At 39.1% G+C, this 134,491-nt stretch overlaps 7 protein-coding genes across 7 annotated transcripts; 4 read left to right on the top strand and 3 right to left on the bottom strand.

Moving 5' to 3' along the window:
* Positions 1–7,461: 7,461 nt before the first annotated feature.
* On the top strand, positions 7,462–11,644 carry LOC140231508 (small ribosomal subunit protein uS4). The gene is made up of 4 exons (XM_072311642.1): positions 7,462–7,556; positions 8,807–9,030; positions 9,697–9,883; positions 11,244–11,644. The coding sequence occupies exons 2-4, from the start codon at positions 8,820–8,822 to the stop codon at positions 11,410–11,412; spliced, it is 567 nt and encodes a 188-aa protein (XP_072167743.1). The 5' UTR covers positions 7,462–7,556; positions 8,807–8,819; the 3' UTR covers positions 11,413–11,644.
* Positions 11,645–17,799: 6,155 nt separating this feature from the next.
* LOC140231951 (regulatory-associated protein of mTOR-like) lies at positions 17,800–77,619 on the top strand. Its single transcript, XM_072312098.1, has 33 exons — positions 17,800–18,107; positions 32,721–32,823; positions 35,594–35,676; positions 39,334–39,492; positions 40,326–40,472; positions 41,629–41,798; positions 42,349–42,408; positions 42,928–43,028; positions 43,604–43,748; positions 44,383–44,557; positions 45,057–45,140; positions 45,724–45,834; positions 46,963–47,037; positions 47,541–47,606; positions 48,241–48,432; positions 48,814–48,954; positions 50,246–50,417; positions 53,888–53,986; positions 58,009–58,127; positions 58,980–59,132; positions 61,088–61,194; positions 64,030–64,210; positions 64,851–64,952; positions 65,787–65,895; positions 66,404–66,518; positions 67,198–67,322; positions 68,285–68,392; positions 69,781–69,887; positions 70,632–70,762; positions 71,310–71,399; positions 72,665–72,781; positions 74,921–75,050; positions 77,362–77,619. The coding sequence occupies exons 1-33, from the start codon at positions 17,970–17,972 to the stop codon at positions 77,425–77,427; spliced, it is 3,981 nt and encodes a 1,326-aa protein (XP_072168199.1). The 5' UTR covers positions 17,800–17,969; the 3' UTR covers positions 77,428–77,619.
* Positions 77,620–81,797: 4,178 nt separating this feature from the next.
* LOC140231950 (rRNA methyltransferase 2, mitochondrial-like) lies at positions 81,798–86,519 on the bottom strand. Its single transcript, XM_072312097.1, has 3 exons — positions 86,057–86,519; positions 85,116–85,269; positions 81,798–82,841 (listed from the first exon to the last, which is right to left on the bottom strand). Exons 1-3 carry the CDS (start codon positions 86,249–86,251, stop codon positions 82,411–82,413), a joined length of 780 nt encoding a protein of 259 aa, XP_072168198.1. The 5' UTR covers positions 86,252–86,519; the 3' UTR covers positions 81,798–82,410.
* A 2,034-nt stretch (positions 86,520–88,553) lies between these two features.
* On the bottom strand, positions 88,554–88,925 carry LOC140231974 (late histone H2B.L3). The gene has a single exon (XM_072312126.1). The coding sequence runs from the start codon at positions 88,923–88,925 to the stop codon at positions 88,554–88,556; it is 372 nt and encodes a 123-aa protein (XP_072168227.1).
* Positions 88,926–93,851: 4,926 nt separating this feature from the next.
* On the bottom strand, positions 93,852–94,163 carry LOC140231976 (histone H4). The gene has a single exon (XM_072312127.1). The coding sequence runs from the start codon at positions 94,161–94,163 to the stop codon at positions 93,852–93,854; it is 312 nt and encodes a 103-aa protein (XP_072168228.1).
* Positions 94,164–94,917: 754 nt separating this feature from the next.
* On the top strand, positions 94,918–95,449 carry LOC140231973 (histone H3, embryonic). Its single transcript, XM_072312125.1, has one exon. The coding sequence runs from the start codon at positions 94,918–94,920 to the stop codon at positions 95,326–95,328; it is 411 nt and encodes a 136-aa protein (XP_072168226.1). The 3' UTR covers positions 95,329–95,449.
* A 5,244-nt stretch (positions 95,450–100,693) lies between these two features.
* On the top strand, positions 100,694–129,333 carry LOC140231695 (uncharacterized). Its single transcript, XM_072311848.1, has 21 exons — positions 100,694–100,793; positions 102,693–102,794; positions 104,608–106,533; positions 106,732–106,824; positions 107,599–107,781; positions 108,595–108,747; positions 109,599–109,706; positions 111,984–112,167; positions 112,680–112,814; positions 114,255–114,299; positions 114,810–114,889; positions 115,513–115,560; positions 116,517–116,636; positions 118,247–118,460; positions 118,801–118,946; positions 119,819–120,058; positions 121,640–121,725; positions 122,474–122,549; positions 123,029–123,147; positions 124,007–124,166; positions 129,125–129,333. The coding sequence occupies exons 1-20, from the start codon at positions 100,773–100,775 to the stop codon at positions 124,155–124,157; spliced, it is 4,230 nt and encodes a 1,409-aa protein (XP_072167949.1). The 5' UTR covers positions 100,694–100,772; the 3' UTR covers positions 124,158–124,166; positions 129,125–129,333.
* Positions 129,334–134,491: the final 5,158 nt, after the last annotated feature.

Below are 134,491 nucleotides of genomic sequence, written 5' to 3'. Positions count from 1 at the left end.
ACGCACAGCACACACACACACACACACACACTCACACATACACATGCAGACGCCAGCATACACATACGTACACATAAATTTCACATTATTTATCAAAATATCATCACACCAGTTTATATATTTCCATTTAATATACTATGGAGAAATACGCTTCCCTCAAAAGTTTCTGTTAACCAGAATGCTTGCCCGACATACCAACAGCTTATATTACAAAATGGATACCCAGAATGCCAACTCGGGCCGATCCCTATATTTCACGAATAAATCAGTCCAATAGTAACTGTTGATTATTATAGGTTATCGGAAGCACTACAAAGAATTTAATGTAACGTCACACTCAGCTCTTTGTTTAGAAAAAAAAAGAAATGCGTCTGAATGAAGTACCGCTCGGTTATCAGAAAACATAAACAGTAATATTTATCTCTTTTACAGATACAAGCTTTATTATCGTTTCAGCTGTGAATCATTCTGTCGTAATGCTCTACATCTTCTCTGGTCAGCTAAGAGAGAGAGAGAAAGAAAGAGCGAGAGAAGGGAGGGGGGGGGGGTCTGTCCATTAGTATTTGGTTACATACTATATACCAGCTGTGTCACGCACGTATTATACGCATCATTGTCTGCCCATGCTTTTAATAAAGTTGGCCAGCCAGGGGCAAGTTCCATTAATATTGTGTTAAGTCGTCCAAAGCGTCTGTCTATCGATAAAAAGGGTGATGACCTCGTACTCCTTTAAGCAGATCAACGTCTTAGCTTTCTACAAAATGATGTCTGTACGTCTGCGGTGATGGATGTAGTCCTTAAATCAAATCATTCCTGCACTATTGATGGTTTTCATTTCTTGGTGAAAGCATAGCCATCAGACCGCGATCTTCACATCTTGTTTTTTTTTTTATGTATGATTTAAATGTACTTTAATGTTCGCATCTCTCACAAAATTAATGTCTTCAATCTCTTCTGCTCAACTGTGCTCAGCATAATCGTCACTGGAAGAAAACGAAAAACAGACACTATTTTGCACATACTGTATCTTTTTCTCGCGACTGTTGCCTTTTATGCAACATAGGATCGATTTTGACATTGATATCAAGAATAATGTGGGATTGCTTATAATCTGCACAGAGCTTCGACAAAGTTTTGAAGTGCTGCACTTATGTAGAAGGACAATAATTTAGCAGTTTTCGACATTGTGGAAAACGAGAGGTCCTTTCCTGCGCAAAACTTCCGCCGTGACCATCCGCTTTAAAATATCAGATAACATTCAGATATTATGTTTGGAAACGATTGCAAAATGATTGTATAAGAGATAGGTGCATGAATGTTATCGTTAGCGTAACTTAGACATCCTTCTTTTAAGTATATTACGCGTGAATACACGTGTTTATTTTCAGAGTGAACTTATAGGCCTTATGCCATGCATGTATGTCACTATATGCCATGCATCAATGTCCCCAAGCAACATGCATTTCCTGGTATATGCGCTATACTGACGTTACTGTATCACACGCCAAGTACATTTTGCTCATACCTTTAATACATTTATTCGTCTTATACAACAGCGCATGCATGGCATGAGATGAAACGGCTGTTTCACTACATTATCATCTTAAATTGAGTTGTGAACACCGAGCTGGTGTTAAATTTTCGGTGCTCATTTATGGTGTTAAATTAACACCTACGGGTGTCATTTCCAAATTTTAAACTGTTTTTTGAAGAGTTTCTTAGTAACTGCACTTCTTGTTGATTTTTAATTTAAACAAGACGATCAAGAATTTTACATTAAAATACTAGATTTTTGAAAAAATGTGAAAATAAATTTACACCAAAGTAACACCAGCTGGTGTGGTCCCTTATTGAAGCTGGACGGGTGTTAAACCATTGATATTAACACCAGCAAATATCAAATCAACACCATGTGGTGTCATCTTTGAATTAACACCGGTACAGTGTCAAAATAACACCAGGTACAGTGTCAAATTAACACCACGAAGTGTCAGGTGAACACTTTTCAACACCATCACAGTGCATTTTTAACACCTGTGGGTGTGGTCCTTTATTGAAGTTTGATCGGTGTTAAATTTAACACCCGTGGTGTTAAATCTAACACCGATGTTTTTACAGTGTATACAGAGAATTTTACCCAGAGAGACTATTCAGTCTAATTTACTGTTCTGCAGGATGATCTGATGACCTCCTCATATTATTTTTATTACTGATATTAAAAAATAACCTGTTTCTTCTTTTCTATCGAGTGGACAGAAAAGACGTAATGATAGGACCTATATTATTATCATACTCTTGTGATGAGAGGTTACCTCTTAGTCATATTTCTTGTGCGCGAAACAGATGGTCTATTTTCGATACTGATCTTAATAGTGTCATAAGATGCATTCTACAATGAAACAAATGCTTTCAACACCCATAAAAATGACAACTCTAAAGGCCCTCTCATGTGTATCCAAAGAGACCATGCATGTTTAAACATGCAGCATAAAGATTTGAGCGCAGAAGGGCTGCGGCGGGCAAAAACTTGAAGATTTCATGAAACTCATTGCGTGACATTGCGAGTAATAATGTATAAACGCAAGTTTGTACTTTCAATCAGTGAAGTTGCAATATGATTCCAGAATATTTTGTTTGATGTAAACATTAGGTTTACGTGTGATTCTTCAAGATTAAAAAGGCATTACTGTCAACCTAAAAAAAAAAAAAAAAAAAAAAAAACTGTCGTATAGCGACTGCATCATGATCGAGCACTATATACTTTGGATTTCCTTAGGCAGGTGCAATTTGTTGTGTTAGCACTGGGGAAGCCTCGGCCTTCTTTCCGGAGTAACTTCCGCCAAGTTTCGTATGGCCGCTCTCTTACTTCACCGGGCCGTATATTAAAGAATGATGACGTCCCATCATAATGTATGCCCTTCTGTCAACCAGGGAGTCGTCCGCTTATTTCTATAACCGTTCCTTTTCACACCACCCGTCATCAATGCATCCCAATCATGCTCATACCACTATCGGCTCTCTTTGTTAGTTTGTTTGTTCGCTTGTTTTTCTCGTATATACCTGTCGCATTTAGATCCTATAGGATCTAAATGCGACAGTGGTTATTAGTAAGACATGATGTTTTATTTCGCATTATCCATCTGAGTATACGTTCACACCTGTCAAGGACTAAATGTAAAACCTACCGTTAGTGGCAAATATGAGTGCAATATTTAGATTGCTATTACAACGTAAATTATTTGACATACTGCACCTCAACTACCAGAACAAGGTTTGTTATTGGTCTCTGATATTCTTTGGAGCCGCAATATATTCCGCTTTCGGACAAAACAGTATAGGCTTATAATGCCTAAAGCTTGCCAACCGACGCACACCAGACTCGTTGTTTTAGTTAACTTCACATGGCATTCTCACCCATTTCATCTTGAAAAGAGACATACATGAGCGAGGAATGATTTTGGTTCCATCGAGGGTGAAATATTCTTTCAATCTCAAATATTTCGGCTTGAATAAATTTAGCAACGAGTGCGCACTGAATAATGCAAGCATGCCTATAACTTAAAAGCATACGAAAGTATCTGCTGATCGAACTAATTTCATCACATGCAGGGGAAGTATAACCACTCACATCTAGTGTACATGCGTTTCCAAAATTATAATTGCATGAGATGAGTTTAAAAATAAGGGGAGGGAGTGGTTTGAAAACGTTGATGACGCTCAGATGTAACGGTCTACGTTAAGGTATATTTCATCTTCTCGTAAGAATATACACGGAGTACTATTCGGTGGCGCCTAAAATGAAGAGACGGCTAGCTGGCGAGATGCACGTACAGTATCTTGACTGAAGCATGCAGAACAAATCGACCGCATCCAGGTTAATGTTTGGATGAAAGTAAGTTACTCACCAAAGTATCAGTAGATAAAACAGTCAGCATGATACATTACTCGTGTGATGAATCAGGGTAATCTTGAGGCTGGAAGCACAATTCATTCCGGGAAGACACCAAGAATACGAACGGACGATGGGGAGGATGCGTATACATGCACACACTGACGCTGAATGCAGTATGTGCCGATTCGATTGATGGTGTCGCAGCTCAACTCCCTAAATTGTGGAGAATGTGTTGTGAGCGTGAGCAAGCGCTCACAACGTGGACAGAACTGCGTGTGCATAATGGTGCATGGCCATTGTGTCTAAATCAATGTGGGTTTGTTCGCATTCTGAGTGAAGTGTTATTGTAATTGGTGTCCGTCGGCTGCCGTAGCCACTTATTTCAGTATACCTGCACAAATTGCGAGGGTGAATATAAATTCAAGCGACACATTAAATATTAAAAAGACAATTCACTGACAGCTGAAGATGAGTTGGGGGCACTAAAATATAGTGATATGTGCCTATTGTAGTTTTAATACCTTACAGATTATCATTTTCGTCTTTATTATACTATAGGCCGGCGTACACATCAGGAGGGGCCGCGCAACGGGTGCGGCGGGTTCAACATTTCGAGGGACAACTGACTCCCATTTTTTTTTTAGCTCTTAAAAAAAGGAAATAAAGATAATGGAAAATGAAAGTTTGGAAAAAAGAATGGCTATCAGCCTTCCGCCCGAAGATTCCTCCTATCAATAAAGGGGTATAGGCCTACATAATGTGTATTGACCCTTCAAGTTGACCCCACCCCATTCCACCCGGTGTACTTGCACCCCGCAGCCCAATATGGGGGTCTATCCTACACCATCATCCTCATGAACATGAATTCCATTGGATCAGCAACCATAAGAAATGTCGCATTCTTAAAGAGAAGAGAGCTCTAGTACAATTTATGTTGTTGGCAATGTGCATATAACCGCTGTTTATCTTTAAGACGTCAAAGTTAAAAATGAAGTGGCGCCCACTATCGTAGAGTACTTCTATCTTGATGACACTGTCCTGAAAAGAGTACCCCCCCCCCCAAAAAAAAAAAAAAAAAAAAAAATGTCAATGTTTAAATATCGTCATTGATGTCCAGCAGAACGGCTCCATTCTAATTTCCGTTATGTTCTTTAAAATGTCAGCATTAATCTCTGTCAACTTTTGGCAGACTTTTGACCAAATAATTGAGTCACTGGAGTAATAGAAACGTCATGATTTTTTTTTCTATCATTCCCTCCGTAGGTGTTTCGCAGCCGGAGAAAACATGGTTCATTGTTGTTGTTGCCTCCTTCTGTGGTTAATGTGCATTTAGGAAGGAATGCACGAGCCATTACCGTCAGCTGCTGTCTGGATTACGACAACCTTGCATGCAGAAACTCCACCTAAATTATCACATCAACCTTGGATGTTAATGGCGTTCGAAAGAAAACAATAGGCTACCCGATTATCATGAAAAAATAGGCAATAATGCTATCGCCTTCATTTCATTTCATTTCATTTCATTTTCGTTCATATTTTATTTAAGCACGGCACATACTTCAGTCCGGAGATTGTTCTTCCGCATGCAGGTCCGTGCGGATAAAATACAATATAAATACATCAGAAATAAAAAAAATAAAAAAACACACACAAAATTAGTACAAAAAAAAAGAACATAGAAAACAGAAAACATGGTGATGGTGATGATCTCTGATGACTGCACACATCTAGACAGAAACAAACATGATCGGGATATATCCATATACAACTATATAGGCCTATAAGTATACATCGCCGTAGTTTAAAGGGACGTATAGTATTGGTGGAGATGAGAATTGAACTTTTAACTTTTTGCGAGATACCAAGAAAGCACTTATGATATAGTACAGAGCATATCATTTTAAGAGGAATTCAAAGTTTATTTGATGAAAATCGGGTTTGGAATGACTGAAACATTAAAAAACAACGTAAAACAAAGCGATCATAATAAAGTGTGGGTCCCACACTTTATTAGAATCGCCCTTTTTGGGGTTTCAGCCATTTCAAAACAATTTTCATCAAATCAACGTTGAATTCCTCATAGAATTACATGCTCTTTCATATTTCATAAGAGGTTTCTCATCATCTCACACACACACAAAAAAAAAAAAATGTTAGAAACCTGAAATTAGGTCTCAACCAGTACTTTACAGTCCCTTTAAAAGAGACGAAAACACTGAGGAGAGTTCAAGAGAGAGAGGGAGCGAGGACGAGACATGCATATGGGAAGAGCGAGAGAGAGAGGGAGACACAGAGAGAGAGAGAGAGGAGACAAGGATATTCGAGAGAGAAGTGCATGAAAAGAATAACTGAGGAAAGTTATCTATTAACAGTTCATTTTAAAGCTTGTAAACGTTGTTTTTTGTTTCAGATCAAAGTGGTAACTTATATATACGATCCAGAATATGTCAATCTTTTAGTTTATAAAACAAGTCTTAATCCGAGATGACGATGAATTCCTTACATTATATCTAACAATTTTGAATTGAAACATATCTAACAAATATTTCGGACAAACGTTGTGTCCAACATTTTGTAAAGTATACGTCTCTTATCCACTTTATCAATCCTGGGTATAGTGCTATTGTATAAAACAAGAGAGAGAGAGAGGAGATAAAGAGAGAATGTTGACTGAGAAATGATTAGGCATATAAAATAGACCCTATAGGTACATAGGACTATATACACCTGCTATGAATCACGAGTACTATTGTACTACATGTACGTACATCGTATACGCAGATAAGAGCAGGGTATGGATCTTCCACCTCCCTATTAATATTACTGGTGCGAAATGTGTTTCGGTGATCTAACAAAACGACTAATAAGAGACTATCATACGATGCGAATTACCTCGACGACTTTGCGCGAGAGAGATATATTCCTTACAAGTCAAACATTTTCAGTCATTTTTAGCCTCTAATTTTTGTATCTTGAGTATAATACAACGATCAACTTTTATCTTGTGCTTTTTTATTTTGATGGCTGTCAAAAAAAACAAAAAACTGCTAATCAACACAAAGCAGCTGTTAATATATTATTAATACTACGAGTGATTCGCCCGTACTTTACAATCGATTACAAAGCACTGATGTGTAACCAGTCGTAGTGACTACAAAATTTAATTGAACAGTTATAATCAGCGATGCAGTGGTTTTAGCTGTAGCATCTAAAAGTTCTAGAGTTACAATACATACAACTGTTCAAAATAAAATATGATATTTTGTTTATATATTGATTCAATAACTTTGCGACACTGACTATTGTTTAATTTGTATTATATAGGACATAATTTACCACCAACTTAGTCTAGCTCGGGGGCATTTCATGAAGCATTTTGGTCGGATATTATTCTGACAAACTACTGTTACAAGATACTGAAATCCTTGCATCTGATTAGCTGACAGCAAATTTGTCCGACAACTTTGTCTGACAAAATGTTTCATCAGAAATGCTCCCCCCTCCCCCCTCCCCTTTCCGCCGAACACCAAAGAGTGTACTGTCAGTAAAGAGTGTTGACTCCCATGGTTATCATGCATCGATATCACTGTTGCGCATTTCGGGCCGTAATCGATCGTAAAATTCTCATGCATGTTCTCTTTCTACACGTGTATCCTCGCTCGAGGTTTGTGTGAAGAGTTGCTGTTCTTTAAAATGAATTTTTCCATATCTAAAAGCAAACTTGAGAGATATGATCGACGCCTCTTACTTATTCATGCTACGTAGATAGTATATGAGTATTCTTTATACAAATTATGCACCATTTTTGGCAAAATACTCCATCAAAATCAGACGTTGAACATGCATTGACACCGAGATGAGGGTGACGGGCGGTCCATGTACAATTCAATGGCTATAAAAACTACGCGCGTAATAACCCCTGTGCAATATGTACGAACCTACACTGAGCACCTCGCTCTTGTACGCGGGTGCGTTGATTCTACCACATGGACATGGTCGTATGGACCTAAATCCACCTCGTACCATACCTGTAGACTAGATGGTCGTACGTCTATCTAGATTCTCAATTCTAGTCAAATTTGTCATGAGATGGGTCATGATGGGGCAGGTATGGTTCTTACTCGAGGTTCAAGGCTTGAAGGGAAGGGAGACACAACGGTCTTCTGCAATATTACCTCCGCCGAAGGGAGGAAGTTGTGTTTTCATTTTGGCAAAAAAAAAAAAATAGAAAAAAGGTCAAAACACTGTAAAATACATAAATTAACAAAACAATGAAAAACGAAATTAATGTGGATTGGGCCATGTTTCTTTGCAAGAATATTTGATATGTTCTGAGGAATCCTGACGTGACACACACGCACACAAAAAACAATCTTTCAGCCTTTTTCAGGAGAAAATATTTCATGCATTAATTGAGGTAATGAATTGATTTTTAAAAAATCAATATTTTTCTCCTGTATAACCATATAATCTTGTAGTTGGCATCAGGCTCTATGTTCAGGCAAAATTTTGCAGCGATTGCGTGATCAGGGGCTGAGAGCTGAGATCCTCCGTAAAAACTTGGTCTCAAATATTCCAGTTAAAATAGGGTTAAAATGACATTTTATGGCATAAGAAAAGCACAAGAAGTAAGCAGCAGAGAAGGATTTGTCAAAAGAAAGTCTTATGAAAAAAAAAAGTGTTAAAACTGTTAAAGTGTTATTACACACTCTGTAGGTAAGTAGCTATAGGCCTACATGTACTGTACTACTTTTTATGCCTCTGCCCTAAGGGTGCCGGAGGCATTGTTACGAGGTAAATTCAGTGGTCTTGACTTTTCATTGCTGCCATTATTGCTCCACAACTAAACCACAAACAGAGAATTTTCCATCCTAAACATATGGTGACTTTTATATTTCTGAATACATGCATTAGGTAAGCCGTCACTATGCCGCGTATGGTGTGTAGTAAAACCTATGTGACGCCTCGTCGTCCCTTTGAGAAGGAACGCCTGGACCAGGAGTTGAAGCTGATCGGTGAATATGGCCTGTCCAACAAGCGTGAAGTGTGGCGAGTGAAGTACACCCTTGCCAAGATCCGTAAGGCTGCCAGAGAGTTGCTGACCAGGGAGGAGAAGGACCAGAAAAGACTGTTTGAGGGTAAGAGGAAATAATTAAGTAGAATGTGTTGGGTGTAGTGATGGCTGAACTATCTGAAGGAGTTTCACGTTTCATACTTCTTTTAGCTGTCTGCTGTCTGTAGCTATCACCCCTCTACACACAGTGCACCAGTCCCCGCTGATATTCACATACACACGTATAAATGTCAATCGTGCTCCCATGCACCCTACCTATCACATACACTCTCCTCATGTTTCTTCATCTCCATTCCCACATGACATCACATGACACAGCATTGCACTTTTCACTCTATTTCTTTTCCCTGATTGGTATGTGTTATACTGGAAATCTACTAAATTCATTTGGGCTTTTACAACCATTTGCATAATACAAATATTCAGTAATCAATCATTATTTTCCTGTAAGTGTACACCAAAATATTTTGTGACAAATATTTATTCATTTTGATTTGAATGACATACAAGTCTGTCAAAAGAAAGGTCACCACTAAAAACTGGCTACAGGGAGGTAGTCTGAAGATTTTGGCAGATCAATTTGTGTGTTGTCCTTGTGTGATACAGGAAACTTCAAACTCGAGCACTGGTTAGTGGCATTACTCTTTTAACATGACGTAGATGTAATCTCCCTCACCTATTTCAATCTCTAATGTTAAACTTGTTCAAATCTATTTGATTTGAATTTTAGGTAATGCCCTGCTGCGTCGTCTGGTTCGCATCGGTGTGCTGGACGAGAGCAAGATGAAGCTCGACTACGTGCTTGGTCTGCGCATTGAGGATTTCTTGGAGCGTCGTCTCCAGACTCAAGTCTTTAAGCTTGGACTGGCCAAGAGTATTCACCATGCCCGTGTGCTGATCCGCCAGCGTCACATTCGGTGAGTTTGCACTCATCTCAAACAGATTCCATCAATCAAAAGACCTGATCTAACTGGCTGCATGCTGTAATAGTCATTGCATTTATCATAGTTTGTTGGTTGATCTTCTTGGAAGGTTTACATAAAAGAGTTGTTGAATTGTTCAGTAACTAGATGTAAAGATTGTCATCATCCGGGTAAAAGCTGACAAGGTTATTATCAGAACCCAGATTGAAAGGAAGAATTAAAGTCACTTAGAAACTCCATAGTTCAGGATCTCTGAAATTCCCACTGAAAGAAGTGTCCAACCAGTCAGTCCCTCTTTGTGAGATGGGTTCCCGTAAAGTTGGTACATTTCCTCCCCTAACCCTCCTCCCCCAGAGAAAGAGATGCACTTTCCCTGTCATTATTATTTCAGCCTCAAATGAATTTGATTCTGGCTCAAGTTGTCATTTTCCAGACTTGCATCAGCCATTTTGACTTAGTGCAATGCTGTCTTAACTATTGCTATAGATATTACAGACATCACTAGAGGCAGTCAAGGGTAGAGCATGATATGCCATGTCAGGAAGAAATTTAAAGGAAAAATCCAGAAATCCAGAATTCATGTTTTGGGTGATTCCTTGTTGCTTACATCTGTAGTATACAATAAATATCTGCAGATGAACTGGAAACCATCAGTCTTCCACAAGACCACTATGGCCACTTTATGTGGACTTACGTCTTGTAAGAGGCAACCTGTCAGATGTCAAGCAAGAGCTATAAAACTGGCCAGATGCTGGAGAGTTGCTTGGCGATCTCCTCTAAGCCCATGACCAATGGAGTATGCTTGCATTCTCTATGTCACATAGGAAGCACAGATGGGAGACGGAGAACAGAATGTTTCTATATTCACAAGGCCACTTGGATGTGCTTGCACGATTCCAACGCCTTGCATTGTTCCTGTGATAGATGTCCGATGTTAATGAAAGAAGGTGCAGATATGTAATTTGCTGCATTCAAAAGGCAATATGAAGACAAAAAAAAAAATGAGAGGGAAAAAATTAGTATGCCAGATTTCCTGTGTTAATATCTACACCTAAAGGATGTTAAATGTAGTATTGTGCTTCGGTATCAGCTGTAGACCTCACAAGGATCCATCAATGTTCAGTAGTGGCTTTATTACTTTCTTCACAATCTTGTTATTTTGGTGGTAATACGTGACCACTCATCTCTACAAATGTATTGGTTCATTGTATTGCTGAATTTGAGTATTAGGTTTCTAAAATGTGCCTTATGGATGACCCCCCCCCCCCCCACCCACCCACACACACACACACACACACACACACACAATTTTTTTTATCATTCTTTGGAAATTATCACATTTCGTTTTGTGCAGTGTGCGCAAGCAAGTCGTGAACATCCCCTCGTACATCGTTCGCCTGGATTCCCAGAAGCACATCGACTTCTCCCTGCGATCACCGTACGGCGGTGGCAGGGCAGGCCGCGTCAAGCGCAAGAACATGAAGAAGGGCTCTGGCGGCGGAGACGACGAAGATGAAGATTAAGATGGAACTCGACCTTAGCAGGGTCTCTGCCATCATCACAAACTACACCCAACCAGATAGACTCAACATAGGACTATCCAGGCAACTGCAGTGCATCCATTTTGGGGTTGTCTGAACATTTAATTTCAAGCAATGCAAGTTGTTAATGCAGCACCTTCAGGCAGAAAATCCTGCTAAGCTCTTGGTCTGATGAATGATTAGTGGAAATAAATTTCACTTTATCATCATGCAATCTCTGTTTTCCAGTCTGTGTTTTGCAGAAGAGTTGTCGTGTGCGCATGGTGTGTAGGTATATAGCAGGGCTCAGCATTAGCAGTGGACCAGCAGCCCACGGCCGGGCCACCAAATTTCCCAAAAAGTTATCTTTTTGTGGCCCTATCACGCAACTAAAATTCAAAATAAAAGTTTATATTTCCTGTTATTTCAGGCCACCATCTACATTTTTTTTTTTGAAGGGGGGGGGGGGGGCACAAAAGTGTCAAATTCAACAAATTTAATGGCCCAAAAGGGCCACCAGAGTAAAATGGAAGTGCTGATTCCTGCATATAGTGCAGGTATGTAGTCAAACTTGTATATAAAAGTCACTTTCTTTGTCTCCCATGGATGGCCGCTATAGCCAGGTTTGACTGTAGTTGAAGAGATGTGAGATTGGAAGTGAAAGATATGTGATTGAGGCAATGAGCATAATTACGGTGTTTCTTGCTTGATATCGGCCCTAAGCAACAACTACAGGAATTCACAATATGAATATTATACACTCGACTGTACTGTCTCACGAATATGTGCAAATATTTTCAACAATCAGATAATTCTGCAATTTTACCAGTACTGGTATATCTTGTAATCGAACAACTGTTCAATCTTAAAAGAGTTTAAGAAAAGGATGACATTTCTGTAATCACCATGTTGTAGAGGCCACAAACTGCTTCATCATAAGTGCATGACACATTACAGACGTACCAAAGCTCATACAGTGCACTTCCGTGATAATGAGCATGGTTAAAATTTGAAATTCTGATTTCAACGAGGTATACGTTCAGGCTGCAAAACTATCCACTCTATATGTTTTATTGTTTATCTGTTCGGTTACAACGAAATTTCGATATAACGAAAGAAAACTGCAGCTGTGATGACTTCGTTATAACGCAAAAAAATGGGAGTCCACTGTACTTGTAGTGCACTAGTAATTAATTATTGAGTGGCTGGAAAAGACATGTCACGCGTGTGTGTCAGTGATGTAAAGAGAAGTCTGGATGGTGTTGAGGTTTGGTGTGGTGTGGGGTGTGATGGGATACCACAAAAAATATATTGTATCCTTGGATGTTGGTGCTTGTGCGTACTTTGAGTAGCATATTTGTGGCAATGAGGATAAAAGTGATAATACACTGGAGATGACCAGTAGTGCATAACATTTACAATGGTCACAGGAAACACTATGCAACACTAGAACATGTCATTGAAATTGGTGCACCTTCTGACACTAGATGTACATGTATTCTAATTTGCAGTTTCAACATACAACACAGCACATGAAAAGTGTACTTGGCACTCATAATAGAGAACCAGATAGCTCTCATGTCACAACTAAGGACAAGTCCACCTTCATACATATGTATGTGGATTGAATGAATGCAGCAATACTGATAATAGAACACATCAGCAAGAGATGTTCAGTAGTCTTCTCATCAAGCAGTGACTGCAGATACTTTAAAAATTCATAACTTTCGAATGGATTCTCCGATTTCCCCCATACTTTCACTGATGTGTTCTGTTATATTGCTGCATTCACTCAATCCACATGTGTATGAAGATGGACTTGTCCTTTAAAACTACAGTATACAGAAATCAATTTATGGCAGTCGCTTGTCAGACACTGAATCTGAAGGCATTTAATCATGTGTGTACAGTGTAGCCTGACTGTTCAAAGGGATTGACAAAAAATGAATGTACACAGCTACTTCATTAGCAGCATTTTCTCAATGGGGGACAGTGGCATTGAGGAATCTTTTATCTTGGCCCGTTAAATACTGAGGTTGCAGTCATGACGGATTGTAATACTAGTACAGTGTAATTGTAGTGACCGTGACTGCAGCCATGCAATGTGCTAGTATGGTACATTGTATGTGCAATTATTGCAACTAGCAGCAGGTACAAATGGCTCAATGCCGTTTGGATGATAATCAAAGCAGGAGACCCAAAACCTTCCAAGTCTCACGCCTATGGCGTAAGTCTCACTCGCCACAGCAACCCATGTCATGCTCACCTGCCCAGCAATAACTTTCTAATGCCTCCCAGAAAGAAAGAAAGAAAAAAAAAAATGTGGCAGGTAGATAATACATGTAATGAGCATTGGATAGACGATACCTAAACCCTGCAAGCGCTGTATCTTACAGCTACAATGTATTGTCCTTTCTGAAGAGGTATTCCAAAGAAGTCTCTAAAAATTCTGTCGTCGATCTACTAAGCCACGTCAGTCATATATTCCAGACTCGTTCATACTTGATCAAAAGTTGAGCAAAAAATTTATCAAAATGCTGTCTTGTATGACCATCTTCCATAATGAATAGATGAGAATTATATGCAAGTTATTGTATTAAAAGTGTGCACCAAAAGAACAATTTTGAACTCCAAAATGAAAAACCTTGAAACGGAGGATGGAGACATCGGATATCTCTGCCATTTCAAAACCAATTTTCATCAATTAAACATTAAATCCCTCTTACTTTTTCACATTCCATATAGGAGGTTTCTCATTATCTCACAAAAAAAAAAAAAAATGTTAGAAACTTGAATTCGGTCTCAATCAAAACTATACGATCCCTTCAAAATGAAATGAAAAATAAAAGCATGTGCAGTGTAATGTACCTGAACAGAGACTCCAAACCCAAGCACCTTCTCATCTGGAGATTGTCCCGCCTGAGCGGGAGAGTTGGGGTCTCTGCCTGAATCTGGGCTCCGCACACACATTTTCTTTATGCTGGCCAAGTGCTGGACGTCGCCTACGTAAAAAATCCAGAATAGCGCCATCATGTGGTGAAGTCAAAAAAATAAGGAGGAAGTGATGATATCCCATACTGGATTATTATAATACAGCTCTATGTGATATCCTCATCTCAAGTTATCCACTGACATGTTAACACACGAGACTTAAAATCACTAAAAACGAGGAGGATTCTATTTCACATCAATTCATGACAGTACATTTGAAGTTCTAAAATATAGCAACATCAACTTTCAGGGGGAGATGGATTGTATGCTAGATGAATGACCAAAATGTGATCGGCATACAAACTATTGGGAGTCTTATCGTCTCTGCCAATTTGCGTGTGTGGTCGGGTGTGTGATTATTTACGGTGAAATTCCAGAACTTGATTTAGGTCCAATTTTGATGAAACATTAATCTTTCACTGCCAAGACATGTTGACTGTGGAATTGGACTTAGTACCATTCAATCGGCATCGATTTCCCAAGGAATTTTGGTCTTTAACACGGATGACGAACATAACGACGATGAAAGCTTTTGTAGGCCCTATTCTGATGAATAATATGGGACATCCCATACATATCAGATGGTATAGCAACTATAACTTTCATAAATGTCTCTTTCTACTTCTTCCTTTCATTTGCTCTTCTCGTATGGAATCACTGCACATCTTTCCGAAATGCATGGGCGCAAATGCAAAGTGACATGAAAAATAGATAAATACATGCACAATCATGCCTGTTTATGACCCTGTATTATGTTGACTTTCATAAAAAAAAAAAAAAAAAAAAAAAAAAAAGCGGTGTGCATGCTGGCGTAATGACATAACTATATTACACTCCATCCAGCTCAGCCAGGGCCAGAGTTTACCGCGAAGGTCATTGACCTCATAATTGATCACCTTAACCACTGTATCATATCTTATTTTTCTTCTTCTTCTATTTCGCAACTGTCCGCGATATTGGAACAAGAAAATAAGACAGGAAGAGGATGTGTCGCTTCATCTTACTCAGGATTTGTACCTTTCAATTCATGCACAAAATATTAAACACTAATGGTGACTTCATCACAGATTATGTTCTTCCGAAGATTATTAATTCCAAAATGAAATAAGGATCGTATTCCAAACATAATAGGGTTCGCTAAATCGAAACATTTGTTTATAGGCCCTAATCTGAAATGAAATCGCGAGGTTCGTTATACACAAATATGAATAAGGTTGTTAATCACCCCCCCCCCCCCCCCAAAAAAAAAGAAGAACAAATAAATAGAAATGAAAAGTGATGTGCGTACAACGAACCTTCACATTATCTGGAAATCTTAGTTCAGGGGGGTGTTTCATCAACGTTTGTCGGCGCTGACAACGTCGGCGCTGACCAATTTCAACAAAATCCTTGGTTTTAATTGGCTGAGATGCTCTGGTCACTGACTGTTACTATGGTGATTCAAGTTGTCAGCCCCGACAAACGTTGATGAAACACCCCCCAGGTTCGGATTAACGAACCGTCGGAATAGCGAACCTCTATGTATTGTGTTTTGATTTAAGAACCTTCGGAATAACGAATTCTATTGACGTACTTCGATTTACGAATCTTCGGAACAACGAACCTACTTCATTTTCGAAGTAGCAAACCCAAATTCTGAATCACGAATTGTAACTCCTCAATAAAGCCCCAGGCCCCTAAAAATGATAAAGTAGATGTCCAGATTGTGTGAGACCAATAACAAAATCAAACAGTCATTGCTTCGTATACAGTAAAACCGGCATGAAAGCGTTTACACAGCAGTGATGACAAGAAAGATTCTAAAAAAGGGGAAAAGGATAGCAGGATGACACGTAAAAAAAAAGTTTGCTGATATTCTTCCGTGGTTACTAATATTATGTGCGATATTAGTTATTCCACATACGTATACCGGTATAATATCCTTTTCCACCACAAATTCATTTAATTAGAGAGTGGTTTTGCCAGTGTTCGCATACGACATTCTAAAAACAGGTGACGGGATATTCATTATTGAGAGACAATAGGCTTGAAGAGGATCTGATCATTCATGAGTGTTACATCATTTCAAAATGTACATAAACCATGGTCAGATTAACAACTGATTCGGAAAATATGAAACGTCTTTTGTCTCAAATTTTAAGGAACATAATATGTTAATGGGTGATATTCCAGATCTGATTTTAGTCCATGTGTGACGTGCTATTCATATTCAAAATGTCATCTTCGCAAGGTATTTCGTTGAAACTGAGCGTGCCGATACAACAGAGAGTCTATACAGCCCATATGATTACTAAATTATCGGGAGTTATATCGGGGCCAAAAAGATTCACAAAATGTTTAGACATGAAAATATACAATATTTGACATTTGGTGTTTAAATGAAAGAGCGATTTTTTTTTTTGGTTCACTTCTTGTGGTAAAGTCGGACAATAATCATTTTGGTATCATCCTATCGCCGTAAAACGAAGAAGAGGAGGAAGAAGGAAGATCAGAGAAGAAGGAGGACGAGAAGAAGAAGAAGAAGAAGAAGAAGAAGAAGAAGAAGAAGCCAAGAAGGAACATCGAAGAAGAAGTAGAAGAAAAGAGGAGTGTGTTCAAAGACAGACAGAATCAAGTTGAATCCTATGAAAGTATTTCACCTTTCGAATCTTGGTCTAATTTTCCTTTAGTGATGTATCTGCATATTTCTCGTACCTCTATTCGAACTCAACTCTTGATAGGTGTTTGTTTTTTGTTTTCAATTGGCAGGAACCTCGGAATTTGTAAGGTGATCTTTAAAAAAAATCACAGGTTTCATGCGTGCCATGTCTAATAGGCGCGTTTGCCTTATCTCGATTATGAACATTCTTTTATGCATTCAAATATAAGATTGAAACAGAAAATATGAAATAACATTAAATTGACATGCTCAATTAACTGATAGATAATAATCATTATATCAATCATCATAAACGATTTAATTTTGCTCAAAGGACCAAGGGTTATAGGCCCTATTAGAGAATTGTGATAGGGTTTTAGGGTTAGTTTGATGTGAGTGTTAGGATTAGGGTTAGGGCTGGGGTTGTGTTTATAGGTAGAATGTCTGGCTTTCACCAACGTACAGATATTTCGTGGGAGCAAAATGAAACCCATCATAACATGACCTTTTATACTACTAGTATGCGATGGGTACCGGTAACTTTTTTTTGGTCACCGAAAAACCGTAGTGTTCACCGGCCCAGCGCGTGTGTCGGGGCGTGTGCAAGCGTGTGACGTCATTTGTAAATAGCTTGAGAGATCAGTGAGAGGAGGAGGCCACGCAGCTGCGCCCGCACACGTAATCCGCCACCACACTACCGAACTCGCCGCGGCTTCAGCGCTTCGCAATGAATGAAAAACATGGCGACCTGCATACACACATGTAAAATACTGTCAGCGGTTACAACTAAATTAACGACTGTCGATGCTTTTGTCTAACGTTACGGCGTGAATGCGATTGAAGTGAATTTACAGACCTCGTACTGCCTGTTTCCCCTTGGACTTGATTAAAAGTGACTACATTGGCTCGTAAATCTACGATCGCTAGAAACATGTTTGAAGATATTACGGAGTCAGAGGAAAGTGACCTGTGCGACTGGCAGCTGCCTCTTGCCTTTATGAAGAAGCGACACACAGACCTCATCGAAGGCAGCAAAACAGAAACACAAACATGGCGAATGAAAGAGAGGGTAAGCTTTGGTTCATTACTGTCTTAGTATTCCATTTGGGCCTTAAAACATTTATTAGAATAGTTTGATGAATACAGTGCAACTCCAATGAAGAGCAGGGAAACCGGTAAACCTACATTGATTATAAAAGCCTAAACAGATGGAAGTAAATTTTACCATGTTTACTGTTCATTCTATTTGTAGCTAGTAGGCCCAAGTTTCTAGGTTGCCTACAATTAATGTACATGCATGATGTGTGTTTTGCAGGTTGAAACTACACTGAGTGATGTACCTTGCTTGCTGTAAGCTTTACATGTACCTTGTGTACTATTAAACGTTAGATGGTTTAGTATACCAACCAACTAACTACACGCAGCCGCTGTCGCGAAGCGACGCGGCTGCACCTGTATTCCTTCGCAGACGTTGTCATTTTTCAGTGTGGTTGTGCGACTCCTTCATGAATATCTTTATTAATCGTGGAAAACTAAAATACAAGGAATTATCGTAATCTATGATAATCATTCAATAATCGATATGCGATTTTTTGTTTAATTACGTCAAAAACTCACCAAAATCTTTGGCTGAAATCAGGTCTGTAAACGTCCTTATTGCTTCACTCCTCATCTGCGTGTTATTTGAATGGCATTCACTCTCGTATACTACAACGTACACAACGTAGGTAGTCGGAGAGCTAGAGGGCGCCTCTCCGACTACCTACGTTGTACGTTGTAGTATACGAGAGTGAATGCCATTCAAATAACACGCAGATGAGGAGTGAAGCAATAAGGACGTTTACAGACCTGATTTCAGCCACAGATTTCAGTGAGTTTTTGACGTAATTAAACAAAAAATCGCATACCGATTATTGAATGATTATCAGAGATTACGATAATTCCTTGTATTTTAGTTTTCCACGATTAATAAAGATATTCATGAAGGAGTCGCACAACCACACTGAAAAATGACAACGTCTGCGAAGGAATAGAGGTGCAGCCGCTATCGCTACAGCGGCTGCGTGTAGCTAACCAACCAACCTGCCGCATACAAGTATAACATTTGCAGGCTACAAATTGTCAGGGGCAGTTCCAGGAATTGAATTCCGTAAAGGGGAGGTACATTTTTGTCTTTTTATTTCTTTTGTTTTAACAAAAAATAAAGAGGGGGCGCTCGGCTGGTGCGCCCCCCCCCCTCCCCCGATCCGCTACTATTAAAGTACATAGATTAACCCATGATTCCCATGTTCAGGAGCTGGATGTAAATGAATGCTCTGTAATCTAGAAAAGCTCCAGTTGAGCTATAAACTGAGCTGCGACCAGCCCGAATGCAAAGCATTCTCTGACATGCAACAGTACGTACGTAACGTACATTATATACTGTAAAACGAGAAATTTTTGCGTGCATTTTAATTTCGCGAATTTCGCGAGCGCCAAAATTCGCGAAATTAAAATGCACACGAAAGTTTTTGTCTACACTACATGCATTGAACACCAGTGGCAATTCGCGAAAATTTCATGCCACGAAAAGGGCTGTCGGCTCCAATTCGCGAAAATTTCATGCCGCGAATATATCATGTTTTACAGTATGAAAGGAGCACCCCGGGGTTATGACCAGCTGGAACTGTGTACGTACAGCAGTGGAGCACCCTGGGCTGGGGTTACAGTTGGGCATTGACCGAAAGATCAGTCTGTTTTTTGTTGGGGATATGCTCGCTCCCTGTGGAGACTACATGTACGTCTGGCTTCACAGAATTCCCTCCTACACTTAATACTCGAAGCAGAGCAGGAAATGTCAACAACAACAAACAAAAAACAAAAAACAAAACTGAAAAAAGACTCCTCAGGACAGACAGATTTTTCTGTCTAAGTTGAGCGTTATCACTCAGAGTGCCAACTAGTCTGTTGGGCTTGCTCTTTCTTATTCAAATAATGGCAAAATAATATTAATTTTTTTATTAGCTAGTCTATCTATGCTGCAGTCCACAATTGTGACTATTTGGTCCCATATCAACATTCAGCCATGGGAAAAAATTGATATTATTACAAGTGTGTAGTCAAGCATGTCGAATGTTTGATGCCGTTTACTGGTCAAATTTTGGATGGTTTACAGTGCTGTTACATTAACTTGCAAGGAGACAATCTACTTTGAGAATTCATTTGATTTATTTATTAAGGATTGTGAGGTTGATTGGAGAATAACAAGTTGATTGCTGAATGATGATGTACAGGCACAGCTTTTGGTTGGCATTCACTGTTTTGAATGATGATGGCTCAGGGACTACAAATGTACTGTACGTTTTGCTCATGTCACACACATTGGGAATTCCCAGATGTGTACATGTCAGCATAATAATTAATTATTTTTTGAAGCATGGCCAGACTGTTGTACTGTCTTCTAGACATTGGAGGGTTACAACAGTCAAGAGCTTTAAATGTGTATGCTGTATGGTTCTCGTGGATGTGTTAGAACCTAAAGGACAAGTTCACCTTCATTAACATAAAGATTGAGAGAATGTAGCAATATTAGTAGAACACATCATTGAAAGTTTGAGGAAAATCGGACAATCTGCTCAAAAGTTGTGAATTTTTGAAGTTTTAGTGCAGTCACCGCTGGATGAGAAGACTACTGCAGTGTATGATGTCACATGCATACAACAATATAAGGAAAATATAAAGAGAATTTCACAAAATTTCATCTTTTTAAAAAAGTACACATTCCCTTGACTCGTTACTGACATATTATGGGTAATACTATTATTGCCTTTAGAAAGAGGCAAGTCAAGTGCTCTTTTATTATGCGAAAAAAGTGAAAATATGTTGAATTTTCTTTACATTTTCTTTATACTGTTGTACTCATATGACATCACGAGCCTTAATACAGCAGTAGTCTCCTCATCCAGCGGTTTCTACACAAAAGTTTTAAAAATTAAAAACTTTTGCATCGATTGTCCAAATTTCCTCAAACTTTCACTGATGTGTTCTACTAATATTGCTGCATTCTCTTAATCCTTATGTTAATGAAGGTGAACTTGTCCTTTAAACTTTTGTCCGGTAGATTGCACACAAAGCTCCTGCCCAGCCTAGTGTGGAAAAGCAACACTTGCAGTTGTTTCATGCTCACACAGTGCATACTGTAGCTCAGTTTCTAAAATCAACCACCACAACGTTAAACAGTGTTTCTGAATGTTCTCCTGTTTTTACAGGAAATGACAGGTGACCTTTGAACTGATTAGTTTGGGAAATACTGTTTATTACTTTTTTATCATTAAATATGTAACACAGTGATTGCTTTCCTTGTTCAAGTGGTTGGATTATTGTTCAATGCCCTGTATTTTAGGAAATGATGTGGCCACCCAGAATAACTGGAGAGTCTCACGTTTGAGTCCTTTGTACTTTTGTACACTTTTCCCCCCTAAACTGCCACTTTTCCTACTGATTCATTTTTCTTTCCTGTTTCACCTTCAGTAGGACCTTTCTTAGAATTTCATCTACTTTTTTCATGTTAATTCATCTTTAATGCTAAGATACAGGCTACAGCATTTAGTATAACATACGTATTTCATCATTGCAAACTTTCACACTAGTTATTATCAAATTTGTAATCATGTATGATTTGTAGAAGAATCACTGATTGATTTAATCCATTAGGATAAAGACAAACACATGCACACACACACACACACACAAAAAAAAAATGCTTGTGCCAAGGCAACTATAATGTATCATGTGACTGAAAAATTAATTATGATTGTGCCCCAAAGTGTGCAAGGTAAATGTCTTCTGTAAACTGAGTATTTCCTGCAAACTGATTCTGTGTGTATCAGAATGAAAACACTGCCTGCCTATAAATGAGGCTAGAAATGCTGCCTGATGTTTCCTGCCTTTCCTGAGGATCCGACTGCCAGGAAGTTCCCATGGCGCAGAGAGAATTGGAGCTTAGAGTAACTGGGAACGCAAAGCCTGGATCTTTGTTGTGTTGTGGTAGGCAGGATGCGACTACAGGTTAACCTGTTGAGGACGAGTCCCGAGTATACTCGGGCAAGCGTCTATGGGAAATGCGTGTTGTAGGGCAAGTCCAAGATAATGTCCCCTCAGATGCTCAAAATTCATCTTGATTTTATCAAAAAGTTCTTGATATCATGTTGTAGCCAAAGAGTTAAATCATATATTTCCAGCAAAGAAAATATTGAATTATGCAAATTTATGCAAGAAATATGGCCTTGATTTGCATAAATCAAAAACAAACCTTACGTATGGGACAAATTATAAATATTCATCTAAAATCAGTTGAATTTGTCCTTGACCTAGTTCCTTTATGGACATGACCCCTGTATGAGTTAGTATAATCTGCAATTGGTAAGACAAGGTCAGCACATTAATTATGCAAATTATGCACTTTCCCAGAACATAGTGTCCCATACGTAAGGATTTGAGTATGTTTTTTTAAGTTTTTTCTGAAGATTTGTAACATTGACCAATCATACTTTAGGAAGTTCTAATTTATTCATTTCAACTCCAGATTAGCAAAACTAAATGAGGAAATTTAATTAGTCCTTCATCTTATAACTAATTAAAGTCTGCTTACGTATGGGACAAATGCCTTACGTATGGGACATTACATGCAAAGTGAATGGGAAAACCGCCTTTTGACATGGATGCTATATGTCCTTACATTTGTTTGGTTAATGGTTATCTTTGCACCTACTCTGAAGGATATGTCTATATATCTGCCTCTCCTACTCAGTTGACCTCAGGGAGAGTGTAAGAACAGCATTATTGAGTCATTCTATGATTAAGAAAGGAAAATAAAGAATATTCATTTATACTTGTATTTTCTTATTTTCATTACAGGCTGTGCAGCTGGTCTTAAATTAACATTCCCCGTTAACATTTTGATATTGGACATTTTCTTAATTCAGTTATCATTTTCAACTTTACCTCTCTACAAAATGACTTTGTCCAAGAATGGGATTCTCTGAGTGTCATTTTAGGTGCAGTACACTGTTCAGCATGTACCACAGGTTGTACAGCCTCAAAAGCGAAATCAAAACAATTGTGCTTATGGCGCGCATCAATGACAACATTATAGGTCTTACTGAAAAGAAAAATCACTTAAGGTGTGAGCAGGTAACTTTGTCAGTACTAGAGTTGATAGCAAAGGAAAAACCTTATGAGAATACTTTTTATTTTGATATGATTGTTAATATTTAAACTGCTCACCCTCAGAATATGTCATGACTTATCAAGGTCATGAACATGATTTCTGAAAATCCTGTAAAATGAAGACTATAGTTTACATTTGCTATAAACCACAATATCAATACTGATTCTGTGGTTGGAGTGCTAAAAACACAAATTACACAAACAAATAGGGAATTCAATTTTCTTTTCTATTTTGTGTTTGAAGAGACAGATGTGCTCTGAGACACCTTCATCAACTCATACTTACTTTGTACCCCACATCTACACAATTATCAACATACATTGCAATCTGGTAGTGTATGATCAAATGAGGTTATTAGAATTTATTCAAAATTGTAATTTGCAGATCAGTGAGTTACTTAAGTGTTTCAAATCTAGATTTGAATGTGCAAATGATAATCTTTCCTGTATCACTACACAAGCATGTATGTATGCACAAAGTAACACAAATTTTGTCGTCTTTGGTTTCATAGACACGAAGCCAAGCAATTTGAAAAAAAAAAACAAAACAAAAAAAACAAACAGCATTGGTACATACATTCTTCTATCTCCTTAAAATCTAAAACTTTCATTAAAATTTGATTGATTTTGCAGTTCAGCTAAAATTCACATGGCAAAACATGATGATTACAGAGCAAAATGAAGTACTCTTGTTGTTGTTGTGTTTTGTGCTGCATTTCAAACAATTATAAAGCTTTATAAAAACTTAGACAACTTGCAAGGTAAGCCTAGAGCTACTGAAAGTACCCACTTCAAACTGTATTTGCAAATTACATTGTACATGACATTTGATTCTAAAGTTGAAATTATCAAGACTACAAATTAGTTATTGTACATGTACATGTATGCTATATCAAGGTCACAAGCTAGAATTCGCTTATTTTTTTTTCATTTGATGAAAAAATATTGACTAGAGTAATTACAAATGGGCTAGAAATAGAGTGTCAGTATACTGTATCTGTATGTGTAGACATCATGAGGACAGTGTTGATGCATGAGGGAATCCAAACTAAGACATTTAATTATAAATTGATAATTACTTTTATTTGTTTTATTTTAGCTTTTGCTAGGTACCTGAACCGGGAAAGTACCCACCTAGAAGTCTATTTCATTTGTTACATGTTGTAGCATGATTTGTGGAACTGAATATGACACTATGGGGAAATTTAAAGTCAATCCCATGAATGCATTTGTGCACTAAAGACAAATGTCCCATACGTAAGTTGAGCCATGTCCCATACGTAAGGTGTACTTTCGTTGATTAAACCAACTTCATGAAAATATGCTTTATTCTTTTGCAGTGAAACTTTGCTGAAAGATACTTCAGTATTGTACCTTTCTTCACTTCCAAACAGAACTTGATCAGTAAGGTACTTTCAGAGAATTTTCAGTTCAAACTTTATTTTGAAAAATCCAGTTTTTCTCTGGTCCCATACGTAAGTTGGCATATTTTTCTTAATAAAACCATCAACCCAAGGTCAAATGACATCAAACTTAAACACAATATTCTTCTCAGGGATACCAGTCCTCCTGATGATAAACAATAAAATCCAAGTGCTCCTTCATTACTTTTCAGAGGTTTGAAATCTCTGAATGTCCCATACGTAAGGTGCGCGATATCTTGGACTTGCCCTGTAGCAAAATCAAACCGTCCTCAATGGGTTAACATGAAAGAAAAATGAAAGTTTCTTTTATTGCAGTGAACTGTAAATCCAAGGTGGTGCAGTAGAAATCCATCAGAAAATTTCACTTTTCTTTCACAGATCTTCTGAAAGGAGACATCTTCAACTTGTATGGAAATTGGGATGGAGAAGCAATATTCTGGAGATAGAGTTAGAGACTGATTGTTATTGACTCAGTAATTCATCAACACTAAACATTCTAGTTGTTGTTGTTATTTTAAAGATCGAAAGAAGAGAGAGAGAGAGAAATGGGCCCTATACAAATAATTTGCCCCAGACAGCACTTATAACATAAAACAAACATTATAGATCTAAAGAGATCCCATATAAACATTCTAGTTCTAGGTATCCAGCACAGAATTGGCACTATTTAGCATGGATACCTACATAATAGAGTACCACATGAAGTTCAAGTTGGTGATAATGAACTGAATGAACTGAATGAACTCGCACAAACAGAATGGGACATATTTCCAATTTATGACAAAGTAAGGGACTTCGTACATGTCCAATGTTTGCACAAAACAGTGCAACAGTGCAACAAAACAGTGATCACATATTAGAAGCAACCTCTGTGACAATTAAATTAGCAGATATTGAAGTCATAGCATTGCAAGTCTCCCATTGGTCTGTGAGTGTGTGAGTGTGTGTGTGTGTTTGTTACATTGAAAAAAATAAATGACAAGTTTGTATCCTTGATGTACTCTATACAATACTGTAAATCATGTTATGATGCATGATCTTGCAGTAACATTTGACTCAAGTTTCACACATCTAGAACAGTGTCCTAAACATACCCAAACCTTTCATATAATGTGATTGTGGAATCAATCATTTTAGATAAAGATACCGGGTACAATTGTGTGTTCACTGTACATTTTGTGTATACCTCTGTGAGTTTCTGTTAGTTTTATTGCAATGGCTTAATTTTCCCAGGGTACATGTAGCCTATTTTGATAGTGTGAGCACTGTTCTTCATGGGGCCTTGCCTCTATTGGTAGCCCAGCATTGTCAGGTACCCATTTTTCACACCTGGGTCATGAGAAACATCAAAGTGCTGTCATACAAGCACCAGGCAGGACACAAAATTATGTAGGTACTCTCTGTTTGAAAGTCAGAGTCCTACAATGTATCCACATAATACAGTGCGCCTGTAAAATTCTGTCAGAATTAGTGCTTTACCATGCAAACCATGGTGGCTCTTTCGTGTACATTGTAGAGCCCTTTTACTGTCTCAGTTCTTCCTTGTTGCCATTTCAATCTCTATGCCACTTTCATGACTTCCTTCAGTGATAATATCACTGATGTGCTCGCTAATTGACCCTCCGTGACATACTCAGTGCTTAAAGGCAGGCATTGTTTGAAGTCTGTTTGGTGATCAGATGCCCTTTCTACATTTTGCCAGAATTTTATCAACCTGATGGGGTGAGGCAGCCCTGTTTCCATCACAGAAAGTCATGTTATACACACACACACACACACACACACATGAGGTCTGTTCTCTCTGGGGGGGGGGGGGGGGGGGGGCGGGGAGGAATATAACAGTTAGCAAACTTTATTATGTTTGACCATGGTCTTGTCACACACAAATGATGGGTAGAAAACACAACTGGAAACAGCTAGGAGTTGACCTTGAGATAAATGCGTTTCAAAATGGCATTGCGTCTATCTACTGGCAGAAAGGCGATCCTAGTCTCAGCCACGTTTCAAAATGCCCTTTGAATGGCATTTCAAATTAGCGCCTCTATAGTTAATGCGTTTGAAAACATGGTTGCGTTTATCTAACTCCCAAAAATGCCTCAAACGTGTTTGGATCGTGATTTTACCTCAGAATTTTTTTTGGATAAATGCACCAAACATGGCAAATGTCACGTAAAGATACATTGATATCATAATCACACTTGTGATGTTTGATAGTGATGGTGATGTTGCAGGTGGCTCTTGAACAAAGCTGCAGAGGAGCTTTCACAGTAAATGTGGGAGTGTTGAAAATCTAAGATGATAATTTTTCACTGCTAGTGAGAATGACCCTATGTCCTTTCCTCAGCCATGCAGACATGAGGGGCATCGAGCAAGTGTGTTGGATGCATTGCTAATGAGTTAATTCTGATAATGCAGACACAGTGCGATAAGATTGGCAAGGTGCCCAAATGTCACTGTTTATTTTGCATTTTTGATGCAGTGTTACAACAGAGGTCCAGCAATACAGATAAGGCCAAGTAAAAAAAGAAACCAGTTTCTCGTCCTCGCGCGCATCGATTTTGGCCGCCGCATCGATTTTTTTACTATTTACTATTTTCAAAATGGCGCCGAAAATACCAAGAAATTCATAATTCTCGTCCCAGCCCGCTCCCCGCCCGCGTCGATTTACAGTTGCCGCATCGACTTTTTTGATATTTACTATTTTTTTCGGCCGCCGAAAAAAAATCGACAATTCACCTATCAATCATGATGTCTCATTTCTAATTACGCATTGCGTCCTCTACTAGACTTAGCCGTAGTAGCTGTAGCTTCTGTAGTGCGTATGTAATAACGCATGCATTTTACACTGCGAGCTCGGCAAGAAGGAATGACCCACAAAGCAGTCGAACCGTAGTTGGATGGCAGGGCGCACAGCGCGGGCGGGCGGGCCTGGGCGGGCTAGCTGTGATGTACAGCGCATCGCTCGGTACGTCGTAAACGCGATGGCGGCAATATTTTTGCGATCAATCGCTGATTTTCCACGCATATTTCGCGCATTGTTCGTATTTTTCCCCGTTTCTCATATTTCAAGCGGATAAATTGTACTGTACAAATGCTTGTGAGGATTGTATCGAGTTTGTAGGCCCTATACATTTTCATGTCATTGTGACTATGTGAGGGACTTATGTGCATGTGTGTGCAGTGTCGGAAGGTACGGTGCCGGTGCAGTGGCCGTGTGCCGCACCGTATTGGCAAAGTGTGCGTGTCTGTCGGGTAGCTGTCCAGGGTCGGTCACCGGTACAGTACCATCCCCTGAGCCCGGTTTCATAAAGCTGTTTGTAAAGTTACGAACAACTTACGAGCGACTGGTGATCAGTTCTGATGTGCTATACTTATCAGAATTTCCATAATTCAGTACAAGAACTGATCACCAGTCGCTCATAAGTCATTCGTAACTTTACGAACAGCTTTATGAAACACCCCCCTCTGTCAGCTGTCTGCACGCACGCATGAACACATTCGAATGTGTAGTAGCCCGTACACTCTGCTCTGTATACGTTGCATCTGACGGCGATGTATTGTTCTATTTTGAAGAGAAAATGAATGCACTTTTTCAGCAAATGTAGAATTATCAAATGGGTGTATGTACAAAATAAATAATTTTTCACGGATTCTGGTTTATCTTGTATTTCTGCGGGATACTTTTCTTTACGATGTAAATTCAAGGACACGGCCGTGAGTCGTATCATCTGTAGTGTGGTATACAATCATTCATCATCCAAATGATGAGTGATTATCAAATGTCTTTTTAGAACATGAAGAAACATCTTTAAATGTTTAATGTTATAATGCCATATCAGTATTATTTTGACATCCATCTGCAGTTTCCAGTTGAATGCGCTACAATTGTACTGTGAAGAAATGCAGATACGTACCAGCTGTGTGGACACAAAAAGTCACAAACACCAATGATGAATAAATCAGTGTTTTGAATATCATGGAATTTATTTCAGTTGTACATTCTTTGTTGAAAAACATGTTTTATACCTGTTTCATTTAATAGCACAATACATCAGAATTGCAAGTACACTGGTATCAGAAATGCCATTACAACACTAAATACCAGTATTAAGATGGTCATTTTCCCTTGACATCTGTAGTGGAAAGAAAAAGCAAATCTATTTCTGCACGCATGAATCATACATAATCTATTTGTTTGAAAATGCACAGAGTGCAGCAAGACATACACTTGGGACCTGGTCTCTCATAACACAGCTACCAGAGTGATATATTTCATTTCATAAAATAGTACCCAAGCCCTCTCTCGTTACCTTTCTCAGAATTACCGGACGAGAACACATATTACACTATGTAGGCCTACTTTCATTTTGACAATCCTCGAAAAAATAGTAAGATATCAAATAGTAAGGACCTCCCTCATCGCCTTGCTAAAAAAACCCGGACGAGAAACTATTATCTTTTTTTACTTGGCCTAACAGACGTTGCCAGTGTTGACTTTTTGTGTTGATAATATTATAAGATGAATATTACTGTCAGTACGTTGTGAACAGTGAAGTAGAGTATTGACCTGTGAGTGTTTAGTGACCCATCTTTACTCTGGAGTGCATAGCCCTGTTTTAACAGACCTTACCACCCCCCCCCCCCCCCCCACAACAAAGGTTGATATGATAGCAACTCTTGCTGGAATGGCAAGTGCCATGACAATGACAAGAATCCAGACCTTCCTGATTGGCTGTTGCTATTGGATGTTGCCATTCCAGCAAGAGTTGCCATCCTAACATCTTTTATGAAATGGGGCTCTGGACAACATCCGAAGAACAAAATTCCTTGCCTAGGGTAATATTAAAAGCCACAAGAGAGGGCGAGGTGGGCCGTTTTAACTAACACACACCAAAAACCTTCTCTGGGAAGATTTCTGTGAAGGGGGTGTGTCCACTGATGCGACTACCCCGCTCACTGTCCAGCACCACCTATTGTTCTAGATTGCACACATCTTGTAGGTAGGCAATTGTGTTTGTAAACAAATTGGTGGTAATAATCACTGCTCTCATCTACCTGTACATTGTAGAGAGTAGTGGTTACAATCCATGCTCATGATCGGCATGCGGCATGTCAATCATTCTCTGTCTGCAATGTTGAGCATGCGTGTTGAGTGTATCAAAGGAATGTTTATCATATTTGCCTTCTAATAGAAGGGTTGTCTTGGTTAAATATATGGCTAATGTTGAAATAATTACCCTTTGCTAGCTGGGATAGAATTTGGCAAAAGTTACTGCGACAACATTTGAGCAACATTTTCCGGGGACTGTTTTAACAGGCAGGGTAAAAAAGATTTTCTTGATACCTAGATGCTACCCAGACATTGTCGTGGTAACTCTAGTTTGAGTGGCTCTGTTAAGACAAGGCTTAAATGTTTTGTCCTACATGTTTCAACAACCCCTGAAGCCAGTGTTGATGACATTGTAACCAATTAGAATTTGAATTCAAATGCTGTGAAAATTCACAATCATAGTGGCACATTTGGTGAAAATTATGTAGTTCTAATGCACATTTTACAGACCACCAACATAGATATTCCACACGTGTATCTTATACTGTATAGAATGGCATTATTGTTTTATCATTGTGGCTCCTGTTATATTTTCGGCTTATCAATAGACCTGCAAATATTCAATGAGCATAATTGCTTTTTGTAAATCATTGATACTGTTGTACACTATGTTATACTTGCTTATAATGTTACTTGCCAAAACATTACAATGTGCATACAGTACAGTGGTGTACATGATGCTTTATGTACAAGTTATTATATTTCATTCAAAGCGGAGCTCTTTTCTTTGTATGTTTGTCATTTCTCAAAACTTTATGTCACACAGTTATGTACTGCTTATATGCTTACTTGTATTGAAAAGTAAATTCATTGCAGTTGCCTGTGACCTTTGGTCAAGATCAAAATTTCTTATCATGCAAAGGTTTTGTAGCCCTTGATACAGTCTTTGTGGCAAGATTGTGAAATGATAAGTAATTTTTAAGACCAAGAACGAGAATTGAAACCCCATTTACATTTTCTGTATATTCCTCTGTGAAAAGGTATGATAAAAACTTGTAGTGTTTTTAGCTTTGCCCTTTAAGACCAACCATTTACAGTTGTACCCAGACTAAAGTACAGTGTACTTGTAATTGAGGATTGAGGAAATTCTTTAAACTGTGAATACACTGACTATTAGATGCAAATTGAGGATCCAGTAACACATCCCCGACCAGGAAGTTTTCAGTCTCCTAGCGTGGGCATATTTTGATGATGCAGTATTCAAAAGCAACATTTGATTTACAGACATCTGACAAATATTCCACTTTGGAAAAAAAAAAATGAGCTGTACCTTCTTTCGGTCTCTCTAATATATATACCGTATGTCCCGTCCCCGTTGCTACTTTTTTTCTTCAGTTAGAATTAAGCTGAAAAAGACTTTAAAACTTCTAAATTTTACTGATTTGAGTCATGGTTCACTACTGCAAGGCTTCAATGTGCTAATCACATTATAGAAAGCGAAAAAAATGTTCAACAAAATATACCCCTGGATACTAGACAGAACATGACCCAAGTGCATAGGCAGCCAAAACTGGGTACAAGTACAGTATGTCCCTTGAGATATCCCACAATGCATGCTAAATTGCTCTTCCGACCTTCTCTAATTTTGATGTGTAGACGTTGGCAGCCTTTGCTGATACTGAATGAAATTTAAGCTGTGGAAAGCTACAAGCATTTTGTTTAAAAATTATCGCTAATAATCATGTGATGCGTACTACAAAAATTAAGAACTGTGACAGACTGGATTTACCTCACTCAGATTTTTCATAGGCAGTTGTGTTAGAATGAATCTGGATGTGAGACTTGGGCAATGAAACAGGCTGATTGCAAGAAGTTGGATTCACGCATTTGAAACGTGATGCTACCTCAGAATGCTGAGAATCTCATGGTTAATGCAAAGACAAATTTAATTGGGTACTGGTACTACTCTAGAGAAGATTGGATTAGGGCTAGTCATACTGTATGTCAGGGAATAGTTTTGAACACATCATGAGAAGAAATGTATGTGGAAAAAACTCTTTATTCATGGGAATGCAGAAGGCAAAAGGAGGCGAGGGAGACTAGTAAGAATTTGCAAGTAGTAAACATTAACCCGTTGAGGATGGACTGATTTTGCTATAACACACATTTCCCATCTGGACACCTGCCCGAGTATTCTCAGGACACATCTTTTGACAGGTTAAGAAATACACAAGACTTGCCATTGGTAGTCAGTTTTGTTTGGCTGTGTCCCATTGGGCAGCAGATGGGAAAGGTTAGTGTGAACTCATCCACGTCAGAGGAGGTCACATGCCAACTGAAATGATGATGATGTATCTGTCAGTGATTCAGATTCATATCTCGGAAGTGGCTCAAGGTATCATCAAGAAACTTTGTACATATTTATGCATGTACTGTCTGTCAGCAAGTCCATGGGTAATTTTAGGGCCATGGGGTCAAATGTCAAGGGTCAAAGGCCAGGTTAAAATGCTACAATTTTACTATTTAATGCCGAAATCACACTTTTTCTCCACACTTTGGAAACTAGTGAATGTTACATATATATAAAAGGGTTAAAGGTCAAGTAACAATAGTCAAATCCCCTACTACCAGCCATTGATCCAATTTAACTTACTTCAAGGAAAGTGAACAGTGACCACATTCATGACAAACATGTCATTTTAATATTTTGCCTATTATGTGAAAATGTCATCACACATTGTCAAGATGTATGTACTATAGACTAACATGTATTGGGAAAACCATGCATTATAGTGGAGATATACCAGTCGCCATAGCGACATTTCTATTTAAATGGACATATATTGAGAAGAGTCACGTTGATGGCACAGCCATCTGTAGAACCAAATTTGTCAACACTTTTTTTCTGTTTTTTTTTTCTTTTTGCTTGTTTTACACATGTGTATTTGCACTAATTAATTAATGTTTTTTCTTGTTCTCTTCTTCCCATCATTGCTACCAGATGAAAACAGTGAGCGTTGCCTTGGTGATATGTCTCAATGTTGGAGTGGATCCACCAGACACAGTGAAGACATCACCTTGTGCGAGACTGGAATGCTGGATAGGTAAAGAAATACTAATAACACAGTGCTTATATAGCGCATATCACTACCGTGGTGTCTCTTTGCGCTTTAAGGGAGAGGGATGAAAGTAGAAAGAGGAAATGTAGTGTACAATGTATGTACCATAAATGCAAAACCAAACTCATTCATAATACTTTTTGAACAGAAATGTCTTGAGAGCAGTTTTAAACTTTAACACTGTGGGAGCTTCTTTTATATAACACGGAACAGCGTTCCACAGTATGGGAGCAGCATGAGCAAAAGATCGCTCACCATAAAACTTTGTTGTGATAGCAGGACATTGGAGAAGATTTTTCTGAGTTGATCTTAAATTATGAGAGGGAGCGTACCTTACCAAAAACTTACTAAGATATTCTGGTGCCATTGAATGCCTGCACTGATAAGTCAGTAACAGTATCTTAACTATACGTGACTGAACGGGAAGCCAGTGTAGCTGCTTCAAAATGGGGGTTATGTGAGAATTCTTCTTCGTGCGGGTGATCAATCTTGCAGCTGCATTATGAATTGCCTGGAGTTTATGTAACTGTGAGTCAGAGATATTATACAACTAACTGTTACAATAGTCTAAAAGCCTGAACAAGCTTCTTCTTGGTCTTTGCATCCTAGACATTCTTCAGACTCAAATGTTTGTCTCATCTGAAATGTTGTTTTCAGATCTAGACAGGAAATAATTTTTCAACTCAAATGTGATTAGCAATTTCTTTTGATAAACAATATTTCAAATGGTATCCCGTACAGTTCTGTGGAAGAAAACTGCTACAGTAAACACAATAATTGGTTTGTGTAGCAGTGGTGTAGAAATGCGTAGCAAATTGCAATGCGATACCAGGAAAATTATTCCCTGCTAGATATTGCTCAGGTGAAACTGTGCCTCATCTAAATGGTACTTAGTATATTTTTCAAGCTATGATGTCACAAAGTCTGTAGAAACATAAACACAGAATCATGACACACATTTAAAGAAATAATTTTCTCTCCCCTCGAAATGCAAGAGAAATTTGTTTGTGATATTTATATCGCTTTGATGAAAAATATCATGGAAGAAAGCCTGGTTGGTTATTTCTGTTAGCATTGAAAGTGGAATCCCATTTGCTGTGACCTTTAAAGCCTGATGTATTCTCATCAACCTGTCTTTCAATAGAGGTTTTTATTCTGCTCTTATAAAAGAAATTGCAAGGAAATTCAGATATGATTGCCTCTTGTAGTGCTAGTACTAAATTGAGTTTCAAAAATATAGCCATTTATTTCCACTTACAGGGAAGAGATATTGCCCCATCTGTTCTGATTCATGTAGAATATTGAATATGGGGTAAAATTACCCTAGCTTCAGCTTTTGTTGGATAAAATACTGCAAACAGGAATAAGGCAAAAATGAGAATAGCAGTGTATTGTATGAAAATTGATGGTTTTGGTTGACAAAGATATAAATGTCAGCACAACTGTTCCAAAATTCAAAAGTTCAAAGTTGCCTTATCTACAGTACCTCTTACTCTCTCTTATGTCACTTGATACCTCTGTATGGGTAATACTGAAATGAAAACAAAGCTAGACATTTCTGTGGGGTTTTCCAGTTCTATTCTTGGTGTCTGAAAAACTAAGATAAACAATGAAGCACTATATTTGGACCATTGGACCATTTGGACCACTATATTTGCCATGTCCTGGCTTGTAATCTCTTTCAATGAATATCTGAATTGTCATGATATTGAAACTTGGCTGGTATTCATATGAATGCAGATATCTGGTTTTGTTAGCACAGATCAAGGGGATAAATGATTTAAAGGATGATAAGCCGAGGAAACAGATTTTACATTTTAATTTCAGAATATGTAGATTCAGGAACTAATTGTACATTATAGTTTAAGCCTTCAAAAGTGACCATGAGCTAGATGTGTGAGTAAAGTTTTAATGATTGACCATGATTATACATGATGCTAATTCACCTGGAATAATGAATGGGTTCTATATGATTTGCTCTGAACATGTAAATGGATGAAAACATGTGTGAGTGGAAATGAAATTCATGCTACACAAGGCCTTGCAAAATTTGTAATGAGAATGAAGTTAAACACACACACACACACATACTTTAGACTCGTCAAATGCCTTACATATTTGGGAGTATGAAAGTGAAAAAAGTGATTTGCCTAAATTGAATGTAAGTTGAAGGAAAGTGCAAGTTGCAGACTTAAACAGTTACTAAGTAGTTCTAAATGGTAATGCAATGACACATGGTACAGATCTTAAGACAGATATGTGATAGATAATGACAGGGCAATTACCCCCCCCCCCCCCCCCCCTTAGTGATAAGGTTAAAGTAAAGATTAGGGTTAGGCAGGGCTGAACACTAACCCATTTTTCCTACTGGTTCGAGAGACAGGTCGCACCAGTAGATCCCCAGTTTTTCCATATTTTACTGGTTCATTCCTGAAAAAGTTACTGGTCCAGCAGTGATTTTCACTGGTCAGGGACTGTCGGACCAGTGCCAGTGTGCCGCACTGGGTTAGGGATAGATTTAAGATTAGAGTTTGGGTTAGTGTCGGGATAAGGTTCAGGATTGGGATTAGGATGAGGGTGATCAGGAGAAGGGTCTTGGATAATTGCCTAGGGGATTTATTGCCCTGGACCTGCTGTCTTCATTTTATGGCCTTGCTTTAAATAAGAACTAACCCCAGAGACGATAAACATGATGACATTATTTGTTTGTATATTAATTGTGGTCTGTTTTACGTTTGTTTATTTTCTTTCACAGATCCCCTGGCCCTCAGTCCCTCCAAAGCTTTGGAGAACATCGGCACAAATCTTCAGAAGCAATATGAAAGATGGCAGCCTCGAGTATGCAAACTTTTTTCCCATTTATTACCTCATCCACTGCATTTAACCTACATCCACACACACACATTACATTTAGTCTACTGCCTCAACATGCTAGGGTCCTGAAGACATTTTATTATCATTATCGTAAATGAAATGGTAATGATGTTACAGTAAAATGATTATGAGGGGAGGAGGGTGAGGATGGGGAGGAGGAGGAGGAGAAGGAGGAGGAGAAGGAGGAGGAGAAGGAGGAGGAGAAGGAGGAGAAGGAGGAGGAGGAGGAGGAGGAGGAGGAGGAGGAGGAGGAGGAGAAGGAGGAGGAGGAGGAGGAGGAAGAGGAGTGGGAGAGAAAGAGTACAATGTAAGATGAGGAAGAGGTTGGCCCACATGTGAGATTTATAGTTTGAATCAAATGGGGTTGAGGTTGATCAAAACGCACTGGACTTTGCATGAAGATATTGAACATACCGTCAGTGGAGAAAGATAAGGGAGTTAGGGCGCCAATACACCATACGTAGGTAATGGGAACCTTAATTCTCTTGTCCTGCTCAACTGACAAACTTCTCCTATGTGTGTGTGTGTGTGTGTGGGTTTGTGTTTTTGTGGGGGAAGGGGATCTAATAGGGACACTATGTAGATCTGGGAATCTGCATATTTCAATCTTTTTGTTTTCTGTTTGATGTGTTTTCATTCATTTTGCATGATCTTCCAAAGATTGCTAAAGCTGATATGGTACCCATTTCATCTGATTATTCTTTTCATCACATTTAAAAGCCATATTTATCAACAACAACAAAAATCCATATGAAAATGTATTCAATTAGGGCATCTACCAGTGAAAATGTCCAACCTATATTGTATAGTATTAAGAGTAACAATTTTTACAGAACATCAATACAGGCCAAGTGTTGATAGAGAATTAAGATGAATTTCGAAGTCTGCTAGGTCTTCCTTAGTCCGAATCAAATAATATTTTTTCCAGAGTTTGACTTGAGAATCACTCGTCTGTCCCGACCCAGGATGTGTAAGCACACTGCAGGATGCAGTGCGCTATTTACGATGTCATGAAAAGTAGGTTTAATAGCGTTTAGTGTTACAATGGCTGCATCATCGGTGCTTTGTTATAAGCTTGTTAGAAGTCCCATTATCAAAATTGTGAAAGTGACCTGGTTTCAATGACACATTTCAGTGCTCTGTGGTGTGGCTAGACAGTAATTGCGATCCAGTATTTGATGCTGGTGTTGTTTGTGGCATATGATACTCTATAGCTAAGTTTCTCTTAATTGACACCAATATTCTTCAAATGGTCACAAGTGTGTGCTATCTTAGCTTAAAAAACACTGCAGAATGATTTTGTTCTCATATATTGTAAAGTTGTTAATTGATGGAGAATTTCTGTTTGATCCTTTCATTTTTATTGTCAAGAAAACCTATGAATCTTGAATGTTAATTGCAAATTATAGTTTGTGTGATGAAAATGATTAATTGCAAATTATAGTTTGTGTGATGAAAATGATTAATTGCAAATTAAAGCTTATGTAATGAAAATATCTGTATGATATCAGGCTATTGTCGTAGTTAGCAGAAATGTCAATGTTTGATAGCAGTTATCTTTAAAATCGATCCATGATGTCAAGATATAATCCTGCTTTATTGACCTTATATTACCGGGGTAGCAAAACCCACATCCTGTTTTAGTTGATTTCAGTGAAATCCCAGGATGTCTATCAAGGGAGGACCCTGACCCAATTTAATTTTTTCAGTGTTACCTCAGATCCTGTACGTGACAGTCATTTAGAAGTAAAAAAAAAAAGTGTTATATACATTCTCAGGGGATCAATGGATTTTATTTGTAGTGTGACCTTAAGCTACCTGTCTGTGCGATTACTTAGATCAGTATGGATGGGATCGGTCCTGATCTTAAAGGGATGGTAGAGTTTTGGTTGACATGGGGATGGAGGTTTTTGTCTCGCCCACCGGAGGTGAAGGCGAGACTAAGGGATCCAAATGGCGTCCGTCCGTCGGCCGTCCGTCGTCCGTCCGTTGTCCGTCACAAATGTTTAAGTTTACCTGCAAGACTCTTTTGTGATGCATAACTTGGCAATTGTTACAGCTATGGCAGCCACACTTGGGTGATAGAAGCACTAGGGGTATCTTCATGTTATGGTGTTGTCGGAGGTCATGTAATGATGTCAAAGGTCATTTTAGGTCATATATTAAAGAGTATGTGCAAGACTCTCTTTTCTATGTTAAAGTTTACCTGCAAGACTCTCTTTTGACAAATAACTTCACATAAGTTGCTTGGATTACAACCTAACGTGGGTCATAGATGCACTGGGGGTACCTTCATGTTATGGTGCCGTTGGAGGTCATAGGATAAGGTCAAAGGTCATTTGAGGTCATACGTTAAAGTTTACTTGCAAGACTCTCTTATCACACGTAACTCGACATGTTGCTACAATGGCAATCAAACTTGGGTGATGGATGCACTGGGGGTGCCTTCATGTAATGGTGCCGTAAGAGGTCACATGATAAGGTCAAAGGTCATTTGATGTCATACATTTAAGTTTACTTGCAAGACTCTCTTATCACATGTAACTCAGCACATTTTGCTACAATGGCAATCAAACTTGGGTGATGGTAGATGTCTCTTGGGAAGTTGAAGGTTACCACAAGGTCAGAGGTCACAGACAGGGGTCAACGAACTTTTAGGGCCCAATGTTAAGTTTTTAGGGCGCATTTCGTTTATGGCTCATAACTTTTGATCCCTTTGTCCGTTTGTGACCAAACTTGGATGGAAGATGTCCCTTGGGGAGGTGAAGGTCGTCGCAAGGTCAAAGGTCACAGACAGGGGTCAACAAACTTTTAGGGCCCAATGTTATGTTTTTAGGGCGCGTTTTGATTGTGGCTCATAACTTTTGATCCCTATGTCCGTTTGTGACCAAACTTGGACGGTAGATGTCCCTTGGGGAGTTAAAGGTCATCACAAGGTCAAAGGTCATAAGCAGTTCAATTAACTTCTGGGAGTTATAAAAAATATTAATTCCTTGTACGCGAATGGGCGAGACACAATTTGGCACTTGCCTTGTTTATTATGATTGTTTGAGAAATGAGAACTCCCTTATGAAATACGAAAGAGCATAATTCTTAGTGGAATTCAAAGTTGTCTATTTGATAAAAACTGGTTTTGAGATGGCTGAGATATCCATAACAAAGCAATCTTAATAAAAGGTGGGACCCACCTTTTATTAGGATTGCTTTGTTTTAATTTGTTTGGTTTTCTTTTTTTGGACATCTCGGCTACTTCAAAACCAAGTTTCATCAGATAAAGTTCAAATTCCTTGTAGAATTGTACGCTTTTCAACATTTTATGAAGTGATTTCTAAGTATCTCACAAATAGTTAAAAGCTGAATTCTCACCTTCACCAATACTATACTATCCCTTTAAAGACCACCTGTCCATAAAGGCAATTTTCATTCATCATGCAAGTGCACATTTTTTTTTTTGTGGACAGTTTAAACTCTGCCTGAATATTCTAATGGTTGACTCAAAAGATGAAGCTGATAAAGTTAGCAGAATCAAAGTGTTCTCAATGAATGTTTTACTGATGTTGCTCTGAAGGCAAGGGTTTGACCACTGGTGTTTTGTTTTCTTTGTGTTTCCTGTTTGACCAGGCCCGCTACAAGCAGAGTCTTGACCCCACAGTGGACGAGGTCAAGAAGCTGTGCACGTCTCTGAGACGCAATGCCAAGGAGGAGCGGGTCCTCTTCCACTACAACGGCCACGGTGTCCCCAGACCTACCACAAATGGTGAGATCTGGGTCTTCAACAAGGTAAGAAACCCCCCACCCAAAACTTCCCTTGCTTTCCGAGAAATGAGGACAATGATGAGGAAACTTAAAGGGACTGTACAGCACTGGTTGAGGTGAGGATTCAGGTTTGTAATATTTTTGGTGAGATAATGAGAAACCTCTTATGATATATGAAAGAGCATGTAATTTTAAGAAGGATTCAACATTTATTTGATGAAAATTGGCCTTGAAATAGCAGAGATAGCCAAAAATGCGATCCTGATAAAATTGACAGGCCACGACTTTTGTTAGGATCTCTTTGATCCTTGTTTTTAGATATCTCAGTCATTTCAAACTGATTTTCATCAAATAAACTTTTGATTCCCATTAGAATTGTATGCTCTTTAACATTTCATAGAGTGGTTTCTAAATATCTCGCAAGACGTTTCAAGCTGAATCCTCACCTCAACCAGTAATGTACAGTCCCTTTAAAGGTCGTTGGTGAAAGGTCGTTGATGTCCTTTTGCAACTGTTTGATTACAGACTGATATGAGTAATGTTTCAAATTGAACTCCTTGTTTCGTTCTCCAGTGACTGTAGGAAGTACAGTCAACATGAATTTCATTAAGATAAATGATATGCAGGTGATATGTAAGTGCTGCATGGTTGTCATGTATTAGAATCCAGACTGCTCTGTGTGTGTGTGTATGTGTGTGGATTATATTCCCCACAACGCTCAACCAGGGGTTCTCACCGTTGATCAGCACACATACACAACAGGACACAACCATCTGCATCCATCTTCTGTAAACATGGCACCGTTGGCAAACATGGCTGTAATTAATGTGAGCTCAACTTATATTCCATCTGCCCAGAACTACACCCAGTACATCCCCCTGTCGGTGTATGACCTACAGACGTGGATGGGAAGCCCCTCAATATTTGTCTATGACTGCTCAAATGCGGGCCTCATCCTGGAGTCCTTTGAGCAGTTCTCACTCCAGAAGGAACAAGACAGGGAGGTGAGACTCGTGATCATGTGACACTATGCATGTCATGTGACGCTATGTATGTCACATGACCGGTAGGGATATTCCCCTGTGATTGCCTGATTACTAGAGATGCTGTTTTCTTCTTCTGCAGTGTCATGAATAGGGTTTGTTTTTCTTTAGTTTCATTTTAATATTTCTCCAGCTCCCCCCCCCCCCCCTTTTTTTTTGGTAGGTGCCAAACATGTTTTGCATAGACATCAATATCTATCATCTGAAATAAAGTGGAATTCCTTTCAAGTTCATTTTTTTAAAGCAATTCTCCCTCCATGCATGTTGTCATGAGAAATATCTTTAAGCTAAGATTCTTCAGTTTGGTTAGTAGGAGGCTGTCAACCTTACACTGATTACAGCTACAATAATGGCAATCTGTCATGAGGAGTTGATGTGGCACAGTATTGCCGAAAAAGTAGAAACAACCAAATTGAACAAAACTGAACACACACAGCAATGTTTGTGATAAAACTGGAAAGATTTCATCCTGTGATATACAATGCATTGCAGATATATTTCAAAACTGAAATGTCTCATTTGAAGTGTTGTGTTAGTTTTTTGAGTCGGAGCCAAGCAGGTGGTGATTCATGCCTGAAAATGAAACCAAGGTGCCTGATACAAAGAATCTTGACAGCTCTAATTATGCACAAATAGAAGCAATGATTGTATGCAGATTGCATTCCTGTAAATACCAGACAGGTTTTGAGTGCATAGAAGTGTCCTGATCATGACACATGTTGAATTATTGTTGCAATGCTTTTAACACTAACATGAGCACCCTTGTATTGGCATGCATGGGTACATCTTGTATTGCACTCATTATGTTAACGGTGGTAAGTGAATGCTATAAGCAAAGCCTTCTGCCATTTTCACAACACCAAAATGTGTGATGTCATAGCTATTCATTGCCATGGAAACTGGTGTTGTTCTAAACAACCTCATTCGATCCAAATATCTGTGAACACTATAGTTGCTAACCATGCTTGCACCTTGTTCCAATCCAAGCTATAACAAAAGACTTTGACATTATCACTTTGATACTTTATTGCTTGAAGTTGAAATGTTTTGATGGCACTATAGATGTTTTTTTTTAAGTGATTTTGTGTTCCTCTGTCATTTTTCCCCTCAATACCAGATGAACTCTCACCCCCTGAACAGAAATGTAGGAACCCTGCCTCCACCGGCCAGGAATTGCATCCAGCTGGCTGCTTGTGGGTCCAGTGAACTCTTGCCAATGAACCCAGAGTTACCAGCTGACCTCTTCACCTCTTGCCTCACCACACCCATCAAGATAGCACTACGATGGTGAGAGCAAGATATCATACTTGACCCCATTATGACCTCTAATAGCTTTGACCCTGTCATTAGATACCTTATTTCTTCTTTCTGTGAAGTGGAAGTATAAATGAGTGAATAGTTGTCAAAATACATCCTTTTCAAATGTATACAGAAAATAACTCTGATTAGATAATAATTTTTCTTACATCATCTTTTTGTTGGGTTCATGGATAGAAATTATTGAAGTGGTTGCCCAGTAATCCTTGTGCAAGTTTTCTTAACATTTTGTATGTCCTGCATAATTTTTTTTTTTCTTCCAGGATGTGTATACGAGCACCAATAATGGTTTCTGTAAACTTTATGATAACTTCCAAAAACAAAATGCATAACTGAAGTCCTCTCTCCAGTCTCCAAACTTATTCTTTGACAGATGCAGGAAAAATCCAAGTGTTACTTCTGATCATAATACCATTGTATTTGTTTTGTATGTTTGTTTCATTTCCATCCATTGTTTATCGCATTCGTATTTCAATCAGTACATCTTCTGTCTGTCTTTTCTGTAATCCATTTGTTGCAGGTTTTGCTTCCAGAAAAGCAGTCAGCTTGTGCCTGGAGTGACCCAAGAGCTCGTTGACAAGTAGGTTTCCTGGAACACTGCTTTCTCTTCTCTGAATGCAGTTTGTGTTTTAGTCTTGCATGTATTTCCCATTCCCACTTTTGTCCAGTACAATTAACATTTGTAACTTCTCTTGTTGAGGATTAGAAGCAAGGCTAATTTACATATTTGGCATATGTAAGGGATCAGTTTTGAAATGATTTTAAATAATGTTTCTTCCATCTTGAATACTGTTTGAATATCTTTAATATCTTGTTTCAGTCGGAAAAAAAGTGCATTTTTTACTATGACTTCATCATCAAATACATAGTAGTTATATTCACAAAAAAGTTATAGCATCTACAAACTTTTAGCTATAGACCAGGTCTTTACCAGTTGTACAGTCATGTCATGTACTACATTATGACAATTACAGAAATATGGAAAAGATTTGAACTTGTGAAAGGTGTGGTATTTTTAAATTGAAGGAATCAATGGGAAATGATAGTTAGGCGAGTTGACTATGTCTAGTTTTTGAACTTTTGACCCCTGTGTTGCTAGGATACCTGGAAGGTTAAATGACAGGAGAACACCACTTGGTGAGCTCAACTGGATCTTCACAGCCATCACAGATACCATAGCTTGGAATGTCCTCCCCAGAGGTATGCCCTGAATTCCCTGTGCACAGTTACATGCAAATATAGCAGTAGGCTCCCTTTTCTTTTCCCACCATATGTAGATCACATTCAAATGTCATTACTTATGAATGTGTGATATCAAACTCTTGAACATATCACTTGTTTTCTCACTATCTTGTACCTGTGGTAAGGAAAAAAAAAAGATATCAAATGTAGATGGTATAGAGACTGCACAAAACGATTTATCATGCCACTCATTGTAAACCAAGTTGGCTGAGCTTTGTCAAAATGGCCGTAAGTGAGTGTTGCAAATGGCACCCTCAGACAGACAGAAATCAACCTGCTTTTTCAGTTACAGCAAATACATGTTTGAGGCTTGCTATGCAAAACAAAGAATGCTACTTTCGACATTAGATTATAGTACTCCATAAAAGTCAGGTAAAATGTGATCAATATTGTAATGCAAGTCTAAAAGTTGCTCATTTTGCCCAAAGCAAGATTTAACAATGATATTGCCTGATTAGGCATGGACTTAAGTGAAAATTTGTCCTCTGATGAAGCATATATGTGTATTGTTCTGTTTTGTTTTTTCCTTGTAGATCTGTTTCAGAAGCTGTTCAGACAAGACCTGCTGGTGGCGAGTTTGTTCAGGAATTTCCTCCTTGCAGAGAGAATCATGAGAACGTATAACTGCACCCCAGTCTCAAGTCCACGACTACCTCCAACATACCAGCATACCATGTGGTAAGAAGCAGGCAGTGGATTCTTGTAGCTGCGCCCAAAATGCCAATCTTGATCCTTCTTTCAATTGTTATGCAAATTCTAAGGGTGAAATTTTTATGAAGATTCCTAAAATTCAAACACAAGGAAGAGGTGTAGATGCAGCACTATTCTTATCTTGGATTAATTCATATAAAGATGACTTATTTTTCTAGAGGTTTCATTGATGAAAAGAAAAAAAGGGGTGTCAGTCCTTTTTAGGCAGCACAGATCTAAGCATTGGATCTTTGGCTGTATGGTTTTATCATTGTCAGCTGTGTATTGGTTGTTTCACTTGGCACTGTAAGGTTGATATGAGATATGAAACAGTAGTGCATAGATTTAGTGCGTACAAAATCCACTAGGACCCCATCTATACTGAGTCAATGCCAGTCTGATGAAGCCTGCAGAAAACAGTTGGCGAAAGCTCTCCAAGGTAATATCAAACTCTGATGGTGAACTGAAGAAATTTGCATCTAATAATGATCGTAATGATTTTAGTTCTTCCATCAGACACTATTGTGAAAAAATTTTTATCTTGGAATTCATCAGCATGTGCTTCTAAATCAGAATGTCTGAGTCTGTAGTCTTTATGCTGGCTGAATTATTTCCCCACCAGGCAAGCATGGGACCTGGCAGTGGATGCCTGTCTGTCTCAGCTTCCTGCCCTGAGTGAAGGCAAGGAATACAAACATAGCCCTTTCTTTGCTGAGCAGCTGACAGCTTTCCAGGTTTGGCTGGGGATGGGGTCGGAGAGGAGAGAGCCACCGGAACAGCTTCCCATTGTGCTCCAGGTATGGAGACTACCTGTCAAGGGTTACACCCAGTACCCCCTATTCCTTTCCCACATCCAATATCCAAACCCTTTTAACCCCACCCTCTCACTTAGCCTCTAATTCACAGACTCCTTATCCCTACTCACACAGTCTTGCATTTGCAGACCTCTTATTACCTTCTATTTACATGCCTTTTAACCCCTCCCCCCCCCCCCCATTTACAAATCAACTATGATTTACCATGTAGTCGACAATATTGTCATGAGCTGAGAAATCTTGCATTCAGTGTAATCCAAAACTGTTGATGTGTTACTTGCAGAAAAAGTAAGACATTCCTGATGTCATCTCTCCAAAATTGCCAATACCAAGTATTTATCAAGTATTTCAGTCAATCAAAGTTTTTGATGGCTGTGTATAATCTATTCTTCATAATTTTATGTCGTTGTGCCATGAACATTTGAATGGAATCTGCCTGTAGATATCCATCCAATTTTCTTTTTGTCTTGCCTTGTGACAGGTGCTTCTGAGTCAAGTGCATAGGTCCCGAGCTTTGGACCTCCTGGGAAGGTTTCTGGACCTCGGGCCATGGGCAGTCAGTCTGGTGAGTATGGAACTTGACCGGCCTGCACATTGTTGTAACATGCAAATGACGAGGTGTTGAGCTATGATCTGCAGACAGTCCATATGTCTAGAAAGTTGTTGGGTTAGGCTTACCAGTATCCATTGGGGTTTCTAAATCACATGACCAGGTGATGTAGTGATCCGCAGGTTCTGTTTAGTGACTCACCTAGAAGGCTACCTGCCACCAATAAGGATCTTAACACCCTGCATGTAATGTGGTTTAGAACCAAAAGTATCATCAAAGAAGAGTTTCGAGCCATTTCGAGCGAGAGAATTACTCTTGTATCAAATTTGTGGAGTTAATACCCTTCTGGTACTCAACTCACAACATGGAATCAAACTTCCTGATGACTGTTGTTGGATTTTGCATTTTCACAAATAAAGAAATTAATTTGATCTTTTGAAATGGAGAAGACATTGTAAGGATTGGAATGCACCTGTGATGAAATGTTTATCTGTGACGACAAGGATCATAATTGGAGAGATTCAGGAAAGTTAACACACTCAAGATGAGTATGTTGATATTGAGTTTGAAATACTTGATTATTTTCTCTGCTTTGCAGGCGCTCTCTGTAGGTATCTTCCCGTATGTCCTGAAGCTCCTTCAGAGCTCCGCCAGAGAGCTGAGGCCTCTTCTAGTCTTCATCTGGGCCAAGATTCTTGCTGTAGACAGGGTGAGTGCACAGCTTGCAACAATTGAAATATATGGAGCTACACTGTAGTAGAAGGGCTCTGCCTGTCATATCAGTGGTTTGCCTACAACATCTTAGCAAAAAACAAACACACAAACAAACAAGACAAAGCAAAAAAATAACCAGGACAAGATTCTTGCGTCTAATTGTTGTATTTGAAACCTTCAGAAGATGCATTTTTCTTTCTCTAATGTGAGTGTATGTGTAAATATTTTAATCTCTTGGAGACCATCAGGATGCCTGATGCATACATTATTTTATGCTTTCCTTTTAATTACTTCCATGACTAGTTTACACCAATTGTTACTATTCAGCAGGTTCACAATTTTCATAGATTTCTTTTTGAGAGTGCCCATTATTTTAGTGTCATTCAAAGCTTAAAAACCTCATGGAATTTAGCTTCAAGAGACATTATCACTGTAATGCCCTATAAAGCCCTTTTTACACTTGTGTTTCTTAACCCCGTACTTTCTCTGACCCAGGACTATCGTTAGTCCCGTACCAATTTTTTCAGCTTTTTACACTCGCCAATGAATCCCGTACTAAGCTCTTGTCCAGGGCTAAGGAGAAAATTGACCTTTTTACACTCGTATTTCTTAGTCCCGTATTTCCAAACCACATGAATATTTCAGATTACGCTGTGCACTACACACGTACACGCACGCACCGGCAGCACTTGATTTCCTCGTTTCTGATTGGTCAGTGGGGGTCGGACTTCGTCTCAAAGTCGTTAGCCCCGGATTATTTGTTTGTTCTGTTTACACTCGCTTGCTTGGCACCACAATTGTGGTGCTAGCACCGCAATTGCGGTGCTAACCCTTCTATTTTGCAGGGCCAGATAGTACGGGACTATCGGTGGGGCTAGTCCACTTTGGTAAAAACAAGTGTAAACAGAAAGTGGGCTAAGGAAAGTCCGGTACCAATGGTGGGGCTAAGGCCCCCCCTTAGCTCCACCGTTGGTACGGTACTAAGCAAAAATTTGCAAATGTAAAAAGCCCTTTAGTGTATTGTATTGCTTGGATCATGTATCAACATTGTACAGCAGCTTAGTGTTTGGGTAATGATTGATTGTTATAGCCTTGTTTGATGTTTCTTGTTTCTCTCTCACAGTCATGTAATGCTGACCTGGTGAAGGATACTGGCCACAAGTACTTCCTGTCTGTCCTGGCGGATCCTTACATGGTGGTAGGTATCATACGTAGAAACTCCAACTTTGCCGCTTTAAGAGGAAAATCTTCCTCTTTTAGGCTATTTTTGCAAATCTCCCTCCCTCCTGCTTGAGTTTGAATTTCTCACACTCTAGCTGTGTATCTCCCGCTTCAGATTTGTTTTTTTTTTCTGCTTTTTAATAAGCTTTATTCAAATGGAATGATTGATATGATTGGAATTTGATATATAGCAGTTCGTGACTGAGTCAAAAGAAGAAGACCTATGTGTGAATGAAAAGAGAGAGAACTACAAAGTCTTGCGTGTGATTTGTAAAGCAAGAATACAATGTCATGTAAGTAATCCATATAATCATGGATGAAATATAGTGTGTAATGTGACTGATAGTTCTATTCAATTTCAAGGTTTTTTCATATATTTTTCAAAAGTTTATTCAGATTTAGTTATACGAAGCCATCCTGGTGTAATTTGGGTTACTAAAGACATATTTGTTCGTGTATTTCTTTTCTCCATCTCATCAGGCTGAGCATCGGACTATGGCTGCCTTTGTGCTGGCGATGATTGTAGAAGACTATCCGAATGGCCAGGTAAATGAAGGCATGTTTTTTAGACCTCCCCACCCCTACCATGAGCCCCAAATGGTTTGACAGAAAACTGCTGGTAATTCCTGTCCCGAAACGATTGAATGTGGTGCAGTGGACTGGAGAAGTTTGGAAATGGTAAATGTAATTTGTGGTTTTGTACGTTTTGGGGTGTTTTTTTTTTTATGTGAGACGTGAGTGTACTTGTTGAGTCAAACATACAGCTGGGTTGCAGAATTAGAATTCCCCCTTGTATTTTTTGAAATGTGGCATATTTTGCCTTGATGCTGGCTAACATTGTGTTTATGTGAAACTTCACTGTTTTCTTGTGTAACTGTTTGTGTAGGGTTGTATGGATAGATACTCAACCTTTTGAATTTACCAATGCTGTATTGACAATATCCAACTTGTAAGGTATGGCTATTGTCTTTGCATATTGGAAAAAGACATATTAAAACTAATGTAGCAGACACAAAGAAAATGAACTTAAGCTTCATGGTATATGGCCATATGAGTATTAACATACACTCATTCACACATAATCTGTTTACTCTTTCTGTCTCTATTGATATTTTATATTCTCTTTCTATTCCTTGTTCTGTCTGTCTGTCTATCTGTCTGTCTGTCTGTCCCCCCTTAGGAAGCCGCCTTCCAAGGCAATGTGATCGCCATCTGCTTGGAGCAGCTGAATGACCCCCACCCCCTGCTACGCCAGTGGCTGGCCCTCTGCATAGCCAGGGTGTGGACTAACTACAATGCAGCCCGTTGGTGTGGTGTCCGAGACAGTGCCCATGAAAAGCTCTACAAGCTACTCAATGACCCCATCCCAGAGGTAGATTTTGATTGGAGGACAGATATTCTTATGTATTGAGCAAGTGTTAAAGTTTAAATTTTTGTCTGGTGAAACCTCTCCTTTAATTTTGTGTGGAACAATAATGTTTGTAAACTTCTGTGGGTCCTGCAGCTCAGTTTGCCCCACTGTCCTTTCCTCGAGCTTGGGATTTGCCTGAGAAGTGTTACATTGTGACAGATTAAACCCTAACCTTATCGTTCTGAAAAGTTGTATGGATTCACTTATCCATGAGAGCTTGTTGATATATCATTATCCCGCATGCTGTGGTGGGAAGTTTGTCATGTAAGATGTCTGAGCAGTTTGTTCACCTTTGTTGTAATGCAGCTCTTTGAATAAAATTTTCCAATGGTCAAACTGCAGGTAAGAGCAGCAGCCACCATAGCCCTGGGGACATTCATTGGCAATGGGTCAGACAAGACTGACCATGCGATGACCATCAATCATAACGTTGGAGCCACCCTACTGTCAGCTGCAAGTGATGGGAGTGTCATCGTCAGAAAGGTTTGTGTGCTGACTAGTATCTCCAAAAAAGAATGAAACCCAAATGTATGTCATATTATGCAATATTATTAGTTCACATCAGTAAAATTTTGAGGAAAATGGAGCAATCCTTTCAAAAGTTAGGGATTTCTAAAGTTATGGTTCTTCCATCGTTGGATGAGAAGACTACAAGGGCTTGTGATGTCACTGCAACATAATGATATAAACAAAATATAAAGAGAATTCAAGATATTTACACTTTTGTAACACAATGAAAGAGTATTTGACTTATCTTTTTCAGAAAGCAAGGGGAATAATATTACCCCTAAAATATGTCAGTAGCAAGTCGAGGGAATATGTACTTTATATAAAACTGAAATTTTCTGGAATTCTCTTTGTATTTACTTTATATCATCTGTCCATGTGTTATGTCACAAACTGTTGTAGTCTTCTCATCCAGTGATGGCGGAACCAAAACTTTGAAAATTCCCTACTTCCTAATTCCTGAATTCTAAATAGCTTAATCTAATTTTCCTCAAAACTTCACTGATGTGTTCTACCATTAATGGTGCATTCTTTCAATCCGCGTATATGTTTGGGTTTCATTCTCCTTTCATGAAATAAATAATGAAATAAAATTGTATCCTAGCTATAACACGTGTGGCTTTCCCTTGTCAGGCTCTTGTACCTTTAAAGGCTGCCGCACATTGCACTACCTTCCGACTGTCGGTTTGACATCACCAAACGCCCAAGTGTCGGGTCGTAGAACTAGGTCACACAACCTGATGGTTTTGGCATGTTGAATTTTTTCAAGTAGTTGTGCATTTATAACTAGCTAACTGCGCGTGCTGTGTGCTAAAGCGCCCGGGAGGCAGTTTCAGGTCCTAAGGTCAGGTTGAATAGTGTGCCAGGTCGCATGACCTTGTCTCATGGTTGGAAGGTTGTGTGACCTCAGGTCGTAGTGTGCAGGGGGCTCAAAGTAAGAATCAGAAAGCATGGCTGTTTAGATGGATATATAGGTAACTAGCTGGCAAGTAGGGATATTTCTTGAGAATCATAATGCCATGATGCTGACTTATGTTGGCGATATGCCCTTGTTTGTGATCAATCAACATGGATTGACAGTTGCTCCATCTTATGTCATGTAAACAATAATGTCCTTGTGTATACTTTTCTTCAATGCTCCTTTATTACTTTCTGTCCTTTTCTTTGCTCACCATGTACTCTTGAGTAGCATTATGACTGATGAAAAATCTCCAACCACTTCCAAGAGAGGTATAAATGCATTACTCATCTTCACTGTCCCATCCAGGAACTGGTGGTGGCGCTATACCAGCTGATCAAGCAATCTGAGGCACAGTTTGCCGCCATTGCTCGGCAGATGATCGAGGAGGAGCAGAGCTCGGACGAGAACCGGGCACCGCTGGGTGCTGCTGTCACGTCTGGTGGGTGGCTTGTGGTCCATGACTCACTCAGACCAAATGGTACAGAGATCTCGTTCATGATTTAGCACCGAATAGAAACACTGACACCACCACCACCACCATCACCAAAAAAGAAAAAAAATATAGTTTTCAGCTCAGCGCCAACTTCACACAGCCCCTCCAATCAATAGTGCATAGCCGAGTATTCATATATGTTTTGTTTTGCCAACTTTTGTTCCTTTTGTTTTGAGCCAACTTATTTGATCTGTGATTAGAAATACCACAGATTAGTTGTATTTTTTTGTTTTGTTTTGATTTTGTTAAGTGCCATATTTGTGTCGTAGATTTGATTATTTGTAGATTTTATGTTAGTCAAATATTTGCTAAAATCATTGTACCAACTTATTAGTTTTATAGAATTCTTGACACATGCATTATTTTAGAACTTGCAAATAGCACTTTATGTTGATTTTGCGGTAAAAAGGAAACAAAAAGGAATGGCATTTTGCATAGTTTAAGGCATTGTTTACCATTTGCATAAGAAATTAAAACCCAGATTCAATGCTTCAAAATAGTTCTAAAATGTGAGTTAGGGATAGAAACAACCAATGTAAAAATTTGAGTCAGTATAATTGATGTTAAGTATTGTTAAATATACAAAATGTGAACAATAGTAACTGTTATAATAAGAATGTTTCTACACTAAATCATCTACAATTATGGTTAGTGAGAAAATAGTGATATCTCCGTGTAATTTAGACTTTATTGCGAATTTTTTACGTGGTAGGATGTTTTATGATGAAACTGACCTACACATATGCATCAAATGTGATATCTTGAACATTTTTATAATCACTGCTCCCAATGGTATAGAGTACCTACAAAGCCTGCCAGGGTAGAACTAGATATTTCTTCAGTTTTATATCTCACAGATTCAAGTCTTCTTTCTTTTTTGATAAATTTCATAGAAGTCTTCTCTGGATAAACAGCAAATATGATATTGCTGTTTTCTGGTAAAATGCACAGTTCTTTCAATACATCACTCTATTCAACAACTACTGATGAATAACTATGGGCTAAATTTTAAAAAATGGGAGGTGGTAACCGTGTGGCTTTCTAAAATATCAAGTAGTAAGGGGGATTGTGTGATGAGAGTGATATTTTCTCAAATAGTTAGATTATATATTAAATATTTCATATATATGAAAGAGAGACAGGGGAGAGAGATAGAGGGAATATGGAAATATGTGCATTACATTTGAAATCTTTTCTTTGAAGTCAGCTATTCTCTATTACAGGGAATATGTGACTACTATGTTGGTTGTGTGGGTTTTTTGTCTTTTTTTTTTTTGCCTGTTTAGCATGCAATGACTGACATTAAATCTGTGTGAAAAAATATATGCATCAGGATATGGGTAAGCATGCCAACTAAAGCATGAACAAGGAGCTCTTTTACTTGAAAGGGAGTCGTGAATGATTAGTCATAATTGTAGTTTGTGTTTGCATGACATATTTATCTATCTATTCTTGAAGGGCTGTAGCTGGTGTTACAAAACAGTCACAGCGTATTGTCATACAACTATATGTGAACTTGATGCTGTGGAAGTGTATTTGCAGTATTTATAAAATCGTGTTAGAAAAATTGCAAAGAGAGCATACATTAATTGCAAAAAGAGGGGGGAAAATGCCTTTTAGGCAGTCACTGAAGTAAACCCAAGGAACCCAGAGTATCATGGGTGGACCAATCATTCTGCAGTAGGTATGGTACTGTATACACTGTTACTTTCGCTTACAGATATTTTCACGAATGAGGAGGTCACAGACATTTTCGCGAGATGTTGTTTTTGCGAATTTATGCAGGGGCCTTCATAAACGCAATACTACAGTGTACCTTTAGCGTATGGTGACATTTTCGCGTGTTGGTTGATAAATTCGCGGTCCAACTGTGATTCGCAAAATTCATGAAAATTAAACTCGCACGAAAATAACAGCTCATACAGTAGATTGTGTGAGAAGCAGGTAAGTCAGTTATATTGTAAGCCTAGAGTGCAGTAGATAGTGATGTGTATTCCATGGCTGTCTGTGTATGTACAAGTTTGAATACTAAATGCCAACCTGCAGTATATTGACCTATATTCTCTTAATGTGCAACACATTACCAAGGAAATGTATACCAGTACTGCATTTTAGTGTGGTGTGTCAATAACACCTTCATTCCTAACAAGCAGATTTATTTGTGATGCCATTGTAGGGCTTTAATGATAGTAGGGTAGCATAGAACATTGTGTGTAATGGTGTGCCTTTGAAATATCATGCTAGTGCCAAGGACTGAACTGAGCTTTCACTCAAGTTACAAACTTTGCTTCCATTTGCATAAGGTTTTTTCTACTAAAGGAGTATGAACCCAGAAAGTTCTTGGGTTTTCATAAGGACATATTGCTCTTTTTCCGTATTCACTTTTGCCTTTCAGTAATGAAGTGTGCATTGTGCAATTTGTCTGAATTGTCACTGTACATGATGTCGTGGGATGATTTTTCAAAAGACCTTTGCAAATGTGAAATGATCTGATCTGATAACGGCAGCATTTTTCAGTTTTCTTGGTCTTTTTAGTTTCATCTTTCTCCCTCTCCTCATGGAAAGATTGCCATCTTTCTCTGCTTCAATTTCCCGTATCATTACCACTTTTGTAGTTTCTCTTTTTATTTTTATTCATTTTCCCAAAATTTTGTTTCAGAATGAATGAAATCATGTCCCAAGTTGATGATAGTGATCGTGCCCTCACTGTTTTCAGTTTCTCGGAACATGGGTTTACTGTTAAGGTGTATGTGCCAGTAATACTGGCAATATGGCGAGGACTGTAGGGTTAGCTGTAAAGTGGGAGTAAGGAAAGTTTTGTAGGCCGTAGATGGGTGATGACTCTAGAGTTATTCTGTCTGATATCTTCAAAGACTGACTAGTAGAAGAATCTTAGGTCAGAGTATGATTATTGGAAGGTTCTTTGGGTGAGCTTCGAGCAAACATCTGGGATAAATTAACTTCAGTCTGAATCTTGCTTGATTGACTCGTACTTAGTGCCTAACGCCATTTCAGTGTCAAATTTTCCTTCAAAAAATAAGAAAAATCGGTCTTGATTAGGATGAATGTGAAAAGACAGTAATATTCTCCAGGTTATGATGTTATATCAAAGGGGACTATTTGTGACTTGGATCCATTCTGAAAAGATATAAAGCAATTAAAAAAAAAAGCAAAAAAAAAAACTTAATCCTGAAAAAGATGATCTCTTTTTATCGTGGGTGTTTTCATAGGAACTTTCTGGAGAAACACACATAGCAGTTTGCAGGCCCAGCACAAAAATCATATTCACGAATGAAGTCTACTTGCTTAGTTGGGACTGGTTGATTTTGACCCCAGTATGTGTGCTTTAAGTTAATAAAGAGTACATGAAATGGAAGGTCACTTGACATGGATCCTTGTGAAAGTTAGTTGGCCAAAATTTATGTTAAAAGGGCTCTCCCTCCCCCCACTTCCAGACCATCTACGTCGGGCCTCTGTAGCCGTAATGAGCGTGAGGAAGGCCACGTCGGTCCTCCCCCGTACCTCCAGCGGGAACAACCTTCAGCACCTGAATGGTATCGCTGCCCATTTCTCACATTCTGATTTCAGATGCTTATAATTTTTTCCTTCCTCCCATCTCACCATACCTCTCTCTGTTTGTCCGTCCGTCTGTCTGTCTGTTTGTATCTCTCTGTTTCTCTCTCTCACACATGCACATAGACAGACAAACAGACATACATACACCCATCTCGTACCATTCATGGATGCTTCTCTATTTTCAGGCCATTGTCATGGACCGGTGCCAAAGGCCGTCTGCTAATAATTTATCCAACCATCCCATGCACGAGCATTTCTCTTTCTAGCTCCACCCAGATCATGGCATGAGATCTCTGATTGATCCATGTTGACGTAACCATACCAAGCTGAAATGATGTGATTTTAGTTCACAGGTCTAAGGACAACTGAATCAAGTGTATTATTTTCGAATGACAACTTACAAAACAGGCAGTGGAATTCACACAAATTTGGTATAGGCAAACCATACCACAAAATGATAATACACCTTGCGTTGTGAGATTGACCAGCAAATCCAACTTAAACCTGGGAGAAACTTGAACATCGCTTTTTGAGAGTTTACTGTCTAAACAACAAATATATCTTTTACATCTCCTCCCTTATTTTCCTATGTATATTCACAATATTTAAATCTGTTGTTTCCCTACTTTGTGTTCATTAATGTTTTAATGTATTATCCCTATTTGTCATTCAGTTTTAGCTGGTTTATTTCTATCAGTGACTTTTGTTTATATGTTGTTGGGTTGTTTGTTTTTTGTTTTGTTTTTTGTAATAGAAGACAATGATTATTTAATGTAATACCAGAACCTGGGTGAAACTTCTTTCATGTTAGAGGCTGTCACCCGAGTATCATAGAACTCTGATGGAGTGAGCTAGAAGTTTGTTGAAACACTTTCAGATCACTCTCAGAAGCTCTTGACTATATTGAACACAAAAGATCTCCAGAAAACCTCCAAGAACTCGCTTCAATCTCAAGGCACATGTGAAAATGAAGTCATTTGTATTATGATTCTGGGTGCAATTCAAAATTTGGATGCTGTGGATAAATTATTTTATGCAGTCCTCCGCACTGTCAAGCTTGCTGTAGCTTAGAAAGGGGGGGGGGGGAAATGATCTGATTATAAGGTCTATGAATTCTGGTTTTTGACATCACAAGTGCCAGAAATTTATGTGCCAGTATGCAGTGTGAAGTTTCTATTGGGCATTAATTTGGGGTATGTGTATGATAATGCCCTTGAAAGAAATGTTGATATCTGAAAAGACTTGCTGGTGTCTTCCAATAGTTGAGGAATTGTTCTTTGCTGTACACATTGACCTGAAGATCATATAGAAATACCTCTTGCTAATCATGGATGGGATGGTTTAAGACACAGATAAGCATGTTCCATAGACAGCTACAAGATTTGCCACCAAGGGGACTACGTATGTATCCTTGTCACAAATCATCAGAATGATTGCATGGGTCAAGCACCCCAGGAATGACATCTTTTCACATCCTTCATCTTATTGCCTGATATCTGTATTAAGCTTGACTCGACTGTGGTCTCACGCTATGCGCCTTGCCCCACAACGTTCAGATGCTCGGTCACGCCAGTATGCATGAATGTTTAATGTTGCTTGAAAATTTTTCCACCTCATAAAATCCTGTTGGATGTTTAGCCTCTTCAATTGCGAGCAAGTGTTTGTAAGTGTTACTCACTACCCAGCAAACATTTGCCTCTTATTCAAAGTTATATTAGTGTAATGTTATTTGAATGTAATTTTTGGATAAACCTCATCTATATAAGGAAAATGAGACACCCAGCAATGGGATTATTTGAGGAGTATCAGAACTCAGCCGTTCTTTTCAAGCTTGATTTTTCTCGACTACTTGTGACGCTTCTCATTTGTCTGTGTGTTACTTGTCTGTTTTCATGTAAATCTAACTAAAAGAGAATCAACCAGGGTAGAAGATAGTACATAACACTATATTTTAAAGGGATGGTACAGTATTGGTGGAGATGAAAATTGGGCTTTAAAATTTTTGCGAGATACCAAGAAAACACTTATGATATAGTACAGAGCATACCATTTTAAGAGGAATTCAAAGTTTATTTGATGAAAATCTGGTTTGGAACGACTGAAACATCCTCAAACAAAGTAAAACAAAGCAATCGTAATAAAGTGTGGGTCCCACACTTTATTGGAATTGATCTTTTTTGGATATCTCCGCCATTTCAAAACCAATTTTAATCAAATAAACGTTGAATTCCTCATAGAATTACATGCTCTTACATATTTCATAAGAGCTTTCTCATTATCTCACCAAAAAATGTTAGAAACCTGAAATTAGGTCTCAACCAAAACTATACGATCCCTTTAAGATGCTTTCTTGTCAGGGTACAATGTTAACTAATTTACCACATTCTGTTTATACTTGTTTCCATTGAAAAACAAAACTGCTACTAAGACTACTGCTACTACTACTACTACTGCTTCAACACTATTTACTCCCTATATCTCTTAGGATTGATCCAGCAGATGTTATTGTGATTCTGGCTATTATTTCACCTTAATTCCGCAGTGAATGTTACATCTAATGATCAACTGTGCCAACAGATTATAGATATTGATATTTGTGTGTTGTTATTTCAAACTATATAGCATTAATTTTGTTTTCTTTTTTCTTTTTTTTTTAAGAAGAAGCTACTTCCAGTGCATTAAAGTTTTAAACTAATTGTGCATTTTCCTTAGGATACAGATTTTCTCAGGAATGTGGAAAAAAAAAGAAAGGCTTGCATCATTTCACATGAAAACACTTGTCGCATAGCATGTTTTTCAAAATGCAGGCAAAGCAAACCAAAGCTTGTGTGAAATTATGTTCTTTTCTGCATTGTTTGCATGTGCATTCTTTCTGCAAATGTATTACTGTAAATGTTGAAATTTTCGCGGTGTTGAAATTTTCGCGCATTTCGCGCAACCAGAAACTAGCGCGAAAATAAAAACACGCGAATATTTTTGCTTGCCATACGTCTCTGTGCGTGATGTCTTGATTCCGCGGAATTAAAAACACGCGAAACTCTTCTGACCCGGCCTAGCGCGAAAAGTTAGTCGCGCGAAAATATCCACTTTTACAGTACTTGTTGATCGATTGAGCTACCTTTCTTGAAAACAGAGCATGATACTCTTAGCATGTTAGTGATGTTGCTTTTGTCTGTCTGCATGCCTGTCTCAAGCTCAACAATGTATCTTTCTTTCTTGGCATCACTGGTTTCAGACACCAAGAACCCAGGATGCCTAAATTTGTATTACTACTATAGTTTTCATTGGACCATGTCAGACATGGCCACACCCACCAAGGGAAGCTCTCACTGTGATTGGTTGGTGATGAGAAACTGCAGGTGTGAGCTACTGGCCAGTGAAGAAAAAGGAGTGGCTAAACATGAACCATTGGCACGACAGTTGTAGATAGCTGTGTGACCATGTGATCAGCTTTAAAAAAAAATGAGAAGGAGCAGCCTTTTCACAGTCTCACCAATTCTGGGAAATTTCTCTGGGAGATGGGCTTTTCTCTCTCTAGATAGCCGAAATTTCACCTTTGGATGGCAGCTGGTCTCAGCATAGCATTGCATAGATCAAACCTGATCCTGATCCTGATCCTAATCCTATTATAGAAAGAATCAGAATGTTTTGTAAATTCCTTTTCCCTTGCCTGGCATGTGCTTAACAGTATATACCTGTATAGCGTTGCTATAGAGAGATGAAGAGCTGCCTTACTTAATTGTAGAAATGCCATATTCAGACCCAGAAGTAATTGTTTGATATGTTCTACTGGTGGACTGTCTGCTTTCCCCAAATGATCCAATGATGGTTTGCATTCCCATCATGCCTCTGTGCAAACAAGGACTGCTAAATCAAAATGCATGTAAATGCCACAGCTGCTAATATACCACCAATATAATAGTCCCACCCTCAGCCTCTGTGGTAAGCACTGGTGTGTTAAGAAAACTTACCAGCAAACTTTGACCTTCTCACCTTGCAGTTCCTCCAGGGTCAAGGTCACCCTCCAGCAGTGGCACGAGTGGTTCCTCCGGCAGCATCAACTCCATGGGAACACAGAGCCAGGGGGACTTCCTGACCCCACCCAACCCTGTGGGAAAGGTGAGAGAGGATTGGGTGATGGATGTAATAGAGAAGCCATTCATTCATAATGAAAGAATGTTCAGTATTGGAGTGATGTACAGAGGAAGAGGATAAGGGTCACTTTTTACCTGGTTTATTCATGGTGAAAGGATTGTATGGCATAGATATATCTATAGGAAGAGCAGGAAGGGAGGTGTAGTTTATCATTTGTGATAAAAGATATACAAATAATGCACAGGTGAGAGGGCTTTAGTAGAGATGCAGCGCACTCGAGGGTATTTACTATGGTGTTTCAAACACACTGATACTGAACACAAATTTCTTTGCATTAACCTGTTGAGGATGGTGTGATTTTGCTACAACACGCATTTCCCATAGATTCCTGCCCAAGTATACTCGGGACTTGTCTTCAAAGGGTTAAGTAGGTGATTGAGTGCTTGCTTGTAATTGACCGAGTGCGCATTGCTAAAGTATGCAATTGTGATGTCATTTAGCATGGTTATGGCAAGCAACAGTCACATACATATGTCTGAGCAGTCTTTAGTATGCAGTCAATGGTAAAGACTGGTCATGTGATTGCTCTCAGCCAATCTTTTGATTAGGATCTATATAACCATTTTATAATGAATAGTGCCAAACAGTGAACTGGTTCCTGTTGCTTGAGGGTGGTAGATGAAGTTGTGAAGAGGCAGGAAGAGGAGATAAGATACCTTATATGCACATGTGAACTGCTGATATATGTAAGGATGTAATCTTGAAGAGATTACAGATGTAAATGAAATGGTTGTGACTTTGCTGGAATTTCATGTCTTACAAATGGAAAAGTTATTTCATTTGTTTAAAAAGGAATAACTCTGTCTTTTCTTATAGTTTGCCAGAGTACCGTCCACCGGCTCACTGACCACTGTCTTCAGTTCCAACATCTTCGTCCAGATCTGGAGGGTCATTCTCCTCCTCACACAAGACCCACATCCAGAGGTCAAAAATTTGGCCCAGACCCTGGTCAATGCGGTCAACCTGAAGGTAAGACAAGGACCAGCAGTCCCAGAAGCAAACTCCAAACAATGTCAGTGCTGTTTTCAGGACCTATCAGTGTGCCCTCAATGTATTTTACTCTCTAATGTGTCTCCATAGTCATATCTCGGAATATTGTCATGTAGTTCTCAGTAGATAGTATATTAGGTGAGTTCTCAGATGAATAAATTCCTATGTACAATGCACTCCTGCTCACAGTTATAACAAAGATCTTGTTACAAGAAAGTAAAACTTTTGTTCCAAAAGTTGTTATTACCTCCGCCAAGGGAGGAGGTTATGTTTTCGTAAACGTTGGTTTGTGTGTTCGTTGGTTAGTTAGTTAGTTTGTTAGTTAGTTTGTCCGTGTGCAAAATAACTAAAAAAGTAGTTAACGGATTGGGATGAAACTTGCAGGAAAGGTTGAGAATGACACAAGTAACAAACGATTAACTTTTGGTAGTGATCCGATAATTTGAGGGGAATTTATGAAGGATTTTTTATATTTTGGCAGGTAGGGTCAGTGAACTTGGGAGTTCAGGCTGTGCGTATATGAGGTTTGCCTGCGCGCACTAAAGTGCGTGCTCTAGTTTCTGCTGGGGTGAGGCGCGCCGTGCAGCTGAGGGTTTATGACGTAACAAAGGCTTCTATATTGGGAAATCAGGTGACTTTCAGCACACAATGCTATAAGTACTTATGGGTGGAAATCACTGATATCTCTATGGAAGAACAAGATCAGTGGTGAAAATGATTTGCATGCTTGGCAGAGGTCTGTGTTCTCAGAGTGTTTCTCTAGTTTATATCTTTATTTTTTTTTTTTTATGCCTCCGCCAACGAAGTGGCCGGAGGCATTATGTTTTTGGGTCGTCCGTCCGTCTGTACGTCCGTACGTCCGTCCCGTTTTGTTTTTGTCGATATCTCAAGAACCATGAGGTGGTTTTGCATCAAACTTGGTATGAGGGTATATCCTGGGGGGATAATACTTTGTTTCGATTTTAGGGTCACAGGGTCAAAGGTCAAAGGTCACAGGTCATTTTGTGAAAAAAAGGTTGAAATTTCATGTTTTTCTCCATATCTCGCAAATGGTTCAAGGTATCTTCATGGAACTTAGTATATATGCATGTACCGATGGGCAGTGATTATCTAGGGAAGTTGGGGGTCATGGGTCAAAGGTCGGGGGGGGGGGGGTCAAAGGTCAAGGTCAACTCCTCAAAATATCACTACTTTCCTTATATTTATGCAATGCCTGAAGGATTTTTTTAAAACTTGATGTATGCATGTATAACCCAATATATATTCTGTGGGAAGTTTCTTGCCAAAAGGTCAAAGGTCAAGTGAAAGTGCTAAATTGCACTTCTTCCTCCATATCTCAAAAGTAACTCAAGGTATTATCATGAAACTTACATATTTATGCATGTTCTACCTAACAGTGATTCTCTTTGGAACTGTGGGGTCAAAGGTCAAAGGTCAGGTTTCGATAATACTATTTTACCATTTGATACTGAAATTATACTTTTTCTCAATACCTTGAAAATTACTCAATGCATAAACTTGTAAAAGGGTCAAAAGTCAAGTGAAAATCATCAGTTCCCCCAAATACCTACACTCTGACGTTTTAATCATTCATCCAATTGAACCTAGTTCTAGGAAAGTGAACATTCAGCACATTTGTGGCAAACCTGTCATTTTAATATTTTGCCAATTGTGTGAAACTGTCATCACACATTGTCAAGACATTGTGCTATAGACCTATTAGGAGAACCATGCATTATGGCGGAGGCATACACCAGTCACCGTAGCGACATTTCTAGTTTAGCAATAATTAAATGTTGATGTGACAAAAGAAAATTGCCTGTTCCGAGAACTTCATTGTAACGGGAGTCACCTGCATATTATTAATGCCCAGACCCTGTTTTTCTCCCCGTCATTTACTGTGAGTGATTCTAAATACATATGTTGTTATACAGGCCACCATAACGACCAAACCACAGCAGATGCGAGATAGCAGGAGGACAGCCTCCGCTCCGTCGAGTCCTACCAGGAACCAGACAGCAGTCCAGCCTCAAGCTATGAGGTAAGCTAGCTGGGTCTCTCGGTTCATTGGCTCGGCTCTTAGCCTAGCTTCTCCCAGTTTGCTCAGTGGACTGGTGTACAACTCATGAACTCAGTAGAATCATTGCACAGTGTCCAAACTTCAGCCTGTTTGGTTCTACAAATGTAGCCAACATGCCTAATCAAATCCACTGTAACCTTGGACAAAATGCAACTTACACAAAACCAGCTTCTGTATAGGTTAATGCTAATTTGTTACTGCAAAAGGATGGATATGAACCACTGTTGAATAACAGATTGCGTGGATTTTGTTGTCCCCGCCGAACGAGTTCGAGCAGGGGACTATGAAACGGGCTCCGTACGTGTGTGTGTCCGTCCGTCCGTCCGTGCGTCCGTCCGTGCGTCCGTGTGTCCGTGTGTGCGTCCGTGTGTGATCAAAATCTTCAATTTGCTACTTCTCTGTCATTTATGAGCCAATTTTGATTCTGTTTGCTTTATATGATAGCACTACATGGGAGCTTTGAAACTTCTACACAGAATTTCAGTCGTGACCTTTGACCTTGACCTTTGACCTATATTGTACATTTTGCTACAAAATGCTACTCCTTCGCCATTTCTAACCCGATTTCGATTCCGTTTGCTTTATATGATGGCACTAGGTGAGGGCTTCAAAACTTGTACACAGAATTTTGACCTTTGACTTCTTTGACCTTTGACCTTGATTTTTGACCTATATTGTACATTTTGCTACAAAATGCTACTCCTTCGCCATTTCTAACCCGATTTCGATTCCGTTTGCTTTATGTGATGGCACTAGGTGAGGGCTTCAAAACTGCTACACAGAATTTTGACCTTTGCCTTCTTTGACCTTTGACCTTGATTTTTGACCTATATTGTACATTTTGCTACAATATGCTACTCCTTTGCCATTTCTAACCCGATTTCGATTCCGTTTGCTTTATGTGGTGGCACTAGGTGAGGGCTTCAAACCTTCTACATAGAATTTTGACCTTTGACTTCTTTGACCTTTGACCTTGATTTTTTACCTATATTGTACATTTTGCTGCAAAATGCTACTCCTTCGCCATTTCTAACCCGATTTCGATTCCGTTTGCTTTATGTGATGGCACTAGGTGAGGGCTTCAAAACGTTACACAGAATTTTGACCTTTGCCTTCTTTGACCTTTGACCTTGATTTTTGACCTACATTTTGCTACAAAATGCTACTCCTTCGCCATTTCTAACCCGATTTCGATTCCGTTTGCTTTATGTGATGGCACTAGGTGAGGGCTTCAAAACTTCTACACAGAATTTTGACCTTTGCCTTCTTTGACCTTTGACCTTGATTTTTGACCTGTATTGTACATTGGCTACAAAATGCTACTCCTTCGCCATTTCTAACCTGATTTCGATTCCGTTTGCTTTATGTGATGGCACTAGGTGAGGGCTTCAAAACGTTACACAGAATTTTGACCTTTGCCCTCTTTGACCTTTGACCTTGATTTTTGACCTGTATTGTACATTGGCTATAAAATGCTACTCCTTTGCCATTTCTAACCCGATTTCGATTCCGTTTACTTTATGTGATGGCACTAGGTGAGGGCTTCAAAACTTTTACACAGAATTTTGACCTTTGACTTCTTTGACCTTTGACCTTGATTTTTTGCCTATATTGCACATTTTGCTACAAAATGCTACTTCCGGCGGGGACATATATTACGCACCGCGTAATTTCTACTTTTCCTTGTTTAAGTACAGTCAAACCTGCCTTAGCGGCCACCTCTCTATAGCGGCCACCTGTCTATAGCGGCCACTGAAAAATCCCCCCGAGAGAAAAGCCATGTTAAAGACCCTGTGTATAGCGGCCACCTGTCTAACGCGGCCAGTGGCCACAGATTTTGTTTCCCGCGGTAGATTTTAACCTGTCTATAGCGGCCAAAAACCTGATAGAGCCGTAGCCGAGCCGATAATTCAGGGTATTTTTCTGCTTTTTAGCCGTGCCAGTCATTTCTGGGCAACATTCAGTGATCGCCACCGTTGCATTCATCACTTATTCAGTCACAATAATGCACTAATTCATGACTGTGCGCATGCTACAACTAGTGTACTGTGCAACAATTTCATAAACACCGGCATTGTTCTATACATGATACACACGTGTGCATACGTACACACATAAATGTACATGTATATACAACGATGATACATGTACATGTAGGCAATGCACACAAAGTTGGATTACCTGTCTATAGCGGCCACCTGTCTATAACGGTCACTTTTTCCGTATCCCTTGGGTGGCCGCTATCGACAGGTTTGACTGTATATGAAATTGGTTTTTGCTGAGTTGATCATGCATAGCGTATCTACCTTTGACCTGTAGAATTCTTATAACCTGTCATGTACACCTATTTAGATGTAGTATTATACCGGTAAGTCCGTTACACACAGTGATGTAACTCAGCATTGTGAATATTAAATGTTCTGCTTGGCTTGATGCTCACTTGATGTCGTGTCAGCTTTTGAGTCAGTTCTCTTTCACCAAAAATAATAAGTTGGATATAGAGAAAACTTTAGTATACCTGAATAGAAGTTTTGCATGTGTGCCGCATGGGATGTGTGAGTATTGATATCATTGTTGCATTGTACTCAGTTTTGGAAGTTTTGCAGATGTACAAACTGCTTCGAACTATTGTGTATTTGAGGTACATTAGTAGTAGAATTTTTAATGAATGACCACACCCACCTAATACCTCTTGTGAATTGTCCATGTATACAGACAGACACTATGTAATGCAAAAATTTTTGCAAACTATTTTAGGAGTAACTTTTATAGTCCCTCCTCCTCTGTTCCCCACAGTGACTCCCCACCAGATGAAAGCATCAACATCCCAAATGAGATCATGCGCCCGGTACCTCTGAGGCCCGGGGAGCAGCCTCCGCCAGAGAGGCCCCCTAACCCTCCTCCTCTTGGCCACCAGTACCCGTACTCACACCACTTCTCAAGGACCAGGAAACTCTTTGACAAGGGGCCCAGTGTGGTGAGTGTTCTTAATGTATAGGTTTGCCAGTCATAAGACAAATAGAAATCCCCAACATGAAGACTTGTCTGATAAACTCTGACTGTAGAGGGAGCTATTATGTTGCAATTCTCAAAAATATAATCATGCTGGCTTTATGTATGTGTGCAGCAATTTTCCTTATTTTTTGTGATAATACTGAGTTCTCCTGAGACAACTGCTCAAAAATTCCTATCAATGTTCTTCTTTTTTTATGCCGTACAATTTTTTTTTTTCTGTATCCTTCACATATTTTCCAAGCATTCAGATGCAAATGAATGTTAGCATTGAAAGAAAATTTACTTTGTGTTTTGCTGAATTATAATTAAAGTGTTGGTGAAGTGAAGTTTAGTTTGGTGTGGAGAATGTGAAGTGTCGGGTGTAAAAACATGAGAAAGATTGTGCAATTGCTTTTATCCGCATGACCAATTTGTGCTGAAATCACTGTGTACTGTATAACAACATTCAGGTGCAAATTGTTGTGCATATGTTCTTTGCTAGAAACAAATTACAATTGTGACTTTAGTGCTACCAGAAGTATAAATTGCTTACTGTTATGAGAAACAAATGGTAAATAAATACATCTACCATTTTCACCTTTTCTCTCTTGCTGATATCACAGACTTACGATGATGTTGATGAGGGACCCACAAACAAGGATGTACTGATATCCACAGAGTTCAGTGAATGGTGCTGTAAATACTTTGCCAAGTCTGTGATGAAGGTAGGTAACTCCTGTCATTGATGGTGTATGACTTCTGAATGACCTTTTAAGCCATCAGAAGATGCAGAGCAGACCATGAACAAACTGTAGTAGTAGCTAGATATCATTTTATTTTCATTTCATTTATTATTTCTGCATGGTACAGTCAATCGACGAATCACTTTTGAAAACATACACATAGATTTATCCTCTAAATTGAGGCATCAACTTCCATCACATTAGTTCTAGTGCTTGTCACTGGATCAGGAGGCCGTCATTGGGGGGATGAACTCTCATTTGTACCTGTCACTTTTTTTTTCCTGCTATAATACACTAGGTATTCACAAAGATGCTACTCACTCGAGCATATTGTATCATTCTTTTCCATATTAACTCCCTCCCCACCCACTCACTGTTGAATGGTAAGGGAACACAGAAAAATGCATGTTAATATGATCAAGTTGATCATAGCGTAGTGATTGCAGTACTTTTATTTCAAACAAACAGCCTCTGACATAGATTCTCCTAGGATTGTAAGCTTAGACCCCTTCTGACTCCATTTAATTCCAGTGGCACGCCACTCTTGAATAAGCAGTTTTCAGTAGCTTTCTTGCTATATTTCATTTCAGTGATTGAATGCCCAAACCATCTTTGAGTCTGATCATGGCAAATAATATCAGCATTTTATTTTGTTCTGTGTTTGTAGTGGACCAGTAAGTGACAACAGAATCAACATAATGAACTATCTGATGAATGAGCAATCTCTGCCTCACTGTCCATTGCATGATTGTTGTCGTGGTGGTAATGAATTGTTGATAAATAAATGTTGTTTGTGATGATGTTATTGTTTTCCAGGCCCCTGAGGAGATGGATCCATTCAGTACCCTACATCACAAGAGGGAGTGGCGGTTTGTTCGGAACACCAGGATACGAAAAGAAGCCAGGGATCAACTCAAAAAAGCCAGTGAGTAACGGTCATTCATCTTATTCTCAGTTTACCAACTACATCAAACAGTAAAGCACTGATTTGCAATTTCATGTACACATTAACTTTATTCAACCCGTTGAAGACTAGTCCTGAGTGCACTCGGGCAGGTATCTGTGAGAAATGTGTGTTGTAGCAAAATCAAACCGTCCTCAACAGGTTAAAGGACTAACGTCAGATGAGCTGTATTGTAGAAGTGTCAGCAAATCTGACATTATACAGAAGATTTATGGCATTTTTTTACAAATTACACATGTTTTTAAGATACTGAAATAGGTTGCAACCTATGATGTATGCAAATTAGCTGGTGTGAAAACATCAAGTAGCAATTCAGCCTAAATTCAACCCAAACATAAATCTTCACAAAATCAAACGTTTTAATGTGAAGTCAAAAGGAAACACTAACCCCATGTGATGGGTAACTCGCAATATGTGAACCATTGTGTCAGGGTTTGTCTAATTCTGATTTTGCCCTTTGTTTCACCAGATTCTTGCCACCTTGACGATCAGATTTTCATCAACAAGAACTCTGGGGTGCCAAATGTTGTCAAATTCCATCCTTTCAACCCTCATGCCATCGTAGCAGACAAGGAAGGAGTCTGGTAAGTTACTGTCTTAAATAATGATGAAAAAAAAAAGAAGAAGAAGATGATCGACTTGCTAGAAATGTGATGCTGATGTCTGTGCTTATAATGATGGCATTAGGATATACAGTGGTGGATTATGGAGCGGTTTCATTTACAAGGTGTATGTTGCAGGGGCCGGGGGTGAGTTTGGGGGGGGGGGGGTGCTGCAACACCCACAAAATTTGAATTTCAAAAGATTCCGCCCTTACATTCTTCCTGTCTAAAGGGGGGGGGGGGGGGGGGGGGGGGGGTCTTGACCTTGAAAACCCCCCCCCCCCCCCAACTCACACACACACACTGAAAAATGTTCTGCGGCCCCTTTGATGTGAATTCAGTAAAGTACGGTTCTCTGTGTGAGATTATGTCATTATTTCAGAAGGGTGATATCTTAAATACCTGTATTGCTCTGACAGCAAGCTTCAGAAATCAGAGTTGTCCTTGTAGAATTTCATCGGAGCCTAAGATTTGATATAAGAATGAGGTGATACATATATCCTACATTTTTCATGTGTTTCTTGACAGCAACTCTTCAAAGAAATGTTTTGATCTCCAATGTAATATTTGACCTTTTGTTTGTTGCATTGGAACATGTATGTTCATGGAAAATGCGCTGTATAAATATATTATTATCATTGTTATTATTATTGATACTCAGTGTATGGAACTGGGAGAGTGGAGAGAGGTTAAACTACTTTAGGAACATGAACCAAAGGTCAACCAAGGTCACCTCCATGGACCTCCTCAACTCTCATGACCTGAGCCTCATCATGACAGGGGCTGGTAAGTAGCATCACTCTTGGGGTGGAATGGGGAGCTTTAGGGTACACATATTAAAATCAAACTTGACCAAGTCCATATTTCCATTGACTTTCAGCAAACACTGGTACAGTGAACTCCTATTATAATGGAAGTCCTTGAGACCGGCATTTTTCTTTCATTATATCAAAATTTCGTTATAACCAAACAAATAGGCAATAAAAAATGTAGAACAGATAATGTTGTGACCTGAACATTTACTTCGTTGTAACAGGAATTTTTGTGTAACTCTGTTCGTTATAACAGGAGTGCACTGTAATGTATACTTGAATTTTAGATTATGTGATTAGAACTTGTTGCAATGTTTGCCTAAGTTCATTTTAGATGTGAGCATGTTACTAGACAATCCCAAGTGTAAGATTATCAAGGAGGGAGAAAATATTGTGACATTATCCTTCTTAGAATGAGTGTCAAATGAATCACATTCTAATCACTAATGCAGGGGGTAGTTTGTGAATGAAATTAATTTTTATTAGAGTATGAGACTCTGCAAGACAAAAAGTCAAAGTTTTTTTTTTTATTGTTTTGTTGCTTTCTTGTCTGCTAACATTGACAGAAAATAATCATTGATTTTTGATCAGTTCAGTTGTCAATTCAAATCAGTTTATTTCTTTCCTAAGGTCACATTCAAAATATTTTCAGAGAAGTGTGAGTTAAAGGAGGGTTTTGAGCATTACATTTGCAAATGCCTCTTGGTCAAAACATTATTATTAGTATTATTTTTTTCATGATGACCAACTTCATTGATGATGCAATACTACCATATTGTAGCCAGAGTGAAATTTTTCCATGTGCATTCAATGTTTATAAGATACAGTGAAAGGCAGATGTGCAGTAATCAGTGAGTGTTGAAAACACAGGTATGTGGTGCTTTGACTGTCAATCTGTGAATCGTATACAAGAATTCTTTTATTTCCATCCTATAGATGATGGCTCGGTTCGTATATGGAGGAATTACTGGACACCAGAAGGGAGACCCGTTGAGTTAGTGACAGCCTGGCAAGCCCTCTCAGACATGCTGGTATCAAATCGAGGTACATGTATATACGGATAGTGTACTTTTCTCACAACAAGTCAAACAAATGACAAATTGCATTGCAGAAAACTTTCATCAGTTACGGAGATCGATCATACAATAGGAGATTCAGGCTTCTTTCAACCTTTAGTGACTTGCTGGCTAGTTTTCATCCACTCCTGTGGACTTCTTCAGGCCAAGTGTTTACACCATTTCTCTAGCACTGCCTGCTTGTTTCTTGATCGTTGGACCGAAAATTGGTGATAAGCTGTATTCGGAATCCCTATTGAGTGTGGACTTGATTCTTTTTATCCAGATGGACTCTTTCACTTTTCTTGACCAAAAATTCCTTTCAAAGGCTAGTATTGTTGCATCATTCCATCATTCCATCATCTCAGTTGCTTATTTTCTGCTGCTGCATCCTGAAAGCTGACGATAAATGGACAGCAGCTGGTAATGGTCTGGTGTTTTGATGCATCAAATAGTGGAGGTCATATTGACTAAGATCAAATTGAGTATATGAATATAAGAACGACCCAAGTCCATGGATGACCATTTCAAGTAATCTTAAAAAAACTTCATATTTTTGTTATTTGTCCAAAAATATTCTATTTAACTGTGATGGGAAAGCAACATTGTATATACAATTTAGAACATATATTATTATGACAATTAACATTTGCATTAATTGTGGAGAGGCCATTTTGTGTGATGGACTTGGGTCGTTCTTTGATTCATATGGACTTGGGTCGTTCTTTGATTCATACACATGATATTCTGCTATAGAGATGAGAGAAGGACGAGAGAGGGCGCTATAATATGAATGTAAGAACGACCCAAGTCCTTCATGTTTACATTCATATAAGATTTAACTCATTTATTTCAGGCACTTCCGGTGGTAATTAGGATTTATCATTTATACACAAGATGAGTCCATGCATAAGCTACAATTTCCCATGTCAAACTAAATTTGGCCAAAAATTGGACTTGGGTCGTTCTTATATTCATATACTCAATTCTTTTGTTGACCATTTATCTATTGTTAATCATGTGATGGAAGATAAGCTAGAACAAAAATATTACAGTTGATTAGATTTGCAGACTGCCTTCTCAAAAGTCAAGGGGTTAGAAATCAAGACTGGGCACTCAAGCGAAGTCATGATTTTTGGCTTCTGGACACGTTGAGTTGTCCATTGCCTCAGATCAAGCAGTTAAAATCATATCCAGTGTAGTGAAGAGTAATATGTGGAGCCATATCCAGTAATGTGATATCTTAGTGATTTTATCATTTTCGGTGTCTACGTAAGTGAGTGCAGTAAGCATAATGAGAGAAATAATCTGCCCTGAGAATAGAGACTATCGGTTTATGACCTCTGACCTTGATGTGACTTTTGTCTCTCATCCTAGGCTCTGGTCTAGTCCTGGACTGGGAGCAGGGGTCAGGGATGCTGCTGGCTTCAGGGGACGTGAGGACGATACGAGTCTGGGACACACAACGAGAGCTCAAGCTACAGGTTGGTGAACTTTTCTCTCTGTTTACCACCTAGTTCATAGTGACCACCTTAGGGGGAGCTCTGTAATTCTTACATTCGGACATCGGGGTATTTAGTGGCAGCTGGAGTGAAAACAAACCCATGATCAGTGCACAATCGGTGTAATTTTGAGATGAATTATCTACTTTTCTTCTGTAATTGGCTTTAAAATTCCATGAAACTGACAAATATGGTCTGTCTTAACATTTCTGATAGCCACAAGAAATGATATTGACAAATTATGTGAAGGAATGGTAGATTGAGGATTTTGACTGGCGATGCCGTGTCATCTGTATCACCATGTAAGTAGATTCTTACACTGTATGCTTGTTCTTCTGTGCATACATTCACACACCGATTCGCACTCCAGCTCTGCTCATGTACTGTATGCACAAGCGAGCTGTTTGTTTTCACCGCAGCTACACATATACGGGAAGTGACGTATACCCAACCATGAAAATAGATTGGTACCAAGGCAGTATGTTGGGGGGGGGGATGGAGGAGGGAATTTCATTTCAAAATAGAAAAAAAAAAGTTGTATCCAGCACAGAACATGATGCATGAATTGATATTAAGACTGGATGGTCAAAACTGGATGGTCAAAACTAGATGGTCAAAACTAGATGGTCAAAACTAGATGGTCAAAACTGGATGGTCAAAACTAGACGGTCAAATATGCTGAGTCCAATAACATCATGACTAAACTTTGAATTATTCTCTTTGCAGGACATTCCCACTGGTGCTGACAGCTGTGTAACGAGTCTTGCATGTGATTCGGTAGGGAGGTCCCTGCTGATTGCTGGCTGTGGAGATGGTTCAGTCAGGCTCTACGACAGGAGAATAGCGCCCTCAGAGTGGTGGGTCCAGAAATCATAGACGGTCATCATCAACTCTCTATGTGGCGTTTACACATACATGAAGCATTCTTTGCCAAATTAGTGTTTTACTCATAAATGCTATGGTGGTTGAAACCTCGTGAAAGAAGCTGATGAAAAGAAGTTAGTGTGGTATGATGTGAAAGGCCAGTACAGCCCATAGTGTTTGTCATGTACATTCAATTGTAGCGATTGTAGTACTGTAAACGCCATATACTGTAGCGAGTCTAAATTTTCGCGAATTGAGACTTCCCGCGATTTTGCGAGTGGTTAAACTCACAATCATGCAGTACAGTACTGAAAGGAGAAATATACGTGCACATCACATTCGTATCAGGATCAGAATCAATATTTTTATTTGTCTTTCAATCTGTGAATAGCACTTGACTTGCGAAGGTTGTGAAAATGAAAACCTCATGAAATATTTGGCGTATACAATATTTTTGTTATGGACATATGAATGTTGGTGTCAACTATTGTTTTAATCTTAAATATTCGACTGAATGTTCTCTTATTGTTCTGTTTTTAGTCGTGTGATGACGTTACGTGAACACAACAGCTGGGTGGCCAACGTACACATACAGAAAGGAGCTGGAGACGGCAAAATCATCAGTGCAGGGTAAGGCCTACCACCCCGTTTCCGTTGAGCAGGTTGAAGGGACATGTTGATCATATACTTTAAAGGAAACCCAAACCCATACATGTGTGTGTGAATAACAATTATAAAGAAAATATAAAGAAAATTCAACATGCTTTCACTTTTCTAGCATAATGAGGGAGCACTTGACTAACCGCTTTCAGAAAGCAGGGGGAATGATTACTATCCTTAACATATGTCGGTATCAAATTGATGGAATGTGTAATTTTCATGAAAAATGAATTTTTGTGGAATTCCCTTTATATCTTCTTTACATTGTTGTCCACAAATACGTCATAACCTCTAGTAGTCTCCTCATCCAGCGGTTCATACACCAAAACTTTAAAAGTTCATAACTTTTGCATCGATTGTCCAATTTTCCTCAAACTTTCACTAATGTGTTCTACTAATGTTGCTGCTTTCACTCAATCCACATTTTCTTGGTGTTTGGGTTTCCTTTAAAACAGGCATAGATCTATACATAACTGAAGTGTAGCTGTTTATGGCTGTTATTGGAAAACTGAACTGAAGAAACATTGTATTTTGCTTGGCAGATAATGCTTGATAAATCAGACGTGCAGTATAGCATACTATAGTAAAGTACTAGTATACCCTTACTAACAGGATTTTAAAGGGATGGTATAGTTTCGGTTGAGACCTATCTGCAGGTTTCTAACATTTTTATGTAAGATAATGTGAAACCTATTATGACGTGTGAAAGAGCATGTAATTTCAAGAGGAATCCAACATTTATTCAATGAAAATTGGTTATGAAATGCCTTAGATATCCAAAAACAGAGTGATCTTAACCCGTTGAGGACGAGTCCCGAATATACTCAGGCAGGTGTCTATGGGAAATGCGTGTTGTAGCAAAATCAAACCGTCCTCAACGGGTTAATAAATGTGGGACCCACCTTCTATTACGATCACTTTGTTTTACTTCGTTTTTGGATGTTCCAGCCATTCCAAAACTGATTTTTATCAAATTAACTTTGAATTCCTTTTAGGATGGTATGCTAAACGCAATTTCATAAGTGGGTTCTTAGTATCTCCCGAAAAGGTTAAAAGCCTAATCCTCATCTCCAGCAATACTATACCATCCCTTTAAGTGGCTGTATTACAATCACCTTGTGACCATTGAAGACTGTAAAGTCTTCTCTTGCCTGTATAAAATTTATTTGTGTTTGTGTTGACTTTGCTGAGTGTTCTCTGATAACCATATTGCCTGGTTGTCCTTGAATCCCTAGCCTTGGAGGTGATGTGAGGTTCTGGGACCCAAGGTTCACGGAGTCTGTTCGAGTAGTGAATACCGCCCCAGGACTCACATCAATGGCTGTTCATCCCCATGCTGGTATCTTTGCATGGTAAGACATCCTGTTTGTAGGGTAGTAAAGCCTGCTGATACCATGGGTGACAGGTCTATGGACAATGTTAACAGCATATTTGCAGATTCAGTTCCCGAGTGGACTTGTGTTAGATGCATTACAGATTTTGATAAATTCAAATCTGTGTTAAAAACTCACCTTTTTGACAATTGCTGATTACATGTTTGAATTAGAGAAATATGTGATAGATTTGGTTTCATTATTTTGTACATGCATAGAGACTATTTGTATGGTATTATGCGTTTCTGAGAACTGACTATTATTATTATTATTGTGCCACAAACGCTTGCAGTATGCCCGAAAGTGAGAAGGAAGTATTATCTCTGTCAAGAGATAAAAAAATAGCAATTTCCCATCCTAGAGGGGATATGCAATACGTCTGTGTTATGGAAGGCATTGTTTTTGTGAGTTGCTTACTTCGTTAATACTGGTTGACAAATGAAATTTGCAAAAATAACAACAGCAAAGTATGTCATGTGTACAGTATGTGACAATGTCTTTTATGGGAGGGAATGACTCGGATTTGTGTCACAGTTGAACAAAACTTCCACAACGTTCTTATCATAAGAAGAAGATGATTCATTTTGAAATATGGAACCAAGTGGCAAGTCAAGTGAAATAATTTGGCTGTGCCAACTGGTTCCCCGTCATTGTCTCCAAAATTTACTTGAGGTGGCGAAGGTTAAATTCAGTCCTTTCATGCAAGATTATTTGTTCCATTATAACAATTTGCTCTCTCATTCATTCCTGGTTGACTTAGATCCTAAGAGCCCCATCCCCACTACAAAGCTTCAAACTTTCCCCAATTGCACCACCCTCCCCAATACCACAAGGCTGAGTGGGCTTTATATATTGGAAACAATACTAAGTATTTTAAGTCCTTGTGATTCTGCAGGGATTAAAAGGAGGAAAGTCAGGGAATGCCCTTTGACTCCTAGATCACTGTGGCTGGTCCTTTCTTTGTCTAACCCATCTAAACTTGGGTGTTGGCAAGGGATTAGAGTAATGCCTGAAGCTCAAAAAGCTGTAGGCAAAGGAAAGACAAGTAATTGTTTAATTCTATGGGAGGATCAGCCATGCTGTTTCTTTTTAAAGCATTGCAATCTGCAGTATTATGTGGAATTGTATTGGATGTACATGTACCATGGAATGTCTGCAGGTAGGGACCCAAAGGATATGTTAAAACACAGTGGAACCAACCTCGAGGGTAGTTTATAGGAATATGTAGCATGGCAATATTGAAGTAGGCACAGCAGTGTTGTCCACTTCACCATATTCTATCCCCAAACTTGGCGATGAAACAAACGATCACACTTGCTGTTACATGAGAAAATTTTGAAGATGTCTAAGCTGTGTACATTGTGGCAAAGAAGTTTTTCGTTTGATGAAAGCTTCAATAAATATTTGGTAGTTCCATCAAGATACACTGTTCAAATGGTGAAATGAACAAGATTTACATAGATTATTCATGTACCCACAATTCTCTCTACAGATTAACAGCAAGAAAAAAGTGTGTTTTGGTGTTCCTGGCATGATTTGTTTGATACAAAGTAGATATTTAGTTGTACTTGTCATAGTGTATCCTTTGTTTTTGTTGTTGTGTATATATATATATATATATATATATATATATATATATATATATGCATAATTTGCATTGACTTTATTTTATAATAAAGTACAATTGGAGTTGAATGTAGACAGTGGTGATCCACCCTCTTTTGTATCAACTAACATGAACATTAGCATTTGATATTGGATATTCCCTTCATAGGTAGTTTGTTTGAACCTGTATTAAAGGAAAATGTATCTAGAGTTGATGATCAACAACAGAACAGTGAATTTTCCTTATTATACTTGAGGTCTTTACACCTCTGCTTTGGGGTACTTATTCTCTCAACATTTTATGTAAAAAGTCACCTGCACTCATTTCATATACCTTTGAAATGACAACACAACAAAAGATAATTGGTATGTTTATCTGTATATGTTTTTAAGAAAGTACAGGAATGATAGGATGTGTTACATTTCAGTTTCTTGATCTGTTTGATGCTTTGTCATTTGCCATCAGGCCCTTTCCACTATCATATCATTGTTTTGGTCTGTGTTCCCTTGCAGCGGTTACAACTCCCAGCAAATCAATGTGTACAACACACAGGGAGATACGCTGAGCACCATCAAGTACTATGAAGGCTTCATAGGGCAGAGAATAGGACCAGTTAGCTCCTTGGCTTTCCATCCGTACAAGGTAATATGGCTGTACAGTATACTGTAAAACAATATTTTCGCAGCATTAAATTTTTGGGAATTGGAGCCGATGGCCTTTTTCGTGGCATGAAATTTTTGCGAGTTGCCTCAAACATTCGATGAGTATTGTGTAGACGAGAACTTTCACATGCATTGTAATTTTGGGAATCTTGGCTCTTGCAAGATTTTTCGAAATTAAAATGCACGCGAACATTCCTCGTTTTACAGTATCCCCCCAAAAAAAAACAATCAGATTTTCGCATTAATATCTTCCAATATGATGAAATTCTCTGAATGCTATTTCATGGTCTTAAAATATAACATCTTTCCTCTATTTCGTAGAAAACTCCATTCAATTTGGTTAAGTGGTCACAGAGAAATGTGGATTGTTGTAAAGTATGTCATGAGTCTGATTCTTCCAAGTTCAGCACTTTGATGCTCTTAGAACTGCACATTAATGTGTGAACACTGTGGACAGAACTTGGAGTGAAGGGATTCCTAACATGCTCTTCAAAACTCCTCATTTCTCTTTGACCACTGAACCAAATCGGATGGGGTTTTCTGTAAAATGTTGATTTGGATTGATTGATTGTTTTTAAAGCTATCATTACAGAGGGTCCCATTGTGATTTTTTTTTTTTTTTTTTTGGGGGGGGGGGGTCATATGGTATAATGCCCCACCTTCCAGTGTGATAGTTGCTTTGTGCTTTGTTACACCATATAATTACTTTGTGAGAACTGTGTGTTAATCTATTTTTTCAATACTTTCGTTGTGATATCATGAATTTTTAATGGATTTACAATTAGTATAGACCTGCTATATCAGGGTACAAAGATATAAATATGTAAAGAGTTTAGACCACCAAATCACCTTATTTTATGAGGGTTTTGTTATACGGTGCACTCTTGTTATAATGTACATGGTCACAACAAAATTCTTCTTACAGTGAAGGAAAATTCAGGTCCCAAAATCATCATCTATGTGTTTATAGTAAATAGGTAGAGTGAAATTTGCGTTGTGATTCGTTGGATTGCATCACATGATTGTGCAAAAACTTTGGTGTAGTGAACGGCTGTGCCACAATACCGAATGCTTACAGGGCGCCTATCTACGCTTTATGTACGCAGAGATTCGCACAGCGAGGAATGAAGTAGGACAAGGCCAAGCATTTCAACGTATGCGCGCGTAGAGCACTGGATGCAGAATGTAGCAGTTTATTATCACGAGTGTGCTCTGCACATGCAATACGCATTCACGGCTGTACTAGCGTCGCGCTATATGTAAACAAGGTTGCGGTTAACTCTGAGTGCAAGAAATCAGTACGGTGAGTCTAATGTTAGATGTATGGCCTAGACCTCCGGAAAACACAAATTGAGGGGGTGTTTACTATAACAATTAGGGCATGTTCAACTGATGCACCAGTACTGGACTGTAGAACTGCAAATGCTAGATTATCCCTCGTGCAGTTCTATTCACCGTGGCCTGTGGCCTCGGTGAAACAAAACAGCACTCGGGATAATTTAGTATATGTCGTTCTACAATCCAGTTTATAGAATGGGTAGTGAGAATCCTGCGATCTCATTGGTTGAGAGCTATGTGTTGATTTGTACTGGCCGCACGCTGAGTCACAGTGGTAAACGTGTATAGCGCACTTGTAGCAAGAGTATCGTGCGCACTTGTAACAAAGGTTCGCGCACTAGGCGAGCGTTTGTGCACTCAGTACGAGATGCCTATTGGCTAAAACAATCATCCATCAGTTTTTACTGGATGCATGGTTCTGAAGAAAAACCATGCGTCCAGTAAAAACTGATGCATGGTTTTCGGGCTCTCGTCTATGGCAAGCCAAAAGGAAATGCATCCAGTAAATTTGTCATCGGGTAACACAATAGAAAAATGGGGTTTTGGCAAGAAAATTACCCATTCTATGAAACAGATGACGCACATGTCTTTTCTTGCATCAGGTGGAATATAGTGTGCATGGTAACTATGGAATTTAGCCTAAACCCACGAGGCAAAGCCGAGTGGGTAAAGCATTCCATAGTTACCTTATGCACACAATTCCGACTGACGCACTCAGACCTGTGCGTTATTTGTATAATAGTGCGCCGTAGAGCATGACCTATTTGTATAATGTACTTTACTGTTCTGCTTGAATGAAATTTTGCTACAAAAAAAAAAAAAAAAAAAAAAAAAAAAAATGCCAGTCCCGAGGATTTTGTTGTAATGAGAGTCACCGTTATCTTAAACCTCTTTCTAACTAGGTCCCACTGTAATTACTAATCATCGTGAGTACTGTTTCTTTGTTCTTTTAGCTCCATCTGGCTGCAGGATGCAGGGATTCATTCCTCTCCATCTACTCCACCGACAAGAAGAGATAACCCCGCCCCTCCTCCTCCTCCTCTCTCCAGAGACCAGGAGACGGCGGCACCAAACTCCGGCCAACATGGGTGGTGGGAATGGGTACAGTCTGCTCCTGTTGTCCTGTGACACACATCCTCGGCAGATATAAGCAACTCTTCACTAATGACACTCTAATGAGAATATGTATTCAATGGGTGGATGTCATGATCGTTATTGTCTTTTGTTTTTATACACAGAGTCAACCTTGCCCAAGTCAAATCTGTTTGGACAGAAGAAATATCTGCGACTTTGAGAAAATTTGATTTATGGGGGATTAAAATCTATAGAATGTATAGAGAGGAGGACTTGAAAAAAACCTCGACTTACGCGATTACATGGTATTCGACCTATGCGAGGTTGACCTAAGCAAGGTTGACTGTATTCTTGTTTTTATTTCGTCTTTGAAGGGGATGTAATGTGAATATCAGTTTTGATATGAACAGGCAATCGACCTAAGGAATTACTGGTACCTCATTAAGTCCCTCAATAAATTTTCAAGTGCTTTCTGTGACATTGTTCAAGCTGTTAGTATAGAAGCGGATTCAAACTTCTGTGCAATTAGATTTTACCCAAGAATATTGCTCTTTACCATTCTTTGGCATGTTGATGTATAGCACAAAGTTTGAGAAAATTTCCACTCTGTGAATTTGTTTCCCAAAGTATCAAATGCCATCCATACAAATATGAATACATCTGTTTACATATATACAGCTGGACAGTGGCAATTCAAGCTTTGCTACCCTCGACCCGTCCAAATCAAGTTCCAAGAGTGCTATGGTAATAGATTGTAGAAGCCTTTTTTCCTTTTTTCTTTTTTCTTTTTTTTTTTGATTTCTGAAGGGAAACATTCAGATGAATTCATATTCAGATGCCATTGACTCTGCTGTAGTTCCCCAGTTTTTTGGACGATTGTCAGCCAAGGCACCATTTGATGAAAGTTGGTAGACCTGACAAGTTCTCATTCTTGTACAGTTACCACAGTAACAGTCTGACACCAGAGCTTCTCAGCCAATCAAAACCAAGGATCTTACTGAAATTGTCAGAGACTGACAACTTGTCAGGTCTGACAACTTTCACGAAGCGGTGCCCAGGTCTCTAAAAGCATTAGTGGACTGCTATGAAACCAAGTCTCATTCTTGTTTAGATAGGTACCTCCTGTACCTTTCAATTTGGGGTATTCTGTGTAGAATTCATTGGCTTTTTGCCCAGTTGTGATGATCGAGCATTACAGTAATTATCAATATGTCCTAAAATATGTAATCGGTGTGATGGTGCTGAAAATGAATTTTAACCTCTGTGAGTCTATCAAACTGAGTCATGTACAGAATTTCTGTAATTTTCATCACAAATCTTCATCCACCATTCATACTACAGTGAATGTAGTTTTCCTGTGCCATATATGCTGTTTCGGATATCAAAGCAATCGTTTTGGATATCCAAACAATGCAGAATAAGGACGCTATTTGAGGTTTCTGAAAGGACACGTTAGAATCACATCATTAGGACATCTTCAAATTGTGGATTTCTATCGAAGGTTTAGCTCAGCCTCATCACATTTACAATGTTTTTTGGATAACACTGCAAAACGATCTGGCTTGCAGGTGACATCTGACCTTTTGTGTCAAAGTTCAGACACAAGGTGATTCCTGTATGACCGCCAGATCAGCAGTGTATTCACTGAGGGATGAAAATTAATTTTGATCATAGTTCTTCCCTGGTCTGGTTCAATTTTGATAAAATTTGGAAGAAAAATACAGGAAAAAGTGTGTAATCATGTCAAAGTTGTCATGTTGATCTGTGAAATTGAGGTTGCAGACATGGTCACAGAGCACCGGTATACTAATGTACCAAAGATCCTTGAGATGAGCCAGTATAAAATGGATATTATTATCTCAACATTACCCATATCTAAAGTGAGACAGTGTTATTATAAAGGAAGTAACGAATCGACCAGAGATCTTCACATTGAAGAAACTTTTATCATGATAATTTGTTGTCTACAATGATATCAGGTTGATTAGAATGAACTACCAAAGGTTGACTAGTCTTAACAAAATTATGTAGTGCTGTCTTGTGGTGTACAGAGAGATGCTTCCTACTCTTTAAAGATACTTGCAGCCTTAGAATGGGATGTTCCCACTGCTTAAAAAGGAGTTGTCTTTATCTCCCTTGTGCATGAGCACTTATATTTACTTCAGTGTTTACCAAAATACTTACACTTGTTCGGAATGTGCTACACTTATTTCCAAAGATCATGCAATGTGTCAAACCTTTCAAAAAGTGACAATAGTATGCGCCATTGTTTTATTGCCAAATACATGACTTCACCTCTCAGCAGTACATCCAGCCACAGGACAGTTTTTATGGTGCTGTTATTGTTTTAATTAATGGTGGATGATTGAAATCAATGGAGATATAAACTACTAAATATCAAGGGCACAACGTGTCTATGTAATTACATGTACCGTGCGAGAGTAACAGTCTTAATAAATTATCAGTAAAAATGGACAGGAGGCAGTGAACTGAGTTGTGCATCAAAATTTAACCACAACTTTTCAGTTTTATTCATAAACGTTGGTGAATTTTGTCAGAACCTCAGTCACTCAACCAAGGCACCATGTGATCTGAAATTTGTCTTGGGTCACTGGTGTCACTACATTGTGTGGGTTGCATATGAATTGTAACACCCAATTTTTGGTGGGCAAAGGTTAGCAGGAAGCCTTATTACTTACCATAGCCCCGTTTCATAAAGCACTTGCAATATCTATGGTTACTATGGCGACTGCTGCAGCAGGTGCAAGTATTAAACGTCTGTGAATAAAGGTACATGTATTGTACAATGTGTTCGTTGAGCCAGAAGTCCAGTGGTCTTGTATCATAATTGCAACTTTATAGTCCATGGACTTCACTCAAATGAAGTGTGTGGTAAAGTTTCCACTGTAGTAAATCAGTATTCAACATACATGTACTCCTGCAAGATAAGATACATTATCTTTTACATTGCAGCTTTCCATCTGGGCTAAACAGATTAGACATACCCTTTATTGAAGACCTTGTTCTATTTTCCATTTTTTTGTTTGTTTTTTTTCCAGAAACTATTCTTTCTCAATTACCTCACATTGAAAAGATATTCAGTTTATTTCTTGGAACTATCAAATACCCAGAGTTCTTGTACAGCATCTCTGAAAGGAAAACTGCAGAGTTTTTTGAAAAGAAAAGAAATGTATTCTAAATTTCTTTCATCTAAGCGAGAGAATTGTATTTGTGTGTTAAAAACTTGACATGTGGATGTTCTAGAGAAGAAAATGTTATGACTTTGCAATCATTCTCAAGCTATTTGTCACACAAATAATACTATGACAGGGAAAATGTCTTTCAACCACAAACATATCCTAAAGTCAGGTTACAACACTGAAAGTGTTACTACAGTGTATTTCTTTCATCTGATTCTGTTAATTTTCCTTTCCCAGTTGAAAAAAAAAAAAATCTGCAACATATTCTGAACTTATTTGAAAGGAAATTCCCAGTCATGTTTTAATTGTACAGCTAGCTTTCTGTCGTATTTATCATCTGTTTCTTACATATGTAAATGACCAAAAGCTGTTGTACGAGATCTGTGGATGTAGAACTACGAAAACTGTGGGTTACTTTGATTTGCATTGTTTTAATTTCATTGATGCTGCGTGCCAATGTGACGGGTGTGCTAGATTTGTCTGTTTGGAGACAAGTGCACATTGATGTAGACTTAACAAGTAGACACATTTCATCCAGTTTATGCCAATGGAGATACTATTTGCAAATGCGTCAAATTACACATGCGCAAACTATTACATGTTATGATACGCTATTAAAACAGCGCATGATTTTACACTACAGTGTGTAATACTATTTCTTATCTACACTTGTTCAAGACATTCAATGATTTTAAAGAAAAAGGTGATAATTTGATTTTTAAAGGGTTTTGTTTCTTCTACGTTATTCCTATTCTTTACCTTGCCCTATGTTTGGGAAAAGTTTGTTTAAAAATGAGAAATCACTTCTCTATACATGTATATACTAGAGCACATAAAGTGCATGTGCGTGTTCTGTGATTGTGCATACTCTAAATTTGTATGTATAGTGCAGAATTTGTAATCTGTATGATAAAGTATGACATGTAATGTGTAATAAAGTTAGACACGATCCAAATCTCCCATGTGGTGTTAGAAAACATGGTGTAATAATGGTGCAACATGTAAGAAGGAAATCACACCCTGAGTAATGCAAACTACTGTGACAGTTTTGACATAATTATGTAAAGAATTATGATCTTTGTAAATTGTACATAAAGAAGAGGAACTATGGAATGTTGGTGAGAATTATCTTTATTTGTACAAATGAGGTACCCAGTGCAAATTCACTCAAGTGTCTTTGTCTTAATAATAAAGGCAAGTTGAACATGATCACTTTGCTTGATGTTGCTTTATTGCCTTGACACAGACCTCATTACTGTACAAAAACAACACAAAATGAAGTACAAACACACATCTACCTCTCCCTGCCTACAAATTTGAAGTCAAATTCCATACATGATTTCTAGTGATTGCCAACTGTAAGACAATGAGTAAATTCAAGTTAAATGCTTCATGCACCGATGCCTGAATATCAGAATGAATGGACCACATCAAGATTTATTGTGTGCACATCTGATACACAGTATTTGTATCTTCATGTGAATCCTCATTTAAGAAGAGAACAATTTGCAAAAATGAAGGCGTAGGCAACAGATCTTTGACTGAAGATCGGAAGACAAGCAGACAGCAGAGAAGATCGATGTGATTACATGGCTTGAGAAAGTCCACAGGAGTGGATGAAAGCTCACCCACAAAATTGCTAAAGGTAGAAGCCGTAATCTCCTGTTACTGTATTGTAACATCCCCAACCCATGAAAGTTTTCTTATCATTGTACATTGTATTATCTGTTACGTGACGGGATGTACTAAGTAGCGCTTGAATCCCTTCGCCAGCAAATATATCTCTGAGGAATCCTTACGGCTTGCCTCGGGCCTGAGAATCTTCATAGTCCGGAAGCCCTGGGCTAAGTCACTTTTGAGGAGCCCCATATGGTGACCATCCCACAATTTGGCCAGGAAGTTCCCATTTTCTCCCAGAACTTTGTAAGCAAACTCTGCAGCTGTCCTGACCAGTTCCACGATTTGCTCATGGTCCATGGAGTGGATTCCAGTGGCATTCGGTGCCATGTCGCTCAGGACCGTGTTTGCCAGCTGCCCATCGAGATGAGCCAGGATCTCTTGTTGCGTTCCAGGGTCTGTGAAATCTTGCTGGGATAGAATGACGGCGCCCTCTATAGGCTGCATGTGCAACAGATCCACTGCTACCACATTTCCCCCTTCTGTTCATGAAAAAAATTAAAGTTACAATTTACAATTATGTTCATCATAAGCAAGCATGTATGGTAGATAAAGAAGAAATCCCCCACTTCTCGAAAAATGAGCAAACAAAGAAAATCAGCAAGCAAACATTTAGCATAGTAAGCTATGGAAGCTTCAGAAGCATTTGCTGGTTTATCAAGGCACAATTCTGGCACAGTCTAGACCCATGCTTTGAGATAACCACTGAAAATAGCTGCAGGTGTAATACTACTGCTATATTCCTTTAAAAAAAAAGAAGCTTATTTCAAAAATGTTTTTAAACTGGGGTAATAGACAACACTTTTGTTGCATCACTAGTATTGTGGGATACCATACAAGAATACAATACTGTACGAGCTGAAATTTTCGCGTACAGATATTTTCGCGAATTGCGACTTGGAGGACATTTTCGTGTGTTGTTAATTTCACGGCTGCGAGGGTCTAACTGTACTTACTTATTTGTGCGTTGTTATTTTCGCGTGTCGTTATTTTCGCGGTTCAAAGGCGATTCACGTTTTGCGAAAATAAAATCACCGCGAAAATTTCAGCTCGTACAGTATGTACATTGTTTATCATATGTAAGGATTCTTGCAATGCTACTCAACAGCTGCAGTTTGCTCAAATTTTCATTGTTCTGTTGAATGATCATTTCACTAACTACTATGATAGAGTGACAAGGGGAAGGGGTTGATTGTACTTTAGTATACAACTTTATATTTGTAATGTAGACAAAATTTTATCATATGTATTTTATGTGTCTTACAGTAATACAGGGGATTAAAATGCTCTGAAAGTGTAATTGTGTAAGTGTGTAATTCCACACCATATCTAAGTAAGCTTCTATGCCATTAGTAAAGAGTAAAATACATTGCATCATTCATATCAAATCAATCATTGAAGTCTGGTAATAACCTAGCAATATTGACATTCTCGGGCAAATTGGTTTGAGGTTGCTTTAGAACACATTGACCAAAACTCCAACTTCCAAAATATTTTGTGTACAGACCACAGGAGAGATGTGAGGTGTATAATGACACTGCCTCTTCTCTTTGCCTCCAATACCACTCTTGAACATACGTGAAAACATGTAAACATATTAAAATTCCATTCACTTTATTGTTTGAACAAAGTGATTCTTCAAACATTTTGTATAAGTCATCTCATTCACCTGTACTACAATTAAATTTAATTTTATTTAAATCACCATGACCATGATATGGAAGTGAGCCTTAAAGGGTACTTCCGGATGATTTTCAGACTTTTACATTTGAACAACTATAAATCAGTTAAAGGGAAGATAAACCCCAAGAGCAATGTGGATTGAGTGAAAGCAGCAACATTAGTAGAATACATCAGTGAAAGTTTGAAGAAAATCGGACAATCGATGCAAAAGTTATGAATTTTTAAAGTTTTGGTGTTGGAACCGCTGGACGAGGAGACTACAAGAGGTTATGACGTATGAGTGGACAACAATACCAAGAAAATATAAAGAAAATTCTACAAAAATCCATTTTTCATGAAAATTACAAATTCCATCAAATTGATATTGACATATGTTAGGGGTAGCAATTATTCTCCCTGCTTTCTGAAAGAGGTTGGTCCATTGCTCTTTCATAATTCTAGAAAAGTGAATTTTTGTTGAATTTCCTTTATATTTTCTTTGTATTGTTGTCCACTCATACGTCATATCCTCTAGTAGTCTCCTCATCCAGCGGTTTCAACACCAAAACTTTAAAAATTCATAACTTTTGCATCGATTGTCCGATTTTCCTCAAACTTTCACTGATGTGTTCTACTAATGTTGCTGCTTTCACTCAATCCACATTGCTCTTGGGGTTTACCTTCCCTTTAAACTGAGTACAGAGTTTCACAATTTATAGTTATTGGGATGAGGAATGAGAATGTTTCAAAATTTGTAACAAATTGCAATGAACAAGGATGATGACATGGCAGCCTCACCATAGGAATGCATGAGTTGGGGCTCACGGAAGCAGAACAAAAGAAGAAGGCATGCATAGATTCTTCACAGGTGAACTTGTTGAGCAAGTGGTATTGTAATGGATTTGCACTGCTACAGTTCTGAAATATATGAGGCTCTGATGTCATCAACACTGTTCAGTGTAATTTGTTTAAGATTTTCAATTTATTGGTTTCTCTGCTCAAGGACCACAACAAATTCCACGAATCTCTACATGGAGCTTTTGATTTATGTACTACATGATGTGAAAATCGTCCGGAATGCCCCTTTAAGTCACCTGGATCATTTGCTCTTGTCCTCTCCACGGCGACTTGGGTCCAAGATCCAGGAGCAGCCCCACAGTCTATCACAGTGTGGCCAGGGTGAAGAAGTCTATATTTGGCATCAATCTCAAGCAACTTGTAGGCACTTCTGGCCCGGTAGTTATCAACCTGGAGATAAAGGGATGTGGAAGGGGAGTTTCTAAGAGATGATGATGCACTGATATATTGATATAAAACTGAAAAATGCTGGTACTGTTGCTATTCATCATTCCTAAGTGGAAAATGACAGAGAATTTAGAATTTACCTTAATACTGAAAGATTCTCAAATGTTGCTTTTTTTCAAGACACAGTTTCAGATTGACCAGAACATTTGGTGCAGTACAATGAATCCAATATAAAGATGCATCAATACATTTTTAAGCAAGACATGGTCACATGACAGTCAATAAATGAGTATTATCTACAGTATTTACAGTATATACTATAACATCACTCTACAAGACATCCCGGGGTGCGCGAGCTGCTTCGTAATTTATGTATGTCTTGGTCATTTATTTCCTGAAATCAAACTTTTGCTTGACCGGTACCTTTGATGTTACATCCTGCTTGCATAAATAGATCTAACTTAGTGATTAGCTCCTCGATGTAGGGGCCTAGATCTACGTTTTCTTTATCACAACCAGAATTTTTAAGTATGAGCAAGTTTAACAAAAAAAAGTGTGCCATGCTGGCAGTTTTAAAGAACCAATGTTTATTTTTAAAACTTATTTTAATTTATAAACTTTACATGTGAATCACGATCATGGGCATTGATTCATCCGTAAACTTACTTATACTAGCAATGACTAGTATCGCACAAATGACGATCCTTTACATCTACGTTCTAGACATTTGAATCGAGTAGGTACTGAAGTAGGTGTAGTTTATTTTCCAACATGCATGGTGATTACATACCTGTGCCTGTTTAACGAATGGATCGTTAACATGTCTGTTCAACCACTGATGGGAGCTGTGAGATTTTCCTTTCATAGACGTAAATTTACGCTGCTTCTTGAGCAAGTGTAGACTCGTATGAAGAAAACGGTTTGTTGTGGCTAAAGAGCCGACAGCGTGGACAAAACTAGCTCTATGCACCAAAGGATACATCATAACAACATGAATGCTTAGGATGAATATATCATGGAGTCATTTTCAAAGAGTAATTAACTAGAGTACGCCGTTGCTTGCGCTATACTTCAACCAGCACAGAACTGAACGGATGGGACTGAAAGCATATAATATTTACGGCGATACAATACAACCGATGCATTCCGTGGCGAGCTCACGAGCATGGTTTCAGGCCGCACACACACACCTCGTGTGAAAACGCGTTGTGATGGATGGACATTATCCCATAAGCATCCAACGTGTAACCGCATTCGACGGATCGGATCGGAGGAGAGATTCGATGATGATGGAGCTGGCTGGATGGAGCCCAAGGTCGAAGGGGTTGTGAGGATTCTTACGTTGGGCGCGGCTGAAGGGGGAATCCCCTATTTGCACCTTGCGGCATGACTAGATAAGTCCTACACTTGGACCACGACAGGTTGCTTGTTTATTTTCCACAACTAAGTACAGGTGGAAAATGAAAAAAAAAAAAAGTTGAAAGGGAAAAAGATAAACACACTCGGGAACTTTCTTTTTCCGTATCCTTATACATGTATGCTGCATTTTTCAAATGTGTATGGAAAATCATGTAGTTTTAGACAATGAAGGCAAATCAGCCATAATGAGATGACCAAAACAAGAACAAAACTAACCAAAATGAATGTCTCCAAGATACATTTAGATATAAAAGAGAGGGGACATCGTATACCACCAGTACCGTTTGGTCACAGCAGGGAGGTTCCACCTCCCTGGTCACAGTGTTATCTTGCCAACAGGGTGAGGAATATTTTATTTTTCCACGTGGGTGCTTAATTGAATTAAATTGTTCCCTTCTTTCTCTTTCCCATGCAGTTATTCACGTTTTCTTTTTTTTTTCTTTTTTTTTCTTTAAGTCTTTATTGATCAAATCAACAAATCATTCAAACAAAATCAAAATATTTACAAGATTAGATAGAGCAGTTTTCACATGATTATAAGAAATGTTATTCACGTTTTCTAATATAGAGTATAAAATCTGTATTTCTTCTATTTGCTCATTAGACCCAATAACCCCCTTCTCCCCTCCAAAGTTTTACATTAAAAAAGCATATCAATTTTCCATTCCGCTGTGCGTGTGTGTGGTTATACATGTATTGTTAATTCGAGTTCGTGTTGTTTCCTTGTCTTGTTTTTGATTGCAATATAAATCTTCACGTATATAAATATGACGCTAATCGATGTATGTGTCTTCAGAAGTGTAGCTATTGTCTTTTGCTTTTGAGTGTGCAGAAATGGAAAAGTATAAAAAAAAAACGAGACAGAGAGAATGGGAGAAGCGTGGACCTTTCTTTGCATTAACCTCGATGGATCATTTGCCTTCGACAGGGACGCCAAAGTATTGTACTGTAGTACCCCCCCCCCCCACCACCACCACTACCACACCACAATTCTTATAGAGCTAAAGAGGCATACACGCGCTGGAGGCGGTGAAACCAAGTACATGTACGTAGGTATGAGAGAACCTCCTTGGTGAAACCAAGGAGGTACACTTTACTACAGACTCGCCTATGCTACACTGTGTACTAGTACCTCCTTGATAAAACAGAGTTTGGGCCATTTCTGCAATGCAGCAACGCAATTTTGGAGATGGTGTTTTCTATGAGATCTGCAGTACTTTTGTGGAAAAAAGGAAAAAAGTATAGGATACATTTACATGTATTACTGCTAAAGAATAACGGGTAAAAAAAAAAAGAAAAAAAAAAAAAACTCTATCGCGTCAAGGAGCTAATCGCGTCGAGGGTTTGCCATTCCTACGTTGTATTTTTTCTATTATAGATAAGATACTGAGAAACCATGCACTTACGAAATATCATTACAGAGCATATCTCGTACTAAGAAGTTTGTTTTTTTAAATGGAAATTGGTTTTGAAATGGCCGAGATATCCAGAAACAAAGCAAAACAAAGAGAACCTAATAAGGTGCGTCCCACCCTTTGCTTGTAAAGTTGTTTTGAATATCTAAGCTACATGTATTTCAAAACCAATTTTCATCAAATAAACATGGAGTTCCCATTGAAATTGCATGTTCTTTCACATTTTCATAAGGTTTCTCATCATCTCAAAGAAAGTAGAAACCTGAACTAGGTCTCGACCATTTACCACCCCTTTCATGAACTTTACTATATCATTATACTACATGTAAGATTAAAATCTCCAAGGACTACGTACTTGCGCAGAGTTATTGAGAATATCTAAAATCTCTTTCTTGAATGTTTGGGTGGCTCTAAAAAGAGCCGTTGGTGTCCAAGAAATCGACAAGAGTCAATTTACTTGGAGGTGGTGTACTTGGTGACGGCCTTGGTGCCCTCAGAGACGGCGTGCTTGGCCAGCTCACCGGGGAGGAGAAGGCGGACAGCGGTCTGGACCTCACGGCTAGTGATGGTCGACTTCTTGTTGTAGTGGGCAAGGCGGGATGCCTCGGCAGCGATGCGCTCGAAGACATCGTTGACGAAGCTGTTCATGATGGACATAGCACGGCTAGAGATACCAGTGTCGGGGTGGACCTGCTTCAGCACCTTGTAGATGTAGATGCCGTAGCTTTCCTTTCGCCTCCTGCGCCTCTTCTTGTCCCCACTTGGCCTGGGGGCCTTGGCCTTCTTCGATCCCTTCTTTCCAGCAGCTTGAGCTTTAGCAGGCATGATGAATGAGTTGTTCTGCAATTGTGCAAAGTGAACTGATGTGCATCTGAGAACACGCAGTATTTATATGCGAGGGAAGGATTCACCTGCACTGGTAGTATGTAAATTTGGATCCACTGCACAACGGCAAGCGCCAATCGATAAAGCTGTATTCAGCGCTTCGGTAGCGCACATGCGCAGAACAATTACGTATGCAAATATATCCCGCCAAAATCATTGCACAGTTGCACTTGGTTCGTTTGTCGCTTGTTGCGATTGCTTCATGTGCGTATGATGCATAGTATAGTACACGTGTATTATATCCTGATTATATACGTGGTTTATGTGAGACTGATTTGTATGATACTAGTACACTAGTACAGAGGGAGTTTCTGTTCTTATATGCTAGTTACAGTAAATAATATCACATCGTCGAAGTATGCAGTGATATGGTAATATTTAATATCCATTAAATATTATATAAGACGCGATTGAGGCAAAATATGTTTGTCATGTTTGCAACTATAGTGTCGATTCAAGCGCATGTAAGACCAAAAATTCCAAAATGTTTGTCACGTTTATCCCCTTATCAGACCTCGAGGCAATGTGAATTAGGGAATTATGCAGTCTAATCAGGAAAAGGCTGAAAGAAATGTCTAATACCTGAGAATAATTATAGTATATTTCAACTGGTAAAAGTTGTGTGTATACGTAACATTTTTTGTGCTCCCATATACAGACTCATTCGTTCACATAACCAAATTTTATATGCAGATAAACAGGAGAGAGGCATATATAAATTCACTAAATGATTGATTTCAATACAGATTTAGATAAGTAGATTGATAAACAAGCAAACTATCGCAAATATATGATAATAATGTATGCCTATGAGAAGAAGAGAGAGATTCAAAAAGGGACAGGTAATAGTGAGAAAGGCGAATGAAGCAACGAGGTGGTACTAGGAGACAAAGGGCAGCCGTTGGAAAACTGCTTTTTTTTTGCAGAACCAGGGTTTGAACAGGAAGGTGTTTTTGACCGTTTCACCTCCCCCATACGTCTATCTGAGAAGGCAGAATTCTGGTAGAACTTTTCCTAGTAGGTCTTCCACTTTTCTCTCTTGAAATATGGATAAGAAAGTGGGTATTAATGTATACAAACGTTAGGCACAATTATGTATTGGTAGCCACCAGTGTGTAGTAATATGTGCATGTGCACTTCCATCGAAGGTTGTTAGTTTCCGCATTTCGTCATATTAATATGTCTATTGTTTCCGCACGTGGAAAGTTCGCGGTTTTTTCTTTGTACAGTAGCTTCATGGTAAAAGTTTTTACGTGTACTACAATGCGGAATGCCTGCTTGCCATGTTCATCACACTCCACCCCACAGGCCACAATGGCAGTGGATGTTCTCACCACACATGCGGTCGTTGGTTATTGCATTACATCCGTGATTATGAAGAATGTACACGTAGTTCAACGTTGAGCACACTGTGCATCAGGACAGCTATAGATTGTATAGCATAGTGATTAACCTTGGTGTTGATTCAGATAATAAATGTGGGTTGAACTTGTAATCAGTAAAATTGTTTAATGTAGAGCATTCGCAGTCGTGTTAAGCAAGCATAATTAAAACATGTACACAAGTTTCTAATTGACTTATCATAATGATAATAATATCTTTGAAAAATTGTTTGTTTTGAATACAAAGATATCATGTCACAAAGATACACGTATAATGACGAAAATTATAGGAGTTTTGATAATTTCGATTTTGATAATTGTCAAAATAAACCTAATTATGAGTATTATATGAGTTTCAATAACTACAACTGATATCAATTATCAGTAAGTATAATAGAGTGCTTTCATTTTTATTATTGTTACTATGTACAATTACACATAATTTTATATCATTTAATATTCATGATCACCACCATTAAAGGGATCGTATAGCTATGGTTGAGACCTAATTTCAGGTTACTAACATTTTTCTTGGTGAGATACAAAAAAAAAATGAGAAACCTCATATGAAATAAAGAGCATGCATAATTCCACGAGGAATTCAACGTTCGTATTTGATGAAAATTGGCTTTGAAATGGCTGAGATATCCAAAATAGAGCGATTCTAGTAAGTGCGGGACCCACACTTTATTATGATCGCTTTGTTAAACTTTGTTCCTGGGCAATATAAGTAGAACTTAGTCATGAGTGAGAGTTTGAGGAATTTAGGACAGTCCGTTCAACAGTTTTGCATTTTTAAAGTTTCTGCTCAGTCACTGCTGGATGATAAGGGATTGTCCAGCTTGTGATGTCACATAACTATATACAATAATATAAAGTTAAGAAAATTCCATGTATATTTTCACTTTTCCCGCATAATAATAGAGCAATTGACTTGCCTATTTCAGAAGGCAGGGGAATAATCTTACTCTTAACATATGTCAGTGACAAGTTCATGAAATGTTTTTCAAAACATAACATTTTTTGAATTCTCTTTATATTTTCGTTATATCGATTTACGCATGTATAGTCTTCTCATCTAGCAGTGACTGTGCACATACATGTACTAAAAAATTCTTAACTTTTTAGAACGGATTCCCCCCCAAACTTTTACTGTGTTCTACTATATTGCTGCATTCACTCAATCCACATGTATGAAGGAGGACTTGTCCTTTTAGTGAAAAGATGCAGTATATATAAACTTTGCTACACACGTGTGTTTAATTCATGAGTGCAATGTATTGTTTACATCATTTTCCTCATCAAACCTTATTTGTGTGAAGCCAAAGAGATATTTTTTTGTAGTTGTCTGTAAAATCTGAGCTGTGAAGGTCCGTGTTTGGCGTGTCGTCAACAGCTTGGCTATTACAAAATGTACCATCAAATTGACTTTATTACTTCCGCAATAGGTTCCAGAATGCGGTGTACATGACATGTACGAGATACATACATGTAAAAGGGCATACAGCTACAATGTATGCTCGTATACTTGTGTACTTTATTGTATGCGAGGGTTTTTTTTTCCACTCAGTTCATATTCTTCTTATTTTTGTTCCTCCTTTTTTCTCCCTCTTTTCTTTCACTTCTTTTGCCTTTTAATTGTAACTTACTATTTCAGCTTTCATAATAATTATAATACATACAATATGTACTGACATCAGTACTATGTGTCCTATCTCCCTTGCAAAATGTATTCACAATGGTTGGAACCCGTGGTTACAAGCTTTGCTTTTGCGGTTCCCTCGATTTCACATGTTATTGAGAAATATCTTTTATGTAGATGATTATGCTGATACACTTTCCAGTCATGATCTACTTTATACTGTATCATATTTTGAATCTTGCTTGATTGTACACTTTGTTTTTTTTTTCTTAGTATATATGTATAGATGTCAAGTGAAATATAGGTGTCTCGAGTGCAAGACCAGTGCAGTTTCAGTAATTCAATAAAAAAAAGTTAATGGTATATACCCTGATCAAGATGGTAGTTATACCATGGACGTACCTAGGTCCATGGTTATACTTTGAGTTTCTTTCCAAGTCCAAAAATGATAATGAAAACTATCGATTCCCTACGAATATTATTTTTTTTTTTACTCTCCCGATGCATCACGTAAAATGTCTGATGTTTCTATTCTAGTATAATCATGATAATCTTTAAACTTTTATACAAAAAAAAAAAACAAGTTTTCGTAGGTTCCTTTTTCTTCCTGTCTGCCTATGTAACTGTAAAATGTATTGCGACATTCTATCTACAAATCAAAATATTCGTCTACTGAGTGACGACAGCGTGTCATCGGAGACCACTATATTTTCAACAGGTCCAGTCTGGTTTTCCCCAAAGGCAGGGAGGTGTCGACGGATCTTTGGGTTTTTCCCAAAGAAAAATTCAGAATTCTTGCGTCGAGTTGTGTTTATTGTTAACCGATTGACAAATTGCCCTTCATCAACACAGCCGCAGGGAGGTGACTGATGTAATTTACGAGTTTAGGACAAATTGCCCTTTATCAATGATAATTTATGCGCCAAAGTACACCAGCCCAGCACCTATGATTTACGTCGATGAAGGGCAGGTTGTTATGTGTCAATCAGTTGTTAGTGATGTTACTTCTGAACCCATCATGGACCTACAACGTAGCTCCATGATCCTATGTACATGCCACTATGTTTGCGTTGTTATAAAAGATGTTTTGGGTTTTGATTTGAACGAAGCTACAGTTCAGCATTTCCTGAATTCTAATGTTGTTCAACAGTTTGGGGATCGCTCATCTCTTAGTTATCTCTTCATGTATGGATTTTGCTTTTGAAAATTAAATCCTGGAATTACTCAAAGGCCCTGTTTACCTTAGGGAGCAGTGATTTAAAAAATGTTGAAGATATCACTTTTGAGACGTACGTTGCATAATCGTAGGTCAGTTGCCTCACAAAACATCCTAACCATATAACCTTTTTTTTTTTACAGTAAAGCCTAAAATATAAAGAGATACATGTATCACTATTTTTCTCATTAAACCAGGATTTTTTAGTCTGGAAACATTTTATTTTGATTAAAACTACTGTTCACATTTTGAACATTTAACAATATTTAACATTGATTATACATGTTCCAATTTTTACGTTAGTTGTTTATATCCTTAAACATTTTAGAACTATTTTGAAGCATTATTGCTGGGTATGTGTTTCATCTGCAAATGCTAAATTATGCCTTTAAAATGGACTTAAAGTATCTGCCTTGTACTGGCATTATTTGGATTAGTGCAGTTGCCAAATTATGACCGTGACGAACAGGGTAGGGATAGAAGAGAGTACAGGGAGAATAAGGAGTAAGTAGACACTACTAGCGAATATCGAGTAATCACTCAAATTTCTTTCTTGAATGTTTGGTGGCTCTAAAAAGAGCCTTTGTAATCCAGTGTCGTGTGAGATCTGGAGCGTTGTCAGCTTCTTAACCGCCGAATCCGTACAGAGTACGTCCCTGGCGTTTCAGAGCGTAGACGACGTCCATGGCGGTGACGGTCTTGCGCTTGGCGTGCTCGCAGTAGGTGACGGCATCACGGATGACGTTCTCGAGGAAAACCTTGAGGACACCACGGGTCTCTTCGTAGATGAGACCGCTGATACGCTTGACACCACCACGGCGGGCCAGACGGCGGATGGCGGGTTTGGTGATTCCCTGGATGTTGTCACGCAAGACCTTGCGATGACGCTTTGCGCCTCCCTTTCCGAGTCCCTTTCCTCCTTTGCCACGTCCAGACATGATTGCTTGATGGTTGTTTCGATGAAATTAGCTGTCCACGAGTAAAATTCAGTATTTATACACATATTGCGGACCTAGAGGGGGTGTTAGGCACAGTATCGTAACCAGCGTTGAGGGCGGTGTATGGCATTGTGTCCATTCAATCTCTGAAACGACACCACGGTTTTTTCACTTTTTACTCACTTTAACACACTCAGATTTAGATTTCTCTTTGCTATTTGATTACTTTAGTACTGGTTTTGTTGATTACTTGCACTCAATCAGCAGTTTCGAATAAGTCTGCGATAGAAATGGGTAATAATCACAAGAAATATATCGCAGTGGCCTGTAGAAATATAAGGCGGGCAGATCGAAATTTGCATATTCTATTCAACGCTAGACAGGTGCATTGAGCGTCACTTGGAGGGGATTTTTAATACGCGATTTTCTCTTTATTCCGCTTGATTATATCCCTAGTAACTTGCAGGATCTATTTCTAATATGATGGCGAATTGCACTGCTATAGTGGATTTGTAAATTATTGAATGAGTTTGTGAAAATAGTGATATTTACTTAGGATCTAGCGCTCGCTGGGAGGAAGAAACGCGTGATGGTCGCAGTAAAGACAGGTGAATTGCGTCCTCTGATTGGTCAATAATACTAACCAATAAAATCCGTGAATGCATCAGCCAATCAGTACGCAGGAAGTAGCCCTTATATAGTTGCGCCGGGCTTTTCGAATCAGTTACTCGTTGAGAACAATACTCGAACTAAAATGGCCCGTACTAAGCAGACCGCTCGCAAGTCCACCGGAGGAAAGGCTCCCCGCAAGCAGCTTGCCACCAAGGCAGCTCGCAAGTCCGCCCCAGCCACCGGCGGTGTCAAGAAGCCTCATCGCTACAGGCCCGGAACCGTGGCTCTCCGTGAGATCCGTCGCTACCAGAAGAGCACCGAGCTGCTCATCCGCAAGCTCCCCTTCCAGCGTCTGGTCCGTGAGATCGCTCAGGACTTCAAGACCGAGCTCCGCTTCCAGAGCTCCGCCGTCATGGCTCTTCAGGAGGCCAGCGAAGCCTACCTGGTCGGTCTCTTCGAAGACACCAACCTGTGCGCCATCCACGCCAAGCGTGTGACCATCATGCCCAAGGACATCCAGCTTGCCCGCCGCATCCGTGGCGAGCGTGCTTAAGTCGCTAGATCTCTGATCTGACGCAACAACCGGCTCTTTTTAGAGCCACCATATATACAAGAAAGAATTCTGAGAATATCTTGATCTAGGTGTAGTTTTTGCGTGAAATTTCCAACTCCCACATGCACATCAAGGTTTTTTTTTTTTTTTTTTTTTTAGAACAAGCAACACATACCTGCCAATATGGTTATTATACTACCTAGATAATGCAGATAGTAAACTGGATCCGTTCCGTAGTCCTCCGTGGATCTCATGTCTTTTTAGGCCTACTCCCTTGCCTTTTTGTCAAGCCAAAAAAAAAAGAAAAAAAAAAGGTTAGCCTCCTAAAACCAAGGATTGCCATTTCGATTTACATGCAACCCAATCTACAGTTTCTAAGGTCATTTAGGGCAAATATTGATCCTGATGCTGTACATACATGTATTGTGTTCAATCAAGTAGGTATGAGGTTCTCTCTTACCTCCTCCTTGGTTCAATGGTATTTGTACAACCATGGTCCTATCACTGCATGCATGGTGCAATCTACTAGTGACCTTATGTTCAAAATGCATACAATGTATATGGCAAATATGGATACTGTAGGCTAGTATCGTAGGCTAGTACCGTAGGCTAGTATCGTACATGAGAGGTAGATAGTAGTACGGCCTACGGTAGTGGGTTGACCCAAAGATCGGTCGGTATACTAAATGGTCGTCGGGGATATGTTCCGCGGAGACTACGTCTGGCTTCAGACAAATCAAACCTCTATGTCTGACGGAGTAGAGCCGATAAAGTAAAAACTAAAATACATGTATAGATTAAATAAAAAGATTTTATTCGACTCTTCCGACCCCATTCCGGGGTATGAGAGTACAACACATAAATACAAGATATGGTCATTACAATATCAAAGAATACATGTTTGCGATATACTTACAGTTACAATGATGTACACATATAAAATAGTCTATACCTACTAAACACACATCCTGTACAGTGATATACAAATTGGCAAGCAATCATATGAACCACATTTCATTACGTACGACCAAACAATCGTGACATACAACTACTGTATTCCTTCGGACAGACAGATATTTCTATCTAAGTAGTGGGTTACCATGGTAGTGCGCGGCGCTCTATCAACTTTGGAGGTGATACACCCACAGAACTCTAGTTCTGTGGATACACCTCGGAGCTCCCTGGGATTTCCCCATCCACCATAATAAACGCGCGCCATGTGCCAGTTCCCGCCTTTAGACACACCCCTAGTTTGCTACCATGGCGACCCCTCCGCGCCCTCCCATCTTGTCCATCCCCGTATTATTACTAAGCTAAGGAGAGAGATACCCACATGTATCCTACTACCACGTGTTAGAGAGCGCATGTTTGCGGTGGGCAGTAATGTATAAAATTTAGTCTAGCATTCATCGATTTGATATATGAAATCATCATATGCGCTTATCCTAAGTTACATATACAGTTTACATTGTATTACTAGTATTCTACCACATGGAAATACAGTGTACTAGAGCAGAGGCGGATCCAGGAATTTCGTAAAGAGGGGGCGTGTTTACAAAAATAAAGGGGGGGCGCACGCACCCCTCCCCCCATTTTTTCCTTTTTATTTCTTTTGTTTCAACAAAAAATAAAGGGGGGGGGGCGTGCGCCGTTTGTGGTCCTCACTGAATCCGCCCCTGTAGAGAGTAGTAGTCACATTTCAAGTGGGCAAGAAAGTCACGTGGTTGTGTGATCACGACATAGAGCTGTATTACTGATATGTAAATGCAGCAGCTCTATGGATCACGATTAAATGACTGTGGTGTAAGAGTACACGGTACCTGGTACATTGTTGTTGCAATCCATGAATCGGCTTCATGGTATCCCATTCCCAATCCCAGGGCAGCGCAGATTGTGATGTGCGAGCTCTCTTCACTTTCTCCACGCTCTCTACACTGGCTGTGGTATGTGCGTGCATGCTTTCCACCAAGCAAGAGCTTCGAAGCTAGCAAGTTTGTATTTCCACGTCACGTCGTTGCATGATGCATGGTTACGGCATAGAAGTGGTAAGGAAATATATGAAAATTTTGGTCATATTGAGTATTCTGTATATCGGTTGTAGTGTACGTGTCTCCTAAGAAGTCTTGGAAGTGCAGAAGTGCAATGTAGTTCACAGTCTACACGGCACTGAATAAAGTCAGAATGAAGAGTAATTGTCTTGAATTTCACGAATGGGTGTGCTGTGGTGGTCGGTGGTAGTACTAGTGGTGCAGTGCATTGCATTGGTTGCTGCTGCACTTCAGTGCACATGTTTGTGTATGAAACTAGGGAGGTTGGTGTTAATTTGATAGTAACTGTTAGAATGTAAGAGAAGAGCTAACTCACCATAGATAGCTGCCAAGTATCAAAGGACTGTATCCATAATTCAGCTATTCCCCTCCCCCCCCCTTTTGAAACTCTTGCTGGTATAAATTTTGTAAATTACATGCAGTATGTACTGTAGCTGGTGGGGGGCAGGGGGAGTTGGACCCCATAATATTTTTATTACCCCACAATCTCCCCCAAAATCAAATCAAGGTAAACTAATTAAAAAAAGCATGTATGATAATTCTCAAGACTGCTTCTTTAATTTCAAAGTACACCAACAATAGGTATACCATAAACATTGGTTTTGTTTGTTATGTTTTGTTTGTTTTGTTTTGCCCCAGCCAGTCACATAGACATGCTGGATCACCCTGGATCACCCCGGCTCTGATCGGCGGTGATCCGGGGAGAGATCTGTGTGGACACCTTGGGCATCAGATAGCATCCGGGGGTGCGTTCGAGTGCTCTCCTATAGCGAACTGTACCGTACCCAGTACCCGTGCCAGAGGAGCGCTCAACGCTCCTAAAGTGTACCCTAGCTACCGTACTGAACCGAGCCAAAAGTGGACCACTTCCTGATGTGCTCCAGAAGCGTACCAAAAGCGTACCAAAAGTTCGCTGTAAAGCATGCGCATATCATGTGCATACGTCACAATGCAAAAACATCATTCTCTTTGTTCGGGACAGCTGTAAGTGGTTCAAGCGCCAGGTGGATGACATTCTTCCTAAAAAATGTGTGACCTTTTCTAAAAATAACTCGTGAGGTACGTTTTCTTGACAGAGCGCTCGAACGCTTCAAATCTGGCACAGTTCGGTATGGTATGCTTTGGTTCGCTTTAGAGCGCTCAAACACACCCTGGGAGGCCAACACAGCAACTTTTGGAGGTCAAAAACATCCGGCTTCATGGTCCATGTGGCTGCCGTGTCTAGCTGCCATGTTAATTGATATGTGTAGACGCTGCACTCTTCTGGCCTTATCCGTGTAGCTGCCGTGTTAATACCATGTGTACGGTCATATCGACTCTCGTCGACGCTCCATGGAGGTCAAAATTATCTCGTAACAACCCGGATCATCATGTATATCCTTGAGGATCCGTACATGTTTATTTTATGTGACTGGGGCCTAAGCAGTGTACATTGGAAGGAGCGAGTAGAGTAAGCCCATGTAAAAATTGTACCATATGATACTACTAGTTCTTGGACCAATTAGTAGGTCAGTCACAATATCATTAATTACAAAATATGTATGGTAGGCATGCTGTAGTTGCTTGAGTAATGGCATTTGATACGGCTACTGCAGGGGTAATACTAATAGGCCTACCTTTTTGCCCTTGGAATTGACACTTCACCCTGAGCTGCTATTTCTTGTATATTTCTGGCATTTCTTGTGCTTTTACTGTTATGCAAATCTCCATTAAGGGAGAAAAAAGTTATAAAGCTCAAATAGCTATATCCAATGTACCACTGAACAGTGCCTGATGGTGCAATGTATTTAACCATACTACAGAAGGAATCTGATATGCTTCAATTGTGCTGTGACATGGACAATTCTGATCTGATAGATTGCATCCAACCTGAGGAAGGGATTATTTTAAAAACTCCTGAAAATAATCTACCTGTTAAAGGCGTAATTCACTGTTTGCAGATGAAACAAAAACCCAGCATTCATGCTTTAGAATAGTTCTAAAATGTGAGTTAGGGATAGAAACAACTACTAAAAACTTTAATCAGTAAAATTTGATATAAAAAGGGAATTAACCCTAAAAAAAAAAATACAAGTTGATTGAGTGAATGGAGCAAAATTAGTAGAATACGTTAGTGAAAGTTTGACGAAAATTGGACAATCTGTTCAAAAGTTATGAATTTTTGAAGTTTTGGTGATGAGACCGCTGGATCAGAAGACTACGCATCGTGATATCACATATGTCACCGTGCATCACAAAACGTACAAAAAGTTGCACACACTGATTTTGTATGAGAGCTGAAAAAAAGTGAAAAAGGTCAACCCAGCCAATCTTGACTTTTTTCATATTTTCTGAAAGAGCAAGTCTTCTACATTATACTAAAGTTTGGGATCCAATCATAAAACGAAAAGGAAATTGGGTTTTTAGCAGTTTTTTCTGGAACACTTTTTGGTAGAATATTGTGATTAGGTGTTTCTCATAGAGTCCACTTTTCATTTCTTAAAAACCCTGTCCATGCTCGTCACATCAGTAGAAACAGAGTGGGTAATTACAAAATTCTTGAAATCTTAAATTGTTATTGGATGATTCTACATGTTATTCATTGGATCACATAAGGCATGCCAGTGCCCTTATCTGCGTTGTTAGATTTGCAACTTTCTGGTTCACTGCATTTTGCTAGTTCGATCCTCACATTACCCTGCTGTACCTAGCCTTTTGCAAAGGCAGCTTGCTATAATTTCAGCACACGCACACAAAGAGCAATGGACTCGCACACACAGCACATGACCGGCGAGCTGCGAGTGTAATCTGATCTCTGTGTGCGCGCGAGTCCACCGCCGCCGTATGTGAGTCCATTGCGAGCCGCCTTTGCAAAAGGCTATGCTGTACCTGGCATCACCGCATATTGCCCGGTAGAAACATGTTGGAGAGTAGCAATATACAAGGTGATGCAAGGGACAAAATTGTCTGTGATGTGAGGTGATACGGGGTGTCCAGAATAAAAATAGAAACAGGCCTTTAGAAAAAGAAAATTTCTAAACCTTCAGTAAGGTTGTAGACATTGGGTATTATATGAAGATATACCGGTACATTAAGTGTTTTCAGAAAGTGCTCTTTTGTTTTGAGGAAATGTTTGAAATGTCAAAGGCTTTTTTTTTTCCTGTTGATGTAGAACTCCCTTTATGGAATATATCTTCATTGTATCTGAATCATTTTTATGGGAACTTAATTCTTCAGAACGTTATCACACATACCTATATATACACCACTGCTGTAGAAGGATTTGGCTTTTTATACATATTTATGCGCTACATCTGTTTCCAGGTTGACACATAAGCATCTGTAGGCTTCCTACCAGCAGGACACTACTGGAAAGTGGGAAGAAGTGTGAACATTTCAACAAACTGTCCAGGAAGGATGAGGCTTCCAAGCAAGCAGGTACTTGACGAATATAACTGGTCTCCCAACTCCTAAACAAGTAGATTTTCATTAAGATGATTGAATAAAGGAAAAGAAGTCAGATTTTTTTTTTAAAAGCCAAAATGGTCTGCTGTGTTTATAATGAACTTTTTGATTCAGTAACTTGTCTGTGAAGGCATGCTATTAGAATCTGCTGATGTTTTGACTTTTGATATGGCCCATTCCACAGAGATTTTCTCTCATCGGTCGCTCATCAGAAGCTAAGTTTATCGCTTCCGGGCACCCACTGAATTGTATCGAATCGCAGTCCGATTGGTCCAACTTGTGTTGGTCGACTATCAGGTCAGTGTCAGACATGTCGGGGAGGGGGGGGGGGGGGGTGGTTATTCAATGAGGCAAGATAATCTGATGAGGATCACATGCTACATGTCTGACACTCGCCCGATAGTCGACCAACCAAATCGGATTCATCGGACTGTGATCCGATACACTTCGATGGGTCGCTGAAAGCAACAAACTTTGCTCCGGACGAATGACCGATGAGAAAAAATCTCTGTGTAATGGGGGCATTATTTTATGCCTGTCATCTAATGGCACCTTGTACTAGTACCATTGTCAACTTTTCACATAATAGCCCAGTGAGCATATAAATATGCTTCATTGAACTCGTAAATTTGCTGTAGAGGAACAAAAGTACTGAAGTTTAAACCATGTCTTCTAAGGTAGTAGATGAGAAAATAGGTAAATAGTGTGTTGATGTAAAATAGTACAAGTATTAAAGATCGAAATAAATCATGCAATAACTACACAAGTAGAGAATTCACTGATTTTATAGGATGCCCTGTGATCTCTTGCTGTTATGGAATGTCAAAACTATGAACTTAGAAGCCCCTATTGGCAAAAGTGACAAGCTTTCACTGTCGTGTGGCGTCATATGGTGTTCTCAGAGATTGATACGGTATAGACAACAACATGCATGATAATCATTCAAATTCATGAAATTCTTCCGTGGAGATGTTTTCATTGCAACTGATTGACAAAAGGCAATTTGTCAATCAGTTGCAATGAAAACATCTCGACGGGTGAATTTCATGAATTTGATTAATTACGCAGTACCCACTGCATGCTATAAGGATTAGAACCAACACTTGCTGTCAGGCGAAAGCTTGGTAGTCTAGTGGAGATGACGCCTTCGGTGATCAGGAGGTCGTGGGTTCGAATCCTGCTTGAGTATGTGCACCCATGATTTTTTTTATCATGGTTACTACTCAAACACTGATCAATTCAGTGCTTAATTACGTCGATGTAGGGCAATTTGTCAATCAGTTGCAATGCATGATAATCATAATATCGTAATTTCCCTTGCTGGTCATGATGCCTCTACCTCTACTTACTGGGAATGAGTTCTCATGTGACTGTGGGATTATTTATCCAGGCATTTACTGTCAATTTGTACAAAGAATTTGAATTATGGATACCGTCAAAATATCTTTATTTTACCCTAATGCCAATTAAGTATAGGCAACTCCCATCAGAACAAATTCCTCGGGACCGACAATTTTCTTTCATTATTTTGTTACATCCGAACAGTGAACTATACAAAGATAGGATGATGATAATTTTGGGACCTGAATATTTGCTGCCTTGTAACAAGAATTTTATAATAATTGTAATCGTTATGACAGGAGCACACTGTGATGAAGTACATTGAACTCCCATTATAACGAAATCCTGTTGACTGGCAGTTTTCTTTCATTATATTGAAATTTTGTTATAAACAAACAAATAATAAAAATACATAGGGCTGATAATGTTGCTGCATGAATTTTTCCTTTGTTGTGACCGGAATTTCATTATAACCATGTTTGTTATAATGGGAGTGTACTGTACCATAATTTTACCTACATCATGGATCAGGTGCTTCTGAGGGTATTCCCCACCTGGGACAGGACGAAACAGAAGCACACAGCTCTTCGCATCTCTGTCAAGTATGGACCAGCCTTCCTGCGTCTTCTGAAGGTGAAATGTTGTGTATATCTTAACCCGTTGAAGACCAGTCCCAAGGATACTTGGGCAGGTGTCTATGGGAAATGCATGTTATAGACAAATCAGCTCGCCCTAAACAGGTTAATGCCCAACTGGAGTTGTAGGAAACCATCTTGTTAATCCAAGAAATCTGTGTTAGGATTATCACTTTTCTTGCATAAGTGACCTTTTGCAAATTTTTGGTGAATGCTCCACACTTTGGGTGGGGGTTGGGTGCAGGAGCACTCATTGACTTACTATATCATCAGAAACCTGATCAAAATGCAGCGAACATATGAGGAATGAGAACGAATGTTTATCATTCCATTTACAGAATATGTAAGAGCTATTGTTGGTGTCGTTCCCAGACAAAGTTTGAGTTCAATGTAAGGGAGTCTACCTGTTGTCAGTTGGTCATTTGTGGTCGGTCAGTTGGGAGATTGGTCTATTGTAAAGTCCATGTAACATGTTAAAATACTTTATCAATCGTATGCGGCCTCAATATAAATCTGTACAGTGGACTCCCGTTGTGGCGAAGTCCTCGGAACTGGCATTTTTCTTTCGTTGTATTGAAATTTCATTATAACTGAACAAATCATAACAAACATGGAGTGAACAATTTGGGGGTCTGAATTTTTATTTTGTTGTAACCGGAATTTCATTATAACCGTGTTCATTATTATGGGAGTGCACTGTACAAGACATGTTATTTGTTTTTGATTTTTAATCCAACCATTGCCATGTTAACCATTGTATTCATTGAAATATGAAGCCAACTTTCTGCACAGAGTATTATGCAGTTACAGTTGAACCTCTCGTATCCGGACAAGTCGGGACCGGGGCTCATCCGGATAAGGGATTTGACCGGATATGGGAGACTCAATGCTTTATACATGTACATATACATACACATGTACTGATGTAGCCCATTGTAGTACCACATGTAGTAAAGTGTATACTGCAACCTTTTCATTGTTACACTCGATCAGTAACAGACCCCAAAATAGAGGTTCGTGTTTGCAAGAATGAAATAATTTTCTTTTATAAATTCTTGGGATGATTTACCTAAATAATACAATAAGAAATGTATCAAGTATATGTAATTCATGTGTGTTTGTGAAGGAAATCTCAAGGAGTTGGGAATCCCCCATTCCTCCTGTGATTATAAAAAAAAAAAAAAAAAAAAAAAATCACGGCGAGATTACGTCCGTATAATAGAGAGATCCGGATAAAGGGAGGCCGGATAAGAGAGGTTCAACTGTATTATAAAGCTAGGTAATTTGCATATTGCATATAATAAAACCAGTCTTTGAATTTTGTATTTGAACTCTTATGGATTTATAATGTGCATTTGTGCAATTCACTTTTATTTCCCTCTTTGAAAGGGGTTAATTCTAGTTTCACTTTGGGATGGTAGGTGTTAATGTGTGTATATACCCGTGTTCAGAGAACAAAAAAGAGAAACAATGCACCAAATTACTAGGGGATAGCAGAAAGGCTGGCTCAAATCTATGCAACCTGCCTCACCTCCTACCCCAACTTCCTAGCTTCTCTCCAACAAATGGCTACAACAGTCACGACTTTTTAATTATTTTGTCTTATTTGATATACTTAATCTGTTTTAATGATTAATTGTTGACAGAGACGTTGTTTGGGTCATATAATGAAATATATGTATCATGGATATTTTAAAACACAGAGTGTTGAGTTCAATGAAAGATGTTTCTGTTGTATTGATATCTCCATCTTGAATCAGATCTGATATATTTATTTTGCCACAACATTTTCTTTTTTTTAATGCTTTCAGAGCACTTCCTCCAAGATGCAGTCGCAGGGAGGGGACTCTCTTCCTGAAGTCAGGAAACGAGAACTAGAAGACAAAGTTGTGCTAAGAAGCTCCAAGAGATTGAAAAGATCCTCCAGTGCTTGCAGCCCAACATCCATGACTGACTCACCTTCTGCAGTGGTGGAAGATGATGGTGGAGTTGGTGAAATGCACTTTGTGGGAGCATCATGCAAGCAATCTACTACCCAAAGTGCTGCAGACATTACAAAGGGAGCTGGAGGGAAGATTCTGCCTTCCAAACCAGATGGTGTGAAGGGAGAGAAGGCATCATCTGATGATCACATTCCAAGCCAAGATGTGAGAGGCAAAGAGCATTCATTATCATCCTACGGACTGGGGGAAGACATCCAGCGGCAGCATGTCTCAGAAATGTCACACGAGGGTAAACTTTCTACAAGTGATGAAGCAGCAGACATGGAGGCAAGGAAGACGCCTAACCCAGCAATTAGGAAGAAAAGAGAACTTAGAAGCAGACACAAGTCATTACATTCCACGAGGGAAGCATCGCGAAAGAATTATCACCCTTGTGAGTCTGAAGATAATCAGGAGGAACTCAATGTGAGAAGATTTCCATTAAAGGAGGGAACAAATGGTTTGTCTTCTGCAGGAGGTAGTGTTCCAAGTGTCCCTGTAAATGATGGGAAGGTTTGTGTCAGTGAAACATCAGAGGAGTGTGAGGAAATCAAAGCCTATCAAATTCAAGTTGGATATGTGGAGTCAGACGAGTCCAGTGATAATTTTAGGATTGCAATGAACAACGATCCCATGCTCTCTGCAGTAAGCACAGTTGGTGTGAGCCAAGATCTTCAAGGCAGTGAAGACTTGGCTTCTCACATTTCAGGTCTTCGCTTCCAGAGTCTTTCAGTTTGCTCGTTGGAGGAAAATGAGAAAGCTCAAGATGGAGAGAAGACCTTGCTTGACTCCTCACCACTTGTGAATAGCTCTCTGGCGGAAGATGTTTCCCCGACATCTGCCACCTTTGACAGTCTTCTCCCTGGACTGGAAATGCTGCAAGTCTGCAGACGATCACAGGATGCCTCTGGTCCTCAAGACTCAGCTTCTCGACTGGAGGTAAAATGTGACAAGGTCAAAAAAAGTCCCAAGAAAAAGAAGAGCAAAGGGAAGAAGTCCAAACAGGAATCTATGATGTCCCCTTCAATGATTGCAGGAGGCAAAGGGTGTCACAAGAAGCCGAAGCAGATTCCATCTCCTATGAAAAGCCCAGTCTTTGAGATGGGGCCTCCAGTGAGTAATTGGGTTAATCTGAACAAACCAGTCACGTCCCCATGCCATGTTTTCCTCAAGGACAGTCTGAGTCTGAAGTACCCAAGGATGGATGAACTACAGCAGTTAGGTCCATTGGAAACTTCATCAGAGCCACAGGATAAGGGTCTCTCGACCTTTGGGGACAATCGGAGCATGAAGACCTCTCCATCCAGTGCTGAAGATGGTACTCCAGCAGCGTGTAACTGTCCAGCTGTCACCCAGGAGAAAGCGACCAATGAGAGACCAGGTCAGGACGCGCAGGAGCAAACTAAGGGCAGTAGGCTCCCTTCTCCTAAAATGTTTATTGAGCAGTTCCTGGAATATCTGGAAGGCGAACCTGATGCTATGGTCGGCAAGACTGCGAACAGTGGGGAAAGTAACAAAATGAATAAGGACTCCGTACACAGTGAGCCTAGGAAGCAACCCAAGAAAGAATCACGTTCTGATGGTCGAAGGGGGCGAGGTGGATGGGAGGCGTCTCTGAGACAGTGTCCGCAGAAGATCACCTTGTTTCAGCTTGGTCAGACGCCTGGCACCAACGGTAGCAGGTCCACACCCAAGGACGGCTTGAAATCTCCTGGCAAGAAAGGAACCCCATCCAAGAAAAAGATGGTCTCAGAGGTAAGGCTCATTGCTAGACTTATAGCTTTCTCAGCCTACTTGCTAGAAATGACCTCTCCAAGCTAGCCATACCAAAAATACTGTCTCAGTACGAAATGCCTGTGATTGTAGTAGCCAGAGGGATGTAATCAATATGTCAGTGTACAATCAATGTTTTGACTGACTACACTAACACAACTTGTGATTATATTTTGGAAGGTGAAGATAGAGAAGGATCTTCCATCTGAGACGAGTGCTGTGACACCAAAGTTGGAACTCATAAAACGGAAGAAGCCCAGGGAGGTGGCAAAGGTAATTCCTGAAATAAATGTTTTCAAATTTGATTTATTTTACATAGCAGCTAAATAAGCCAGGGCTGTCTGTCGAACCTGTAGGTACCCAATTTTTGCATTTTTCATTGGTCCATTCAGGAAAAAGTTACTTGTCCGACAGTGATTTTTACTGGTCCTGGACCTTTGGACTAGTGTCAGTGTGCAGAATTGGATAAGCAATACACACTTGTGAGCAAACAGCCATGAGACATTGTCCCCTCCTGTGGACTGAGTAGTGAGGTTAGAGTGCATAGGCATAGCTTCTGCTATCAAGAGACTTGAACCAGGGACCTTGTAACTGATATCTCATGGTCTTCTCCACCAAGCCACAGCAGCTCCTAATAACGTCATGGCATACATATCGTATACGTAAGCGATGTATTCTTTGTGCTGAATTATTTTAAGTGATGGCTAGGATCTGGATTGCTCATGCCATGAGCTATTTCTGTGATGCTTTGTTACTTTGCTATTGATAGTTAAATCTTCAGCATTCAAGCCTTGTAAGAACCAGTGTTACCATACATCTTTGAAAGTTTACTCTTTTTTTGTGACATATACCACAAATTATATATTTGAAAGGAAATTTGTGAATACCAAAATGAAAGCCTGCATTTTGCATTAGTAAGTAGATTCAATTAATTTGTTTTGTTTGATTGTTAGGAATTTGGAAATAGCGTTTCAATAATTAAAAGGCTTGAATTGATGCATAAATAATCATGAACTGCATGCTTTTTGGTTCATTGTTATTTTGCAGCCATCATCACTGGACAAAGATGAGAAGGATATGACAGCTAAAGCAAAGGCTGGCCAGAAGAAAATCCCCACACCAGTACAAGAGAAAGATGATGCAGCAAGAGATGAGGTGATGAATCAAATAGCACCTGTCAAGATGATGATCAAGAGTTTAGTCTTTAGAGATCATGGGGTGTTCTCTTGGGTTGGGGGGGGGGGGGAGCAGGGGGAGGGGGAGGCAAAATTGGGGCCCAATTCTCACATTTTCAGCTTCTTAATAACTTGAAAGTAATTTTTCACCAAACTTGGCAGGTAGATCAAATTCCCAGTGCGATAGGATCTTATACTTTCTTCTTTTTTTTTTTCAATGGGCACCATTTCCCCCGAATTCAGGAATTGAAGAAAAAAAAAATCTCTAGAACCAGAATGATGTGTGGGTCCAAGTTTCATCTTCTTTTTGAAAAAGCATGGTAAAAATGTACATTAAACTTGGCAAGAATTTTGCTAGAATCATAGAAATGCATATTTTTACAAATGGGCACCATGATGCTCCTCATGGGGGCCTAGAATCCTCAAATTAGAAAATTTCTATAAAGTTATTTTCTATAAAACCAGAAATATTCTCGAGTAAGTACAATATACATGAGTGACTGTGCTTTCAAGTTTGTTTATATGAGATCCAGGTTTAGCCCCCTTGCGGCCAGGACCAATTTGGGAACCAGATTTTATATTTGATCTTCTTTTTTTTTAAATAAATCAAATTTTCTATAAACTTGGGACTAGATTTTATTGCCTGTATGATAATGGACACCATGCCCTTGTGAAGGTCCCCCAAAGTTCCCCACGTTTTCTGTGTTCTTCTTGGGTAATAGTCTGCACGATTGTGTGGCAGGTGAACGTAAATACTCGGATGAGTGCGAGACCCCCAAGTCTCTTGTTAAACTGTCCAAGTTGATTAATGTGTACGTTTTCAATAGCCCTTTATTTTCTGTGCCTTCTTTCTTGTCATTTCCTGTAGTCCTTCCCAAGAGGCCAGCTGGTACTGGGCAAGATGAAGGGCTACTGCTGGTGGCCAGGGAAGGTCATTCATCACTATGACCGCAGCATTCCGGACTCGCCCCCTCCGCTCTCCAGATGGGTGCAGTGGTATGGGGACAACAAGGTTTCTCTCGTGAGTAATCTGAAATACACCTTGTTAACATTTGTGTTTGTGTGTGTATGTGTGTGACTGATTGTCAAAACAACATGATACTCAAGTACTTCACTGCTCAAGTACCTTATTTACTTATACCAATTGTAATACCACTAACTAATACCAACTGTAAGTGACAAATACTTGTGAAAGTTGTCTGGACTGATTTCTTAAATTGTCTTCCCTTTCAGCGGTCTGTGCTGTATATATGTGTGGAGTGAGACCTATGCTTACATTAAATAAGGATATATTAATACTCCATTTGCATATATGTCAATGAGAATCATTACTTTTTGTATTGTAAATGGATTATTTTAACCCATTACAAGACTATACCTGGGTATGCCCGAGCAGGTGTCTATGAGATATGCATGTTAAAGCAATATCAACTACTAAACCATAGGTTAACAATCATCAGTCTCATTTTGCAGGAGTTATGATACAGATTTGTCCCAACTGCAATGTATGAATGAGTGTGGTTCATAATTGTATTATACATTTTTTTTTTCTGGGGTATATTTACATTTTTCATTTCAATCCTGATTTACAGTATGAGACCAAATGATCTCTCTTTGTTGTAACTTGACATATGTCTTCTGTGTATTAAACAAAGTGCAGATGCTTCATAATTGCCTTGTAAAAAAAAAAAGCATTAGCCCTTAGAGCATTTTCATCTAAGCAGGAGGTCTAATTTTTAGGAGATATCATGATATCACATGATTTGAGGAAAGTTGTCAAATGACATGTCTATCTGCAGACATTTTTGTTTTTAATTTGTTGAGGTTCAGATTAAGGTTTGGCCTCATTTTCATCATTCTCTTTCTATTCAGCTGAGCCTTGGTCAAATCGTGGACTTTGAAAAGTTTCCCGAGTACTTCAGCAGCTCATCTTTTCAAAAACTCTCTCTGTATCAGAAGGCCTGCTACCAAGCTCTCAATGTAAGTCATTCACCTAACCCCATCTCTGATACCCCAAACCAATAACCCATCAAACCATCACCCCACCATTCCCACTTCTTTCCATTGCATCATATCATAACCCCTATTACATAATCTTATATAACTCATCACCCCCATTCATTCCCTCATCTTACCACCATGCCATCATCGTATTATGTTTCTGCATTACTGAATGACCCCATCAAACCCCCATTACACTCTCCCTCCCTCATCTTTTTTTTCTTCAATGCATCTTCCCATCATGCTTTCATTCCATCACTTTATCACCTCATCAACCTCATCCCATCATCATTTTATCATCCATTATTCCATCACTCTGTCATCCCATTATCTCATCACCCCACTCCCTCACCATCCCATTCCTACCTCAACCTGCCAGCAAGTTACCATTCAATCACCCACATCCTATCAGACCATTACCTAGCCTTTTGTCAAGGCCCTCTCAGCCGGGCGCGCCAGCGCGAGGGCCTTTTGAGATCTGCTTCACACATTATTTTTCATGACACGTGAACCCTTCTGAATACTCATTTTAATGGCTTCCGGTCAACCAATGGAATGGGGCGCTCCCCGCATCCTCAGCCTTGGTGTTGTCATGCCTGTTCGCATGCATCACTGACCAACCAAGGAGGTCTGCCACGGAACTCTACACACTGTTTGTGTGGAGTTCTGTGACATCTGCGGCAGCGGTGTGCATTCGCTCTATTCAAATCGGGTTTGAGCAGACAGACACGCCGATTGGTTGACTTTTGCTCCCGAAATCAGGGAGCAAAAGACGGTAATTCAAAGGGCTAACAAAAGGATGCGAAGCAGATTTCAAAAGGCCCGGCCTCGCGCAACCCCACTCAGCTGGGCTCTCTTCACCATACAGCGAGAGGGCCTTGACAAAAGGCTAACCATTACCCCACCCCCCCCCCCCACCCTCTCAGAACATGATGTGTATGTTTGACCCATTGCTATTGAAACTAGGTCTACCAAGTATCAAATCAATAGATATCATGTCTCATAAGCAATGAGTTGAGACAGTCTTAAGAAATGATGTATCTTGGCAGCTCAAAATGAATATTCCTTCTAGATATTGAAAAAAAAAAAAACTCAATTCATTGAATTAAATGTGTCATAATGTAATGTAACGGGTGGTGTTACATTTGGAATGTTATTACGAAGCAGAAATGAAGGAGCTTAGGTACAGTTTTGGTACATTTCATTGATGCAAAGTGTTTATTCACAATCGTTTGGAAATATCATGATGAAGTTCAATGACAAGTTAAATGACGAGTATGTACATCAGAGTAAAATATAGAAGTATCAAGATGCAGGAGAGAGAGCAATATCAAGTAGAGGTTGACTCTCTGATGTCGAAATCATGCTCTCCCTTGGGGGCTTGGAAAGAACACCAAACTTGGATATGTTCAATGGGTGATGGATGAGAATTTTGGTAAGACAACCAATCAAAAAGGGATAACTAAAAAGAGTGACCAAAGGGGTTGTCCTAAGGGGTGATGTTTGACCAATTAAAGGAGGGGGATTCTTTTGTGGAGGAGGAAGTATTATAAGATAAGGGGCAGACAAAGAGTCTGGTGGTTCACAAGGTGTGTGTATATAATCTTTGGGTAATTAAACCAGGGACAAAGAAGGGTTGTTACGAGGGTGATTAAATGACTCCTTGATGTAAACATCAAACAAGGGTACTTAACGACAGGAAATTAATAGTAAATAATCTTGGTGTTATATTCTGAGGTGAGTATACAAAAGCAAGGGAATTTAAGTTGAGTTGATAATGAACAGGAAGTTATCCCCAAAATATCCTAAATATACATTACAATAATATCATTCTGCAGTCATAGTGTAGCATTACTGAATATTATCAAATATTTAGTCATAGGGTAGTAAGAAAACATAGAACAGATGTTCAGCAACCTGCCCCCCCCCCCCAAAAAAAAAAAAAAAACAGAAACAAAGAGAGGGGAACTTTCACCCTAGAAAGACTGGGCTAATTTGATGCCTCGCAGGATGGGGGGAGGGGGGGGGGGATCTTGGCCGTTGAACCCATGATCGCAAGGAAAATGGGCACGTGCGTCTTTTTAGGGTTAAGGATATCATCCCCATTATCCCATTATATTTCAAAGCAGAGGATGCTAATTGTTTGTGAATTGAACATGAGCTTCTTCAATGCCAGCTTTCATCTAGCTGCCACAGTAATTTTGTGTAATTTAATGTAGAGGGCCTCTTCTTTTGCTCTCCTTTTTGTCTGCAAAGGTTGCGGCGGAGAGATCTGGCAAGGAGTTCCGCAATGCCAAGCCTGACGACCTCCCAGGCGGGGCAGGAGCTAAGGAGAAGCAGGAGAAGAAGACCAAGATGCTGCTACGGTTCCAGGAGATGAAGAATTGGGCCTTTGGGGGATTCCCCTCAGGGGGAAGTACCAGCATCAGACCCTCTGCAGGTGATGTGGGCATGTATTGTGTGGACTATATCATGTAGTGTGACTCCATTCCTAATCCTTGCCAGTGATGCTATAGTGGTATCCTGCATGGCGTTGTAATAAAAGGTGCAGCCAAGTTTAAGCTTGAAAGGTGAGACTCAAGTCTCATATCACACAGTCTGAGAGAACTATAAAAACAGGTTCTACAAATCAATTATATGTTACAAATGTCTCTAAGATTTCTTGAAACGTACGTTATGTCTGTGTAATCTTTAGATACTGAGTAGAAGTATACATTTAAACTCATTACTATGTAACCAACATCAGAAAAGTAGTTAACACTGAAGACAGGCAGAGGACACAGAAAAGCATTCATGGCCATTGTTATGCAGGAGATTTTCTCTCAATCATAGTATGTAGTTGAATGATGGATTATGCCATACTGTAGAAAAGGTGTTTAAGAGTTAAATTCTGACTGTCATTTCAAACAGGAGATTTGGAGTTTAATGTTCATATTCTTTGATCTCCTGCAGAGGAAAAACGACCACCGCCCCCGCCTCCAGAGAGCCCCGCCCCATCCAGCCCAGTGGGAGAGAAAAATGGTACCACACCCTCCAAGAATAGCAGCAGAAAACAAACTGAAAAAGAAGTTTTCCTTGATGTCAGAGGTTAGACTGTCAAGCGTGTAATCTTGAAATGAGCTTGAAACTCCTTGATTTGATTTGTTTACATGAAGCAAACTCTTGAATCAGAAGATGGTGGCCAGTAGATTGCTAGAGTGCAGATATGGAAGCAGAAATCTCTTCTAACATTTGAATCATTGTTAAGCCTGCTTGTCTATGTAAGTTTAAGAATGGTAGGAGAAATTTTGAATATGATCTTAAGTTTGTACTAGTGCACATTTATGTTTTTTGCACAGTTGCTTAGAAAAGAAACAATCTATGAAATGACTATTATGGCTACAGGTTAAACATTACATTGTTTCTGTCAAGATCTTTCTAAAGAGATAGTAGCTTCAGTTACTTTAATTTTTCAGAACTTTAAAGATGATTCACTTTATTGTTAAAAGTTTTCAAATGGCTGAAGTGTGAATATCATGGATGGTCATTCATATGAAAAAAAAAAATGATAACATATTCCATTATTGTCAGGGAAGTCTTGTTGCACAAATTTGACTGAAAGATACTTCTGGGCAGAATCCGCCCCTCTCCGGTTTTAACCCTAACTAGGCCGGGCTATTTAGGTAGATCATAGAGCCGGGGGGGGGGGCCTCCCAGGCCCCCCCTCCAGATCTCGGCCGTTGACCGCGCGATCGCGACGAAAATTGGCACACACATTGCCTATGATGTAATCTAAAGTACTACGAGGTTAGATTTTTGAAAAATTGTCATTTATGCTAAATTATGCTAATTTATGTATAATGATGCATGAAATCAGACAATTTGGTATAAATCACTAAATAAAGCCTGAAATGGGCACATTTTTTTGTGTAAATATTCTTTTTAGTGTCCTAAGGAAATATTAGAGAAAAAAAATTGAGCCATCCAAAAAAATTTCTTAAGTATTTTATTGTTTTTTGAATTTCTTATGTATTTCTTTGTTTTTTCGACTTTATGTTTTTCATTGTTTTTTCGATGAAACTTGTCCGCGACATTGTTCCGAACGAGAAAATGTGTTATCAGTTGATTTTAATCAATAAAACCCCAAAATAATCATGCTTTTATGAAATTTGACTGTAAGCACAGTTTCCATTGAAATTGTACACGAATTCACGTTTTTGAGCAATTTTTGGTCTGACATGCATGTACATATTTATGCGTAACTTCGGAACCGCGCGCCCGGGCATCGCAAATTTGGTGTCAAAAGATGCGGGAGACTCGACAGAAAAAAGTCATGAAACGTCGCGGTGATAGCTTTTCAAGTTAGCGATACATCGCGCGGAACGTCGAGGGGGGGGGGCCACGGAGGCCCCCCCCCCGGCCTAGTTAGGGTTAACATAGCCAAAAAAAGCCTGGCCTGATTAGGGTTAAAGTGATGTTTGGCATATGTATAACAATATGCACATCACAAATATCTCCTGAAAACATGTTTATTTCTTTTATTTTCAGAAGAAAGAATGAAGGAATTGCGGGATAGAAAGAGGGCAATAGAAGGTATGTAATATTAGGATCATTCAGACTATTTTTACTATTCCAAAAAATTTCACAGAAGTGTCAGAAAGATATGGAAACCAGGTGACAGGCTGAAATTCTAATATATATATATATATATATATATATATATATATATATATATATATATATATATATATATATGTATATATATATATATATACAATTATATATTATATATAAATCCCCTAATTTAAATTTTTCTGTTTACCATGTTTAATGTGAAACTGGCACAAAACTTTTTTGAACAATTGGAATTACTCATATTGTCTTTCTTTAGATTGCTCATCTCATTTAGCACTTCATAATTCATTATTTTTATTTATTTGATCGTTAAACTTAAATATACTTTGTATGATGTAATTACTCTAAAAGTATTATTTAAAGAAAAAAAAAACAGGTATTTCAGTGAAAATGCTTGACTGTTTAAATATTTTTTTTGAAAGCTTTGAGTTTTTCCAAATAACCCTTCTAGCTTTTCAAATTTTTCAGAGATCTGTATTGGGTGTGGAAGTCTGTCGCTATCAACCAAGCATCCACTCTTTGATGGTGGCCTGTGTGAAGTCTGCAGGGTGCGTAAACTCTCTTCAACCTGGCACTCTTCATGAATGCAGCATAAAAGGAGCTGCATGAGCTGTAAAAATAACGTCCAAAGATTCTCAGATGCTCATTGGTTCTCTTTGTGATCTTCCAGAATGTCTGTTCTCTGACACAACACTGCAGAAATCTTTTCATGATCACTGGAAAATTAAGGCCACCTTCTCTTCAGTATGTATGGTCTATCTGAATTCCAGTACAAGTCAAACACACTGCAGTTTATTCACAACAGCCTAAACTACAGAAATGTCATTGTCGTTGGACCTTTGTTACGAATTAGACACTTGGAAAGTGGATATATCCCAGTGATTTTTTTTTTGTCTTATTCGTCAAACTCTTATATTCCTGCTGTTTTTCTGATTCTCTCATTGTTAATGATTTGCAGCATGTGGCCGGGTGATCATAGATTACACTTCATTGTCAACAGAATTTACCTGTTAAATAACTTCTACAGAATATTATCTGTCAATGTAAGTATTCAATATTGATTCTTTATGGCTGGCACTAATTGGACCGCATGCATAGAAGTTCATGTAGACTACAGTTTAAGGTGATTCTTACACAATTTCACAGATGTGTACATGTATCCTTTCCCCAGATCGAGTACCTTGAAGTGGCATACCTCTATGATTGTGAAGGGTATCAGGTAAGCTAGAAATTTTTTTTTTCTTTTGCTTTTGTCTTATGTCAACAGATATGAAAATCAGTTAACCCAGTAATGGTATACATGTGTGTCCAGGCCACCTGAGCAGCCTTACAAATTAACCCTTTGAGGATGGTTTGATTTTGCTACAACACGCTTTTCCAGTAGACGCTTGCCCGAGTATACTAGGGACTTGTCCTCATCAGGTTAAAGGAAAGTTCACCTTCATAGACATGTGGGTTGAGTGAATGCAGCAATATTAGTAGAACTCATCAGTGAAAGTTTGAGGAAAATTGGACAATCCATTCAAAAGTTATGAATTTTTGATGTTTCTGCTCAGTCACGGCTGGATGAAAAGACTACTATAGCTTGTGATGTCACATGTGTACAACGTTATAAAGAAAGAATAAAGAAAATTCAACATATTTCCATTTTTCTCGCATAACAAAAGGACACTCGGTTTCTCTCTTTCAGAAGGCAGGGGAAATAATATTACCCTTAACATACGTCAGTACCATGTCGAAGAAATTTGAACTTTATTCAAAAAGTAAAGTTTTGTGAAATTCTCTTTTTATTTTCCTTATATCGTTGTACGCATGTGACATCATACACTGTAGTAGTCTTCTTATCCAGCAGTGACTGCACAGATACTTTAAAGATTCATAACTTTTGAAAGGATTTCCTCAAACTTTCACTGATGTGTTCTACTAATATTGCTGCATTTTCTCAATCCTTATGTATATGAAGGTGAACTTGTCCTTTAAGAGATTAAAATTGAAATACAGTGAGTGTACTTTGAGTGGTATTTCTTTGAGCTTAATTTTCTATATGAAACTTATTCCTTGATGTCTGCCTAGACAAGTAAACATGAAACCATTTGGTATATATTGCATATATTAATTTATGCTTCATTAGAAATTGAGATTAGCTACAGAGTGGTGCATGTTCCCATCTCTCAGGCCCACTGCTGCATTTGTGCTGAGGGCAAGCAGATCACCCTGTGTGGCAACCTTGGTTGCTACCATTCTTACTGCACTGACTGCATGAACTTCCTTGTTGGACCACTGGAATCAAGGAGGGTGAGAAGCACACACCATGAATCAATCTTTCCCCCTTTCCTTTTTATTCCTCTCTTAATTCTCATACCAGACTTTAGAGGTCAAAGTTTGATATTAGAATTGGTTATTGGCTTGGTGTCATGCTCAAGAACAAAACCAACAACAAAAAGCCAGTGATAAATACATCATGGTTTATACCAGACAACTATGGTCCTGAGATGTCTTTCTGCAAGACATTTTTCCATTTGTTTATCCTATTGCTTTTTATTGAACTGTCCATTTTGTTCCTGTTTTATTTTCTAGTGTTTATATAGAGGAGGTATTATCCTCTAAGGGTGCGTTGATCAACTCTTTTTCTCGGCAGAAACAGGTTTTCCAAAAGGCTTTCAGGGAATTTTTACGAGATGATAAATGCAAAGCTGTTTTTCAAAGCCATTTCAGAAAGCCTTTTCGAAAGCTGCAAATTTGTGCTTTCCCAAACAAGTTTCCTAAACAGGTTTTCAGAAACCTGTTTCTAGAAGCCTTTTGAAGCGAGATAAATGCAAAGCTGTTTTGAAACGGCTTTGTACTGCAGTTACGAACCATGCATGCCTTATATGACCTCTTCTCCTTGGGTCAAATTGCACAATGTAGCTGTGCAGTGACAGGCCAGTTATGGTGTTCGCGATCGAAGAGTTGATAAAGGCAACTATTTTGGAAGCCGTTTCTAAAGGGTTTTGGAAACGGCTTTCGAAAGGGCTTTGGAAACGGCTTTTGAATGCTGTTTAAACAGGGGAAAGATGATAAACACAGCCTTTGACCAATGGTTGAGGTTACATTGTATGTATGTCATGCTTTATCCACATACCTCTGTCATTCATGGTGTTGTCATAAGTGCAATAGGTACATTTTAAAACACTTTGTACACCTACATGTATATGATTAGAGGTGCATTGTATTTTCATTTTACATGACAAACTAATTGTCTATTCCCCAACCTCCACCCCCTCTAAAACTAGAAGAGCCCTCGTAGAGCGCAGACCTCCACCAAGCTGCTCGTTTCCACCCATTATATACACGCATGCTGAATATTGCACAATTTCCCAATATAGAGACCTTATTTTTACGCCATCAGCTTCCATCTACATGGCCCCTTGCTTGAGCAGAGCATGTGCTTAGAGTGTGCGTGCAAACCTCAAATATGTGCAGCTTGAACTCCCAAGTTCATTTGCCCTCTTTGCCAAAAGATTTTTAAAAGAAATCCTTCAAAATCCATAAGAATTCTTGCATCACTACCAAAATTTAATCATCTGTTCCTCGCATCATTATCAACTTTTCCTGCAAGTTTCATTTAAATCTGTGCACAACTTTTTGAGTTGTTTTGCAAACAGACTAACAAACAAACAAATTTAAACTAATGCACGCGGATGAAAACATAACCACCTTCCTTGGCGGAGGTAACAATGGAAAATTGGCCAATTAATGTCAGTAGCAGACGCCAGATTATGAATGTTTATTCCTTCCTCTTTTTTTTTATCAGAAAGGTCGTAATACATCTTTAACCTCGATAATACATATTTAACCTCCCCCTAAAATTGTCTAGAGCCACCTGCCTCATACCTTCTTCCTTCATTTTGATCAACTCAATTTAGGTATCACAACAAGACCCCTGGTCCTGCTACCTGTGTTCATCCATAGATCGCCATGGTTACCTGAAGAGACGGGCTGACTGGCAGGACAGGCTGGTAGAGTTCTTCAACCAGGACCAGTTCATGGAGTTCCCGCCCCTCCGTGTGTATAAGCCACACCTACCTGCAGAGAGACGGCCAATCAGAGTGCTCTCACTGTTTGATGGCATTGGCACAGGTGAGCCACCGCTGATGATGTAACATGCCCTAACATCAAAGGTATCAGAGTATTGAGTGTGTGTGTGTGTGTGTGTGTGTGTGTATCACACCTTCTTGTGAGATTTTGTGCATGGCTCTGTGCTCATAAGTATCGAACCATGAAATGATGGCTCCATACAGTCAAAACAAAGGTCCCATTTGTGATCTTCAATATTACTGTCTCCTGTTGCACTTATGACACGATCAGGCTGGAATTACACATCTTCTCCATCACCCAGGACTCATCTCTCTTTGTACTAATACCTCAATCCAACATTTACATGGCAAGGTGTAGATCTTTTTTAAAACTTTTCTTCCAGGAATGCTCGTGCTGAGAGACCTTGGGTTCGACGTCGACTGCTACATGGCGTCGGAGATCAGCGATGAGGCCATCATGGTGGCCGCTGTTCGTCTGCAGGGGGAAATCAAGCAGATCGGCGATGTCCAGAAGATCACCACGAAGGAGGTCAGTAATTGTTGTGTCTTATATTTGAATATTATTCGGCTGTTAAGAATTTGGAGCATTCTGTGCTAATTCTGTCATTTTCTGGGAGTATAACTGCAAAATATGATCAGAACACAGAAAGTACTGTTTGAATTGTAATAAACTGCATTCTGTCTCTGTCATGACAAACACAATATTCATGTTGTGACTACCAGTAGGAACCTATATGAGCCTCGTGAAGTTGCCATGAGTTATCAATGTTGAAAAATTTTCAAATACTTTGTAGAGGGAAGGTAAAATTAACTGTTTTCTCAATGGTTAGCCCATTGAAATTGAAAATAGCGTGTGATCTTATGGGTGAACAAGGAATATCCCCCCCGAATGCATGAAATATTCCCAGTAGAGAGTGATTTTAAGAATTAATTGTCCATATTTTACTCATGACAGCTCCATGTCACATTTTGTAGAAAGTGCATTGTGTCAGTTACTGAATATATCTTTATTTTAAAAAAATACAAGTATATTGAGTGTACTTACCACTCTCCTTTGTACATACAATTTTGACATCAGTTTTGTGTATATTGAAATACAATACTGAACATACCCCTGTATGTATGTTATATTGCAATAAAATGGTCAAAAAAGAAATAATGATAATAATAATAATAATAATAATAATAATAATAATAATAATAATAATAATAATAATAATAATAATAATAATAATAATAATAATAATGATAAAAATAATAAAAACGATAACGATAATAATAATTTTTATTATTATTATTATTATTATTGTAACAATAATGAATGATAAATGATTTATATTCAGTACATCAATTCATTTTGTTCTCAACATATGATGAACTTTCCCAATTCCAATCCTAAAGCTGGCTTCATGGGGACCTTTTGACCTCCTGATTGGAGGAAGTCCTTGCAATGACCTCTCAGTGGTCAACCCTGCCCGTAAGGGCCTGGAGGGGGGCACTGGTCTCCTCTTCTTTGAGTTTTACCGCATCCTCAAGGCCCTGGAGCCATGCCCTGATGACCCCCGACCTTTCTTTTGGCTCTTTGAGAATGTGGTGCACATGGGTCGTAAGGACAAGCAGACCATCTGTCGATTCCTGGAGGTGAGGTTGGCAGGCTTTGACCCCACTGTCATTACAGACACTGTTTACAGGGGGAGAGGGTGATAAGGGGGTTGGGGTTTCGGCTGATCATCTGGGCTCCACATAGAATGTCGCTGCATAATGATAAGTAAGAATGCTGTTTTCGCAATAGTTTCAAAATGGTATCAAAATATCAAGTTTGAGATGGCTTACCTAATCAGTTATCTTTTTTTTGTTGTTGTTGTTCCAGAGCCTTCTGTTGTTTACAGCAGTGACAGATAAACAATATAATTATTACCTCCGCCAAGGGAGGAGGTTATGTTTTCGTTACCGTTGGTTTGTTTGTTAGTTTGTTTGTTTGTCCGTGTGCAAAATAACTCAAAAAGTTGTGCACGGATTTGAATGAAACTTGCAGGAAAGTATGAGAATTACACAAGGAACAAACGATTAAATTCTGGGGGAATTTATGAAGGATTTTTGACATTTTGGCAGGTAGGGTCAATGAACTTGGGAGTTCAGGCTGCGCATATTTGAGGTTTGCATGCGCGCACTAAAGTGCCTGCTCTAGTTTCTGCTAGGGCGAGGCGCGCCGTGCAGGGGAGGGTTCATGACGTAACAAAGGCTTCTATTGGGAAATCGGGCGACTTTCAGCACACAATGCCATTAGTACGTATGGGTGGAAATCACTGATACCTCTATGGAAGAACAAGATCAGTGGTGGAAATGAGCTGCATGCTTGGCGGAGATCTGCGCTCTCAGAGTGCTTTTCTAGTTATGTATACATCATTTATTATGCGCAATTATGGTTGAAAGTGACATTTACTATTGCCCATGTTACAGGTATGCACAGTTCTTGTTTTTTGTGAGCCAACTTTCTTTGTAATGAAGAACTTTTTTACCTGTTTGAAAATAATGATTTGCCTAAGACAGTTAAAAAAAGAGGAAAAAGTTGAAAATGCTCTTAGCTTTTTGTGAGATAAATAGAAACCACTTTTATGACATATCAAAGAGCATACAATTCTAAGAGGAATTAAAAATTTATTTGATTAGAATCGCTTTTAAAATGGCTGAGATATCCAAAAACAAAGCAAAACAAAGTGGTCCTAATAAAAGGTGGGATGGGTCCCACCTTTTTTTAGGACCTCTTTGTTTTTGGATATCTCGGCCATTTGAAAACCAATTTTCATCAGATAAACTTTGAATTCCTCTTAGAATTGTATGCTCTTTCATTGATATTTCATAGAATTAGTTTCTAATTATCTTTCAAAAAGTTAAAACCTGAATAACCATCTCAACCAAAACTATACCATCCCTTTGAAACGTGATTAGAAGTAATGTTGATTTGTGCTATCCCAAATTCAACTTACTTGATAAAAATCAATATTACTGTGAAATAGATTTAAAAAAATGACCTGTAAAAAAACAAATAGTGGTGAAATGTAAAAAAACAAACAAACACACAAACAAAGATTTTGTTCTTACCAATGTGTATTGCATAGGCAGTGTGTATTCCTAAATGCTGTTGGTTGTTTTGGAGTAGACCTGTATGCATGGACCCACAAGTGTTGACTTACTACCTTATTGCTTTCATCTTGCCTCTAGTGTCATCCGGTGATGATTGATGCCCGCCATGTCTCCCCCTCACACAGAGCTCGCTACTACTGGGGAAATTTTCCAGGAATGCATCGGTAAAACCATCACAAATTTTATTGACTTGTACAGTTATCAGTTCCTCCCCCCTCAAATTGAAGTACAATACAATGCACTGTTTTGGTAGTGCAGGTGACTTGGTAGAATCTTGAATGGATCATGAAAAACTCAAAGCGTGCATATTATTTTTTGATGGCAAGAATTCACTATCAATAATTATTATTACCCACTTACTTTGTAGCTCACCTAAGCTAAGAGCTCAAGTGAACTTTTGCGATCATCGTCTTGCTTTTGGCGCGCATTATGCATTAACTTTTTACTATTCAGCTTCTTTAGAATCCCCATTCATGTCAAATGTTCACCAAACTAGACAGGTAGTATCCCTAGGGTAATAGGCTCTAAGTTTCTTCAAATGGGCACCCCGAGCCCTAAAAGGCCTAACAGTAAAAACAAAACAAAACAAAAGCTCCCAGCTATAGCTAACAGGAAGTGATATCACTAAGTTAGTACTATGAGAACCAAATTTGGATGTATATACCACACAGGTGTCTCTGTGATAGCTCCTTGGAATCTTTGTAGGTTCAATGTGTAAATGTCGGCATTTTTGTGATTATGAACTATTTCACTTTGTTTCTGTCTATTCTTTTCTTTTTTTTTGGGGGGGGGAGGGGGAGGGAGGGTTAGTGTTGATAGTGTGAAGGGTTGAATGGCTGCATGGTGTAAATCTCTTAATGGGCCTGTCTGAGATGATATGTACAATATGTTGTATGTCTCTCTTCATTACAGACCCTATGTGGCGGCTGCGGGGAATCCCCTCATCCTTCAAGAGTGCCTTGAACCCCACTGTGACAGACAGGCTCAGGTATAGCAGTGACTGAGAGTTCAATCTGTATTGTCTATACTACATGTACTACCAGGAAGAGATAAACTTAATATCAAACTGCTGTACTCTTATTGAATATTTGAATATATGAACTAGGCTTGATTGATTCCTGCTGCTTAATGCTTTCTTGTGGCTGCATGGATTACAGGGTTGATCAAAATGTCTGTCAATGCAATCTCACTGTGAATTGTATCAGTTAATTGTATGACGAGAGTGTGAAAATATTTTTACAGAAAATCATCAAATTCTTTCATGTGATAGTTTTTAAAAGAAATGAAAGTTAATGCAGTAGATTTAATGAAAAGTGCACGTAGCATGATATGACCCTGTAACACTTGTCTGTTATTCTGTGAGCTATATGGATGGCGAGAGAGAATTTATGTGAAATGTGCTTTCTTGAATTAGATTAGGTAAGGGATAAATAGTTTATGCTGTGATGTTACTTTCTGTGTGAAAAGTTCTCCAAGGTTGCCACCATCACGACGAGATCCAACTCCATCCGGCAGACCAAGGATGCGATCCTACCAGTCATCATGAATGGCAAGGAGGATGGGCTCTGGGCCACAGAGCTTGAGAGGTACAAATAGAGTACCAATTATGATGTCATAATCATTAATTACCATGGAAACTGGTTCTATAAAACCTCACATAACCCAAATATCTGTGAACACAAGCAGTTGCTAATCATGCTCATACCCAGTTCCAACCCCCTGCCCATAGCCTTGTACAAGGGTATTTTGTGTGAAGCTAGCATTAAGCTGTAGCAAAAGACTGTGACATCATCACTTTGGTAGTCGGTACCTTTTGTCTGGTTTCATAAAATGTCTCTAATCAGTTACAAGTATTTGTACTAACTTAAATGCTCTCATCGGGTTAGTCCTCTCAAGCCGGCTACCATAGCAACTGCAATTTTTGGAGCTTACGATGGTTGGAGCCATCTTTGTGAAAGGTCTCTTAATTGGCTTTCACTGAAGTAGCTCTTGATTTTATAAAATTTAACAGAAAATTACTCTGTGCAGGAGTTGCCATCTGAAATAGCTACAGTTGCTTTGTCAACATGGGATCACCAAACCTCTTTTTTCAACATAACTTTCTGGGGAGATGCCCTTCCTTACTATCCCCCCAATATTCTGTCAGTTTCATATAGAGATAACAATCTAATTGAGATCACTGTAACATTTGAACCTCAGAGTGGTGTGTGTATTAGTGAAGAGCATCCACAACTTCTTATTTGAATATGAAAAGCATTGAATTCTCATACTGTAATGAATCTTGGTCTGGCATCATGGTTGAATGTAAACTGCATCATCATCAAAGAGAATGTTCCCAGAACACCAGTTTAGGAAAGATTTCAAGTTCCCTGAGGTATGAATATAGGCAGCATGAATTGAATCACACATGTGCATGCTGCATTTTGTCTTCGGTTGCCTTCCCAGGCTCTTTGGTTTCCCAGATCACTACACCGATATTGGTAACCTAAGTCGCACCAACCGGCAGAAGCTGTTGGGGAAGGCGTGGTGTGTGCCAGTCATCAAACACCTGATGGCACCACTCAAGGACTACTTCTCCTGCAGGCATCAGGAGTGACACCATAGTGTGAGTCCTACTGCATCATTGCACTTGCCCGACCCCACCTCTACCAGACCCCACCTCTACCAGACCCCACCTCTACCAGACCCTACCTCTACCAGACCCCACCTCTACCAGACCCCACCTCTACCAGACCCCACCTCTACCAGACCCCACCTCTACCAGACCCCACCTCTACCAGACCCCACCTCTACCAGACCCCACCTCTACCAGACCCCACCTCTACCAGACCCCACCTCTACCAGATCCCACCTCTACCAGACCCCACCTCTACCAGACCCTACCTCTACCAGACCCTACCTCTACCAGACCCCACCTCTACCAGACCCCACCTCTACCAGACCCTACCTCTACCAGACCCTACCTCTACCAGACCCCACCTCCACCAGACCCCACCTCTACAAGACCCCACCTCCACCAGACCCTACCTCCACCAGACCCCGCCTCCACCAGACCCCATCTCCACCGTACTCCATCTCCACCATACTCCACCTCCATTTACTCAACCTCCACCTGACTCTACTTCTACCTGACCGCACTTCTACCCGATGACCCCGCCTCCACTTGATCCCATCTCTACCTTACTCAACCTCCACCTGACCCTACCTCTACCTGACCCCACCCTTACCTGACCCATCACCTCCTCTGCTCCCACCTCAACCTGACTCACCCTTTACAAGGCCCCACCTCCACTCAAATCAACCTCTACCTGGCTCTCCCTAAGCCTGACTCACCCTCTACCAGACCTTACCTCCTGACTTCACCTCTACCAGACCCCACCTCACCCTTACCCCACCACCAGACTCCATGCACTTCCACCTGACCTATTACCTCAACTGATTCCACCTCCACCTGACTCAACTTGTACAGACCCAATCTCCACCTGACTCACCCTTTATCAGACCCCACCTCCATCTGACTTCACCTCCAACTGGTCCATCACCTCCACTGATCCCACCTCCACCTAACTCAACTTCTACTAGACCCCATCTCCACCTGACTCACTGTTTACCATACCCCACCTCCACCTGACTCACCCTCTACCAGACATAATCTCCACCTGACTCCACCTCCAACTGGTCCATCACCTCCATTGATCCCACCTCCACTTAACTCAACCTCTACCAGCACCCCCACCCCCAATCTCAATGTGACTCACCCTCTACTAGATCCCACCTCCTGACTTCACCTCCACCAGACCCCACCTCCACCTGACTCAACTTCTACCAGACCCCATCTTAACCTGACTCATTCTCTACCAGACCTTATCTCTTGACTTCACCTCCACCAGACTCCACCTTAACCTGATTCACCCTCTACCAGACCTTATCTCTTGACTTCACCTCCACCAGACCCCACCTTAACCTGATTCACCCTCTACCAGACCTTATCTCCTGACTTCACCTCCACCAGACTCCACCTTAACCTGATTCACCCTCTACCAGACCTTATCTCCTGACTTCACCTCCACCAAGACCCCACCTTAACCTGATTCACCCTCTACCAGACCTTATCTCCTGACTTCACCTCCACCAAGACCCCACCTTAACCTGACTCACCCTCTACCAGACCTTATCTCTTGACTTCACCTCCACCAGACTCCACCTTAACCTGATTCACCCTCTACCAGACCTTATCTCTTGACTTCACCTCCACCAGACCCCACCTTAACCTGATTCACCCTCTACCAGACCTTATCTCCTGACTTCACCTCCACCAGACTCCACCTTAACCTGATTCACCCTCTACCAGACCTTATCTCCTGACTTCACCTCCACCAAGACCCCAACTTAACCTGATTCACCCTCTACCAGACCTTATCTCCTGACTTCACCTCCACCAAGACCCCACCTTAACCTGATTCACCCTCTACCAGACCTTATCTCCTGACTTCACCTCCACCAAGACCCCACCTTAACCTGACTCACCCTCTACCAGACCTTATCTCCTGACTTCACCTCCACCAGACCCCACCTCCACCTGACTCAACTTCTACCAGACCCCATCTTAACCTGACTCACCCTCTACCAGACCTTATCTCCTGACTTCACCTCCACCAGACTCCACCTTAACCTGACTCACCATCTACCAGACCTTATCTCCTGACTTCACCTCCACCAGACCCCACCTTAACCTGACTCACCCTCTACCAGACCTTATCTCCTGACTTCACCTCCACCAGACTCCACCTTAACCTGACTCACCCTCTACCAGACCTTATCTCCTGACTTCACCTCCACCAGACCCCACCTTAACCTGATTCACCCTCTTCCAGACCCCACCTCTACTTGGTTCAACCTCTTCCAGACCCCATTTCCACCCAATTCAACCTCCACCTGACCCTCTCTTTACCAGACCCCTCCTCTGCATGACAAATCCCATTCTTGACCTTGTCTTAGCTACATTCTGCCCACACTTGCCTGCTGCCACACTCGATTCTGCCCACATCGTAACCAAAAACAACCACTCTTCACAATGACTCTACCTACACCTTGCCACTGCCGCTCCTTGCCCCATATATTTAACCATTTTACGTAGTGTTTCATGCTTACACTGTTAGTAGAATTGAAGATATTTAGCATTTGCAGGTAGTCTTGAATGAAGGTGCACTGAACCCGGCTTACTTTATGCATACAGGTTTTACAAAGAAGTGTTATGATTTCACATTTTCTGTTTTGTTTTGGTTCAAGCAGTCAGAGTAGCTGCCATTTCTTTGTTCTTTTACTTTGATTTGCGGTAGGCTTTGCTAGATTTTCGAGATACACTGTATTGTTTACGACTGGTTTTCTTTTTGAGTTCCTTAATGCAGGAGATGCAAATTGAAATCTCATATGGATGTTTTCATCAAAGGGTATTTCTTAGAATTTTCTGTTGTTTATGTGCATCATTGCCATCATTTTCCCTACCTTGTGTATATTCTACATGAATACAATCCTCAACTTGACTTCATAGAAGTCACAGGTTGTCTTTACCTGTCACAAAGTGTCAGTCACTATACATGACGAAGCTGAAACATTATTTTACCTCACCGTCCCTCATCTTATGCTGTGTCCGTCCTGATTTCTAAAATTCTAAAAACTGAGATTAAAATGACACCTCTGCTACTGCCCAATGTGATGATGTGTGATTTGATGAAGCTCTCTACCTCTTAATGATGATAGGAGTTTGCTTTTGTGATTGAAATAGAATATGTGAAATTATCTCAAGAAATAGTAAAGAGCTATAACACAGAAGTGTAAAGGAAATCTATCATCGGAAATTTGGCTGTTTTCATGTGAACATAATTATTGATCAGTACTTACCAATAGAGTGTTTTTATTTTATACATAAACATTCCAGTAAGATAACCATACCAATGGTATTTCTTACCCTAAGTTTATTATCTGTATTACCAGAAGTGATCGATGTAGCATACTTAAAACCAGCTGTCAAAAGGATTAGTGCTGATTTGCATTATGGTTGGATTCACAACTCTCGCATGATTTGAACGTTTGCGTATCAGAATTAAATCAAAGAGAATGATTGTGGTAACTTTAGTGATTAGATGCAGCAGAATTGATTTCTGTTCTTAGCTTGAGCAACAAAGCAGTCATTTTATCCGAACTATCTTGATTTCAGATTTAGGTGACAAGATAAGGTAATGGTTCTCAAACTTGGATGCCATCATAGTGTTACTGCTAACAAGTTTTCAAATCTAAATGTATTCAGGTGTAAAAATGGTAATGAATGAATAGGTAGATTAAAAGATAGGACTGGCATATAAAAGAATAGGAATCAAAATAATTTAGCTGATTCTCTAAATTCCCAAAATTAGGATATACATGACACCAATTCTTACCAAATTGCAGAAGTGGATTATGGATTATCATGTGATATACAGATATTGATTTGGGTTTGGGCTGTTCAGATTGAAATTGCTGATATGTTTCAATTTTTGGCATCCTCTTTGCCATTTGCATCTTTTGGTACCTGCTACTAGCAACTACTGTTTATGTAGGAGTCACTGCATGATTGTACAATGGCTATATGTCTCCAAAATACAGTGTACAGTTGTAGGGGTGATTTTGGAAACATGTTTTAACTTAGTCTTGGTTTAGAAAGATCCCTTGCATTTCATGTAGCTACCAATTGAAATGTTGTAGTGTATGTAACGTCTGGAGGGGGGCACTGGAAAGTGTGTGATCGAGAAAGTCATTACAGGGCACATTATGTATCTTTAAAGATGTGCGAAAATAAGAAGGACTTCTATGGAGAGAAATGAGAAAATGACAACATGCATGTTGTTTAAAAACGACTGGGTATACTTGTTACCAAAATCAGTACAAACTTTGCCTGTTGCAGTATTAGTGCTTATGTTTTGACACAGGTCACCAGTATGCTTCTTGTATGATGGCCACTTTATCCCAATTTAAAGGCTGCCTGAATTGTTTTGCTTTTGATTTTTTTTTCGATTTATTTGGTCAGGATTGCAAACGAAGTAAGCCTTTAACTTGAGTGGAGGTTAAATCATTAGCCAACAAAATACTCTTCTGCTAATTACTTGTGAATCTGAAAATACTTCATTTGTTGCACTTTTATGTTGTTTTGACTTAAATTGCATGTTAATCTCTTTTCTGTTTAGTTCTTTATTTTTGCCTGTTATATATCAGAAGTTAGTTTCTTTGTCATTGTTCTTATGTCCTTTAGGCTTCATCCAGGTTATGGTCTAAGTTTCTTTAAATGAGATGACAATGCCTATGTTGTTAAACCCCTTTGACAGGGTTGTTGGTTTATGTTCTGAGTGGCAAAAGCACTGATGATCTGGATGAGGATCTGATGAGGATTATACCGTACTATCAGCAGCACCCCAAGGCTTTCTTTTCTATTTCAAATGTATCCGTCTAGTTTGCTTTAAACTGTGGCAATGTCTGGTACCAGTACTAAACTAAGTATGAGTGGTTTATTTATTTTATTTAAAACTACAGGCATTCCACATCTCAGGTTTTACAGATTTCATATCAGATGAGCTACTGTCACTGTGGGCTTGGTGTATTGGACAGCACCAAACAAAATGCATCGGGAAGTCTGGTTAGATATATTATACGTTGCTTTAAAGTACCTTGCAAACCTTTCAAATTTTGCAGCTGTTTTTATATTGTGATATGTTTTCTAATAAAAAGTATTTATTAGCATACAGTTGTTTGCATCCAGAGTTTTTTGTATTCAGTCTTTGTCACTGATATAAAACAAAAGCCTTGGAGCAAGTGAAGACTAATAACTAATTTGAACTTGTGCATCTGCAACTAGATGATTTATAATTTGGAAAAAAAAAAGTGTATATGAATATCAAGTATGAAAGCACTTAAAAACAATACTTGCATGTTTCACAACTTCACAGACAAAACTTGTGTCTCTATGCTATTTTTTCCTTTAAACATGCACTTTGCAGAAATACTTTGCAGAAATTAAAGAACGATCTCAAACCATCAATGGTAGACAATCCCCCCCCCCCCCCTTTTTTTAATTTTTTTGAGGAGGGGCAATTTTCTCAATGTCAAGTGCCCTTCCCTCAATCAATTCAGACTAAGAGTGTTCAGAGGTATAAGAAAACCAAAAGAATTCCAACATATTGCCTCCAGTAGTCTCCTTCTTGTAGTGTGTTCATCTTGCAAAGTTTTGCCATGTAACTGTGGATTGAGTGAATGCAGGGATATTAGTAGAACACATCAGTAAAGGCTAAGGAAAATCAGACAATTTTTTCACAAGTTGTGAATGTTAAAGTTTTGGTCCTGCCATTGTGGATGAGAAGACTTGAGTTAATGGCATTACTGCAGAACTAGGAAATAAAGATAGTAAAAAGAGAATTCCACAAAATGTCATTTCTTATGAAAAGTAATTCCTTTCACTTGTTACTGATGTATTTTAAAAGGTAGTATTATTTGCCCTGCTCTCTGTGAGGGGTAAGTCAGTTTCTCTTTCATTATGCTAGAAAAACTAAATTTTGCAGATTTTAAAAATATTTTTTTTATATAGTTATCTTGCAGTGATGATTCTCTGTAGTAATCTTCTCATCCAGTGATTGTGACATCAAAACTATAAAAATTCTAAACTTTTGAATAGATTGTCCAATTTTTCTTCAACTTCATTAATGTGTTCTACTGATATTGTTGCATTTGCTAAATTCCTCTTTTGTTGCTGGAGTGATAAGTCCTTGTATCTCAAATATTGGTGAATGTCCACTTTTTGGATTAATTGTCATATAATCAGTTGAGTGATGTCTTGTCTATATCATAGATGTCTTACCCAAAAAATGAAGCCACCATGGCATGTCAGATGAAAGGTGATCCTATTTGTTAGTGCTTTGGCTGCCATGTTTTTTGTTTGTTTGTTTGTTTGTTTTGCTCTTCCTGAACATTTGACATTTTTGAGGTACAAGGTTTTGATGCCCCAACAGCGATGTTTGAGGCAATTTCCCCCTTTCATGATTGCACATACTGTTCAAAAAGAAATATGAGCAGGTTTGAACACATACAAGCTGCCTACAAATGCATACTCTGTCACAAAAATACTCCCACAACACAACGATAACAGATTTACACTTACCCAGTCTACTCGCTGGTTTTATTGGCATTTTTGCCGACATTGTATCTTGACTCAACTTCTCTGGAGTCACCACCACTATTTACAAACTATACATGCATGCATTTCAGTTGTATCAAATTTCATAACGTTCACGTATTAATTTCATGATTTTTCCCATCATCAAATACAAAGATTTCCTTATTCAAATGGGGAAAGCAACATCTAGAAGATTCCATACTTATAAAACTGTAAGTTTCTTGACATGTTAAGCAAATTGTGCAACTGTTGATCTCATTTGGCCACAAATGGAGTCGAGTTACAACTGAGAGACAAGATCACAATATTTAAATGAATTAAGTACAAATATACTGCAGGGTAATTTGACTGCTAGAATTAACCCTAAAGGGGCTGGGCTTTTTTGGCTATGCTCAGACCAGACTGGGGGGGGGGGGGGGGGGGGGGAATCGCGATGAAAGTTTGCATGCACGAGACCCACGTCATAATCTACAAGATTGTGTCATAAGATTTTTTGAAACAATTTTGATTTTAATCAATTAATTATGCAAATTAAGCTCAAGATCATATTTTAGGCTGATTAAAAGCATTGAGAGTCTAATCTTTGATCTGTAAATCTGTTTTAGCATATTCAACAATTGTACATCACAAAAACTTCCAAAACTCATTTCAATTCTTATGTATTTTGTTTTCAGAATTTCTTATGTATTTCCTTGTTTTTCAACTTTTGTTTTTCTTTGTTTTTTCGTTGGAAATTGTCACTGACCACTTTTCTACCATAATTAGCAAAAATAAATCAATAAAAGTGATTAATTGTAAAAATAATCAGGTTTTTATGACTTTCATGACAGAGCATCGTTTTCCATAGGAAATGTACACAAAATCACAAAATTGTGCCCGTTTTGGGGCGACATTCCATTACAAAAATGGGCGTGGCTTCGCAAAAGTATGCGTGGACGTCTCAAATTTGGTCTCAAAAGTTGCGCGAGACTTGAACAAACAAAGTCAAGAAGCCTCGCGACGAGGCCTCCTCGCATTACAGAATTATAGCGCGAAACGTCGAGGGGGGGGGGAGGGCAGATTCCGCCCCCCCCCCCCTCCAGCCCTTTTAGGGTTAAGTGATCTCTCTGTTTTGGGACCAATCACATTTTTATGACTAATTCACCATATTCACATATATGCACAAATACACACCTGGTTTGACTGATTATATTTTCAAGTTCAATGAAATTGCTGAAAATATACCCAAATAAAAATGCAAAGAGAAACAAAACTGTCTTTCTTTGAGCTAGTATGCCAGCTTGTCCACTCGTTACTGTTGATTTTATCAGCAATCAAAATCACGGTGAATTATTCCAGTGCTAAAAACAAAACAAAACAAAAACAAAAACAAATTGACATACTTCCTGGAAATCTATTTTGTAAATATCCAAGTACAGCAAATTATATTGACAAGTTACATCAAAGTTATCCAATACTAGCCATATAGCCCTGGGTGGCCTCCAATTGCTAATCCTCAACTGCACTGCACTGATTTCATATACATGCCAAATAAATAAGTTCACTACAACAACAGGGAAAAAAAAACTTGCTTGTTTAGCACTAAACACTGGTCTAACAAAGGCCACAATTTACCACATCACAATCTTCTCAACATATCTGTTGTTTGTTGAATATAAACGAGTCCTAAACCATGATGCTCATAAAGACAAAGACAGAAGAGACGTCCTCAAAAAATGGCAGACGTCCTTAAAAAAATGGCCCACACTTCCTCCCCGTGGAAGCGTGGGGTGCTTATCTTCTCTGGATTTCCTTACTGCATGCAAATTGAAGTAAAGGTCCTTGAGCCCAGAGATCCTGTTAAAGACCCAGGAGCTTGGGGACACCATGGAGTGGGATGGCTGGCCCGCCTCAAATATATTCAAGAATCCCTTCAACGAATTATGTACAACTCTATCTCTGATCTCTATGTAACTACACAGACAGCCGAACGATGATCATACACTTCCATGCACAACTCACCTGATGGGTGCTATTCGTGGTGTTTGAATATACCCCACTGGGCAGTGAATGTAAGATCTATTCAATCAGGTCACCCGTGTCTCCCCACACTACTGGGTCTTTAACCACTTGGCAGCCAGTTGACACAAAAGTTTGTGACTGATGCTTTAGGACAGATAGAGAAACAACTTTCACCTTCATAAACATAAGGATTGAAAGAATGCAATAATATTAGTAGAACACATCAGTGAAAGTTTAAGAAAAATTGGACAATCGATGCAAAAGTTATGAATTTTTAAATTTTTTGTGTTGGAACCGCTGGATGAGGAGACTACTACAGCTTGTGAGTCATATGCGTACAACAGTATAAAAATGTAAAGAAAATTCAACATATTTTCACTTTTTTTCGCATAATAAGAGCACTTGACCTGCCTCTTTCTAAACGCAGGGGTAATAATATTACCCATAACATTTGTCGGTAACGAGTGAGGCGAATGTGTACTATTTTTCAAAAGATGAAATTTTGTGAAATTCTCTTTATATTTTCCTTATATTGTTGTACGCATGTGACATCTAAGTTTGCACTAGTCTTCTCATCCAGCGGTTACTGCACAAAAACTTCAAAAATTAATAACTTTTGAACCGATTGTCCGATTTTCCTCAAACTTTCAATGATGTGTTCTACTAATATTGCTACATTCTCTCAATCCTTATGTTTATGAAGGTGAACTTGTCCTTTAAGCACCTTCCAATTTACTGCCCTGCGTCAGATGAGCTCAGTGAAGTCCTGGGAAGTTGGAGTCCTTTTTATTTTTCTGTGGTGGTACAGTACTTAAAAAGTACAATTATATCCATTCTAATTGCAGATTTTTAACACAAATCTAGAATTGAGCACCTGTTGATGTGATGATAAATTACATCAGTCATTTCAGTTTTGTCCTGATCCACGACAGCTGAAAGTATACCTCAAACGCTTTAATTGGGATTTAGAAGCAACATTTCATAAAAGAAAATAGATTTCTTTTTTTTTTCCTAACCCCCTAAAGGAAGATGTCATTGCAGACACATATAAGTGTGAGGCCAAACCATGATTTCATTGAGGACCAAAATTGTAGCCATCAAATACTTGACAAACTATCTATTAGAAAAAAGAAGGAAATGTATTACCCAAAATGTATTTATTCATATACCTGAGAACACATGGGATTTTAAACTACTTGCTAAAACTGCTCAGAAGGAATTCTTTTGCAGTTGCTTTTGAAATGCACTTGTGCCATACTGTATCTTGGGGAGTAAGTAGTCTCTTTTGGAAACTGATATAAAAACGTTCAGCAGATAATAGCAAGAGTAATACAATGCCTGCATTAGTATCCAGGATAACTGACATCGTAGACCCACGTAGCTTTGTATCAAGATTGCACTCTAATTCAATGGGTACCTGTTCTTCTTTAATGCCAAGAATCATGCAAGTATCACCCGTCATAAAGTTGTATCTACCGATAGCCTGCTTTAGCTGACATCTCAAGTTGTGAAAGGGGGAAAAAAGAACAAGCAAAGCACTAAAACACAGCCTTTCAAAGAAAGTTGATTCAGTAACAACCACCATGAAAAAGCCCCCTAAAATGAAAGAAAGCACTAAAAGAATAATTTTCAAGTACTTCTCTAACTATAAAAGGATAAAAAACGACATCAAAAATTACTCAAATGATCCAGACACAATACAGACAAACATTCGCACACACACACACACACAC

Source organism: Diadema setosum, chromosome 8 (genome assembly GCF_964275005.1).
Source record: "Diadema setosum chromosome 8, eeDiaSeto1, whole genome shotgun sequence".
NCBI lineage: Eukaryota > Metazoa > Echinodermata > Echinoidea > Diadematoida > Diadematidae > Diadema > Diadema setosum.
The sequence above is the reverse complement of the archived record's forward strand: the minus strand, read 5'-3'. Positions and strand labels throughout refer to the sequence as shown.

What these genes read in the sequence shown, in the direction of transcription:
- LOC140231508 (XM_072311642.1), top strand. Translation starts at nt 8,820, where the DNA reads ATGCCGCGTATGGTGTGTAGTAAAACCTATGTGACGCCTCGTCGTCCC. An exon ending in CCAGAAAAGACTGTTTGAGG is followed by an intron (nt 9,031 to 9,696) that starts GTAAGAGGAAAT and finishes TTTGAATTTTAG; the next exon opens with GTAATGCCCTGCTGCGTCGT. An exon ending in ATCCGCCAGCGTCACATTCG is followed by an intron (nt 9,884 to 11,243) that starts GTGAGTTTGCAC and finishes CGTTTTGTGCAG; the next exon opens with TGTGCGCAAGCAAGTCGTGA.
- LOC140231976 (XM_072312127.1), bottom strand. Translation starts at nt 94,163, where the DNA reads ATGTCTGGACGTGGCAAAGGAGGAAAGGGACTCGGAAAGGGAGGCGCA.
- LOC140231695 (XM_072311848.1), top strand. Translation starts at nt 100,773, where the DNA reads ATGAGGCTTCCAAGCAAGCAG. An exon ending in CCTGCTACCAAGCTCTCAAT is followed by an intron (nt 109,707 to 111,983) that starts GTAAGTCATTCA and finishes TTGTCTGCAAAG; the next exon opens with GTTGCGGCGGAGAGATCTGG. An exon ending in ATGATTGTGAAGGGTATCAG is followed by an intron (nt 115,561 to 116,516) that starts GTAAGCTAGAAA and finishes CCCATCTCTCAG; the next exon opens with GCCCACTGCTGCATTTGTGC.
- LOC140231950 (XM_072312097.1), bottom strand. Translation starts at nt 86,251, where the DNA reads ATGATGTATCCTTTGGTGCATAGAGCTAGTTTTGTCCACGCTGTCGGC. An exon ending in CATTCGTTAAACAGGCACAG is followed by an intron (nt 85,270 to 86,056) that starts GTATGTAATCAC and finishes CTTTATCTCCAG; the next exon opens with GTTGATAACTACCGGGCCAG. An exon ending in GACAAGAGCAAATGATCCAG is followed by an intron (nt 82,842 to 85,115) that starts GTGACTTAAAGG and finishes TTTCATGAACAG; the next exon opens with AAGGGGGAAATGTGGTAGCA.
- LOC140231973 (XM_072312125.1), top strand. Translation starts at nt 94,918, where the DNA reads ATGGCCCGTACTAAGCAGACCGCTCGCAAGTCCACCGGAGGAAAGGCT.
- LOC140231951 (XM_072312098.1), top strand. Translation starts at nt 17,970, where the DNA reads ATGTTTGAAGATATTACGGAGTCAGAGGAAAGTGACCTGTGCGACTGG. An exon ending in ACCCAAGAGCTCGTTGACAA is followed by an intron (nt 42,409 to 42,927) that starts GTAGGTTTCCTG and finishes CTGTGTTGCTAG; the next exon opens with GATACCTGGAAGGTTAAATG. An exon ending in TCAATGACCCCATCCCAGAG is followed by an intron (nt 48,433 to 48,813) that starts GTAGATTTTGAT and finishes GTCAAACTGCAG; the next exon opens with GTAAGAGCAGCAGCCACCAT.
- LOC140231974 (XM_072312126.1), bottom strand. Translation starts at nt 88,925, where the DNA reads ATGCCTGCTAAAGCTCAAGCTGCTGGAAAGAAGGGATCGAAGAAGGCC.